This window comes from Trichosurus vulpecula, chromosome 4 (assembly GCF_011100635.1).
Source record: "Trichosurus vulpecula isolate mTriVul1 chromosome 4, mTriVul1.pri, whole genome shotgun sequence".
Lineage (NCBI taxonomy): Eukaryota > Metazoa > Chordata > Mammalia > Diprotodontia > Phalangeridae > Trichosurus > Trichosurus vulpecula.
The window spans coordinates 196,984,455-197,128,633 of record NC_050576.1 but is presented as its reverse complement, the minus strand read 5'-3'; the positions used below and the strand labels follow the sequence as shown (position 1 = coordinate 197,128,633).

At 43.8% G+C, this 144,179-nt stretch overlaps 3 protein-coding genes across 4 annotated transcripts; all 3 read left to right on the top strand.

Moving 5' to 3' along the window:
• Positions 1 to 34,733: 34,733 nt before the first annotated feature.
• Positions 34,734 to 93,165, top strand: SCN4A (sodium voltage-gated channel alpha subunit 4). Its single transcript, XM_036754765.1, has 25 exons — positions 34,734 to 35,006; positions 35,407 to 35,525; positions 35,739 to 35,828; positions 36,732 to 36,860; positions 37,539 to 37,630; positions 41,707 to 41,988; positions 43,499 to 43,562; positions 44,104 to 44,245; positions 46,773 to 46,991; positions 48,174 to 48,266; positions 48,739 to 48,793; positions 52,022 to 52,260; positions 55,414 to 55,587; positions 57,086 to 57,442; positions 68,742 to 69,203; positions 75,544 to 75,679; positions 76,362 to 76,516; positions 78,506 to 78,679; positions 79,570 to 79,692; positions 85,858 to 86,136; positions 88,039 to 88,092; positions 88,444 to 88,581; positions 89,032 to 89,136; positions 89,810 to 90,080; positions 91,958 to 93,165. Exons 1-25 carry the CDS (start codon positions 34,734 to 34,736, stop codon positions 93,163 to 93,165), a joined length of 5,433 nt encoding a protein of 1,810 aa, XP_036610660.1.
• A 10,440-nt stretch (positions 93,166 to 103,605) lies between these two features.
• On the top strand, positions 103,606 to 115,213 carry CD79B (CD79b molecule). 2 transcript variants are annotated; one of them, XM_036753577.1, is made up of 6 exons: positions 103,606 to 103,742; positions 106,413 to 106,469; positions 110,425 to 110,748; positions 111,612 to 111,730; positions 112,390 to 112,431; positions 112,539 to 115,213. In XM_036753577.1, exons 1-6 carry the CDS (start codon positions 103,676 to 103,678, stop codon positions 112,635 to 112,637), a joined length of 708 nt encoding a protein of 235 aa, XP_036609472.1. In that variant the 5' UTR covers positions 103,606 to 103,675; the 3' UTR covers positions 112,638 to 115,213. The 2 variants fall into 2 exon arrangements, with proteins under 2 accessions (XP_036609472.1, XP_036609470.1); XM_036753575.1 differs by having other exon boundaries at positions 106,410 to 106,469.
• A 17,638-nt stretch (positions 115,214 to 132,851) lies between these two features.
• LOC118848614 (somatotropin) lies at positions 132,852 to 135,909 on the top strand. Its single transcript, XM_036757576.1, has 5 exons — positions 132,852 to 132,923; positions 133,638 to 133,795; positions 134,435 to 134,551; positions 135,057 to 135,218; positions 135,603 to 135,909. Exons 1-5 carry the CDS (start codon positions 132,914 to 132,916, stop codon positions 135,801 to 135,803), a joined length of 648 nt encoding a protein of 215 aa, XP_036613471.1. The 5' UTR covers positions 132,852 to 132,913; the 3' UTR covers positions 135,804 to 135,909.
• The last annotated feature ends 8,270 nt before the right edge of the window (positions 135,910 to 144,179 follow it).

Here is a 144,179-nt window from a genome sequence, read left to right as displayed (position 1 = left end):
ACAAAGCAGTAATGGGTGTATATGTAAGAATATATATATATATGGGGTATATATGTATGTATGTAAAACTAAGACCATGTATACCCAGGAGGTGTGTATGAGTGTGTGTTAGTGTGTGTATACACAGCACTTTAAATGAGAAAAGAAAAAAGGAGAGATGACTTGTGATTCGATTCAGGCAAAGAAAATGGAAGGAAGCAGGAAGGTTTGTTAACCCAGGAGTTTCTAAAGATGGTTTCTGATCCTCCAGAGAAATAAGATGGTGCCCGTTCCCCTTTCTTCCTGCCCCCACCCCAAACCCTATTCTAGTCCCCATTTCAGGCAGTCAGTTATGGGGTTGGGAGTGTTGGGATGGAGGGGTGAGGTGATGGCATTCAATTAAAGTAATCAATGATTGAATATCTCCTCAAAGTGTACAAAATGTGTGTGTGTGTGTGTGTGTGTGAGAGAGAGAGAGAGAGAGAGAGAGAGAGAGAGAGAGAGAGAGAGGAAAATTTTCCAAAGTGATTTGGACACAGAATATTTTGGGAATTGAAATACATTGATAAAATCTGTAAGTATCATTTTAGGGGGTATGAAATACCCCTAGGATAGAGGGTGATTGGGAAAATTATGGAACAAATTGGATAAATTAAGTCTATTTTCGTACTGAAAAATTGTCCCACATGATGAACATTTTTTGATCAAATTGAGTTTCATATTTAATATTTTTGAAGATAAAAAATGGCTAATACTGACACTTTCTCATCAAACACAAGGTTTTCACAGAATACAGCTTGAAAAACATTGGCATAGGAAGTCTATACGGCTGCCACTCCTCTGCTCCAATTGGTCACTGCTAGACCCCTTAGCTATATACCCAGGACTTTTCTGAGCCTTGGAGATCTAGTACATAATGTTTGCCCTAGAGGGTAAGCAGCATGAAATGGCCCTCTACAAGCAGCCAATTGAGAAATAGTTACAGTTCTGTCAGAGGGTGAGAAATGATTTAATTTGGGTATTGGTTAGGTTCCTGCCCTCGTTAGGCCACATCTGGAATGCAGCATTCAGTTCTAACCTCAACATTTTAGGAAGGATGTTGATAATCAGTTAATAACATTTATTAAGCACCTACTATATTCCACTGGAACTGGAGCATTTCCAAAGAAGGGCAGACAAGAAGGTGAAGGATTTTGCAGTATAAGAATCGATTGAAGGATATTTAGCCTGAAGGAGTGACAAATTGGGCTGGCAGATGGGTGAATTGGGGGTGATAGCTCTCTTTAAGCATTTGAAGGGCTGTATTAGAGATAAGGGACTAGACTTATTTTGCTTGGACCTAGGGCTAACAGAACCATCTCTGTGTCATGGACCCCTTGGACAGTGTGGTGAAGTCTATGGATCCCTTCTAAGAATCATATTTTTAAATGCATAAAATAAAACAGGAAGGCTTACAAAGGAAAATAATTGTGTTGGAATATGGTTTGTTCTTTGTTATTGTTTAGTAGTTTTCAGTCCTGTTGGACTCTCTGTGAAGCCTTTTGGGGTTTTCTTGGCAAAGATACAGGAGTGGTTTGCTATTTCCTTCTCCAGCACATTTTGCAGATGAGGAAACTGAGGCAAACAGAGTTGAGTGACTTGCCCAGGGTTTCACAGCTAGTAAGTATCTGAGACAGGTTAAGAACTCCTGAAGCCTAGAGGACAGAACAAGGAAAAAAATGGAATTCACAAAGACTCAAATATAGGTTTGAAGTAAAGAAACAGTTTGTAACAATTAGGGCTGTTGACTAAATGACTAAACAATAACACAAAGTGGGATGGGCTGCCTTGTGAAGTAGTTGGTTCCTTCTCACTAAAGGTCTTCAAACAAATGCTGGATTACCACCTGTTGAGTATGTTGAGTGTGACTCTCAGATGTGAATTGTGTTAAGTGGTCTATGAAGTCTCTCCAAATCAGAGATTTTGTGACTCAGTGATCCTCAGACCTAACTCAGAACATGTGGCCGCTTTATTATGGAGAACCAAGCTGTAGAGGGGCTGAGGAAGGAGATAGAGGATGAGATAGGAAAGCAACAATGATATGATCCCATTAATTAGCAGAAGAGGGAGATGTCTCTCTGAGCCATGGGCCCCAGAATTGTGACTACTCCCCAGAAATGAGGTGGAAAGGCTCCAAGCTCTGATGAGGAAAAAGCTCAGGACTGAGTATTCAAGACTGGAGGAACATAGGTCAGGTGAAGTGATGTAGAAAAGATTTTTTGCTAACCCAGCTATCTGGTTTTTGTCAGGCTATGGAAAGATACCAGGAATTCACAAGTGGATGGAAGGGAACAGGGTGGTCTTGGGCTCCACAAGATCCTCTCCCCACCCAATTTCCTCAGGTCCCCGATCACGAGTATTATCTATGTGGCATCCAAATAATGTGTGGACAAATGCCAATACTGCCATGTTTAAAAAATAACACACAAATCTGTAGGTTATGTGGTAATGGTGGTCTCTGCCATCTGTCAACAAACATTTATTAAGTGCTTATGAGGCACTTTACAAAGCACTGGGGATACAAAGAAAGATAAAAAAAGTTGTCCATAAAGGAGGTTACACTCTAATCAGGGAGTCAACATGCAAGCAACTATGGACTTGCAAGTTATATACAGTGTAAATGAAAAGTATTCTCAGAGAGAAGACACGTTGTGGGGCAGAGAGAGGGAGGGGCTGGTAAAGGCTTCCTGCAGAATGTAGGATTTGAGGTAACTTTCCCACTAGAAGGAAAAATAAAGTGATAAGCTCTTTAGTAGTTAAATCATTTCAAAGAACCAAATTTGGGGTGGGGTAGGAGAGAGTGAGGGAAACAGAAAGGAGAGGGGAAGGAGGGAGGGAGGGAGAGAGAGGAAGGTAGAAGGGTGGGGGGAGAGAGAGAGAGAGAGAGAAACAGAGAGAGAGAGAAACAGAGAGACAGAGACAGAGAGAGACAGAGAGACAGACAGAGATAGAGACAGAGAGAGAAAGGGGGAAGAAGAAGAAGAAGGGGGGAAGAGGAAGAGGAGAGACAGAGGGCGAGAGGGAGGGAAGGGAGAGAAGGAGTGAGGGGAGACAGAGAAAGTAGAGGGAGAGGGAGAAGAGGGAGAGGGAGAAAGGGGGGAATGAAAAGGGGAGAAAAGGAGAGGGGGGGGGGAAGGAAAGAAGGAAGGAGGGGAGGGTGAGAGAGAGAAAAGAGAGGAAAGGCTAAGTTTTGAAATGCAGGGAGTTTTAAGAAGCTCCTCTGCTGCAGAATTTAGTAGAGAGAAGAAGTTGATGGAAGGTATATAAGATAAATCAAAGGAAAGGGCTCTTCAGGTTATACATAATATGTCAATTCCAGCTCCCCACAAATTCATCGAGGATCATTTCTCTTATTCCAGACTACACAAAACACCAGGCTATAGCTTCATTTCAGAATAAGCCCTTTCATTTCTACTCTGCTCCTCTCTTTCAAGAAAACCCTTACCCCTGACATGAACAAAGTAACTCCAAGAGACCAAATGCCTAATTTGCACTTCTTAATATCCTCCCCTTACACCTAAATGCTAAATGTAAAGAGTGATGTCCATCTAATGAACTTACTTAGGGCAACTGGGTATAATTTACAAGCTGGCCAAACCAAGTAGTTTAGTTCGTTTTAAAAGGGTTCACATCCATTCCACGAGTTTATTTTTAGTTACAAGCTCATGTTAAAAGATGATGGACTGGAAGCATTTAGGCTATCAAATTAGTTATTGTTGTAACACCATGGCATATGGGGTCATTAGTGTGTGCTGTGATGACATGTGCCATGGGGGTACAGTGGAGTACCTTGAGGGTGCCCTGTAATTCTGAGAAGACACAACTTCTTCCAACAGGGACCTTATTGGGGAAGTCTCTCCCTTATCAGAAAGATTGGCAATGCTGATTAAATGGACCCTATGGGTTGTCGATCATGGATTGATGCCCATACTTGGAGTTATAGAGAGGCTGGTATTGAGATTTGGAAAACCTAGATTCAAATGCTTTCTCTGCCTCTGTAATGGCAAGCAAAGTGGGACTTCTCGCTGTTTTTTCTTTTGGAGTGCTCAGCACTAAGGCAACCAAGGGCTTTTGATTGAGCCTTGCCTTTGGTTGAATCAAGAGTCTTTGATGACCTGCTTAAGTCACAAGAAAGCCTAAGTGACATGAGTTTGAGTCATATGGTTGTGATGTTCTCTGACCCTGAAGAAGTATATATATACTCTGAGGTTAGCATTTTGCTTGGGGGCTCACTAATTGGAAGAGTGTTCCTGTGATTTGGCCAGACAAGACTCTGGGTAGTCAGTAAGGAGACCCCCGGCTGTGAAAACCCAAATGTTAGTGCTTCTCTCTCTGGTAACTATGTATGTATTGCTATGGACAGAAAATTAGAAGCCCTGTCTGCTGATTTGTGTTATTTGCTTTGTTTACATAATTTCTGCTTGTAATTTCTGTTTGTGTTTTCTCTGAAGTTCAGGGTGCTGACTTTTTCCCCTGAACTAAGTGAATGATGTGTGTTTAATTAAAGTGAGATTGTAAATCCCTTAAAGTTGCTTTCCCTAGAAAAGCAGATCAAAGAACCTGTGCTAGCAGCCCTCCTGTGTGCTGGTATTATATTGGTCTTACACCCCCATGGTAGCTGCTAGCAAAATCGTTGTTACAACCACTTAGGTCACTACTTCGGTGACCTCTGACAAATCAAAGGGTCATAGACTTATTCCCTTTCTGGGCCTCGGTATCCTCATATGGAAAATGAAGTATACATCAATACAGACAGACTCCTCGGCTCCCTGCCTCATAGTAGCTAAATGACTAAGTTAGCCAACTGTTATGTCTGATCCCAGCCCAGGAATCCAAGGATGCTTTAGGTAGGAGGAGAGGTAGACCTTACTAGGAGGAAATGGGTCTCAGGAAGAGAATATTAGATTTACAGATTTGAATTTACTCAGGGGAGAAGGGGAGCTGTCTCTGCCTTTCATCTTTTTTTTTTATCTCTCTGTCACCTTTCTCAGGTGACCCCATTCCACTCCCACCAAAGCCCAGGACAGATTGGGTGAAAATTCCAACACCTACCCTGGGAACGATAGATTAGCCAGCAATTCTTATCAGGTGCAAATTAATACCTTTTTGGACCTATTGCTCCTCAAAGGCAATTTCCTTTTGGCCTAGATTTCTACGTAATTAGGGAAACAATCCTTACTCTTGAGAGAGTCCTGGTCTGATGAGGGAGATCTTCTGCCCACAGGAGGCTCTGTTTCTGATGCGGGAACAGGATAAGGTCACACCATGTAGACAGGGTAGCAAACATAAACCACATAACCAGCCTTGGCTCTGGAAGTCACTGCTGGATGCATGGGGAGGGAATGAAGTCAATGAGTTTAGGGAGATTTAATCAGGGAAAGTCTCCTGGAGGAGTTCACTTGAATAGGACTGAGGAAAGAGGGAAGGAAAAGCACATTCCCAGGTGGGGAAAACCACATTCCCAGGTGGGGAAAAAGGCCAGTGCAGTCTTTGAGACTGAAAAAGTATGTCTGAGTAAGAGATAAAGAAGCAAGTTTTCCTACTTTTCTGAGAGAATTTGAGTAGATGAGTCCCAGAAGACGGAGAGTGAGATGAGAGAATTGGGTGAGGGGCTTCTAATTCTAGGCTGAGGAGTAGAATTTTAACAATAATAGCATTATACATTTATAGAAGACACTATATATTGGTTCATGTGATTTTCACAACTTTGTGAGTCAGAGAATGTATTATTACATCCATTTTCCAAATGATGAAACTGAGGCCCAGAGAAGTTAGCCGACTTGTCCAACGTCATACAGCTTGTAAGTAAAGTAGCCTGGACTGGAACCTAGGCTTTCTGATGCTCAGTCCAATGTTCTTTCCATTTACACTATGAGGTTCAGCCAATGTGCATTCTTCATACCAAGATGCCCTCCAGAGAAAGCTGATGCTGAAGACAAGATGTGCCAAAGATATCTCAAACTCAACATGTCTAAAACGGAACTCATCGTTCCCTCCCTACCCCTTTTTTCAAACTTCCCTATTTCTGTCAAAGGCACCCTATTTTCTTCCAGTATACCCAGTATGTAACCTCAGTAATATTTGATATTCCTTCATTTCTACCTCCAGGGCATCTGTCACATCTTACCTTTTCGGAGGTACAGAGGTGTGCTGGGGTAAATATTTAACAACTGGCTCTCATGGTGGGAGGATGTATTCTTGACACTTTTAAGTTTAATTGGCATTATTAATACTTTTCCATAACTTTCATAAATCTAGACAATCAATAAAACAATAAATCAAGCCCTGATTTGTAGACTTTGTTAATTTCTAAGGCATAAATGCTTATACTGAAAAATGAACAATTAGCTCTCACAGATAGTATATATGATCTGCCTCCTCCACACCCCTATACAGACATTACCTTCCTTCAGGTTTTTATCATCTTTCACCTAGATAATTGCAATGGTCTTCTAACTGGTTTTTCTGCCTCAAGTCTGTCTCTACTCCAATCCATCTTCTAATCTAGATAGCTGCACAAGCGATTTTTCTTAAGCATGTTGCTGTTCAGTTATGTCTGACTCTTCATTACCTCATTTGGGGTTTTCTTGACAAAGATAATGGAAATTTGCCATTTCCTTCTCCAGCTCATTTTTACATTTGAGGAAACTGAGGCAAACAGGGTAAAGTGACTTGCCCAGAGTCGCACAGCAACTAAGTGTCTGAGGTCAGATTTGAACTCAGGTCTTCCTGAATCCAGTCCCAGTACTCTATCCACTGAGCCACCTAGCTGCTTTCCTTAAGCACAGATCTAACCAGGTCACTCCCTTACTCAATAAACTCCAGTAGCTCCCTATTACCTCTAGGATCGAATATAAACTCTGTTTGGCTTTTAAAGCTCTTCACAATCTGGCCCAATCCTACCCCCTCAATTTCTTATACATTTATTATTCCCCCTCCTAAAGTCTATAATCTACCATACTTGGTCTCGTTATCCCTCTCACATAGCACTTTATGTCTTTGCACTGGCTCTCTCCCGTGCTTTGAATTGTGTTCGGGTTTTTGTGGTTGTTGTTTTCAGTCATATACAACTTTTTGTGACCCCATTTAGGGTTTTCTTGGCAAAGATGCTGGAGTGATCTGCCATTTCCTTCTCTAGTTCATTTTACAGATGAGGAAACTGGGGCAAACAGGGTGAAGTGACTTGCCCAGGGTCCCACAGCAAGTTAGTGTGTGAAGCTGGATTTGAATTCTGGTCTTCCTGACTCCAAGCCCAGCACTCTAGGCACTGAGTCACCTACCTGCCCCATGCCTGGAATATGCTCCTTTATCACCTCTGCATCATCAATCCCTCTCTTCCTTCAAGATGCAACTCAAGCATCACTGTCTGCATGACATCTTTCATGTTCCCCCCAACTGCTAGTACCCTCCCTCCCAAACTACACTACATTTAACCACCTAGTATTTTGCATCTATTCTGTACATGTTTATATATGTACATAATAATAACAGCTAGAGGTTAAGTGACTTGAGTAAGATCACAGAGCTAGTAAGTCTCTGAGGCTGGATTTGAATTCAGGTCTTTTCGGCTCCAGGTTAAGTGCTCTATCCATTATGATACCCAGCTGCTACATATTATCTCCCTGATAGAATGTGAGCTCTTTGAGAGTAGGGATTGTTTCCTTCTTCATACCTGCACCCCCAGCACAGCACCTAGCACATAGTAGGTATTTAATTAATGCCTGTTGATTAAGCAAGTAATAAGGAATTGTTGGGATAAAGTTGGTACCTCGTGGTACCCACGAGGCCTAAAAGGAGGGGTACTGAAGGAAAGAAGTACTCGGGAAGGGAGAAATCTTGCCATGCTTCTAGGCCATTGGCAATAGAACTGTCAGGAAAGGGTTGCAGAAGATGGGCTGTAGGGCCGGGCAGGGGTAGTTGGGGCTCAAAAGAAGACTAATGGGGATACCCCTGCCCCAGTGCGGGTGGAAAAACCAGAATTCCCCGGAGGCTCTACCAAGAAGTTTTAGGCCCTCACCACCCCAAGCTGGCCCTAGAGCCTATAGCATGCTCTGGCCCCTGTCCTGCCTAGTCGGCAGCTGCTATTTTTATTCCCAGGGCATTTTCATTCTGGCACCCAGGGCAGGGAAGGAATGGGAATGCCCAAAGGAACCAAGGTCAAGAGATGAATCAATTAGGGTAGAGCAGTGCAGACAGGTCTGCCTGAGGCAAGTAGCTGATCATTCTCTAGGACGGGAGACCTACTCACACCTGGGGCACCCTTTCTGGGTCTCTCAGAAGCCTATACATAGGTTTGTGAGGTTAGGGGAGAGCGAAAAGGCTTCCCAGATCTCCAGGGGCTGGAGTCACTTGCTAAATACTTTTCTGTTGCTAATTCTAGATAGAGCTGGTGGGGCACAGTAGAGAATTGCTAGGTTTGGAATCCAGACAACGTGGAATCAAATCCCATCTCAGACACTTACTAGCTGTGTGAGCCTGGGCAAGTCATTTTCCCGAAGTCCTAGTTGTCTCTGCAAAATGCTAATTATAATAAAATGCTAATTATACAGCTCCTACTTCCTAAGCTGTTGTCAGGCCAGTAATAGCTAACATGTAAATGGTTTATACTTTAAGATTAACAAAATGTTTTAGATATGTGCTCTAAATTGGATTCTCCTGATAACCCTGGGAAGTACATGCTATTATATCCCCATTTTGTAGACGCATATTGAGGCTAGGATATATTAAATGACTTCCTAGGATTCCCATGGCTAATAAGTGTTTGAAGCAGGATCAGAATTCACATCTCTCTGATTCCAAGTCCTGTGTGCCAACTACTGTACCATATAGCTGGATCAAATGAGACAATATATGTAAGGTACTTATCCAGCTCTAAAGCTTATAGAAATGTGAAATGTTACCCCTTACCTGTGGTTGAGGCACTCCGCCGTGATGGTGAGAAGGCAGTGTGCACAGAACAGATAAAAATCCAACGAATGGGTGTTTCATAACCCATTCACCATCATCAGACTTTTATCTGAGGAATACTGATATTCCATCCATGGAATCCTGGAACCATATGTTGGAGCTCAGAGATTCTTTAGTCCAGCCCCCTCCCTCATGGAACCGTTGAGGAAACAGGCTTTGGTGATGACTTGAACTCAGGTCTCCAGACTCCAGTTCCAACACTCTTTCCCCTACATTAGCACTTTAAATGAGATGGTAGAAAGGGTTGTTCCTTACTATTTGGGGCGCTACAGCCACGCTTTTGCTCCCTTTTATGTTTTCCATATTTTTTCAATATTAACTCTCCCTCCCTCTTACAGATCCAATCCAATCCAATCCAATCCAATTCAATAGCCTTTAGTAAATTGTTGTTGTCTGTCCTTCATCCTCGAAGAGGACCATGGCATCAGGAAGGTGATGCCATGACTTACACCTGAATCGGATTTAAGTAAGGGAGGGCTGCTCAAGGTCACCAGCCTTACTTTCTCCTTCAGAGTCATCGGGGTCCAATGGCAAGATATATAGCCTACAATGTACAAAGCACTATGCTAGGTGCTGAGTTCATACAAAATTGAAAGTGTAAAGACATATAATATAACATTTACTTCAAGGCTGCTGGCAAACGTTTCGATAATGTGAAGACTGCCAAGTATGGGTCATGTTTCATTGAGCTGCCTACTAAGAAAAGGTCAAAATCCTTGGCCTGGCATTCAAGGCTCTCCCTTCAAAGGTACCACCCTACATTTCCAAGCTTAATCTCATATTACTCTTCTCCACATACTCTAACCTCCAGCCAAACTGGATGACTTCGACACTGACTCCTCCTGCCCATCATGTTCTCCTACTTCTATGTTTTTGCTTAGACAAGAAGGGAGGTATTCCTTCCCCAACTTTGCCAAGTGAATTTTTACCCATCCTTTAAGAACCAGTGCAAATCTATCTCTTCCATGAAAACTTCTCCAATTCCCCAAATTAACTTTGTTTTGCAATGAACCTATTTTTTAAAAAATAAATTTACTTATTTTTACAAGCATTTATAATCTGTCCTTCCCACTGCCCCTCATTGGGAGAGAAAGGAAAGAAGACAGGAAGGAAGGAAAGAAGGAAAGAGAGAAAAAAGAAATGAAGGAAGGCAGGAAGGAGGAAGGGAGGGAAAGAAAGAAAGAAACAAAGAATGAAAGAAAGAAGGGAAGGAAGAAAGGGAGGGAGGGAGGAAGGAAGGAAGAGATAGAAAGAATTCTCATTATAAACATTCATTGTCCAGCAGCAGGAAGCAAGTGGCATATTTTGTCTTCAGGTTTTTAGACTCTTGGTTTATCATTGCATATTATACATTTACCATGTAATATTGCGTTTTAGAGTTGTCTGTGTTGCTGTTATCCCCCTTCTAAACTACAAAACCCCTAGAGGGAAAAGACTAAGTCTATTCTGACTGTATTTCTTCTTAAGAGCCTACCTTATAGCTCTGCACACAGTGAGTAGACCCTTAACTAATGTTTATTGTATCATGATCTATTATTCAGAATTATTTATCAGTTGCAAGTTTCATAAGCTCATAGAGCTAGAGCAGGAAGGGGCTTCAGGGGCCATCTAATCCAATACCCTCAATTTACAGATGAGGAAACTAAGGCTCTGGGTGGAAGGTTAAATCAGGCAATAAGTACCAGAGTAGGGATTTGAAGCTGCATCCTTTGACTCCAGAGCTACTGTTTTTCCTACTGTGCTATGATGAGAGATGTGTTTGATCATTGGGGTGGGACAGATCATAGTATCTTAGATTTAGTGCAGTAAGGGGCCTCAGAGATCACCCAATATAGTCACTCTCATTTTACAGGTGAGGAAAAGGCCCAAAGAGGTTGTGACTTACTCATTGACAAGGAGACAGGATTTGAACCCATGTCCTCTGGCTCCAAATCCAACATTCTTTCAGATGATCAAAGCTTCTTCTACTTTACAGAAAAGTTACTTCAGCATTTTTTGTTACATGGGCAGATTCTGGCTGATTATGTTTGTGATATCTATCTGCTCATGGCTAACAGGACTTGCCTTTTTTATTGTTTAAAGGGATTTTCTTAAGAGCTTGTGTTACCAACCCCTTCTTGTCCTAAAGCAGCTGCCCATTTTTTTCCCCATAGGAAAAAGCATTCCTGTTTATTTGTTGAATGCTCCCCATTCTGCAAGGGCTCCCCAGCTTCATGTGGGCTGGAAGTGAATGTCTACTGGGAGGCCCAAGCGTTGTAGGGAAGGAGTGTCTATCCTATACTTATACCTCTCCCCTAATCCATTCCTTCTCTCCAGCCTGTCCCATTGGATCCTGAAATGAAGAGGGTTGGTCAGTTCTGAATTCCCCAGGAGCAGGAGGGGTCTATTACTTCCCCTTTCTCCCAAAGCCCAGGACATTTTGTGACCCTTGATCCAGTCCAAACTGGGACACTAGTTGTAAGAGGAGGAGTCAGGGAGGAAAGTGATTGGATTTTTCCAAACCACACTCCTCCTTTTTCTGGATCCCAGTGATCAAGGGAGGACTGTCAGTCTACAAACAGGACAGAGGCATGGAGAGACACTGGGGAAGAGTAATCTGTGATAGAGGCAGAACAAAATGAGAGTTAGATTCTTTGTTCAACTCTTTTGTTGTTCAGGCATTTTTCAGTCATGTCTGACTCTCCATGACCCCATTTGGGGTTTTCTTGGCAAAGGTACTGGAGTGGTTTGCCACTTCCTTCTCCAGCTCATTTTACAGATGAGGAAACTGAGGAAAACAGGGTTAAATGACTTGCCCAGGGTCACACAAATGCTTGCTTTTATTACATTGTGGATTGATGGTTGGATTGGATTGAATTAATGGTGAAGATGTAATATGGTGGAAATAACACTGGATTTGGAGTCAAAGAACCCAGATTTGAATACTGTTCTGCCACTTAATGCCTGCGTAACCTTCAGCAAATCAGAATCTCTCTGGACCTCAGTTTCCTCATCTGTAAAATGAAAAAGTTGGATCCCATGTTCTCTGAACTCCCTTACAACTTCAATTCCAATTATTAGAAAGTTTTCCCTTAATTTGAGATCTCTACAGTTTCCACCCACTGCTCCTACTTCTGCCCTTGTGGCCCAATGGAACAAGTCTCTGCTTTCTTCTCCATGACAGCTCTTCAGATTCTTGAAGACTCCTATCAGATCCTCCCTCAATCTTTTCTTCCCTCAGCTAAACAGCCTTAGTTCCTTTTCACAGATTTTTTCCTCACGATTGTTCTCTGGATAGAACAACTTATCAAAGTCTGTCATGCCCCCAAGATGAAACAGTACAGCAGAACTAGAATTCTCTCTGCATTTTTCTTTCTTTCTTCCTTTTCCTTAATTTCTTTCTTTCTTTCTTTTTCTTTCTTTCTTTCTTTCTTTCTTTCTTTCTTTCTTTCTTTCTTTCTTTCTTTCTTTCTTTCTTTCTTTCTTTCTTTCTTTCTTCTTTCTTTCTTTCTTTCTTTCTTTCTTTCTTTTTCTTTCTTTCTTTCTTTCTTTCTTTCTTTCTTTCTTTCTTTCTTTCTTTCTTCCCTTCCTCCTCCTCTTCTCCCTCCTCCTCTTCCAGAATTTATTACCTTTAGCTGAATTACTTTTTCCCAAGCAAAACAAATTCTTGTATTGGTCATATTAAAAACCGTGTCTCATTGTGCACATTAACCCATCACCTGTCTATCATGAAGTGAGTAGCATCCTTCATCCTAAGTCCTTCGAAATAATGATTGATCATTGCATTCCTCAGAGTTCTTAAAACCTTTTTAAAAAGTTCATTTTTATAATTTGATGTTATTTATTCCCCCTGCCCCACTCCTTATACACATATTATTTGACACAGTGACACCGGCCTCCTAGCTGTTCCTCAAATAAGACACTGCATCTCCCACCTCTAGGTATTTTCATTGGCTGTTCCCCATACCTAGAATGCTCTCTCTCCTCATCTCTACCTCCTGGTTTCCTTCAAGACCCAGCTAAAATCCCTCCTACAGGAAACTTTTTTGGATCTCCTTTAATTCTAGTGCCATCCTTTTGTTGATTATCTCTAATTTAACCCCCATATAGCTTGTTTGTAGGATAGCAAGGTGGTGTAGTGGATAGATCACCAGGCTTGAGTCAGGAAGACTCATTTTACTGAGTTCAAATCTGCCCTCAGACCCTGAGTGAGTCACTTATCCCTGTTTGCCTCAGTTTTTTCATCTATAAAATGAGCTGGAAAAGGAAATGACAAATAATTTCAGTATCTTTGCCAAAAGAACTCCCAATGGGATCATAAAGAGTTGGATACAACTAAAAACAAAGATGGAACAACAACAACAAATAACCTGTTTGTATACAGTTGTTTGTATGCTATCTCTTCCAATAGACTGTGAGCTCCCTGAAGTGCTGTCCCCACTGCTTAGCAGAGTGCTTGGCACACAGTAGGTGCTTAATAAAAGTGTATTGTTTGCCGGTAGTATAAATTGTTCTCCTAGTTCTGCTTATCTCACTTTGCTTTAATCAATATGTCTTCCCAGACTTCTCTAAAACCATCATTCTTCGTTTCTTAAAGTGCAATAGTATCCCTTTACATTTATGTACCACAATTTGTTCAACCATTTCCCAACTGATAGGCACCCCCTTGATTTCTACTTCTCTCATGTTGTAAATACTATGTTTCTCTTAATGTACGTAGCCTCAGACAAAGTTTGCTTTTTTTATTCCTATGTTACATTGTTGCCTTATATTGACCTTAAAGACATTAAAATCTCCCAGTCTTTCTCACAGGAATTTTTCCTCTATTTTTTCCTGTCTTGTACTTAGGAAGCTGATTTCCTAGGTGGCGTAGTGGATAGAGCATTGTTCTTGGAATCAGAAAGACTTGAGTTCAAATCCTGCTCCAGACACTGCGTAACCCTGGGCAAGTCACTTAATATTTCTGGACCTCAGTTTTCTCATCTGTAAAATGAGATACCTGGATCCAGTTGCCTTCTAAAGCTCCTTTCACTTCTAAATCTATGATCCTATGAGGAAGGAACTGGAGGGAAGTTAGGGAGGCAAGTCAGTGATGTGGTGTGTATAGGGGGGAGTTTTATGTTCTAAAAAGGGGATAAGTAAAGTATCTGGGTGTGAAGATTTAGTGAGGAGTTATGTAAGTCAATTCAGCAATTTTCCACTGTCTCACACTGCCTTTGTATAATCATTTATCATAATCAGTCCATATCTTTCTATCTACTATGATAGCGTGAAAGACTTTGTTAAATGTTTTGCTCAAATCTAAGTAGATTATCTACAACATTCCCCGGATCTACCAGTCCAATTACCAAGCCCCAAAAGTGAGGTTAGCCTGGCATGACGTGTTTTTGAGAAAGCCCAACTTGCTTTTAGTGATGACCTCTTCCCTTTCTAAATGCCCATAAACCATCCCTTTAGTATTGTGTTCTATACTTTTATTTGGAGTCAAAGTCAAGCTCACTGTCCTATAGTTTGTAGAATCCATCCTTTTTCTTTTCTTTTCTTTCTGAACAATTGGAATAATACTCTTCTCTAGTTCTGCAACACTTGTCCTGTTGACCATGATATTTTAAGCTTAATTAACTCAGTGTTTTGTCCTCATGATGAATCCAGTTAGAGAAGGAGAAGTGACCTATCTAGGTGGTAGAAAGAGGGTAGGTAGGGAGAAATGAATACTGATGGGTGAGACTTTAGAACTGATCAATGCGATTGATAACCCCAAAATACAAAAGAATGAAGATGAAACTCAACTCCTGACAGAGAGGTAATGAACTTAAAATGCAGAAAGAGGCATGTATTTTCAGACATGGCTAATGGAGGAATTTGTTTTACCAGACTATGTAGATTTGTATTGAGGAATTTATTTTGTTTTTAGTTTCGTTGTTTTAAAATTTGCTCAAAGGTGGTAGTGGAGGGAGTAATAGGAAGAACACAGTAATTTAAAAAACACTTGTTACTTGAAAAATAAAAATGAGAAATTACTATTTTTTTTTTGCAGGGAGGAAAGCAGGGCAATTGGGGTTAAGTGACTTGCCCAAGGTCACACAGCTAGTAAGTATGTCAAGTGTCTGAGGCTGGATTTGAACTCAGGCTCTCCTGACTTCAGGGCTGGTGCTCTACTCACTGCGCCACCTAGCTGCCCCAAAATTATTGTTTTTAAAAAATATATTGAGGTGGAACCAAGATGGCAGAGTAAAGGCAGGGACTTGCTTGAACTTTCCTCCAAACCCCTCCAAATACCTTTTAAAAATGACTCTAAAGAAATTCTAGACCAGCAGAACCCACAGAAAGGCTGAATGAAACAATTTTCCAGCCCAAGACAACTTGGAAGGTCAGCAGGAAAGGTCTTTTGCACCAAGGTGAGAGAGGAGCACAGTCCAGCTCAGGCCACACTAGCACAGATCCAGCCCCAGCAAACCTGGAGTAGGCCTTGGGGCCACTGGATCAGTGGCAACAGTGGTGGTTTCCAGACCTCTCAGCCCACAGACACCAAAGACAACTTAGAAGGTCAGCGGGAAAGGTCTGTTACACCTGGGTAAGAGTTGAGCACAGTCCAGAACAGGCCACACCAGCACAGCACTGGCCCCAGCAAACCAGGAGCAGGCCTTGTGAGCTTCTAAATCAACAGCAGCCATGGCTGCTTCTGGAGCTCTCAGTCCTCAGATGGTGAGGGGGTCAAACAACTGGTCAGAAGGAGATTATAGGGGTCTCTTTGCTACCACTGAAGCAGGACTCTGTTGCTCTGTCCATACTTGGATCAGGGTTACAGTCCTGGGTGGCAGTCCCAGGGTGAGGAGGAGCACTAGCATAGCAGAGCTTGTGGCTACAGCGGAGCAGGGACCCTCGTCACAGTTCCAGGGCAAAAAATAGTGCGTGTGGTTACTCACAGACCAGAGCACAGGCCAGGAGAGTAGTAAACACCTCTCTTTAGTTCATATCAACTTGGAAGAGCTGAAAACTTACCAGTCCCTAGAAGTATCTTTGAAAACAGCTACATAAAACCCCTGAAGCATGGGACAGTGTGCTCCCCACCCTGGAAGCAAAGGCCTACTTTGACAAAGAGTTAAAAGTCAAGTAATAGTCTGGGGAAATGAACAAACAACAGAAAAAAATTCTGTTCATAGAAAGTTACTATGGTGACAAGGAAGATCAAAATATGCACTCAGAAGATAATAAAGTCAAAGCTCCTACATCCAAAGCTTCCAAGAAAAATATGAATCTCAGACTATGGAAGAGCTGAAAAAGGATTTTAAAAATCAAGTAAGAGAAGTAGAGGAAAAATTGGGAAGAGAAATGAGAGTGGTACAAGAAAATCATGAAAAATAAGTCAATAGCTTGGTAAAGGAGACATAAAAAGCTACTGAAAAAAACACCTTAAAAATAGACTAGGCCAAATGGAAAAAGAGGCACAAAAATTCACCAAAGGAAAAAAACTCCTTAAAAAGTAGAATTGGCCAAATGCAAAGGGAGGTACAGAAACTCACTGAAGAAAATAATTCCTTAAAAATTAGAATGGAGCAAATGGAAACTAATTACTTCATGAGAAATCAAGAAACAATAAAACAAAACCAAAAGAATGGAAAAAAAGACAATGTGGAATATCTCACTGGAAAAACAATGGACCTGGAAAATAGATCCAGGAGAGATAATTTAAGAATTATTGGACTACCTGAAAGCCATGATCAAAAAAAGAACCTAGACAATATCTTTCAAGAAATTATCAAGGAAAACTGCCCCAATATTCTAGAATCGGAGAATAAAATAGAAGTTGAAAGAATCTACCGATCACCTCCTGAAAGAGACCCCAAAATGAAAACTTCCAGGAATATTATAGCCAAATTCCAGAGCTCCCAGGTCAAGGAGAAAATATCGCAAGCAGCCAGAAAGAAACAATTCAAGCATCATAGTGCCACAGTCAGGATAACACAAGATTTAGCAGCTTCTGCATTAAAGAATCAGAAGGCTACGAATATGATATTACAGAGGGCAAAGGAGTTAGGATTACAACCAAGAATCACCTACCCAGCAAAATTAAGTATAAACCTTCAAGGGAAAAAGATGGATATTAAATGAAATGTAGGACTTTCAAGCATTCTTGATGGAAAGACCAGAGCTGAATAGAAAATTTGACTTTCAAATATAAGACTCAAGAGAAGCATAAAAAGGTAAACAAGGAAGGGAAATCATAAGGGACTTAATAAGGTTAAACTGTTTACATTCCTACATGGGAAAATCATACTTATAACTCACAAGAACTTTCTTATTATTAGGGTAGTTGGAAGAAGTGTATATAGACAGAGGGCACAGGTATGAATTGAATATGAAGGGATGATATCTAAAAAAAATAAAATTAAGGGGTGAGTGAGGAAAGGTACTGAGAGAAAGGGAAAGGAAGAGATGCAGTGGGGTAAATTATCTCACATAAAAGAGGCAAGAAAAACTTTTAGAGTAGAGGGGAAGATGGGGGAGTCAGTGAACCTTACTCTCACCAGAATTGGCTGAAAGAGCCAATACACACTCAACTGGGTATAGAAATCTATCTTACTCTATAGGAAAGTAGAACAGGAAGGGGATAAGAGAAGAGGGTGATAGAAAGGAGGACAGATTAGGGGAGCAGGTAGTCAGAAGCAAAACACTTTTGGAGAGGGACAGGGTGAAAGGAGAGAGAATAGAATAAATGGGGGAATAGGATGGAGAGAAATACATTTAACAATAGTAACTGAAAAAAATTTTGAAGCAAGTTTGATAAAGGCCTCATTTCTCAAACATAATAGAGAACTGAGGCAAATTTATAAAAAATGAGAGCCATTCCCCAACTGATAAATATCAAAAGATATGAACAGTTTTCAGATGAAGTAATCAAAACTATTTATAGCCATATGAAAAAATTCTCTAGCTCACTATTAATTAGAGAAATGCAAATTAAAACATTCTGAGGTACTGCCTGCAGTGTTAATGGAATAGGATGATCTTCCTCATCCATTAATAGGCCTATTTGACCACATGTGTTCAATCATGGATGTCTTGCTGCTTTGAACTCCAGCCCAGCTGTGATACATCCTGAGTCACATAGAGCCCATCGGGGAGGAATTTGCTTAAGGAGGAGCTTGCTTAGGGGTAAGCTTGCTTGTAGGAAGGCTTTCACACCTTTTGGTACTAAGCTAATTAGGCATCGAAGAGGGTTGTGATGCCTTCTGGTTCTGAGTCTATTAGCTGAAAGTGTATATATATATTCTGAGGTGAGATTTTGCTTTGGGGGTTTGCTCAAGAAAAGGACCTTTTGATTCCCTGGATGGGAATCAATCTGAGTAGCCATTTGTTAAGTGCCTCCCCACCCCACTACTCAGATGTTAGTGCTCCTCCGGTCTGGTGGTGTATGTGGGTGGTTGTATTACTTTCTTCAGACAGTTGGAGCCCTGTCTGTTGATCTCTGTGCTAATTCTCTGCTTATATTTTCTCTGCTTGCATTTTCTCCACATTCAGGGTGCTGACCTTTTCCCTAAACTAGTGAATGTAATTAAAGTAAGATTGTTGACCCCTTTAAAAAGTTGTCTTCCCTTTAGAAAAGCAGATCAAAGAACCTGTGCTAGGAGGCTGTCCTGGATGTGCCAGGGTGCTTGCTGTTACACTGCTTCATACCTATTAGATTGGCTAATAGGACGGAAAAGGAAAATGACACATTTTGGAGGGGATATGGGAGAAGTGGGACATTAGTGAATTATTGGTGGAGTTGTGAACTGATTCAACCATTCTGTAGAACAATTTGGAACTATGCCCAAAGGGCTATAAAACTGTGCATACCCTTTGAGCTAGAGTAATACCACTACTAGGTCTATATCCCCAAATAGATAAAAAACAAAAAGGAAAAGGACCTATATGTACAAAAATATTTACAGCAGGTCTTTTCTGGTGGCAAAGAATTGGAAATTGAGAGGATGCCCATCAATTGGGGAATGGCTGAATTGTGGTATGTAATCATGATGGAATACGATTGTGCTATAAGAAATGATGTGCAGGATGCTCTTAGAAAAACCTGGAAAGATTACATGGGTTGATGAAAAGTGGAATGTACTGTGAACAAAATAATAGCAATGTTGTAAGATGATCAGCTGTGAATGACGTAGCTATCCTCAGCAATGCAATGATCCTCCAGGACAACTCTGGACAACAGACTTATGGTGAAAAATGCTCTCCATCTCCAAAGAAAGAACTGAATACAGATTGAAGCATAATTTTTTACTTTCTTTATTTTTCTTGAGGGTTTTTTTGGGGGGTGTCTATTTCTTCTTTTACCACATGACTATTATGGAAATGTTTTGAACATCTACGCGTGTATAACCTGCATCCAATTGCTTGCCTTCTCAATTGGGGGGTGAGGGGCAGGAGAGGGAGGAAGGCAGAGAATTTGGAACTCAAAGATTTAAAAACTAATGTTAAAAATTGTTTGTGCATGTGAGTGGGGAGAAATAAAATGCTAAATAAAAGAAAAAAATTAAATTAGATTTAAAACAAAGAACATCGATGGGAAGACTTAGAGGCTATGCCTAGAGGAGGAGGGGGCACAGGGGATAGGCAGGAGGATGTGTCAATAATCTATATCTCCAAGATACAAAGCAATCTCTAGGGATGGTTAAATGAAAAGGATTCAGGTTTTTTAGGGAAGGATGCAGGCCATAAACCCTGTCACTTTCTTAGTTTTTTTATACATTGCTTCCACCAAGACTTCTACCCCTGATACCTGTGCTCTCAATTTTGGCAATTAAATGTAACCTATGTGGAGTACATAATAAGGATATATAGATACAGATAAAAAGTCCTTATGTGACAAAAATTTCTAGACATATCTGGAATGCCCCATTCTACATCTTACAGAGAGTAGAGTTCCACCTTTGTCGGGGAAGGCAATCACATCCTCATTCTCCTATCTCCAAGTAGGGCATGGAGCTTGGAATATTTGCAGTCTTGAGATATAATGCATTGGGGAACAGAGGGGTTCAGGATAAAAAAGACTTTCCTTGTTCACTCTAATGGAATTGGAAGTCATTTCAGCCCACATCTGGAGGACAAATCAGCTTAATTTAAACAAATTTAACTTCCTTCCATCAAATGCCATATTTCACCACATCACTGTCGCACCCTGTGGGCGTCCCCCGCCCCAGTCTGAAAATCGGATTATGACCTTTCATCGTGTAATCGTAGCATGGTATAATTCTGTTCACCACAGCACCTTATGAGGTAAACAGAGCAGCAATGTATTCACCAGTGGTATATAGATATGCATTTATCTCTGGCACATTGCACATTGCCAGCCACAAGCCCAGAGTTCTCAGCCCACTTGCACTGTCAATATCCAATTTTAATGTATATTCTTGAATATTCTGTGCATCCTAATCTTGCACCAAACACAGTTTAGTAATAACTGATTTTTTCTGGCACAATTAAAAAAAAGTTCACATAATGGTTGCACCCCACTTTTTTTTACAAAAAAAATTGACATAAAATCTGTAATGATTATGCAGTGAAATGCGGTATGCTTATTACTCAAAAGGTAGTCATATCTTTTAAAGCAAGCAGGGCAAGAGTAATTGGGGAAATTGCACAGATTAGTAAAAAAGGGGGGAAGTATGGTTCTGCAGCCTGAGAATGAGATGACATTTCCGCTCAATCATGGAGAAAACAATCTCATCAGAGAATTCCACCTTTAGTCGCTGGGGTTTTAGGTGTTGAAAATAAAGGGATATATTGGAATGTTTGGCCCCTTCCAGCATGCTCTGGGGACCATCCTATTTATCAATGACAGACTATGTCTTCAAAGTCTCTCTCAGAAATCTCTCAGCCAATTAAGTCACATCTTCCTACACAGACTCAGTATACAACGTCAGACAGGTGTCCTTCTGGAGACCGCCAAACCTACCTTGGTGGGGTGCTACATAAGGCTACTTTTAGCGTTCATTTGAATTAAATTGCACACATATAGCAGTATTAGGCAGGGGGAATCTCCCATTGCTATGATTTGCCTTAAGCTTCTCACTCCCCTAGGGATGTCTTTGCTAAAACTACTTCTCTATGTTCCCCAGCTGGGCCTAATTCTCTAATCATAGAAACAATGCTGCCAAACCATCCCCTGTTCTATAGTCCCACCTTCCCCCCAAAAAAAAACCCAAAATGAAACAAACCAAAAAAAGTTCTGTCCTTATACAAAGGTAGCTCCTTTGACCTATCATCAGAAAATCATGTGTTTAATTGCTTTTCTAGTCAAAGGGGCTGGATGATACTGAGACTACAGCCTCCCACTTGGTTTCTCTTGCTGACTAATTGGTATCTTCAAAGTGATCAACCAAAGTGAGAGATACTGGCCAGGGGACAGAATTATTCTCTGTGGCTTCTGCAGAAAGTTTTGACCTTCTCTGTCCCAGAAAAATTCTGAAGCTAAGAAGCATGAGATCCATCTCAACGCCAGGCATCTAAAACTCTAGGGACCGCTGTACTTTTGGCTTGCCCCATCCCCACCCCCCAACCACCAAGGCACCAATTCTCTCTTCTCTTTGATTTTTTCCTTTCCTTCCTTACCCTGCCTTTCTAGCTTCCATCCAGGACTCTGAATCTCCTTGCTCATCCCCACTGACTCTGGCATTTAAGACCTTTAACAATCTGTCTTCCTTTCCATTGTTATCTCATACTGTTCCCTACTCACAACCAGGCTGAACTACTCTCCATTTCTGGTTCTGAAGCTGCCCTCTTTGTGCCTTTGTTGGACAAAGTGATCCTCAAAGAGGCTGTGCCTGAAATACTTTCCCCATCTTTGTTCGATGAGGCAACTATGAGCCCTAGTGGATAGAGCAATGAATTTGCAGAAAGGAAAATTTGAATTTTAAATTCCGCTTCAGACACTTACTAACTATGTAACCCCGGACAAGGGACTTTCTTGGATTCAGCTTCCTCAACTGTAAAATAACAGCGTCTAATTAACACGGCTATTGAAAGAATCAAGTAATGTATGTAAAGTACTTGGCAAACCTTAAAATGCTATAATATTGTAATAATTACATTAATTATTTATATCAATGGTCATTATTAATATTCTCAATACTTGTTAATCATATCATTAATATCATCAATTAGTAAGAATCATTAATTGTATCATCAATGGTATCTATTATTAATAATTATAATATTATTATTAATCCCTTCATTCCTTCAAGGCCCAACTCAGATGCCAAGTCTATAAAGCCTTCTATGATCTCTCCACCCTCTCACCCTTCCCCAGGTCAAAGCCATTTTCCCCTTCTCAGATTTCTCAAAGCACTTGTGGGATCCTCCTGTGCCCAGAATGAGTTCCCTCCTCACCTTAGCCTCGTAGAATGCCTAGCTTCCTTCATAACTCAGCTCAAAAACAATCTCTTATATTTTATATATATGCTATTCTATCCTATTACATTATATTACATTAAATTATATTATATTATATTATTATGCCTTTCCCGATTTCCCTGGCTCTAAGTGCTGCCCTTCCCCCACAACACCACTGTAGAAATTACTTTGTGTATATTTGATCTTGATTTGTTTATTTTTTTCCAAGTAGAACATAAACTTCTAGTGCACAGGGACCATTTCACTTTTATTTTTATACCTCCAGCACCTAGTCCAGAGCTTTGCACATAGCAGGCAATTAATAATACTTGTCAAGTTAACAAGCATTTATTAAGCATCTACTATGTGCCGGTGGCAACAATGGATAAAGTGCTGGGCCTGGAGTCAGGAAGACCAGACTTCAAATCCAGCCTCAGACACTTACTAGCTGTGTGACCCTGGGCAAGTCACTCAAACCCTGTTTGCTTAAAAAGCCCCTCCTGGATCACTTCCTTGTTATGGCAGAGGGGCTTGCATAGCTTGATAAAACTAGAGTGTAGGGTTATCCTAGACAGTCAGGTTTCTGGAAAGTTCTGACCCAAAAAAGGTGATTGACTGGAGAAGGAAATGGCAAACTGCTCCAGTATTTTTGCCAGGAAACTCCCATGGGAAAAAAATAGTCCATGGAGTTTTGAAGAGTTGGATATAACTGAATGACTGAACAACAGCAGATGTGCCAGGAGCAGCTAGGCGGTCCAGTGGATAGAGCACTGGGCCTAGAGTCAGGAAGACCTGACTTCAAATCTGATCTCAGACACTTACTAGCTCTATGAAGCTGAGCAAGTCAATTAACCTCGGCTTGCCTCAGTTTCCTCATATGTAAAATGGAAATAATGACAGCATCTGCCTCCGAGGGTTGTTGTGAAGATCAAATGAGATGATTGTAAAGCACCTAGCACATAGTAGGTGCTATATAAATGTTAGCTATCAGCTATTACTACAAATAAAAAGGGGAAAAAAGATCCTTGCTCTCAGGGAACTCAGTCTAATGAGGGAGACAACATTCAAACACTATGGACAAACAAGATAAATATAGGATAAATCAGAGCTAATCTCAAAGGGAAGTCATTAGCACTAGGGGGGAATGGAAAATGCTTCTTGCCAAAGGTGAGATTCCTAAAGGAAGCCAGGAGCCAGAGATGAGGGAGGCGGGAGGAGAGGGGGGGAATTCCAGGCATGGAGAATAGCCGCTGAAAATGCCCAGAGTCAGCAAATGGATTGTTTTGTGCAAGGAACAGCAAGGAGACAACCAGATTGTAAAACATGTGGCAGGAGGTAGGTCTAAGAAGATTGGAAAGGTAGGAGGAGCTAGGTTATGAAGGGTTTTATAAGAGCCAAAGGGCAGCTAGGTGACACAATGGATAGAGTGCTCGGCCTGAAGTCAGGAAGACTCACCTTCCCGAGTTTAAATCTGGTCTCAGACACTTGCTAGCTAAGTGACCCCGGGCAAGTCACTTAACCCTGTTTGCCTCAGTTTCCTCATCTGTAAAATAAGCTGGAGAAGGAAACAGTCAAGCTCTCCAATATCTTTGCCAAGAAAACCCCAAATGGGTCATGAAGAGTCAGACACTACCGAAATAACCGAACAACATAAGAGTCAAACCAAGGATTTTATATTTGATGCCAGAGGTAATCAGGAGTCACTGGAATTGATTGAATAGAAGGTGGGACACAGTCAGATCTTCATCCTAGGAAGATCACTTTGATAGCTGAGTGGAGGATGGATTGGAATAAAGAGATATTTGAGGCATGGAGAGCAAAGATTATGGCAATAGTTCAGCCATGAGATCTTCTGGTGCTGCACCAAGGTGGTGGCAGTGTCAGAGGAGGGAGCAGGACTTGTAAAGAGATGCTGAGAAAGTGAAATCAACAGGTCTTGGCAACAGATTAGATGGGGGGATGTCACCACTGTCATGAGCCTGGGTGACTAGGAGGATGCCGTTACCTTTAATAGTAATAGAGAAGTTAGGAAGAGTGGAGGGTTTGGGGGGCAATGATAATTTGTTCAGTTTTGGACATATTTGAGTTTAAGGTGTCTATGAGACATCCAGTTTGAGATGTTCGGTAAGCAGTTGGAAATGTGAGATTGGAGGTCAGGAGAAAAGTTAGGACTGGACAAATAGATCTGAGAACTATCAGTATAGAGGTGACAATTCAATCCATGGGAACTGATGAACTCCACAAGCCAAACCTTATAGAGGGAGAAGAGAAGAGGGCCCAGGATGGAGCCTTGAGAGGAAACCTGTGGCTGGTTGGTATGATCTGGGTGATCTAGCAAAGGAGACTGAGAAGGAGTGATCAGACAGATAGGAGGAGAACCAGAAGACAATAGTGTTGTGAAAACCTAGAGAGAAGAGACTGTCGAGGGGAAGAGGGTGAGTGATGGTGTCAACGGCTGCAGAGAGCTCAAGGAGGTTGAGGATTGGGAAAAAGCTGTTAGGTTAAGCTTATTAAATGGAAGAACGAGTCCTTTGAATTCCTCTCTCCCTTGTGTCATGTTTATTTGGTCCTTTTGCATTCTACTGTAAACCTCTTGAGATCAGAATTCGTGGCACAACTGTTTTTACACCCTCACCATCCAGCATGATGCCTTGTACAAAGGAGCTGTTCAACACATATTCAAATGAACTAACTCCTCTGGGGAAAACAGTAACAAAAAACTTTTTTCCTAACTTTGTTTTTATTCAAATAATATATGCTGTCCTTCATAAAGGAAAACACAGTTGCTCATTCAGTTTTATTAAACCTGGTTGCTCATCCACAGTCAGTTTCATTGTTCAGTTCCTTCCAATTCTTCATGATTCCATTTGGGGTTTTCTGGGCAAGGATACTGGAGCGGTTTGCCATTTCCTTCTCCAGCTCATTTTACAGATAAAGAAACTGAGGCAAACAGGTTAAGTGACTTGTTCAGGTTCATACAGTTATTAAATGTCTGAGGTTGCATTTGAACTCAGGCCTTCCTGATTTCATACTTGGCGCTCTATCCACTGTGCCACCTAGCTAGTCTCTATAGTAAGTAGGTCTTTGCTTTCTGCTGATTCTCCAGTAATGGGGATGGAGTATATTGAACACTCCACACCCTCTTGGCTAGCTCCACAGTGTTGAGAGGAATGTGTTTGTGAGATGAGTGGCTGAGTCTGAGAGCAAAGTCATTGAGACAACTGAGGGAAAAAGCAATACCCCCCTTAAAAATCTGATTAGTACTGAGCTCTAAACCAGTAGTTCTCAAACTGTGATCTAGAGCACGGGTGGGGAACCTGCAGCCTCAAGGCCACACGTGACCCTCTAGGTCTTCAAGTGCTGCCCTTTGACTGAATCCAAACTTCACAGAACAAATCCCCTTAATAAAAGTATTTGTTCTGTAAAACTTGGACCCAGGCAAAATGCTGCACCCAAGGACCTAGAAGGGCACATGTGGCCTCGAGGCTGCAGGTTCTCCTCCTCTGCTCGAGATCACCTATAGGCAGGTCTCTCATCAAAATGACACTTACAGTAGGGAATTATCGATACCTTAATTTCTGATGTAAGCTGATCTTTACAATTGATAGATTTGTCTTCAGACATTTCAACAGAATTATTCTTGTAATTTCTATTAGGAATCCTAATGTAATATAATTATGCTAAATAAAATTCCTTGGTCTTTTATTAGGAACCATTTAAATTTCTTGAAGTTGGACTTGTTCTACTTTATAATTATCCTGGCCACTTTCCTTCGCTCTCTTAGGCTTTCTGCCCTTTCCCCTCAAACTCTCTCCAAAACAATATTCTGAAATCTTCAGTGAATTAACCAATAAAACACATTGAGATGCTTCACATTTTATTAGCGGCTGGTTTATCGTGAGTTGAAAAATGAGACTGTGAATTCTCTTTAAAACTCCTCTTCCTTCCTAGGAAGGTTTTGGTGTTGTTGTTACCCCTTGGAGTGGCCAGGTCTCTCTGCAAACTGTCAAAGTCAGCTTCTCAAATATCTGCCTCCTGTTCTCTGGCCGTCATAGAGCAGGCTGAGTTTTGCTGAGTAGGCAGTTCTAGGTTCATGGTCCAAACTTTTATAGCCCCCTGCTCTGGACTGCCTCCCAAAATGTAAATGTAAGCTGCTGAGAACAGGGACAATTGGACTTTTTTCTTTGTATTTCTAGTTTTTGCTTACTTAGCACAGTTTTTAACACATATGAGAATAATAAACACTCATCTTTCTGAGTTCAAATCTGGCCTCAGACACTTACTAGCTGTATGACCTTGGGGTAGTCATTTAATCCTGTTTGCCTCAATTTCCTCATCTGTAAAATGAGCTAGAGAAGGAAATGGCAAACCTCTCCAGTATCTCTGCCAAAAAAAAAACACCAAACCCAAATGGGGTTTTAATAAATGCTTGTTGACTGAATAGTTTCCTAGAGTGCAACTGCTACTTCCAGATTCTAGAGATAGCCCTGGGTGGCTAGTTCTAACACAGTAGTTCATGAGATCTCCTGGATGTGCTTCCTGTTAACCATCAGCTAGTAGAGACGAGGATTTTTGTTGTCATTGAGTTGTTTTCAGTCATGTCCGACTCTTTTCCGTTTAGGGTTTGTTATTTCCTCATGAGTGTCTGGAGTGGTTTGTTATTTCCTTGTCCAGCTCATTTTATAGATGGGGAAACTGAGGTAAACAGGGTTAAGTGACTTGCTCAGAATCACACAGCTAGTAAGTATCCGAAGCTAGATTTGAACTCAGAAAGCTGAGTCCTCCTGACTTCAGGCCCAGAACGAAATCCGCAGGGCCACCTAGCTGCCCAGTAGAGAGGATTAGCTCATTGCAAAGGCAAGTAGTGATGATGGTGGTGGTGGTGGTGGTGGCAGTAGCAGCAACAATCCTTAGGGGGGCAGCTAGGTGGTGCAGTGGATAGAGTACCAGGAGGGAATCAGGAAGACTCATCCTGGGTTCAAATCTGTTCTCAGACATTTACTAGCTGTGTGACCCTGGGCAAGTCACTTCACTTTGTTTGCCTCAGTTTCCTCAGCTGTAAAATGAGCTGGAGAAGGAAATGGCAAACCACTCCAGTATCTTTACCAGGAAAGCCCCAGCTGGGGTCATGAAGAGTCAGATACAACCAAAAAATGACTGAAAGTAATCCATAGACTACATCAGCTGAGCTGAGCTGGGAGAGCCAAATCCTTCTTTTCTAATTTTTTGTTTGCCCCACACCCCCAACCTTCCATTTCCTTAAAAAGTCCTCATCGTTCCTTGGTTAGTTATTTCTGAAATTCTTCTTGCACCTCTTAGCATTTTTCATATCATTGTAGTATTGAAGTTTATGTTTTAAGCATGCCGTATCTTGAGTTCTTCCTTGCCGAAGTCCCGAGGATTCCTTCTTTTTGCTAGGGGGTGGCAATCAGGGTTAAATGACTTATCCATGGTCACACAGCTAGTAAGTGTCTGAGGCCACATTTGAACTCAGAAAGATGAGTGTTCATCATTCTAAGACCAGTGTTCTATCCACTGTGCCACCTAGCTGGCCTACATACACAAGCACATGCACATATATTCATGTATATGTATGTATATTTAAGTATACTTACATGCATGTATATTTATATACTTCCATGTATATATAAGCATAAACAGAACAAATAGAAGATGAATATAAATCTATATAAGGCAATCAATAGAGAAGGACACTAGCAATTGGAGTGATCAGGAAAGGCTCCATGTAGAAGATGGAGCTACATCATGCAGGAAGAAAAGGATTCTTTGAGTCAGAGGTGAAAAAGGCAGATATTCCAGGCATGAGAGACAACCAGTGCAAAGGCAGTGGAGGGCCGTGTGTGAGTAACAGAAAGAAGGTCTAATTGGAGGGACAACAGGGTGAGATGTATAAAGGACTGCAAATATAGGTTGGACCAGGCTGTAAAGTGCTTTGAAAGCTAAGCAAAAGAATCCATATTTTCTTCAGAATTAATAGGCAGCCATTGGAGTTTAGAAAGTAGGGGAGTGACTCAGATCTGTACTTTAAAAAATCATCTTAGCAGCTACATGCAGGATGGATTGGAGTGGGAATGAATTTGAAGCAGAAAGGACAATGTTTGTTGTTGAGTAGTTTCAGTTGTACCCAACTCTTTGTGACCCCACTTGGGGTTTTCTTGGCAAAGATACTAAAGTGGTTTGCTGTTTCCTTCCCCAGCCCATTTTACGGATGAGGAAACTGAGGCAATCAGGGTGGAGTGATTTGCCCAGGGTCGCACAGGTAGTAAATGTCTAGGCCAGATTTGAACTCAGGAAGATGAGTCTTCCTGATTTCAAGCCCATGCTCTATCCACTGCACCACCTAGCTGCCTGTGCCTCCTAGCTGTACCTAGATTAATTATTAAGCTTTTATAATAGTCTAGATGAAGAGTGATGAAGATTGAAAGTAAGGTGGTAGAGAGTAGAATCTATTTCAGTCAGTCAACAAGCATTTATTAAATACTTAATGTGTACCAGGGCACTAGGGATACAAAGAAGCTCTCTTCCCCCCTGAAAAAAAGTTCCTACTATCAAGGATCTTACATTCTAACGGGGCAAACAACATGCAAATACCTAAGTAATCACAAGATATATTCAGAATAGATGGAAGGTAACCCGAGAGGGAAAGACATCAGCAGCTGGGGGGAGTCAGGAAAGGGCTCCTGCAGAAGGTGAGATCTGAGCTGACTTGTGAAGGAAGACAGGAAAGTGAAGAAGCGGACATAAGGGGGCAGAGTATCCCAGACATGGGAGACAGCCAGGGCCAAGGCACTGAGACAGGAGTTAGAGGGTTATGTGTGTTGAACAGCAAGAAAGCCACTCAGGCTGGACCATAGAGTGTATGTCAGGGAGTAATATGTAAGAAAATTGGAAAGGTGAGAAGAGGCCAGCTATGGAGAGCACTAAATGCCAAAAAGGGTAGTTTATATTTGATCTTGGAGGCAAGAGGGAGCCATAAGCACTCACAGTGTGTGTGAGGAGGGGGAGTACCATGATCAGATCCACATTTCGGAAACAAATCACCTCGGCAATTAAGTGAAGGATAGATTGGAATGGGGAGAGACTTGAGTCAAGGAGGCTAGTTAGAAAGCTATTACAATAGTCCATCTGAGAGGTGATAAGAGCCCAAGTCAGGAGTAGAACTATGTGAGTGGAGAAAAAGAGGATGTATGTTAGAAATGTTGTGAAGATAGAAGGGACAAGATAACAATGGATTGGATACTTGGGGAGTGTGAGGGTGTCCGGGAGTCAAGGATGAGTGAAGTTGCAAGCCTGGGTGATTGGAAGGTTGGTAATGCCATTGACAGGAATAAGGAGGTTCACAAGAGGGAAAGATAATGAGTTCCATTTTGGACATGTTGAGTTGAGATGAGATGAGATGCCTCTTGGACATCCATTTTGAAACATCCAATAGGCAGTTGGTGATGAAGGACTGAACTTCAGGGGAGATACTAGGGATAGATAGATAGATAGATTTGTGAATCATTTATATAGATATGATAAACATGCCCATGGGAGCTGGTGAGGTCACCGAAAGAAAGTATAGAGAAAGAAGAGAAGACCAGGACACAAACTCCCACCAATCTATAGTTTGGGGTATGATTTGTTGTTGAGGTGCTTTTCAGTTGTGATCCCATTTGAGGTATTCTTGACAAAGATTGGACTGGTTTGCCATCTCCTTCTCCAGCTCATTTTACGGATGAGGAAACTGAGGCAAACAGGGTGAAGTAACTTGTCCAAGGTCACACAGCAGGTAGGTATCTGAGGCTGGATTTTAACTTGAGTATTCCTGACTTGGGGTCCAGCACTCTGTCTACTGAACCACTTATCTGCTGTCAGGGGTATAATATGAAGCAGCAAAAGAGACTGAGAAGACAAGTTAGGAGTAGAACCAGGAGAGAGCAATGCCATAGAAACTCAGAGAAGGGAAGAGTATCCAGGAGGAAAGGATAATTATCAATGCCAAATGAAGCAAAGAAGTCAAGAAGGATTAGGACTTGGAAAAGAGATAAGATCATTGGTAACTCCAGAACGAGGACTTTTAATTGAGCCAGCATCTACTGTTGGCTGCTTTTATGGAATTTGTGAGGTTTTCACTTGTATTCTCCACATTGGTCATTTTTTTGTATTTTTCCTGATCCCTTTCCGTCTTGATCTTTTCAAAATCTTTTCATTTCTTACTTGATTTGCTTTGCAATTGAAAAAAAAACTTTCTTCAAGCTTGTCTTTTATTTGGTCTCATGATTTTCTTAGGATTGCCAATTCTTGCTCAATTATTTGGCTTGTTATCTACCCTGAAGATATGTCTCAGGATATCATGTATGTTTTCTCTTTCAATCTCTATTGCTTCTTTTACATTTTTGTTTGCTGTTCAGTCATGTGTGACTTTGTGATCCCATTTCTGGTTTTTTTGGCAGATACTTGAGTGGTTTGCCATTTCCATTTTAAACATGAGGAAACTGAGGCAAACAGGGTGAAGTGACTTGCCCAGGGTAACCCAGCTAGTAAGTGTCTGAGGCCGGATTTGAACTCAGGAAGATGAGTCTTCCTGACTTCAGCGCCTATACTTTATTCACTGTACCAGCGACCTGCCCTTTCTGGTACGTTAGCTGATTTGATTACTCTTTCAAAATTTTAGTTGGTTTTTATTTTCTTGGGTGATGAATTAAAGCCATTTTCTTCTTTTGTTATTTAGTGGCTTCTATAAGGAGTATTCTCTTACTCTATCTTGGATTAGTCTTTGGTATGAACGAATCATTAATAAAACCAAGCATCCTTTTATTCATGCCTGATGTCTCCTCAGAAGCAACATACTCTTTCCCTTTCCTGCTCTGGGCAAACAGAAAGGGCAGGGCCAGGGGCAGCGGCAGGGGCTTTTTAGGAATGTTCAACACCTAGACTTGTTTAAGAACCACTGAACTAACCATAGACTTAACCCGCTGCCTACAACATACATTGGGATACTTTTCATCACTTGCTGTCTCTGTTCTTTGAGTCTCTTTCTGTCAAAGTAGGCCTCAGTCACCATAACTGAGCTTCTCTGAATTTGGGAGATTATCCATACTTGAAAAAGTAAGTAAATGAGAACTTGAGATGATCTGTGATTTATGAGATAGGAGCCACTGTCTCATTCCTGACTTTCTAGTTCCTTAAATATTATGCTGCAATCACAGGAGTCTCTCTGGGGCAATCTTGTTGTTCAAAATGATTTCTTTGGTTATAATCCAGCTTAGGGATAAGATGGGCTTGTGACGGGCCCATCTTGGAGGCAAGATGTACTCGGATGTACGTGATTTGTGTGATAAGGTGGTGATGGTGTGTATGAAGGGAGGGTTGTTTTGTTGCTGTGTGTTATAAGGTGATGAATGATTTGAGAACACGAAGAGGATTGTGATAAGGTGAGCGATGGTGTCTGTACCATTGAGATACTATGGGGTATAGTTGATGGAGGTGCCTGTTTGGCTGAGGGATTCTCTACTCTCCTGCTCATCTTCTTTCCTTCTCACCCTTCTCTCTCCTCTGGAAGAATGAGTTGAGTCATCATGCCATGGAAACATGACTCCTTGTGTGAGCCCGGGAGAGAGCTGGAGGAGCCAGAGCTGTTGGAAGGGTTTGTGGCCAGCCCAGCCCAATGACCCCTGGGACTGTCCCTCCCAGCCTGGCGATCACTACCAGGAAGGGAGTGTCCATGCTTCCATTAGGGCCCGTCATCTTGTGAGCCTGTGTGTGTGAGGTTATGTTGTGTTTCTCTTTGGGTCAACCTGGTTTTTTTTCTCTTCATATTACAAAAGCTCCCAGCCTTTTTTGGTCTCTGTGTCCCTTGGCTTTTTAGTAAACCTTCTTGTGCCCCTTATTTAATAGGAAAGGAAACTATTTCTAGAATTCATCACACACATGCACAGAAGAAATAAAATAAAGTGATTATTTTCTCTTCTATAAGGATACGCAAAAATGTTGTAACTCGATTGGAAATCAATTCAGAGTTTCTGGAATATTCTATTCTGTTCTGTTATCTTCTACTAAACTATACCAATCTAAGCTCTGTTTTGATATGTTATATCATATTATACCATCCTATGCTGTGCTATGCTATATAATTATAATATACTATGTTCTGTTATGTTAGGCCATATGGGCAGCTAAGTGGATAGAGTGCTGGGCCTGGAGTCAGGGAGACTCGTCTTCATGAGTTCAAATCTGGCCTCAGACACTTACTAGCTGTTTGACCCTGGGCAAGTCATTTAATCCTGTTCACCTCAGTTTCCTCATCTATAAGATGAGCTGGAGAAGGAAATGGCAAGCCGCTCCAATATCTCTGCCAAGAAAATCTCAAATAGGGTCAGATATGACCAAACAACATCAAATAACATATGTAATGCCATGTTATATCATGTTTTGCTATACATCCTATCGATATCAATATTTACCAGATATTCCTTGAACCCCTTTGACAAACTTCTTAGACCTACTAGGAGCCCACATATGCCAGATTGGGAGCCCCTGGTGTATGGGGTCTGCATTTAAGGGTCTCTGTGTACATATGACTGTACCAACGTCTATCTCATTCTGTTTCTGTCCACATTTCACTATGTGATTGTTTCTGAGTGTCTTACTCTGTGTTTGCCAGTGTCCATGTCTGACTGTGTCCATGTGTGACTCATTCTATATTTGTATTTGTTTCCATGAAGTACACGCACGCGCTCGCGCGCGCGCGCACGCGCACACACACGCACGCACGCACGCATGCACGCACGCACGCACACACAATTGATGCCCTTTCCAGACTACACAGGAGTCAGTGAAGAGACTACCTCTCACAACACTCTACCCAGTTCTATTCTCCTACCCTGGAAAACTCCCTCCTCAGTGCCAGGGCCTAGCACAATGCTGGGCACGATGCTTCTTGATTTATTTGGCTCTGACCCTTAGATGGCCTCTGAGGTCCCTCCCAGCTTGAAATCTATATATTCTGATCATTCCCGAGGATTTGTCCAAACCTTGGCATCCATGTCTTGGGTATCTCCCCCCTCTTCCCAACTCAACCAGAATTGATTATGGTTTGTCAAGTCAGTCTACATGTGTGGCAGGTTGTATCTGTATGTGCCCCACCCTGGCTGTGTCTAAAGGTCCTTTTCTTTAGGGCTACCATTATGTTTCTTTTCAGTGTATGTGTTTGGGTGTATGGGTGTCAATCACTCTTCCCCTTCTAATAAGGAGTTAGTATGAGAGTGTGGAGGAGTCTGGGGAGGAGTGACTAGATGTAAGGGAACCAGATATCCTGCCTGGGGTAGGATTTCAGCAGCCAGGTGACTCTCAGAAAGGAGGAAGGGAGGGTAGATCATTGAGCCACCTTGAACCAAGGTCTAACCAGGGCACCATGTAGAGGGTGAGATCGGGGAACCTCTCAAAGGTCTGACATGAGAACTGAATATAACAGCTATGACCCCCCCCCATTCAACCACAGTGGAGGATGGAAAGCCTCCATATCCCTTATACTCAACCCCAAGCAAATCACTTTTAGCCCCTCCCCGCCTTTCCTCATCTGCAAAACAAGGACCATTTAGGTTCCTTCTGGCCCTAAATCTGTAGTCCTATAATCCCCACTCCTTTTGTTCTGGCTTCTTCACTGAGTACTTTATCCTAACCCAAGCCCCCAGATCTCTACCCCAACACTGTAGCTCAGCCTGACTCCCTTTCCCTAGTCTCTCACCCTGGCCTCCTTCTTAATCTCTGGATCCTATTGGTGGGGTAGGGTAGGGTTCTCCATGGAGAAAAACCAACAAGGATGTTGTGTGATGCTTTTTTCCTCAGCAGACTTATTTCCAATAATTCTCCAAGTGCTTGACCCAAGAGGCCTTTGAAGAGAATTATGGCTTTGGTGCATTGAAACTCATCAGAAGATTTGCCGTGAGTCCCTATTGGCAAAACACATATACATAGAAACACACATATACAAGTATATACATACATAGATATACTTACATGCATGTATATGCATATATGCATACACTTACACACATATATGTTTCTACTAAATTTTGTAAATTAGGGATTACTCTTTTATTTGTAGTCTCTGCTCAGGACATCCCATGGTCAGTTAAGGTCTCATAAGGAGGAAGGTTGTATAGGAGTTTATCTGTCTTAAGGTAGGGAGGGGCCTTGGGGCAGACCTGGTATTAATCAAGGGGTGAACACTAGAAAGGTACTTGGTTACGGTAAGTGGGCATTGGGTTGGCACTGGCCTCAGGATGTCCACAGTGATCCCTGGCTCTGGGGGTATATGTGTTACAGCTGCTCTGATCCTGCCCACCCTCCCTGGTCCCTGATCACAGGATGAGAGGATGGCAAGTCCGCCTGCGCCCATGCTTGTGCCCCCTGGACCCGACTGCCTGCGTCCCTTCACTCCTGAGTCCCTCCAGGCCATAGAGAAGCGGGCAATAGAGGAGGAGGAGAGACTTCTTCGGAACAAGCAGCTCGAGATTGAGGAGCCCGAGAGGAAGCCACGAAGTGACTTAGAAGCAGGGAAGAATCTACCCCTCATCTATGGGGACCCCCCACCTGAGGTCATTGGCATCCCACTGGAGGATCTGGATCCCTACTACAGTGACAAGAAGGTCTCACTCCTGTATCTCTCTGTATCTCTGCCTCTTGCTGTGTTTCAATCTCTTTGTCTCTGTGCCCTTTGTTCTCCATATCTTTTGACCAGTGGGTTTCTCTAATTCTTTCTGCTTCTCTACATATTTTACTGTGTATCTCTGTCTCTTCATCTCTTTCCCTCTCTCTGTATCTCCATGTCGATCTCTTTGCGTCTCTCATGGCCCCTTTCTGCATTTCTCCATCTCTGTCTACATTCTTTGGTGCCTCTCACAGTCTGTCTCTGTCTCCCTCTTGCCCTGAGTCAGTCTTACTCCATGTCTCTCAAAACCTCTATCTATCGGTATCTCTCACTGTATTTTCACATCTCTCAACATCTCTTTCTATATCTCTGTGTCTCTCACGGCCTCTGCCTCTCAGACCTTCATCGTGTTGAACAAGGGGAAGTCCATTTTCCGATTCTCAGCCACCCCAGCCTTGTATATGCTGAGCCCCTTCAGTAAGATAAGGCGTGGGGCCATCAAAATTCTCATCCACTCATATCCTTCCCAGAATGGGCATGGGGGCACCTGGGCTGGAGCTGGAGAGGGCAGCTGGAGGGATAGACAGGGGAGGGAGGAGGCTATGGGAAGGTCCATCTACTGAGAGGGATATAGAGAAGGAATCTAGAATGTTGATTAGTATTGACTCCTTGCCTGCCCTCTCTATCGATGTTTACTCTGAAATTTTCCTTAACCCTTCCCCTTCCTAACATTGTTCAGCTTATTCATCATGATCACCATCCTGGCAAACTGTGTGTTCATGACCATGAGTGACCCCCCACCCTGGTCCAAAAATGTGGAGTAAGTCTCACATGTGTGGTTCCTCTGTAGCTCTCACACATGATCCAAATACACTTCCTTCCTGGGACACACCTTCATTTCACTAATGCCCTTATCTCTAGGGACATGATAAGAATAGTGTAGTGCAATGGGTAGAGAGCTGGCCTGGAGAAGAGAAGACCAGGATTCAAGTCCAACCTCTGACCTATCCTGGCTGTGTGACTGGGTAGTCGCTTAATCTCTAAGTGCTCTAGACAATGTTTTAAGACTAGAAGTTGCAGAGAAGGATCATTGGTAGAGGGAGTTTTTTTTTAAAGGGAATTCCTCCTACCAATAAAATAATAGGTTCAGTTACTCTACCTGAAGGTGGGATGCAGCAGATTCCCTCTCAGCCCCGATCCTTAACATACCCTTTGAATCCTTGGAAAGATACATTCTGGTATCGTCACCCTCATCCCTCACAGGGGCACATCCTTAATATTCCTGAACTTTCACAACTTGTCACCTTCACCCTTCCAGAGACACACATCTATTACCACTGTCTTCACTGTCTTTTCCCCTCCCCTACTCATACACTCACACCTATACCCAACCACCCATAAGCCCACCTCTTACCCCCCACCCCTCCCCCATACACATATACCCTCACCCTCATCAAAAGCTATAACTAAAAATTTTCACACTCGGGGCAAGAAGCTTGGGCAGGAATGGGTTTGGGGGAGGGATGGAGGAAGGGCCGATTCACCTGGTGTAAGGCTGCAGAGGACTCCAGAATGAGGCTGTCACCAGCTAGGTTGTAGGATCAGATAGGGAAGGAAATGTGTACTACTACGATGCTGATGCAAAAAAAAAAAAAAGTCACACCTTAGTGTTCTGCCCTGGTTATGGCTCTTCCCTCACTCTCAGCTTCACCCTTGCTCCCAGGTACACCTTTACAGGAATCTACACCTTTGAGTCCCTCATCAAGATGCTCTCCCGAGGCTTCTGCATTGATGACTTCACATTCCTCCGGGATCCTTGGAACTGGCTAGACTTCAGTGTCATCATGATGGCGTGAGGGGAGGCCTGAGTGGGGCAGGAAAAGGGTCCATACAGTGTGGGGGAACTCACTTCAGGAAGGTGCTATCTTAGAGAAGGGGGAGAATGGGAATCCAGAGTCCTGAACAGCACTATTAGGTGACCTTTTAGCGAGTGGGATGGTCTTACCCTACCAGACCTTAAGCATGATGTAATGCAGACAGCCTTGGACTTGGAGTCAGAAGACCTGGATTCAAATCCTAGCTCTACTATTTACTAGCACCCAGTCCCTTAACTCCGTTGAGACTCAGTTTCCCCATCTGTAGAATAGGACGAACAATTTTTCCCTGACCCATCTCACAAGTTTGTAAGGAAAGCACTTTATAAAGTGCTTTACAAATGCAAAAGTCCTAAACCTTCTTTGAGAAGACTAAACAGCAAGCTCTCCATCTCCTCTGCCCCCTGTTCTACTGGAGCATTTCTTGGGGTTCACAATGATGGTTCCAGTTTGGGTCCCTTCCACCACCTAGAAAGGGTCCCCAACTTCAACCTTGTCTCCTTAGGAATCCTTTTAATTTGGTAGACGGAAAACAGCTAAGTGACATCAGCTACACCCTCCCCCGCTCCCACCCCATGCCCTATAGACACACAACTACTCTTTCCTCACCTGCTAAAGCTCTGGCATGAATACCTCTTCCCTCCCCTCTCCTTCAGGTACCTGACGGAGTTTGTGGACATGGGCAACATCTCGGCCCTGAGGACCTTCCGTGTACTTCGAGCCCTGAAGACTATAACAGTCATTCCAGGTATCAAGGGGTGTTCCGGGGTGGAGTGGAGTATGGGACTTTTGAGTAATAATGATAATAAAAAAGATGATGGTGATGACGGCTAGCATTTATACGACTTTTAAGATTTGCAAAGCACTTTAAAATATTATCTTATTTTATCCGCACAACTCCAGGAGGTAGGTGCTATTATTATCCTGATTTTACAAATGAAGAAACTGGGGCAAACAGAGGTTAAGTGATATGTCCAGGGTCACACAGCTAGTGAGTACCTGAGATCAGATGTGAATTCAGGGCTTCCAGTTTCAATAGTCCACTGTGCTACCTAGCTGCCAAAAATACTATCTCATTTTATTCTCACAGCAATCCTGGGAGGGGTGCTTCTGTTCTCCCATTTTATAGATGAGGAAACCGAGGCAAACAGAGGTGAAATGACTTGCCCAGAGTCACACAGCTACTAAGTATCTGAGGCTGGTTTTGAACTTAGGACCTCCTGGCTCTACGTCCAATATTTTATCTATTGTACCACCTAACTGTCTATATTTTTGAAGGGGGAGGGTCATTCATTCCTGATACAAACATATCCCTAAGCCTGGACTGGCTTCCATCCCATTTTCCATGCCTTAGAAGCATTTGCTCCTCGACTTTCTCCCCCCACCCCTACGCCTTTGTCCTCTAACAGGACACTGCACATCAAAAAATTTTTCCCAGAGTGAATAAGGTTAAGGTCATACAAACATAAGCTCCTGTTCATCATGAGGTACTTAGACCAAAACACAGGGTAGAAAAAGTTATCTATGAGTGGAAAAGAAAGTAAGCAACATCTGAACCATTGTATGCCTGCTATGTTAAAACACATCACAAGATCCCTGGAAGAATGGGACTCTCTCCTTATTGAGAGAGATAAAAGCCTTCACCTTCATCTCCATCAATAAGGAGTGAGTCTGATCCTGATGGGCTTTGGAACAGGGGTGTTACATCTTTAAGAAGCTTTTGGTTTCATTAAGGAGAACAAACACACACGGACATGCATGAGAAACAGCAGCAGTATGGTTCCAAAGTAATGCAGTTGACAATTATAAAGACAACATAAAGGAATCCGTCACTATAGAAAGTATGAGACCTGGGAGATGGAAAAGATCGAGAAAGTGGAGACCACGTTGATCAATAAGATGGAGAGGTTCTTAGAGGAAAAGCCAAAGAAACACTTTAATATCAAAGCTAGAAAGGGGACAGCTAGGTGGCAAAGTGGATAGAACACAAGGCCTGAAGTCAGAAGACTTGAGTTGAAATCTGGCCTTAGACGCTTACTACCTGGGTGACCCTGGGCAAGTCATTAATCTTATTTGCTTCAGTTTCCTCATTGGTAAAATGAGCTAGAGAAGGAAATAATAAACCATTCCAGTATCTTTTCCAAGAAAACTCCAAATGGGGTCAAAAAGAGTCAGACACAACTAAAATGAGTGAACAGCAGCAGAAAGGACCCTAGAGGTCAATCCCAGGTCGTATAGGGGCAAAATGCTGGCCAGACTTGGTGTCAGATGGTCTGAGTTCAAGGTTCAAATTCTGCCTTCAGATATTATATCATCATGGACAAATCTCTTGGCCTCTCCGAGCCTCAGTTTCCTTGACTTTAAAGTGGTGCTAACAGTAATTATATTACTTTCCTCAAAGATTATAGTGAGGAAATTGCTTTATAAATGTGAGATATCTAGTTCAACCATCTCATTTTACAAAGGAGGAAACAGAAGCCTAGAAAGGATATGCACTGGCCTCAGACACTTGACACACTTACTAGTTGTGTGACCTTGGGCAAGTCACTTAACCCCAATTGCCCTGCTTTCCCCTCTGCCAAAAAAAGGGGTATGCAGCTTATCTAATGTCACACAGCTAGCCAGCATCAGAGCCAGAATGATACCTCAGGTCTATTGACTCGCATCTAGGGCTCTTTCCGATACCACACAGCTTACTCTCTCTAAATCTATGGTAGGTTTTGATGAAGAGGTTGTTGAGGCACGTTGCTCATGTGAGACTGAACAAGAGGAAATGGGCTTCTAAAGGAAGCAAGATTCTGGTCTGATAGAAGGAAGGACTTCCTGAGGATCAAAGGGGTGGATCATTGGAATGTGCACTCAAGGGAAGTGTTCTCTTGGTCTCTAGAGATGTTCAAAAATAGACAGCTGTCTGTAGGTATATCACCAGGGGGCAGCACCAAATTATCTCTCAAGATCAATCAATCAGTCGATTAATCCAAGAAGTCTGGGAAGTAGAGTGGAAAGGGTACTGGTTTGGAGTAGGATGGCTGAAGTTCTGATCTCCATTCTGCCACTTATGAAGTGATTTCATGTAGGTCACTTCATCTTTCTGGGTCTCAGTTTCCTCATCTGTAAAATGTTGGAGTTGGACTAGATGGTCTCTATTTCATCCCAAGAAAATTTATGAAGTGACCATAGTACAAAGTACTATGCTAAGAGCTGGAGACGCTTGGACATGAATTATAAACTAGATTGTTCCGAAGAAGCTCACATTTTACTTGGGGAATAAAACCCTCTCTAGCCCTAAATGTATAGATCTATGATTCTGTATTTAAGGAAAGAGAGAAAGAAGAAAAGAAAGAAAGAGAGAGAGAGTAGAGAAAGAAAGAAAGAAAGAAAGAAAGAAAGAAAGAAAGAAAGAAAGAAAGAAAGAAGGAAGGAAGGAAGGAAGGAAGGAAGGAAGGAAGGAAAGAAAGAAAGAAAGAAAGAAAGAAAGAAAGAAAGAAAGAAAGAAAGAAAGAAAGAAGGAAGGAAGGAAGGAAAGAACAAAAGAAAGAAAGAAGGAAGAAAGAAAGAAAGAAAGAAAGAAAGAAAGAAAGAAAGAAAGAAAGAAAGAAGGAAGGAAGAAAGGAAGGAAGGAAGGAAAGGAAGGAAGAAAGGAAGGAAGGAAGGAAGAAGGGAAAGAAGGAAGGAAGGAAGAAAGAAAGAAAGAAAGAAAGAAAGAAAGAAAGAAAGAAAGAAAGAAAGAAAGAAAGAGAAAGAAAGAAGGGAAAGAAGGAAGGAAGGAAGGAAAGAAAGAAAGAGAGAGAAAGAAAGAAAGAAAGAAAGAAAGAAAGAAAGAAAGAAAGAAAGAAAGGAAGGAAGGAAGGAAGAAGGGAAGGAAGGAAGGATTTCTTAAGCAGCTTCTATGTGTCAAGCACTGTGTTAAGTGCTTTACAAATATTAGCTCATTTGAGCTTCACAAAAATCCTGGATGGGAGGTGCAATTATCTCTGTTTTATAGTTGAGGACCCACTGAGTGTCTGTACATATGGTGACCAAGCAGAGAATAAGTCAAGGTAGCATTTAATCAAGTATAAAGAATGTGATTGTGTCTAGGAGACTGGATCTGAAGTTGGTCAGTCAACAAACATTTATTAAGCACCTACTGTGTGCCAAGCACTGTGCTAAGCAGTGGAGATTCAAAGACAGGCTAAAATAGTTCATGCCCTCAAGAAGCAGTTAGGTGGCACAATGGATAGACTATTGGACATAGAGCCAGGAGATCCTAAGTTCAAGACCAGTCTCAGATACTTACTAGCTGTGTGACTCTGGAGAGGAGACAACATGTAAATAATTAGGTACAAACAAGATATATAGGGTGGAAATGGAAAGTAATGAGAGGGAAGTCAGGAAGACTTTGGGTTTAAATCTCACCTCAGATATTTACTCACTGAGTAATCTTTGACAGGTCATTTAAATCTCTCTGAACTTTTCTTCATCTGTAAGATGGACGTAATAATGCCTCCTATCTTACAGTGCTATGGTAAAGATAAAATGAAATCATGCATGTAAAGTATTTTAAAGCATAATATGAATGTGACCTGTTATTATGAGATAGTCTAAAGTCTAATAATCTATGAGAAACAAGACCAAGAATGTACAAAACTAGGAAATAATTGGAGTGGGTTAGAGTTCATCTAGGAAGGCTTCATGAAGAGAATGAGTCTTTAAGCTGGGTCTTGAAAGAGGTTGCTGATGCAGAGAACAGGGGTCAGAGCATGGTGAGTTCAATAACGGGAGAGGGAAGCTATTCCCTAGTGCACCCCCATGCATGCCCACCATAACCACCATCTTGTCTAGGACTGAAGACAATCGTAGGGGCGCTGATCCAGTCAGTGAAGAAGCTGTCAGATGTGATGATTCTCACAGTCTTTTGCCTGAGTGTATTTGCCTTAGTGGGGCTGCAGCTCTTCATGGGGAATCTGAGGCACAAGTGTGTGAAATGGCCACCCCCCATTGGTGACATGAATGAGACTTGGTATGACAACGGGACGGCCTTGTTCGGCAATGAGACAGGTTTTGGTAACGACACAGGATACAGCAACTTTACCTTTGACTGGGATGCCTACATCAATGATGAAGGTGAGAGGGGCTAGGCCACCAGAGCTGTAATTATGAATTTTTGTGCCCAGGGCAAGTGACCAGAAAGAATGAAACCTCAGCTGGGGTATAAGGAAGGGGACTGGCTGGGAGGGGTAGAGGAAGGGGGAACAGAAACCTCAGAGCATGGACTTCAGGATGCTATGGAACTTGGGCTAGGGTAGGGAGGTAGAAATGGCACTGGATGGGGAGAAGAGGGTAAAGTAACCCTAAATGCCAATGCTCCAAAGAATTCCAAGTGATGTCAGTGCCTGCAAATTAAATGCCTTAGGACAAACCTCTGATTGCCCTTATATTAGTTACACTTCTGTTGGCCTCCTACCTTCAGGGAAGTCCTTTTCTCCCAATCTCTGTTTGTCTGGAATCCATACAGATACCCACTGACATTCAGCAACAGCATCTTATCTTCCCAGGAAGAGAAAGAGAGAAAAAGATCTGCATATTATATTTAGATATTATCTGCATACATGTAATATATATTATGTATATTTATATATGTACATGTGATATGTATACACATATGTATATGTGTGTATATACATGCAGTCAATCCTCATTATTCACAGATTCCATATTTGCAAATTTGCCTACTCAGTAAAATTTATTTTTAACCCCAAAATCAACACTCAAAATGCTTTTTTGGTCATTTGTACACATGTGAAGAGCAGCAAAAAATCTGAGTCACCCAATGGGAATGCTCCCAGCTGAAGTTCTTTTCTAGGTGTATTTAGTGCCGTGTTTTTCTACATTTTTGTGCCCTTTTTTGTGTTGATTTTGCTGTTTAAAATGGTTCCCAAACATAGTGCTGAAGTGCTCTCTAGAGTCCCTAAGCTCAAAAAGGCCACGATATATTTTATGGAGAGGACACATGCATTAGATAACCTTCATCTGGGCATGAGTCATAGTGCTATCGGCCACGAGTTCAGTGTTAAACAATCAACAATATGGTATGTCCAGAAAAAGGAAGAGGAAATTTGTCAATCTGTATATGAGGCCACTTTGGAAAGTGCTAAAGTAAATGTCGTGACCAGAGGCTCACAGGAACTTAGCCCTCTATTTCCACTAGGACCAATGGTTCAGTATTTCCCAATTCAGTGTTCAAGTTGACTTATAGAACATAACTACCATGAATGATGAGAACTGACTCTACATACATCTCTCCAGCATCATAGAAACACTTAGTGTCTCACCTGCTTTGTATTTCTCTAGCCACGCTGGACTCTGAGCTTCTGTCCCCTGAAGTCACATCCCTTGGAAATACTTAGACTGAGAAAGGGGCCTGAAGATGGGCAGAGGGGGAGGGAAAATGGGGAAGCAGGACAGTCAGAGCAGCCCCAGCTCCTTTCTCCCACTTGGGTGGGAAATAAGGAATATGAGCATGTATATATGTAATGTATTTATGTATGTTTATATACACACATATCCCAAAAACATGTTTGTATTCATGACATGCCTCCTCCATGACCTGTGATGCCCCTTACCCCCAACAAAGGGAACTTCTATTTCCTGGAGGGTGCCCCTGATGCCCTGCTCTGTGGGAACAGCAGTGATGCAGGGTGAGTGATACCAGGGGGAAGGAAGAAGTTACCACCAGGGACTGGAGATACTGAGCTAGAAGGGATGGGGAAGGCTAGGGGAGGAAGAGGGTCTGTCAAAGAAAAAGGGGCTGGTTGGGAACAGATACTGGGGATGGGGCTGTGGAAATCAAGACATGTAGAGAAAGGAGAAAATGATCCAGCTGGTACATGGGTGCCTGAGGGTGGAGGCAGTGCCTCTCGCTGGGCACCCCCAAGCTTCCCTCCATAGCAGAGCTATGAGAGCCCGAGAACCTAGGTGGCTCCTCTCCACAGCCCTTCTCTGGGGCTCTTTACCAGCCAGAAGCTCAAGCTCTTCCTCCCCTCCCAAGGCACTGACCTAAGTACAAAGATACTAGGAAGAGTCCTAATCCATCTTCTTCCTTCCTCCATGCCCCAAATCAGGGATTCCAAGACTACAAGCCCCTTAGTAGTAAGTAAAGGCTATACAGGCATGAAAGGCTGGAGGAAGCGATATCTAGACTCCATACATGCCCTGTTAACCTCCTTCCTTCCTTTCTAGGCACTGTCCTGAGGGCTACGAGTGCATGAAGGCAGGCAGGAATCCCAACTATGGCTACACCAGTTACGACACCTTCAGCTGGGCCTTCCTCGCCCTCTTCCGACTCATGACACAAGACTACTGGGAGAACCTCTTCCAGCTGGTATGCCCTGCCCCAAGACCCCCAACACCACTTTTCTCAGAGTAGGAAGGGCCCTCAGAGATTATCTAGTCTAGGAGACCACACTCCTTGTATAATTAGCTCCGTTTCACTCTCAGTTCTAAATCTTAAGAAGTCTCCCCCTTACATCTAGCAGAAATCTGCCTTCTCTCAGCTTCCATTGTATTTGGACCTAATTCTGACCTCTGAAGTCAAGAAAAACCAAGTCTAATCTGTTTCCCAGATGGTTTCTTCCTACCCTTACTCCCTTCCTGGGGACTCCTACCTCTTCTCCTACTTAGCTCTCCTGTGACCCACATTCGTAGCTTTCTTTCCTGTCTCTCTGGATCCTGGTACCAACACAATTGCCTTTTACTCCTCTTCCCCTTCCTTTGTCCTGGGGTATTTGGAGGGGGGCATTGAATGGCCTCTAAAGTAATGTCGATGGAAGGAGGAAACAGGAGAAGACCATGGTGTGTATATGTGTGAGTGCGTGCGTGTGTGTATACACGCACATATACACACACATACGTATAAGCTGAAGGTCAACCTATATATATGTGGTGGAGTGGGGGTGGGTTGTTAATGCTCTTGAGAAATAGGGCAGGGCTAGCACACACCTTGGAAGGGAGAGTGTAGGTGGCTCTGTTGAGTCTGACCAGGCTCTGCCTGAGGGGTCACAGGGTCACAAATTTAGATCTGTTAGGGACCACAGAGGCCAATTGATCCAAATCTCTCATTTTCACTTGAGGGACGGGGGCTTAGAGTTAAGAGAGTTTCCCAGGGACACAAAGCCAGGATATGTCAAGGGCAGGACTTCAGCTCAGATCTTCTTGCCCTTGAGGCAAGATGTCCCTCTACTAAGCTGATCTGTTCCTTCTCTGCCTCCCCCCTCCCAGGATGGTGCTGCAGGCCCCCCGAAGGAAGGGGCTCTCTTCATCAGGGTCTCTGGTTACACAGACTTTCAATTTTATTATTTATTTAATAGTTTCATTATTTTAATAGTTTTAAATTTTTAAGTATAATTTTAGTAGTTTAAAAATAATTTTAATCGTTTTATTGGGAGCAGCAGGCAGGAGAAGGGTATGATTGATTGGCAAGGAGCAAGTCAAGTACAGTTATTCCTTCCACATTGCAGCTTTCCCCATCACAGCTATGATACATTGCAGTTATGATACATCTTGGGTTGGCGTAAGAAATTAAATGGGAATTTTGGGGAAGTTTTGCAGGAACCACAGATGACACGCAAAGGCCAGCAGACAACATAGAAAAAGTTATAGAAACTCAAAATATATGTATGGTATTGTATAATGCTAACATAGTTTATCTTTTAATATCCTGATAACTCAGACTTCTCTGGTACTGAAGGAGGAGCCAAAAAACTTTACACGCCAATGTTCACCCCTAACCCCCACGATTTGGAAGGATAACTGTAATCTCCTTGAGATTTATCTATAAAACAGGGCTAGAAACCTCACAGAGTTGTGGGCCTCCAACGAGATAATGCCTTAAAGCGCTTAGTAAATTTCAAAGCATCACCAAAACATCCATTCTTCTGGCTGTGTTCCACAGTTAGTTGGGTGGTACAGGGAAGAGGTGAGCCCTGGGCCTGGAGTCAGGGGGTGCCTGCACCACCTAGCTAACTGTGGAACACAGCCAGGAGAATGGATGTGTAGTACTTCAGAATGCATAAAGTACTTTGGGAAGCACTTCAGGAAGCTTTGGAAACCTGAGTTCCAATCTAGCCTCAGACACTTCGTAGCAGTATGACTCTGGGCAAGTCATTTAACCTCTGTCTGTCTCCACTTCCTCATCTGAATGATAACGGCATCTTCCTCCCAGGATTGTTGTGAGGATCAAATGAGATGGCTGTAAAACACTTTGCCAACTTGAAAGCACTGTATCAATTATGACTATTACAATTATTGCCACATTACTATGTCAGGATGACGTGAGGAAAGTCTGCAGCCCAGGGTAAATTCCCCTCCAGCAAATTTAGGGGATGGTATTAAAAAAAACAGGAAAATTATAAAGAACAAACTTGCCCCAAAGAAGAGAGATGAGGCCCCCCTCCATACTTTACAGAGGCAGGGTGGGGGAACGGGATTTCATCGACACAGAATGTTGCATAGATGGTGTCAAGGGGTTGTTGTTGTGTTTGTTTTGTTTGTTTTTGCAACATATTGATCTGTTCTGGTGATTTCTTTTCTTTTCTTTGTCTTTTTTTTTTTAAAAATTCTTTGTTATAGAGATAGCTCTCTGGGAGGGGGAGGGAAAAGAAGGGATATGACAGGAAATATAGTCGATGAAAAAAATTTAAATCTATTTTATAAAAAGGAAAAGAGTCAAACAGGATGGGCAGGCACACCAGAGGGCATTCCCCACACTGATGAGGTCCCAGGCTCACTGTGGTATTGGCACACTAAGGCTTCTTGGTGTCAACGTTGCCCTGGTGATTGTTGTTGGGTGAGCGAGGTCATGCTTAAAGAGGGAGTCACAGGACATCCCCCTTCCTCCCCAATTCCTGCAGACCCTTCGGGCGGCTGGCAAGACCTACATGATCTTCTTTGTAGTCATCATCTTCCTGGGCTCCTTCTATCTCATCAACCTCATCCTGGCCGTGGTGGCGATGGCCTACGCAGAGCAGAATGATGCCACCTTGGCAGAGGAGCAAGAGAAGGAGGAGGAATTCCAGCAGATGCTAGAGAAACTCAAGAAGCACCAGGAGGAACAGGAGAAACTGGTCAGTGTTCGGGCTGGGGGACAGACCTGAAGCTGGGTCCTGACCCCCTGGGCCGACATTTCCTCTTGGGTGGGATGACGATGAAGGAGGTATGGGGTGGGGGTAAGGGAGGGCAAAGAATAGCAGGCACAGAGAGAGAGAGAAAGAATAGAGGGTCCTGACCCAAGACATTACAGGGGAAATGGGGTGGTGTTGGTGCTAGAGAAGGAGATTCCTGGACTAGATGTCAAGAAACCTGGGGTTTTAGATTTGACTTTCTACAGCCCTCCCTCACTACAATCCAATTCATTTGTAAGTCATGGCATCATCTTCCTGATGTCATGGTCCTCTTCGAGAATGAAGGACAAACCACACACACAAGCTGACCGTATGACCCTGGGTAGGTCCCTTCTCTTCTTTGGGTCTCCTTTAAATAAGATTGTTAAGCTAGATGAAGAGTTATAAACTTGGGGTCCCTAAACTTGTTTTTTTAAAAATATTTTGATGTTTCTATTTCAGTATAATTGGTTTCTTTTATTATTTTATGGATTTTATTTTATATATTTAAAACATTTTTCTGAGAAGAGGCCCAATGGCTTTACCAAGCTAATTTGAAAAAAATTAAGAACCCCTAGGCTAAATGATCTGAGGTCTCTTCCAACTCTGACATTTTGACAATATATGTATTTATCTCTAGGCCAGTCTTGGTCCAAAAGGCCCAGAGATGCATTTCATTAGAGAATGTGGTTGTGCCTCATATCTTTAGACAAATTATTAGGAAAAGCAAGGTTTGGGTGCTGTGTGGTCTGTGGAGGAGGAGCTGGCCTAAATACAGAGAATAGAGGAGCAATCCCTCTCCCTTTATGTTCTTAACCCACAAAGACATCACCTTTGCAATGTCATTGGTCCTCTTCAGGAATAAAGGACCAACCACAACCCACAAAGAGCAGAAACAGGAATGAAAGTAGAGTGGGATCTGCTCAGATTCATAGACTTGACCCAATGCCATCCTTTTTCCAACCATCCAAAATCATGCTGATGTTCAAGATGCAGGGTCTACATGGTTCGGAGTTACCTGAAGTTGGGATTCCCATCCTTTGTCATCTTTCTGCTCATGCCTAAGCCAAGGGGAGAGTGAGTTGCAGGAAACAGAACAGGGTTCATAGTTTAAGGGAAGACCTCACCTAATTCATCCTTGATGGTTTATAGGCTCAGGCAGCCCTGGAGAGTGGTGAGGGAGATGGGAACCAGATGCAGGGGAAAGATTGCAATGGCGGCCTGGATACAGAAGAGGTACGATCTGTCCTGGGATGTAACATGTCTCTTCAGTCTGGGGTCAGGTGGGGAGGTGTCTAGCTTTGAATGGAAGATTTAAAGGCAGAGGGGAGGGGGGACAGCTGCAACACTGATCTCCTGGGTGGGAGGTAGGGGGGCAACCCTATTATTCAAAAGTGCCAGAACTATTCATTGATATCTTGCTCCTCTCACACAACAATTATTCTGCTTGCTGCGTGGTCATCCATTTAGCTCAAAGAGGATCTGAGGAATTCACCTTACTAACACAATGACCCTGGCACCCTAATCTGATTCCCAGGCCTGTTGTTCAGTCTATTAAAATCCTCAATTGGGCTCTGCATGGAAGCAGGTGGCTATTCTAGCAGATGAGAGGACTCCCTACAATTCTTCCTCCATCTCTGGCCCTACCCCATCTGTGCCTTCTGGCCTTTCTAATTCAACTCTTTTCTTTCTGCAGTCTCGAAGGAGACCATCCCAGAACCCCCAAAGACAAAGCTGCAGCATGGAAAGCGCCATCTCGGATGCCATGGAAGGTGAAGGGCCCATATTTTGGGACATGCTTGATACCCCCCTGGTCCCCTCCTCATCTTCCTAGGGCCCACTGCCACATGACTGACCTGAGTAGTTTTGGCTTCAGGGCAGGTCAGCAAGGAAGGACCAGGCCAAGTTGGACTTTTAGGACAACCGTAACCTAATATTAGAGCTGAAGAAATGGCTATGATAAATATAGTCACAGCTTAGTTGGACCCAGCACTGGCCACAGGGCCCAGCAGCTCTGGGGGCCACTGGCTTCCAGGCAGGAATGGGGGAGGGGAGGTGACAAGGGGATGGGGAAGGACAGTCTAATAATACTAACCAGGAAGGACCACATTTCCGGAAACCAGAAACCTCTACCCCCAGGAATTCCAGGGCAAGGGGCAAAAGTAGAGCCCTCCAAGTGCCATACTTCACCATCCACAACCCAAACAGGAAGTTAGATGGAGAAGTCATTACCTTCCCCAACCTGGGCTCAGAGGAAGAATGGGGACTAGACAACGAAGCAGGCAAATGGATTGGTAGACTAGTACAGGACTAGCACTGACCCCTTCCATCTAGGCTAGGTTGTGCAGAGAAGGTATAGGGAACAAACAAGATTATTCTCTATGATCTCTCTGTGGTTCATTCTGCCATCCTCTTCCCCGCCAGTTTCTCTGAGAAAAACATAATCCAACAATGTAGCTATCCTTTGGACGGCAAGGGTTCCTGGCCTTTGCGTGTATGTGTGTGTGTGTGTGTGTGTGTGTAGTCTGGTAAACCCTATGGACCCCTTCTCAGAGTAATGTAATTAAATGTATAAAACAAAATAAGTAGGATTGCCAATGAAACCAATTATTTGAAATTTAGGGGAAAAAAATCCACGGTCCCTAGGCTAAGAACCTTATAAATAGTTAGTCAGACTTCCAACTATAGAAATATATATTTATATATTCTATATATTATTATATTCTATATTCTATATATATGTATAGAATATTTATTCAAAATACTAATGAGTAGGGAAGAGCCTGATATCCCAATTCAATCTAATTCAATTTAACAAAGTTTTATTAAGCACCTGCTGTGGTATCAGATATTGTGTAAGCCAAAAAACAAAGAATAACACCTTCCCACATTATCCTCACTCCAAGCGGGTTTTTTTGTTTTGTTTTGTTTTAGCCCCATCCCTCCGCTCTAGAATGGTGAGATTTCAATCCCTCAAAATTCACCATTCAAAGATATTGACAATAATCACACATACTTCTTCAATATTTCCTCAGTGGATCTAGGATCTCATTGATGTGGGCACTTTTACCAATGATACAGCTCTCAACTCATTCATATCCTGTAGTCTGCTGTGATTCTCATCCATGTTTCCCCATAGATCCCCTATAGTTTGGTATGCAAATTTATTGGATCATTTCCTGGTTAGTGTAACATTTGAGCTGTCTTATCTCTTTCTCTTCATCCTATGCCTGATTGGCCCAACTTCTTTTCCAAAGTACATAGGTTTGCTTAATAGTATTTTTTCCAATTACATGTAAAGATAGTTTTTCAACATTCATTTTTATAAAATTTTGAGTTCCAAATCCCTCTCCACCAAGACAGCAAGCAATCTAATATAGGTTATAAATTAACAGTGGTGGAATTCAAATGAATTAACAATCAGGTCTCCACAGAAACCAGTCGAGGCCCCGCCCCTGCTGCTAACATGGTGGGCACAGGCCCCACCTCTGGCTCATGGAACTCAACCTAAAATTAGGTACCAGTTCTACCGAACCAATGCAAACCAGCTGAATCTCACCACTGGTTATACATATACAATCGTGTTAGACATGTGAAGTACATAGGTTTGGAAAAACATACAGGTTCAGAAGGAAGGAAGAAAGGAAGGAAGGAAGGGAGAGAGGGAGGGAGGGAGGAAGGAAGGAAGGAAGGAAGGAAGGAAGGAAGGAAGGAAGGAAGGAAGGAAGGAAGGAAGGAAGGAAGGGAGGGAGGAAGGAGGAAAGGAAAGAGGAAGGAAGGAAAGAAAGAAAGGAATAAAGAAAAAGGAAGGGAGAAAGGATCAGAGCTATGCTTTAGGAGGATTAATCTAGCAATGGTACATAGGATAGATTGGAAGGGGAAAGATGAAATAAAAAGACCCCCTGGGAAATGACTGCAGTGGTAGAAGTGTGAGCTAGTAGTTAGCAAAAGGAATGGCAAAGAAAAGATAGAGTCAGCTTGTGGCTGGAAGAATGGTGAGGACATTGGCCAAAACTGGAAAGTCAGGAGGAGGAGCCAATTTCAGGAAGATGATCCATTAGGATACCATGAGTCTGACATGGCATCCTGGCAATGTTGAGCAGGTAGCTGGGAATGTAAGTGGAGATGCCATATCTACCCCAGAGTGCTTCTTAAACTTCGAGTCCCAACCCCACATGCAGTCTTGACCCACAGTCTAAGAAGTGCTGAAGGGGTCTCAAGTGGAAAAAGTTTAAGAACAAGATTTTAAAGAACCTTCCTTCACCCTTACTCACTGTCTGCTTGAAGCTTTAAGCCTTCCTAATAATAATTTGATTTGTCACAAAATAAATACCTACATCCCATAGAGAGTGAGACTTTCTGACATTAAAGATGTTTGGGCATTTGTAAAAATTTATAATATGTATCCCTCATTACATTCTGCTGTGGGCCACACTGCCTCTAGGTCAGGCAGACAAGAAAGGGACATGGGGAATGTTTGGTAAATAATTATATTATCCTATTAATATTATTATGTGCATATGCATGACAAATTATGAAACTTACTTCCTTTCAAATTGAATAGGGGGCATGGGAAGGTTTACTGAAAGTCAAGATGCATTGGGACCAAAAATGTCAGGGACCCCTGTCCTAGGTGCTGCTAATCTCATCTACCCAATCTCCCTTCCCTAACTCTCAGGTCGAGGTGATGCTCTTTTCTAATCAAAGGATTTCCTGAAGTCAAGTCTTTCTGCCCTTTGATGTATGGTTCTAAATTCCTCCTCCTTTACCCTGGGTGGAGGGGAGATGGAGGGAGAACACTTCCTTTTCTATCGTCGTGTCCACTCACAAGAAATATGGAAATCTCTCTAAATATCTTCTGAAAGAATCTAGCTATGCCTGTTCCTCATTCCTCCTCATGGACAGAGTTTCCCCTTGTCCCCAACTGATTCCAAAATGGGAAGGAGGGATAGTGGGCCTGAAACACCTTGAGCTTTTTTCTTCCTACCCCCTACCCCCAGAGTTGGAGGAGGCCCATCAGAAGTGCCCGCCATGGTGGTACAAGTGTGCCCATACACTGTTGGTGTGGAACTGCTGTGCTCCGTGGGTGAAGCTAAAGAAGATTTTATACCTGATTGTCATGGACCCCTTTGTGGACCTCGGCATCACCATCTGCATTGTGCTCAACACAGTCTTCATGGCCATGGAGCATTACCCCATGACTCCCCAGTTTGAGCATGTGCTCTCCGTGGGCAACCTGGTACAGAGCGGGATAGGGGGATGGAGGGATTTCTGTGGAGAAAGGGAGCAGAGGGATGGGTGGGTGTGGTGAATTTCTGAGTGTATGCAGGGGAGCATTAGAGGGGAGGTCTGTGGGTAAATAGGAGGATGCATGAATGAATGGTGAAGCATGCAGTAAATGCTCATTATCAGCAAAGCATTGTGTTAAATGTTGGGGGTACAAATAAAAAAGCAAGGCAGTTCCTGTTCTCAAGGCATGCCCATTCTAAATGAGAGGTGGTTAAACCAGATGGCTTATGAGGTTCTGTCTAGCTCTGCATCTATGGTCTATAATGGGGGACACCACACATGGAAAAAGTTTCAGCTGCAAATCAGATGGAAAGGCCAGGTGGTCCTTAGGGTGCAGATGGCAAGACTTTTTATTTAGAGTCATTTCCACTGAGAAATCCATATCTGCTTCTGATGATGAATCATTTGACAATGCTGAGGATTTTAGTGGTGACTGTTTTTTTAACCAGATTTTCAGGAAGTGTATCCCCCTTAGGGGGTACAGCTAAGTGACACACTGGTTAGAATGCATGGCCTGGAGTCAGGAAGACTCATCTTTGTGAGTTCAAATCCAGCTTCAGACACTTACTAACTGGGTGACCCTGGGCAAGTCACTTCACTCTGTTTGCCTCAGTTGCCTCATCTGTAAAATGAACTGGAGAAGGAAATGGCAAACCCACTCCAGTATCTTTGCCAAGAAAACCCCAAATAGGGTCAAAAAGAGTCATATCTGACTGAAACGACTGAACAAAAAACTTCCTTAGGAGGTGGACCCTGCAGTACCTAAAGAGGGAGTTAGTTTCCAGGTCCAATCTCCATGAGGGCTTCTTCTCTGGAGGAAGGCTGCAGAGGTCTGGCTTTAAGCAGAGCTGGGATGAGGGGGCAGGGTGGGAGGGAGTTGCTATTCCCTGGGCTCTTGGGTTTATCTGCCCATTGCTGGCATGTGTAACAGAGATAGCGAAACATGTCTCTGCTACTTATCATCCCTATGGATGGCCGTATGGATCTTGGGCAAAGTCACTTCTTTTAGGACTTCAGTTTCTTCATCTCTAAAATGAGGCTGTTAAATTACTGGGATGATTTCTGAGGTTCCTTCTGGCTCTAAACCTCTGAGCCTCATCTGGAGGTGTCTCTGGAGGATGTCTGTGATTATGTAGATGATGGTATGGGTATGTGGATGTCTGTGGGAATGTCCTGAGGAAGTATCTGGAGGTATATATAGTTATGTGTGAAAGTTCTTGGAGATGTCTGGGCAACCTAAGTTACTGAGAGTATGATGGGTCTTTGGTGCTAGCCTGTCTTGGAGAAGGGGATCCATGTCCCAGGGTGCTGGTTCCTTCCTGGAACAGGGGATACAGAGGACGGATGATGTACAGTGTGCCTATGGAACATGCAGATTCTCAGAATAAGGGACATGAGGGCCTAGGAATTATCAGGCTCCAGAGTCTCCTCTTTTTCCACTCTCTAGTCCTAAGGTTTCCAGGCTTGCCAGTCTGCCCCAATTTCCCTTCCCCACCCTCCCTCTCTATTGTTGACATGCACTGATCTCTGTGCTTATCCCCTCACCATTAGAAGCATTAGCACCTCATTCCCAGCCCTTGCTGGGAGCCAGGCCCAGACAAAGGGAAGCCGAGCCTACCCTGGTCCTTGTTTTAACTCCTACCACAATGGATTTGGGAAGGGATGGGTCCTGAGAAACCTCCTATGTGGGGAGGGAAGAGATACCAAGAAAGAATGGGAATCAGGCCTGGGCCTAGAGTAAAACCTCAGAGATAAAGGCCTCAGGGGTGAGAGCTGGGGTATAGATGGAGGGACAAGCAGGGGGACTGTGACTGCCAAAGGGGCCCTGTGGAATTTCCATCCAGAGACACAGGATCAGGTCTGGAAATGGGTTTTCCCTTTGATTAAGCCACACAGCTGTTCTAGGGTGTGTTCCACTGGCCGGTCCCTGGACCTTTGCTGTTTTCTGTGGTCTAGGCACCTGCTATGCCCAAAGAAGGCCCCCAAAAAGGGCTTCAGTGTATGCCTGAGGCAGGTGGGGAAAGAGGTCCTTCTGAGGGCCCATCTGCGTCCAAGGGTTAGGACTTGAGCCCTCTCCCCATATGGCTTTGAGGCTAAGCAGCTCAAATCCCAGTATGAAATCAGGATCAGGGATCTAATTGACACCCGCAAGGATCAGGCTGCCTGGTCCCCTTAATAAAAGGATTTATTCTGTAAAACTTGACTCAGTCAAAAGGCTGAACCCAAGGACCTAGAAGGCCACACATGGCCTCGAGGCCGCAGGTCTCACACCCCTGGACCAGGGCTTTTGAAAAGGGTAGGTTCCACTTCCCTCATCTATGTCCCACTCTGCCCTAGAGGGCACCCCCTCCCCAACCCTGTCTCCCAAATTCTGTCTCAGGCGCACGGTCAGCAGCACCTGAAGTTTAATCAGGGCAAGAATGCTTTGGGTCCATACCAGATTTTCTTTGTGTACTTTGCACATAATAAGAGCTTAATCAATGCTTATTGAATTTGGCAGACAGGTGCAGAGGCCTCTGGGGCTGTGCCCATCTCTGTTCTCTTGTCACTGTTTCCTTCTAAGCCCGGGGAATAGATTGCTACTGAAGCTCACAGCCCTGGGTTCTCTTCTCTGATGTCCTGCGGTTCTCCAGAAACTGTAAGGAGAGGGAAAGGGAAAGGAAGGTAATAAGCATTTATATAGCACCTACTGTGTGCCAGACACCATGCTATGTACTATACAAATATTATCCTACTTGATCCTGACAACCCTAGGAGTCAGATGCTGTTACTATTTGCATTTTACAGTTGGGGAAGCTGAGGCAGACAAAAGTTAAGTGACTTGCCCAGGGTCACACAGCTCATAAATGTCCAAAGCAGGATTTGAACTCTGGTTTTTCTGATTCCAAACCCAGGGCATCATCAGTTACCGATGGGCACAGCCCCGGGCCCCTTCCTTGATGTCTTATGGCTGTTCAGAAGCCGTAAGGAGAGAATTCCAAGGGAGCAAGCTCAGAAGGGGAATTCTTGGCACCCATTTTATGCATTTGGGAGGGAGGGGATCATTCTGTGAATGCAGGGGAGGAGATTAGGGTCCCGTGGTGACTCTGATTGTTCTCCCCAGGTTTTCACAGGCATCTTCACTGCAGAGATGGTGCTGAAGCTGATCGCGATGGATCCCTATGAGTACTTCCAGCAGGGCTGGAACATCTTTGACAGTTTTATTGTCACCCTGAGCCTGGTGGAGCTGGGGCTGGCCAACGTGCAAGGGCTCTCTGTGCTTCGATCCTTCCGCTTGGTATGTGCCTGGAATGCACCCCATTGTCCCATCTCTGTGTCTGCAAAGACTCCCAAGTAATAGTGAATAATCCATGGATAGAGTATAGCACACATGGAAGAGAGAAACGTGAAATAAGATGGAAAAGGTGGCCAGACAGAAGTCTTTGGTGCCAGCCTGAGGAGTCTGAATTTTGTTTAGTAGGTAATAGGGAGAAACAGAAGGGTTTTGAGCATGGGGCTGACATGATCAGATGTGTCATTATAGGAGACTGGAGAAGAAAGAGCCTGTAGGTTGAGAGGCTGCTAATCATAGTCAGAAGCTGGTTAGGAAGCCGTTTGCTAGGGCAGTGGCAATGGAAATAAAAAAGAAAGAGACATTAAAATATTTCCAGAAATGGAATCGACTGGACTTGGTAACTGGACATAGATTGTGAACTCCTCAAGGGCAAGGAGTCCGTCTTTTGCTTTTCTTTGTATCCCAAGAATTTAGCACAGTGACTGGCACCTAGCAGGAATTTAATAAATGTTTATTGATTGACTGACATAGGACTTAAAAGAGAGGGAAGAATTAAGGACAGCAATGAGATTTAAGCCTGGGTGCGTGGCAGTGCCATTAACAGAAAGAAGAGAACCAGAGTCAATCTGGAGTGGAAAAATGATCATTTCTGTTACGAGCATGTTAAGCTTGAGGATTCATTGAATTTGAATCCAAATTCTTGGGATGTAGAACTTGTATAAACTTGATAACAGGCAGGTAGTTGGCGAAGAGGAAAGCACCCAGGGCCTGGAGGCAGAAAGGCTCCTCTTCCTGAATTCAAATCCAACCTCAGACATTTAGTAGCTGTGTGACTCTGGGCAAGTCATTTAATCTCATTTACCTTAATTTCCTTATCTGTAAAATGAGCTGGAAGAGATGGCAAACCTCTCCAGTATCTTTGCCAAGAGAACCCCAAATAGGGTCACAAAGAGTGACTGAACAACAAACTTGGTAATCATTCAATCTCTTTGGACCTTGGTTTCCTTATCCATAAAATAAGGGGACTGGAATAAATTATCTTTAAGGTCCCATTCAGCTTTAAATGCTATGAAAACTGGTTAATTGCAGGACTTTGAACTAAAATCCTTTTGACCCCACCCTGTCTTGATACTCTTTCCCACTCCTGTCAGGATAGGATCTCCCAGAGGATGGGGACATATGGTTTCCCATAGGCAAGAAGGGTGTGTGCTCTATCAAACTAGGAGTTCATCAAAGATGGCCATGTTTCTCCCCTACAGCTCAAGATGGGGGAACCATCTTTTTTTTGGAGGGGGGAAGGCAGGGCAATCGGGGTTAAGTGACTTGCCCAAGGTTACACAGCTAGTAAGTGTGTCAAGTGTCCGAGGTCACATTTGAACTCAGGTCCTCCCGACTCCAGGGCCGGTGCTCTACTCACTGCACCACCTAGCTGCCCCGGGAGACCATCTTAATAAAAGAGGTTCATCTGTTATGTTTTCATTAATTCATCCTCTGTCCCCAGATGAGAGTCTTCAAACTGGCCAAGTCCTGGCCCACACTGAATATGCTCATCAAGATCATTGGCAATTCTGTGGGGGCCTTGGGAAATCTGACGCTGGTGTTGGCCATCATCGTCTTCATCTTCGCCGTGGTGGGCATGCAGCTCTTTGGGAAGAGCTATAAGGAGTGCGTGTGTAAGATTAATCCCAGCTGCACCCTGCCCCGCTGGCACATGCATGACTTCTTCCACTCCTTCCTCATTGTCTTCCGAATCCTGTGTGGCGAGTGGATCGAGACCATGTGGGATTGTATGGAGGTGGCTGGTCAGCCCATGTGCCTCACCGTCTTTCTCATGGTCATGGTCATCGGGAATCTTGTGGTGAGTAAGGGGAAGGGGAAGAGGGAGGAAGGGAAGAGCCCCCAGCTCCTACATTCCCACAGAATCATAGACTATTAGAGGTAGAAAGGACTTTAGAGATCATTTTTCTAGTTCAGCTGGGATCACTGAATGGAAGAGAATGAGAATTTGAGGCAAATGTGACCCTTTAAATGGTTGCAATCCAGGTCTCCTGACTCCCAAGCCAGAGTTCCTTGTGCTATCTTGTGCTGCCTCTCGTCAAACACATCTTCATCCTCCCAGTTTCCCTCACCCCCTTATTTGACCTGGAAATGGGTCAAAACAAATCTCTCTCTTCCCTCCCCCAACACTAAGCTCCATCTGTTCCCTATGAGTCAAGGTTTGGTATGTGGGGTTGTTTGGGAAAGGGAGCAGAGGATGGTTGGAAGAGGGAAGGGAATACAGTGAGGGATTGGGCACATTGTCCCGCTAACCAATATTTAATTGGTGACATGTGGAGGGGATATTTCTCCCTCCCAACCCTGGAGGCATCCCTTGCCCAGAGTGATGGCATAACACCCCCACGACCCCACTGGGAGTACCCTATAACCTAGCACAGCAGACAGACAAACTTGGGTACTAGCCCCATGGGGGAAAGTGGGGCACCCAACTCCTGCTGTCTGCTGTGCCTTGCCACGTGCTATATGCCCAGCTGGCCTTCTGTGGTGGTGGTGGTGGTGGTGGTGGAGGGGCTCATTCCACATGTGTGAAATTCTTGGGTTGCTGGGTCAGCATCTTTCAAATGCCTTACAAATGCTGATCGCTGGGTGGGGAGAGGGAGAAGGAGGTACCACTGGGGGAAAAGGAAAGGGAAGGGAAGGAGAGACCAGGCCCTTAAAGGCAATAGGAAAGAGGAACCTTTAGGTTGGTTCTAGAAGGCAGGTAATGCCTTGAAAGGAGCATAGAGAAAGAAGTTTAACCAGCATTTGTGTTATGGAGGAGGAGGAAGAGGCAGGGGAAAGACAGAAAGAGGGCTTTCACAACAACCATAACAGCTAGAACTTACATAGCACTTGTCTTTATAGATTATTTCATTTAATCTTCACAATAGCCCTATGAAGCAGGTATAATGATTATCCCCATTTTAAAGATGAGGAAATGAAGGCTCAGATAGGCCAAGTAAGTGTTTGAGGCAGGATCTGAGCTCAGGTCTTCCTGGTTCTTAGTCCAACACTATCTTATGCCCCATTTCTGGCTCTAACAATCTCTTACTATCCTATCAGGGCAACTAGACTGCAGTGGATAGGGTGTTGGTCTTGGAGTCAGGAAGACCTGAGTTCAAATCTGGCCTCAGATATTTACTAACTGTGTGACCCTGGACAAGTCACTCTACCCCTGTCTGCCTCAGTTTCCTCATTGGTAAAATGGAGATAATAGCACTTACTTCCCAGGGTTGTGGGGAGGATTGAGAGGTAAGGATTGTAAAGTGCTTTGACCAGTACCTGATGCATAGTAAGCACTGTATAAATGTTAGCTGTTATTATTATTATTAATATAATTATTATCATTATTATTTTTGGGGAGAGACTCTGGCAGCAGGTGCAAGCATTGTCTTCCCCTCCAAGACCTGCTCTCTGCTCCCTCTTGCTATGTTTTCATCCCCTTCCCAGAGCAAGGAGTATTTGAAGTGAAGATCTGGGGGTTTTGTATTATCTGGATCTGTCATTTCTTGGGTTCAAGGAACTCCCAATAAGGAAATTGCTTCCACCAATGCAAATCAGTGACTATTCTGCAATTTACAGCATTACACAGTTGCTTGGGGACACTTATCTGTGATTATCTGAAGTAGTACTTGAAGGCAGGTTTTCCCAGACTCCAACCTTGCTGGACCAGGAGGGTTAGGATGTGAATGAAGACAGATTCACAGATCTATAGAGCAGGAACAGGGCTCAAAGGCCATCTAGTCCAACCCCCTCATTTTATGGATGAGAAAACAGAACCCCAGGGAGGTTGTGATTTGCCCAGGATCATAGTCAGTAAGCTTCCAAAGTAAGATTCGAACCCAGTTCCTCTGATTCCAGGGTCAGTCCTCTTTCAACTGTACCGTGATGGGCAGTAGGTATATTTGTGCCTCTATTTGTCAGGGCACATGTCTAAGGTCTTCATAGAATCATAGGATGTAGGGCCAAAAGAGAGATGACAGAAATAGTTTAATCTCACCAGAGACCAGTCGAAAGAACTAGGCATGTTTAATGTGGACTCAAGGGGAGCGGATGCCAGAGCTGCCTTTAAGCATTGGAAGGGCTGTCATGGTGAACAGATGAGTAGATGTCTTCAGTTTGGCTCTGGGGACAGAACCAATGGGGTTTGGAAATTGCAAAGAAGAAATTTTAGGCTTGAAGGCAAGGAAAATTTTAACACAGGTTTTGTTGACCAAAAATGGAATAGGCTGCTTCTGGAGGTGGTGGGCCCTCCCACCTTGGAGGTTTTCAAGTAGAGATTGGATAACTACTTGTTGGATGCATTGTGGCAGGGATTCCATTCTTGTGTGCATTGAACTAGGGCAGCTAGGTGGCACAGTGAAAGAGTATGGGGCCGGGAGTCAGGAATATTCACTCATCTTCATGAGTTCAAATGTGGCCTCAGACACATACTAGCTCTGTGATCCTAACCAAGTCATTTAACCCTGTCTGCCTCAGTTTCCTCACCTGTAAAATGAGTTGTGGAGAGGGAAATGGCAAACTACTCCAGTATCTTTGCCAATAAAACCCTAAATGGGGTCACGAAGAGTCAGACATGACTGAAAATGACAGAACAAAAATCGATTAAATCAGTTTCCTGCTGAGGTCCCTTCCAACTCTAAAGTTCTATGATATAGTCCAACACCCAGCGTTTTACAGATGAGGAAACTGAGGCTGACAGAGACTCGTCCAAGGTCACACCAAAGGGATTTCAAATCCTATGGCCATTTTCACTGCACTACCCTGTCAATTAATCAGGGTCAGGCAATACAGGAGCTGTACAATATGTACATTATGTGGACACAGTGTTTGCCAACCAGTGGTGCACTGTGTGTTCTAGATCCGTGTATACTTGTATGTTGGTGTGTGTCATAATAATGATAACAGTTAACACTTACATAGCACCTACTCTGTGCTGGGCACTCTGCTAAGCACTTCACAAATGTCTCATTTGATCTTTATAACAACGCTGGGAAGTATGTATTATTATTATGAGTCCCATTTGCCAGCATTGTATACATTTTTGTGTGTCTGTGGTTGTGTCTTGTCTTCATCTAGGAATGCGAGTTGTTTGGGGGAGGGGGGAAGGAAGGAAAGAGGCCATAATGCATATAATGCAATCCTATCCAATCCAGCAATCATTTAAGTGCCCTACTAGGTGTAAGGCACTGTGCTGGGGGCTAAGCAAAATGAGCAACAGTCCCTGCCCAAAAGAAATAGCCTGGGAGGATACAGCATGCATTGTGAGTGTACACATGTACGCATTTTATGTGATGGGGCAGGAAGAAGATATATTGGCAGGAGCGGCGATTCTGTCTGACTTAAGTGTTCAGGAAACTCCCAAGAACACACCTCCCCATGCCAATTCTCTCACAGTCCCCTTCTGTTTTAGCCCTTCAGTTCACACACTGAAGGACAGGACAGAGGCATTGTGATGACTGAGCTACTGTGCCCCCATCCCCCACCCCTTCTCCAGGATGGGCCATCTCTCCAGGAGGGGGTGGAGAACAGGTGTGCGTCTGGAGCGAAATATGCCACCAGCTGTAGGGACCCGGTGCCCCCCCCCAACTTCCCCCTCTCTGTGTCTACTGTCATTTCCTTTGGGTTATTATAGGAGAAGGAGAGGAAGTAACTCAGGGTGACACAGTAACCCTGCCCAGTCCCTGGCCCTACAACAGCCCCCAGTGTGAGAACCGTTCTTTTCAATCATACTCTACTCACCCACCCCCAACCTGCCCTACACACACACACACACACACACACACACACACACACACACACACACACCCCTACCCTGACTGAAGCAGCTATTTCTGTACCAAGGCAGGAGCCGTGCGCAAACCCTGCTGACCCAGAGAGCAGCTAATTCCCATCTCATATGTGCTTCTGGCAACTGGTGGCCACTCCACCCCCTACCCCAGCCCCCTGCTCTCCCCTTCTTGACAGCTGGGAGCCCTGATTTTGCCTGCCCCGCAGGAACAGAGGCATCAAGGGAGAAGGGCGGGGGAAAAACAGGGGCAGAAAGCAGAGGCAGGGGAGGGCAGGGGAGGGTCAGGGACTAGGGCCAGAGAAGGAAGGGGCAGGGACAAAGGGGCAATGAAGGATGGGGTAGAGACATGGGACAGAGGCAGGGGGAAAGGAGGGGAGATGAGAGGCAGGGGCAAGGAGGGAAAGGGGAAAAGAGAAGGGGAAGGGAAGGATATGGGCAGAGACAAGAGGCAAAGACAAGGAGGGAGAGGGCAGAGACAAGGGAGAAGGGCAGAGACAAGAGACAGGGGCAGGGAAAGACAGAGGCAGAGACAAGGAACTGGGGTCAAAAGAGGATAAGGTTAGAGACAAGGGACAGAGAGAGAAGGGGGAGGAGACAAGGGGCAGAGACAAAAAGGACAAGGCAGACGAGGGGAAAAGCCAGGGGCAAGGAAGGACAGAGACAAGGTGAAGGCGCAAGAGGAAGGACAGAATCAACTGTCCAGATCCAAAGGGATCCAGAGGGAGAGTCCTCCCAGAAACTGAGTCCAGCTAAATCTGTCTCTTTGTAGCCCATTGCTCCTAGCTCTGCCCTATAGAGAAAAGCAAAATAAATCTAAAACCTTCTTCCCTGTGACAACCTTTTAAATACTTGAAGTTGGCTTATGCCCTGCCTACTCCTCTTCTGTAGGCTAACCATCTCTGCTTCTTTCAATTGATCCCTATATGGCCCAGACTCATGACCTTTGCCATCTAGGTTTCCTCTCTCTGCCTGACCTCAAGCTTATCAATGTCCTTCTTAAAACATGGCTTCCCACACCTGAATGCAACATTCTGATCAGAGTATAGCAGGTCCGTCACCTCCTTAGCCTGGACACTATTCTTAATTCATCCTAAAACTGACTTAGGTGGTTTGTTTTGTTTCACTACTGTATTACACTGTTGACACATAGTGAGATTTCAGTCTGCTAAAAACAAAAACAACCCCAGATCTTTTGCAGAGGAAATGCTGTTTAGTTAGAAATTGACAAGGAAAGTAGGGGAGGAAAAGCCTTCCGAGTATGGGGATGAGCACAACAAAGGTACAGATGGATTCAGAGTTAACAAACTGACTGCTAAAGCAGAGGGGCTGAGTCAGGGAGTAATAGAAGGGTCATCCTGGGACATGGAATATCAGAAATCATACCTAGGGGGTGCAGGGCTCAGGGCAAAACACATATTGCATACCATTCCTACCAGTCTTGATCAATGTACCCAGATGAAAACTTATTTAATAAACTTCAAGGATGCTCTAAAAGGTGTGGGGGGAGCGGAGTGGAGGGGATGGTAGTTACATTCAGCCCACCAGAGTTCCCTCCCCCTTTATATGCTTTTATTGTTGTTCAGTCGTGTCTGATACTTCATGACCCCTTTTGGGGTTTTCTTGGCAAAGACATTGGAGTAGTTTACCATTTCCTTCTCCAGCTCATTTTACAAATGAGGAAACTGAGGCAAACAGGGGTAAGTGACCTGCCCAGGGTCACACAGCTAGTAAGTTTCTGAGGCCAAATTTGAATTCAGGTCCTCCTGATTCTAGGGCCAGAGTGCTATCCGCTGCACCACCTAGGTGCCTCTCCTGGCCTAGAATAATAAGATGTTAACTTGCCCAGGGCCACATAACCAGTATGTGTCAGAGGTGACACTTGAACCCAGGTCTTCCTGGCTTCAAGGACAGTTCTTTGTCCACTACACCATATGGCCTTTCACCTAAACGTTAACTGTTAGCGCCAGTCTCACCCAATGTCTCACTGAAGCTCAGGTAATCTGTGGTAGTCCTCTTACACACTCCCAAGAAATGGAAGAGGGGTGAGGAAAGAGGGATGTATGAATGAGGACTCTTCAGAAGCTTCCAGCAAAGGGGATTGGCTACAGATGTCAGGGTCTTTATAAGGAGATTGGGGGAAGTAACCTGAAATGAGAGAGGCTGCATAGCATAATGGATAGGGTATCAGACTTAAAATTAGGAAGACTGAGGCTCAGATCTTGCTTCAGACACTTACTAGCTATGTGACCCTGGAAAAGTCACTTAACTTCTGTTTGCCTCAGTTTCCACATCTGTAAAATGAAGGGACTAGACTCAGTAACCTCTAAGGTCCCCTTTCTGTGCTAAATCAAACATATCCTCTAATACTAAGTCTAATATTCTTTCCACTATACCACACTGACTCCTAAAATAAAAACAGAACAGAAAACAGCTAAAAGGAACAGAGGAAATAGATGTTACCAGACACCTGGGATGAGTTCATTGCCACAGCTGGACATGAAGTAATAACTCTTTGTTGCCACAGCTGGATATGGAATGTTAGCTCTGAGCTTCCTGGCAGCCAAGGCAAGAAGGGAAAAATTTGGGTTTATTTATTTATTTCTCATTGTCTGGTCATAGGATCATAGGATGTTACAGCTAGAAGGGAGAGAGCATCTAGTCCAACCTCCTAATTTTATAAAAGGGAAATCTGACCACTGGACAGCTAGCTTTGTGACTGCTGGGCCACCTCCAGTTGTCCTGATCTATATCTGGCCACTGGACCCAGACGGTTCTGGAGGAGAAAGTGAGGCTGGTGACTTTGCACAGCCCTCCCTCACTTAAATCAAATTCATTTGCAAGTCATGGCATCATCTTCCTGATGTCATGGTCCTCTTTGAGAATGAAAGATAAACCACACATAGCTTTGTGACTAGCTGGTAGCAAAGCCAGGATTAGAACCCAAATCTCCTCACTCAATGGGACCGTAAGTAGATCTGACATGAATGAGTTCACATTTTCCTATCCTTAAATTCATTTTAAAATTTATCATTTCAACTAACAAGCATTTATTTGCTGATCCTCCCACCCACCCACACCCATTTAAAAGAAAAAAGGAAAAGGAAACCCTTGCATAGATATGCAAAATCAAGTTAAGACAAATTCCCCTTTCCAAAAATCTATGTCTCTTTCTACACCCAGAGGAGTGCATCTTCCCTCTGTCGGGAGTCAGGCAGCCTTCTTCATTGTTCCTTGGAATCATGAGTGGTGACTGTATTGTCAGAGTTCTGGCATCTGTCACAGTTCTTTGTCTTTACAATGTCGCTTGTTGTTATAAATTGTCCTGAATCTATCACAGTTCTTTGTCTTTACAATGTCGCTTGTTGTTATAAATTGTCCTGAATCTATCACAATTCTTTGTCTTTACGATGTCGCTTGTTGTTATAAATTGTCCTGAATCTATCACAATTCTTTGTCTTTACGATGTCGCTTGTTGTTATAAATTGTCCTGAATCTATCACAGTTCTTTGTCTTTACAATGTCGCTTGTTGTTATAAATTGTCCTGAATCTATCACAGTTCTTTGTCTTTACAATGTCGCTTGTTGTTATAAATTGTCCTGAATCTATCACAATTCTTTGTCTTTACGATGTCGCTTGTTGTATAAATTGTCCTCCTGCTCACTTCATTCTGCATCAGTTCATACTTCCCAAGTTTCTCTGAAACTGTGCCTTTAATTATTTCTTATGGCACATTAGTATTCTATTGTATTCATACACCATAATTTGTTCAGCCATTCTTGAGTTTCAAGGGTACCCCTTTAGTTTCCAGTCTTCTCCTACTACCAAAAGTATTGCTATAAATATTTTTGTATATGCGAGTCCCTTCTTTCTTTGATCTCTTTGTGGTACCATTTAAGAATGGCATTTTGTTGTTGTTTTAGTGACTTGCCATTTCCTTAACTTATTTTGCAGATGAGGAAACTGAGGCAAACAGGGTTAAGGGACTTGCCCAGGGTAACACAGCTAGTAAATGTCTGAGACCAGATTTGAATTCAGGTCTTCCTGACTTCATGCCTGGTGATCTATCCACTACACCAGCTAGCTGCCCCAGGAGTGGCATAGCTAGGTAACTGGGTATATATTGTTTATTGACTTTGGAGAAGTTCCAAATTGTGCTAGACCAATCCACAGCTCCTCCAACAGTGCATTAATATGCCTGTTTTCCTGCAACCCCTCCAGCGCTTGTATTTTCCCTTTTTGTCATCTTTGCCAATCTGAGGGCTATGAAATAGAATCTCAAAGTCGCTTTAATTTGCATTTCTCTAATTACTAGTGATTTAAAGGATTCTTCATGTGATTATTGATAGCTTGAATGTCTTCCTTTGAGAGAACTGCCTCTTCATATTCTTTGACCATTTGTCATTTGGGGGATTCTGGCCCTGGATTCGTGAAGGAATTTATCCCATGGAAACTTCCATAAGAGACAGTGATCAGAATAATGCACAGTGTCCTCAATTATGGTTTAGCACGAGACAATTGAAATGTTCATGTCTGAGGTCCATCCTTTTTTTTCTTTTGATTTATTTAGTATTTTATTTTTCACCAATTACATAAATTTTTTTAAACATTTGTTTTTAAAGTTTTGAGTTCCAAATTCTCACCCTCCCTCCTTACCCCCACCCAATGAGAAGGCAAGCGATTCAATATAGGTTATACGTATGTGGTCATGCAAAGCACATTTCCATATTAGTCATGTTGTAAAAGACCAAATAGACCAAAATAAACCAAAAATAGACCAATAAATAATAAATAGACCAGAAAAAGCCCCAAGAAAAATAAAGTAAGAAAAGTATGCCACCATCTGTATTCAGACTCCATTAGTTCTTTCTCTGGGGATGGATAGCATTTTTCATCATAAGTCCTTCAGAGTTGTCTTGGATCATTGCATTGCTGAGGATAGCTAAGCCACTCGCAGCTGATCATCTTATAATATTGCTGGTACTTTGTACAATGTTCTCCTGGTTCTCATTTCACTTTGCATCAGTTCATGTAAGTCTTCCCAGGTTTTTCTGAGAGCATCCTGCTCATCATCTCTTATAGCACAATAGTATTCCATCACAAGCAGATACAACAATTTGTTCAGCCATCCTCCAACTGATGGCCATCTCCTGAAGTCCATCCTTTATAAAAACTGAAGCTATAAGGTTAAGCCCATGAAGCCACATTGGTAGAAGAGTCAATGAATGAGACAAAGGATAGATGGTTAGAGAGGCAGAAGGAACATCAAGAGAGCTTGGTGTCCTAGAACGTGAGGTGACAGGGAGACGAGAAGGAGATTTAAGAAGGAATAGGAGGGGCAGATAGGTGGCACAGTGAGTAGAGAACCTGCCCTGGAGTCAGACCTGAGTTCAAATGTGATCTCAGACACTTGACACTTACTAGCTGTGTGACCTTGGGCAGGTCATTTAACCCCAATTGCCTTGCCTCCCCCCTCAAAAAAAAAAAAAAGAATAAGGAATGACCAGTAGTATCAAACACACCAGGGGTTAAAGAGAATAAGAATCAGATTTAGCCAAGGGGAGGTGGTTGACAGTCTTCTCAGAGTACAGTCCCAGTAGAATGTTGGCAAATAGAGCCGGAACTTCAGGATTTACTCTCTTTTATTAGGAGTGAGGATATGGAGACCACCCACCCTAGAAATGGAGCCAGAAAAGACAGGAGAAAAATAGGGCAGGTGCTGTTGGGGACTTTAGGGTCACAGAATGATTCTACATCTTTTAGAAAGCAGCACAGTCTAGTGGAGTGTTGGGCTTGTAGTCAGGAGACCTGGGTTCAAATCTCAGCTGTGACATTTATAACCTATGTGACCTTGGACGAACTGCTTTCAACTTGCTGAGCCTGAGTTGCCTCATCTTGCTATAAGGGGCATAATGATATTTCTATAAGAGGAAGGATGGAATAGTGGATGGAGAGTTGGTTTCAGACTCTCGAAGACCTGGGTTCAAAACCCACCTGGGACACAAACTAGCCAGAGGACCCTGGGCAAGTTATATAGCCTCCCCATCTTCTAGGAAACTCTCTAGGTTATAAAGAAGGTGCTCTGTGGAGTTTTCTTATTCAGGAATTCCCTTTAGTAATGAAACCTACCCCAATCCCTAATAATACTTGTACTATTAGGAAAGTGGAAACTTGGTGGCTCAGTAGATAGAACATTGGGCATAAAAGACCAAAGTTCAAATCCCACCCTAGACACTTACTAGCTATGTGACCCTGAGAAAGTCTCTAAATTGCTCTCTGCTGCCTCAGTTTCCCCATCTGTAAAATAAGGAGAATAGTAGCATCTCTCTCCCAGGGTCACTATAAGGTTAAATGAGGAGAAATTTGTAAAGCCCTCTGCACACCTTAAAGAGCTATGCTAGCACTACTTCCTGGGGCAGCTAGGTGGAGCTGTAGTTGTGTCAGGCCTGAAGTCAGGAAGACTCATATTCATGAGTTCAAATCCAGCCTCAGACACTAGCTAGCTGTGTGACCCTGGACAAGTCACTTAACCCTGTTTGCTTTGGTTTCATCATCTGTAAAATAAACTGGAGGAGGAAATGGCAAACCACTCCAGTATCTCTGCCAAGAAAACCCCAAATGGAGTCACAAAGAGTCAGACACGATTGAAAGGACTGAACAAAACACTACGTACTACTTGTAGTAACATAAGGGAAACATATGTTGATATATCAATGATTTCCATATGGAATGTTCCGCCTCCAATGCCAGTGGAAAATCTCAAACTTTTTGTCACTTACAGTCTTAGAGAGATGCCATGTTGATGCAGCTTATAAATACTCAGTTTTCCTGATTCTACCTCTAGTTTTCTATTCATTGTATGACCCTGCCTCTCTAGGCATGTTTAAAGGATCTAAAATAAAAGGATTAACTGGATGTGGGCCTGCTGAGGGGTAGATGGGTCCAGAATCCTCAAAACCAGGGAAAGATGGAGTACTCCTCCCCATCATCACATCTCTATGACGTGTTACACCCTCACCCACATAACACCTTGCCTGTCAAGTTCTTCTCTACAAGTCCAAGCTGGAAAAATGCCTGGTTGGTCTCTTCCTAGACAGGTCTCGGGTGACCAGCTGTCCTGCATCTCCTCCTCTCGTGTTGGTGAAAGACAGAAGTGACTGCTCATCAGTCCTGGATCCCTGGTTTGGGAGGTGGGCATGGGTTCTGCCAGTCTTTCCCTGTCTTAGACACAGATGTAAAGGGGACACAGAGTTGCCAAGAGATAGTAGGGCCCCTCCTAGAAGGTACAAACTGGCCCTGAATGAGCTCAGACTCAGTTTCCTTTCCCTTCAGGTCCTGAATCTGTTCCTTGCCCTGCTCCTAAGTTCCTTCAGTGCCGACAGCCTGGCAGCCTCTGATGAGGATGGGGAGATGAATAACCTTCAAATTGCTATTGCTCGCATCTCCTGGGGCATTGATTATGCCAAAGCCTTCTTCCTGGCCCTCTTACATGGTCAGATCCTGGCTCCTGGAGATATGAAACAGAAATCTGAGAAGGCTGAGGAGGGGGACGGTGGAGAAGAAGAGAAGAAGGAGCAACAGCAACAGGAAGAGGAAGATTTAAAGAAGGACAACCACATCCTGAACCACATTGGTGTGGTGGAATGCCCGCCAACTAGTATTGAACTTGACCACATGAACTTTATCAACAACCCATACTTGACGGTGCAGGTACCCATCGCTTCTGAGGAGTCTGACCTCGAGATGCCCACAGAAGAGGAAACAGACACATTTTCTGAGGCTGAAGAGATTAAGGTGAGCACCCCACCCCACCCCATCCCCGTCCTCTGTTCCCATAACAGTCATGCAATTGTGCAATTTGAAAGTTGAAAGAGACCTCAGTAACCATCTACTTCAAATCAGACACAAAGGAACCCCCTTCATAATATACGTTTCAAGGGCCCATACAGACTTTTCTTGAAGTTCTCCAAGGAGGGGGTACCCACCACCTCTCAAAGCAAGTTTTCTGACGCTGAGCCTAAATTTCCGTCTTGGCAGCTATTGATCCTGGATCTACCCCCTAGGGCAGGGGTGGGGAACCTGCAGCCTTGAGGCCGCATGTGGCCCTTTAGGTCCTCAAGTGCAGCCAAGCACTTGAGGATCTAGAGGGCCACATGTGGCCCTGAGGCTACAGGTTCCCCACCCCTGCCCTAAGGCCAAAGACAACAAAAATCCCTCTAACACTCAATTCTCCTTCAAATACAGCTCTCTTATCTCCTCTATCCCAGGCTCTAGGAAGGAGTACTCATTTCCCTCTAGAATTCCCACTATTTCTACCTTGGCAACCAATTCCTTCACTATTAGTGAGAATCAAATCCAAAATATAATTTCCCTTTGTTGGTTCCTCAACGTTTTGAAAGATGAAAATGTTACTAAAACAAATCAGGAAATTGTTAGCTGCTCTGCGTTTGGGAGAGAGACAGAGACAGACGGAGAGAGAACAAAACAGATATTGGGATAATTGAAGTTCCCCTTCAAGTGGCCCATCTGTTTTAGGCTTCTGATCTGTTTCCAAAATTCCTCATCTACATTCTCTTTCTGTATGAGTGGTCTGTAGTATAACCCAATGACAAAAATTATTTCTAGTTCTCCACCATTAACTTTCACCCAAACATTATCCACCATATTTTTCCCTCTGATTCCTGGATTCACACAAGTAAACCATATTAATATATGATGCTATCCCACCTCATCGCACCCCACTTTTACCTCTTTTGTATGTGACAAACCCATCCAGAGCTACATATCAGTCATGGGTTACATCCCACCATAGCTGGGTGATACCCAGGAGATTAAATTTGCTTTTTTTGTGTTAGGACCTCTCACTCATCTTGCTTGTGGTCTAACCTTTGGTCATTTCTGTACAGACATTTGAAGCCAGGGGATTTTACTCCTGGCTCCCTTCTCAGATTTCATCTTGTGAACTCCTAGGTGTGTGTCTTAATTAGTATTCTTATCTGAGATAGCTAGATAGCACAATGGATAGAATGTTGGGCCTGGAGTCAGAGAGACCTGAGTTCAAATCCAGTTTCAGACATTTACTAGCTGTGAGACTGTGGGCAAGTCACTGAATCTCTATCTCAGTTTTCTCAACTGTAAAATGGGGATAATAGGAGCGCCTACCTTGCAAAGTTGTTGTGAAGCTCAAACGAGATATTTGTAAAAAGAAAAGCGGTTATCATAGTGTCTGGCACATAGTAAGAACTATATAAATGTTTATTCCATCCCCCTCTCCCTTTCTTCCTACGTGTAGCTATTCTCCATGGTATTGAGCTTGGGAGATATAAATAGACAGTCTTCTCCATCCCTTTTAGTTTACGGCCTTTTTGATTAGATAATCACAATATTAATAGCTACTCAGAAAGGCAGCATAGCATAGAAGGTAAAAGGCTGATTTTGGAGTCAAGAAGACCTAGGTTCAAATTCTGCCTCTGAAACACCCTGTACAAGTCATTCAACCTCTCTAGTGCCCCCAAACAAACCCTAAATCTGTAAGGTTTTTAATTTGTTTGTTTTTGAGACTGGTTCTCTCTATCAGGCTGGGAGTACAGTTACCACTCACAGCCCAGTCCCACTCCTGATTGACATGAGTGCCTTGACCTTCTCTGTAGTTGATCTGAGCCAATCTGACCCTTCTTAGGCAGCCTGGTGGCTTCCTACCCCTCTATCCCCACCTACGCTCTCAGGGACTCACCATAGCGGTGCCAGGCTTAGTACTCAGAGGCTCGGAACTCCGTTGTTCAGTCAGTCCTCCCCAGGAGCAGGGATTCTAGGTGTGTTTCATGCTGGGTTCTTAAATCTATATTGGTAAAGGGAATTTGGACATATTTAGACGAAACTCTATAGATCCATTGTGGGGCAGACAAATGAAAATTAAGGCAAATTTAAACGGCTTTTTAAGGTTTGGCTGGCAGCTAGACGGTGCAGTGGATAAAACATTGCCTTGAAGTTAGGAGGACCTGAGTTAAAATCCACCCTCACACTAGCTGTGTGACCTTGGGCAAGTCAGTTTGCCTCAATTGCCACCCCCCCAAAAGAAGCTTTTTAAGGTTTACTTAAATTTTCCTAATAATCTTGAAACACTTAGCCCTCTCTTTTTTCAGTGTCTGAGCCCAGATTCACACCATGACACCCCACCCTCACTGACTCAAGATACTTCCTCTACTCCAACTTTTCTTCCTTTGAATCTGTCCCTCCTCACCCCAAACCCCCAGTCATTATTATGACTTTCTGGATCTGCCAAAACCTTCGTCTTTGTAAAGGGGACTAGATTCCCTGAGAGCACTGAATCCTTTTCCTCACTAACTTTCTGTGTATCTGTCTCTGATTCCCTCCATGCTTTCCCCCATGATGTGTTCACCCCCGCACCCCCTCCCCCCCAACCATACACATACAGACAAGAACCTAGGGTCTGCAGCTCAATGTGTCTCAGGTATAGGTTTTGCTAGCTTGAAACAGCTCGCCAGGAGAGGGTGCTGTTGAACCAGATCACAGTATCTGGACAGGGAGCATGACTGTAGAGTATGGCAAAGCGCTGCAGTATCTTTGCCAAGAAAATCCCAAATGGGGTCATGAAGAGTCCACTGCACAACAACCACAACTCACTCTCAGGACCACTAGGCCAAGAGTTCTTCCCTTTTTGGGGGGCGGGGCGGTATCTTAGACCTCTTTGTCAGTCTGGTAGATCTTTTCTCAGCATGATATTTTTTTAGATAATTGGAGGAAATGCCAAATTTCAATTAGGGGTTAGTAAAAAGATTCAATTTTTTCCCCTGTCCACATTCATTTATAACTAGAAATGCTTGTACTAGAAGAAAGGGTCTCTCCAAGTCGCTAAGATTTGGGTAACAGTTCAAGGAACTGGGGAGAGGCCTTAGAAATGGAAACAGAAACAGGACAATGTCTCTGGGGAAAACTTATTCCAGGAAAGCAGGAATGATGGCTGGGATCTCTATATGCCCCCATTCCCCTAACATCCTTTAGCCAGGGGAGCCTGGTCAAGTCAAATCAAGAAGCGTTTGCTAAGTACCTACTATGTGCCAAGCGCTGTACTATATTGAGAATGCAAAGAAAGGCAAAAACTAGTCTCTGCTCTCAGGGAGCTCACAGTCTAATGGAGGAGACAACATGCAAAAAACTATATATGAACCAGCGACAGACAGGATAAATTAGAAATAATGACAGAGCTCCCCTCTGTGGAGGAACTAGCATCACAGGGGATCAGGAAAGCCTTCTTGCAGAAGGTGGGATTTTATTTTATTTTTTTTGGAGAGGGGAAGGCAGGGCAATTGGGGTTAAGTGACTGGCCCAAAGCCACACAGCTACTAAGCGTGTCAAGTGTCTGAGGTCACCTTTGAACTCAGGTCCTCCTGACTCCAGGGCTGGTGCTCTACTCACTGCACCACCTAGCTGCCCCAGAAGGTGGGATCTTAGCTGGGACCTGAATGAAGGAAGCTGAGGAAGCCAAAAGATGAAGATAAGGAGAGAATTCCAGGCAAGGGGGGAGAGCCAGCGAAAAGGCCTACTCTGATTGTTTGCCCCTCACCGTGCCATACCTCCGGCGCTATGAGATGCTACAAATTCATGCTTTGGCTCAATATGAGCCATCCCCTCTCATATTGTCTGACCTTTGGCAAATCTTTTAGGCATTGTGGCATTGTGTAAAGAGCACTGGAGTTGAATAAGGAAGGGCCTAGGTTTGAAGCCTGGCACAACGAGTTGTGTGACCATAAATAAGTCACTTACCCTGCTAAGCATCAGGTTCCTCATCCTTATTTTTTTTTACTCATCTTTAAAATAAATACCTATAGTACCTAACTGACAGGGCTGTTGCGAAGAAAAGAAGGAAACATACATTTATTGAGCACTTACTGTGTGCCAAGCACCGCGCAAAGCAATTTATTAACATGATCTTACTTGGTCTTCAACAACTCTGGAAAGTAGGTGCTGTTACTATCCCTATTTTACAGTCGAGAGAACTGAGCCACACTGAGGTTAAGTGACTTGCCCAAGGTCACACAGTAAGTGTCTGAGGCTAGATCTGAACTCAGGTCTTTCTGACTCCAGGCCCAGCACCTCCTAGCTGCCTCTTTCTGAGGCTCAAATGAGACGATTTTTGTTAAGTTCTATAAAAATGTCGATTATTTTTCGTATTATCCTTGCTGACTTTATCTGTAGCCTGGGATGAAGGGAAGCCAGTACAAGCTAGGGCTGGCCTTCTTAAGGGAGCTGGAAACCCTCTATTCCGTCTCAGCTACTATTCAAATCAAGTCAAAAAAACATTTATTTAGCACCTACTATATGTATTGCACTGTGCTAAACTCTGGGGATACAAAAAAAGGCAAAAATAAAGGAAATATGACAGGAATTTGGGAGCTGGACCCATATGACCTTTGCCCTGAAGGTTCCAGAAAATGTGATGCCAATCCACCTAAGGCCGAATTCTGGCTGGGCTAGCTGGTGATGATGACCATTCATATGGCTGGCATTTATACAGCATGTTAAAATTTGCAAATTCCTTGGTATACATTGTTTCATTTGATCTCCACCATGGCCCTTTGAGAAAAGTCCTTACAGGCATTATCACCCCATTTTACAGGTGAGGAAATTGAGATTTAGAGAAGTGACTTCCCCATGGTCAAGTAAGTGTCAAAGATAAGACTCAAAGCACTCTTTGCATGATAATCAGTCAATAAATATTTATTGACTGCCTACTATGTGCCAGGCACTGTGCTAAGGGCCCCTCTACCTTGTCCAGAGCTCAAAACCCTTTTCCTCCATGCTCTACATCTTTCCAGGGATAACCTTCTCTGGATACTCAAAGACAGAGGGCCCTGGGAGCTCTGAGGATGAGGAGCTGGGGTAGGGAGGATTTGGGAATCTGACTCTGAAAAACATCAGTCTGTCCTAGTCCGGGAAAGAAATATAAACTGCTTCAGAGCCTCCTCCACCCCCCACATCTTGCTTCAGGGATCAAATTCCTATTGGGTTTAAACCGGAGGCCGTTGGCTCAGAGATATTTTCCATGCTGCCTGGACACATTTTGCCAAACAGAACCTGAGGGTTAGGCCTCGGGCTGGGGAGAATGGTTGGATCTTGTGTGTGTGGAGCTCGGGCTTCTCCTGGTCTCCCATCTTCCCCTCACCTGGGACGCCCTTGACATGTTCCTATCAGCTCACTAAACTATCCCCCCATTGGCCACTCCCTGGTCTTCCTACTCACTGGCCCATCCCAAAAGTTCCCTCAACCTCTCAATGAATTGCTCTCTTAATTCCTCAATAATTCCCTCTCCCTATTCCTCTACTTCCCCGATCCTCACACACATTTCATCGATCTACCTCCCTAACTTTCCGGCACTTTCAGTTCCCTCCCCATACCCGTTACAGACTGAGAGCTAGAAAGGGACCTTGGAGGTCCAACAGTGGTTAGAGAACTGGGCCCGGAGCCTGGAAGCACTGAGTTCAAATCTAGCCTCACTTGCTAGCTACGTGACCCTGGGCAAGTCAGTTAACCACTATAACTGCCTCAGTTTCCCCAATTGCAAATGAGGACCATAATAGCACCTGTATCCCAGGTCTGTTGTGAGAATGAAATGAGCTATTTATAAAGTGCTTAGTATGGTGCCTGACCCGTAGTAGGGGCTTGGTAAATGCTCGTTTCCTTTCCATTCTGTATGACCCTGAGTAAATTACATAAGCTCTCTCTCCGCCAAAGTTTCATCATCTGTAAAATAAGGATATTAATAGCGCATACCTCGCTGGGTTGTTGTGCAGATCAAATGTGAAAGTGCTCTATTAATACAAGAAAACTCTTATCTAGTCCAACCCCTTCGTTTTACAGCTGAGGAAACCGAGGCCCAGAGAGGCTAGGTGACTTGCCTAGGGTCGCACAGGAAGTGTTCAGAGGTGGGATTTGAACCCAGGTCTTCCCAGATCCAAGTCTAGCCCTCCATCCACTCCTTCAGGCAGCTTTTATCCATCCCCTCCCTCCCATTCCACTCTCCCCAACTCCAGCCTTCTTCCATCCCTGCCTGGGTCCGGGTCCCTCATGGGGTCCCAGGAGTTAGAGGTCACTGGTCCCCTCTGGTCCCCTGCAGAAGCCACCACCCCCCAAGTACGATGGGAACTCCTCGGTAGGCAGCACCGCTGACTACAAACCCCCTGAGGAAGAAGAGCAGCCCCAGGAAGAGGAGAATGCTGAAGGAGAGCTCCCTGAGGAGTGCTTCACTGAGGGTGAGAAACTTTGGGCCCCTGGGGGCCAAGGCCACTCCCACTCCCTCTTTCACAGAAGACAGAACCCTTACCATGGCCAACACTGGAGATCTTGTATTGAGATGTATGAGGAAGGAGAGGGCCCACCTCCAGCCCCAGGGCCCTCAACCCTTGCCGCTCCCCAGTGAGGTACCCAAGAATCCAAAGGAAAGCATTTTGCCTTCTCTCCTAGTCACCCTGTCTTAATCCAGCTTCACCGGGCCTTCCTCCAAGTCCTTTCTTAGAACTAATTTAAATCCAGCCTGCCAAAATTGAATTCTACTCCTGCCCAGTTAGGTGGGTGTTAAAGGACATGTCAGTGGAAAGAAGCCAAAGTTCCCCATGGAGGCAGGAGGTATTGAGATGTATCTCCCTCCTTCCCTGAGTCTTGGCTCAACAAAGATGGAGTGAGTGGGGGGTGGAGCAAGGGGGCTAGGAAGTTCAGTGGGGAGATTAGGGGACAGAGAGAAATATAGGGGCCACTTTCCTTTTCGGTGAGATGAGAAGAGCCTCCCTTTGAAGTTCCACAGGTATGAATGGGAGAGAGGGGAGAGGGGCATATGATAAAGGAAAGGATTGGAGAGCCTTGCTTGAGACTTGTGACAGACCCCCATGGTGTAGTGATCCTCTCTCTCTCTTCCTAGTAACACTTCTTTCTTCACAGCCTGTGTACAGAGATTCCCTTTCCTCTATGTTGACATCACCTCGGATCGAGGGAAAATATGGTGGAACCTTCGAAAGGCCTGCTTCAGGATGGTAGAACACAACTGGTTTGAGTCATTCATTGTATTCATGATCCTACTCAGCAGTGGAGCCTTGGTGAGTGTCATCTACCGACCTAGTCCTTCTTCCACCATCGTCCTGGGGTTCCTTTCTAGGGCCCAGCCAAAGGGGAAGACCCTGTGTCTACACTGTTCAAAACAAGGTGCATAGGTCCCCCTCTTGGCTGCTCATAGCCACAGAAGGAAGAAGTCTCCTATATGATCCAGATGTAGTTTCTCTTTGATTTATTATTAACATATAAAATATATAATTATATGATTTAATAATATAATAATAGCTAGCATTTATATATCCCTTTAAAGTGTGCAAAGCACTTTAGATACGTTGTCGTATTTGATCCTCACAACAACCCTGGGAGATAGGTACTATTATGATTCTCCATTTTCCAAATGAGAAAACCAAGTACCACAAACATTGTGACTTATCCAGGGTCATACAGCAAATAAATCTCCAAGGTGGGATTTGAACTCAGTTCTATCTGGCTCTCTATCCACTGTGCCACCCAACTATATCATTTTTGGCTCTGGGAACATAGAAGAGGCTTTGAACATTTTTTTTTGTATGTTATGGGCTTTGCTTTGGCAGTCTAGTGAAGTCTATGGACCCCTTTTCAGAGCGTTTTTAAATATATAGGATTCCAAAGGAAATCAGTTATATTGAAATACAGCTATAAAAATGTTTTTCCCATCCAAATTCATAGACCCCCTGAAACCTATCCACACTGGCCCTTTTGGGGTCCCATGAACCCCAGTGTAAGAACTCTTACTTTATAGGGTTTATTATTTTAAAAGCAATAGATTGGCATCCCTTATTCTATTTGACGCAGGTTGGTGATTGCAATTTCTGATTGTTGGGGATGAGATAAGAACAGGGAAGAAGGTGTTTCCTAGGCCACTTGGGGAAGCCAGATTAGCATTCAATGTATCATTTAGATGCCACATGCTGTACTAGGACATTTCTAATCTCTCTAGTTGTCAGTGATTTCTACCTCTTGAATTATTTGGTATTGCTTTTTATTTATTTATCTATATGAATATTTTTAAATGCTCCTCCTCTCCATCCCACCCCCCCAGAAAATATTAGCTTCAAAGATAGATACCGTTTCATTCTTGTTTTTATATCTCCACAGACTAGAACTGGACATCCTATAGAATGGGTGCTTAGTAAATGTTTGATGAATTTAATTAAAATTTAACATCGGTTTTTTTTCTGGATGCATTGCTCAATCTTGCTGAATTTTCTTCTATTAAAAAAAAGTCTTTGTCATAGGAGATAGCTATTTGGGAGAGGGAGAGAAAGATAGGGGAAAATCCAAGTGATATAAAAGCAAAAGATATCAATAAAAATCTTTTTTAAAAAAAAGGTATTACTGTCCATAACCCACAAAGAAGATAACTATTGAGATTTGATTGTATTGGGCATAGATGAATAGTAGGGTTTGTTGGGTTTTTTTATGTCCCTTAGGGAAGTTTTCTTACCTCTCGCAGGCTAGATATCTTAGAAATACTGCTAGGATCATACACCTTAGTAACCCTGCATCTGGGTGGTCCATAACATCTCTGCTGAAGGATGAATAATTCTACCCATCCCATTCTGCAGTTAACTGGTCAGATTCTAGCTGGGTATTGTTTTCTGTGGAGTGGTGATATCATTTAAGGGTAGAGCTAGCAGCTAAATGGAGCAGTGGATAGAATTCGAGGCATGGAGTCAGGAAGGCTTCCTGAGTTCTAATCTAGACTCAGACACTAGTTGTGTGACCCTGGGCAAGTCACTTAACACTGTTTGCCTCAGTTTCCTCATCTGTACAATGAGCTGGAGAAGGAAATGGCAAACCACTCCAGTATCTTTGCCAAGAAAACCCTAAATGGGGTCATGAAGAGCCAGACATAACTAAAAAACAGCTAAACACCAACAAGACTTGAGACCAACTCCCTCCTCCATCTCTCCCAAGAGTGCTGCTAGGTGTACATCTCTCCATCCTCCCATCCCTCCAGGTATGTTCATGGCTCTCTGTCCCTTATCTAGGCATTTGAAGACATCTACATTGAGCAACGGAAGGTGATCAGGACAATCCTAGAGTATGCAGACAAGGTCTTCTCCTATGTATTCGTCTTGGAGATGCTGCTCAAGTGGGTGGCTTATGGCTTTAAGGTGTATTTCACCAACGCCTGGTGCTGGCTTGACTTCCTCATTGTAGACGTGAGTCGCCATGCTGGGGGTCAATGTCACCGAGTTCCCTTCAAAGGTGGGGTGGGAGGGCAGCAGGAATGCCTGAGGGCCCAGGATCCCAACCAGGACTGTTCTTTTCAGTGTATGGATACAACAAGCTTTTATTAAGTGCTTACCATATTCCAGGCAAGATAAAAATGAAATCAGTTCCTGTCCTCAAAGAGCTTGCCTTCTAATGGAATATGTAGCCTAACCTTCAAAATAAGGATATGTCAAAGCCAGGCATACGGCCAAGGGATAGGTAGAAAGATCCCAAAGAAACTCAAGCTGGACAAGGAAGAGATTAGATGGGCTTTGGGTGGAAGAAATGGAAAAGGAGGTAGGATGTGGGCAGCTTATAATCTAATTTGCATAGCCCTTTATCCTTTTCAAAGCCTTTTTGCCTATTTTGTCTCATCTGATCCTCATAATATTTCTATCAAGTAGGTAGGGTGGTTATTTTTATCCCCACTTTACTGATTAAGAAATCGAGGCTTGAAAAAAATCAAGCGACTTGTCCAAGGTTATACAACAAACAAATATCAGAGTTGGGATGTACTTTCCATGTACCATGCACTATGCTGCTTCCCTAAGTACCTGCTCTCTCCTATTCCCCAGATGGCAGAACTCAGGGGTCATCCAAGGTCTTTCCTGACCCTGAAGACCCATGGGGTGGGGGGAAAAATGACACATTGAAATTATGTCACCAGGAGGAATGTGTCTATTAAGGGTCAATCCTCTCTTGGTTTCGGAGAGATGAATGCAGAGGATAATAGCCCTCGGGTGGCCATGAGGTCATAGCCCCTATCCCTATCCTTGTCCCGTGTTTTGCCACTCAGTGTCCCCCTTGCTAATCCTTTCTCTTTGGCTTCTCTCATCAGGTCTCCATCATCAGCCTGGTTGCCAATTGGTTGGGCTACTCTGAACTCGGGCCAATCAAGTCACTTCGGACGCTTCGGGCACTTAGGCCACTCCGGGCTCTATCCAGATTCGAAGGCATGAGGGTGGGTGCTCTAGGAACTTGGGACTTGGTGGGGAGGGAGAACCAGAGAGAGGAACTTGAAGCAAGGGGCAGAGAGGGAGAACCACCTAGAAGACAAGAAATGAGTGAACTTGTTTTCAGTGGTCAATAATCACTTTTTGCTCTTCTCCTGCCCAAGGGACCTTCTAACTAAGAAGAGAAAGCCAGAGAGAAGTCAGAGAATCATATGTCCATAGCCTATACTGCTGGTGATCCAGCCTCACTCAGAGCCAAATGCTGGTGTACCTAGAAGCTTTTCATGCCAAGGGCAGCCGCAGGCTAGGGTTTATTGAGTGGTCCAGATTAAGTTACAGTTGGGTGGGGTGACAGCCAGGGAAGGGAAGAGAGTTGGGTAGGCATGGAAAATAATAGGACGAGGCTTGGGATAGTCACACATAGCACCTAACTAACAGGAAATATTTTCAGTTGGGGTAACATCTATCCCAAATTCACGTCTTGATTTGTGCCAGGAAGCATCAATCACTCTTGGGTCTCCTAGGATAGGAGAATAAGTGCAATAATCTTGGAGGTCCAACCCCTGCCCCATTCGTGAGTCCTGTCCCTGCTTGTGTTATACCCAAGGAAACTGCTTCTTAGTTAAGTCCCTTTGGGAAAACCTTCTCTCCACCATTAGCCCTCAGAGAGAGCACCATTACTTCTCTCTGTCCCAGGGATCATGGAGAAGGAAAGAAAACATTCTTCCTTGGTTATACCTGGTGGTAAAAAGTCTTGTTTCTGAAATCAAATGAACAGTCCTTTTTTAAGAACCCAGCGAGAGCCCAAAAAATCACAGGACTTTTTGAGCTGTAAGGGACTCTAGGGATGATCGACCCAACCGCCTCACTTTATAGAGGAGGAAACTAAGACCCAGAGGGTTGTCACTGATGACTTGCCCCAAGTCACATAGAGGGTAGGGAGTAGAGCTGGACCATAATTCAAACCCACGTCTTCCAGGTCTCCTGACTTGAAATCAAATGCTCCCCAATAACCTTGCATTAAGCACCTTGGATTGTAGAGAGTTGGAATGGACATTAGAGTTCAATTAGCACAACCCCCTCATTTTACAGATAAGGAAACTGAGGCCCAGGGAAGTTAAATGGTTCAAGGTCACATAGCTAGTAAGTGGCAGGATTTGAACCCAGATCTTCCAAATTACAATGTCAGCACTCTATCCATGACACCATGGAGAGGAAAGTAAGAGATTGAAAGGGACAGAAGATGCAACTACTGCCAAGTAAGGGGTAATGGCCTAGCTGTAGAGATGGAATGTAGGGCAGCTGGGTGGTACAGTGGATAGAGGGGCTGGGGTCAGGAAGACCTAAATTCAAATCTGGACTCAGATACTTTACTAGCTGTGTGACCCTGGGCAAGTCTTTTAACCCTGTTTGCCTCAGTTTCCTCATTTGTAAAATGAGCTGGAGAAGAAAATGGCAAAGCACTCCATTAACTCTGCCAAGAAAACCTCAAATGGGGTCATGAAGAGTCAGATATGGCTGAACAATAACAACAGAGATGGAACGTAGGAGGTGTGGTTATACGGAAATAAGACTAGTTTTCTTATGGGGCCTCTACCCCGACAAAACCCGATGTAATGGAGGACATTAAGACATACGCGCGGATGACCAAGTGTTTAGAACTAGGGGAGGTGTAGCTAGATGATATTTTGTATATAAAAGAGAAAAATACTTGGGGTTTTTAGTGGATCGCAGGCTCAATTGTTAGTCGACAGTTTGGCGTGGCCACCAAAAAAAAGTTAACATAAGCCTGGGCTGCACTGAGAGATGTTAGGATCCAGAACAAAGGAGGAGGATGGTTCCCATGCATTCTTCCCTGGTCAGATTGCATTTAATTCTGGGGTCCACATTTTAGGAAGGGCATTGACAAAAGTGGCAGAGTGTCCAGAAGTGGCCGACCAAGATGGCTAGGGCACTGGAAAGCATGCCATACATGATTGAAGGAGCTGGAAATAGAGGGCAAGGGGTGGGGGCAGAGGCACGGACTATTAGGCAGAGATGGGCATACAGCTGAGAATCTGAAGGACTGTCATACAGAAGAAAAATTAGGCTAATTCCACTTGGCTCCGGAGGGTAGAACTGGGAGCAATCGGCCAGAAGTCTTGGAGAGAGTCTGACTCCACGCGAGAAAAAGATTCCTGACACTTAGAGCTGTCTGCAACTGGGATGGGCCCGGTTGGTACTTGAGGAGTTGGCAGGCTCTCGAGGTCTTCAAGGCTGGAGGCCTTTGGGCCAGGGATATTGCTGAGAGATTCCCTGCTCCAACAGGAATCAGACTAGGTGAATTCTGAGGTTCTTTCCAACTCAGATTGATTCTGGGAAGGCACATTTTGTCCAAGGCTGGAGGGGCCCTGAGGAAAGGAGTGAGATAACTTGGTGGGATTCTTTGGGGAAGGCTTCTGGCTGACTGGGCAACCATGAAAACAAAGACTCAAGTATAGGAGGGAAGCCACCCGGCCCTGCTGAATCTGAAGCAACCAGGCACGCAAGGTAGGAAACCTTCTTTCTCTTCCCATGAAGGAGTTTGAGTTAATCCTTAGAGGCAGCTGGTGGCACAGTAGATAGAGCACTGCGCCTGGAGATAGGAAGACCTGAGTTCAAATCTGCCCTCAGACACTTACTAACTGTGTGACCCTGGGCAAGTTACTTGACCTCTGTTTGCCTCAGTTTCCTCAACTGTAAAAGAGGGATGACAATAAGAACATCTATCTCTCAGGGTTGTTGTGAAGATCAAATAAGATAGTATTTGTTAAAAAGCACTTACCACAGTGCCTGGCACATAGGAGGCACTATATTATAAGTGTTTATTTGTCGTTCTTATCATTCAGTTGCCTCACTCATGTTTGACTCTTTGCAACCCCATCTGGGGTTTTCTTCGCAGAGAGACTGGAGTAGTTTGCCATGTCATTCTCCAGGTCATTTTACAGATGAGGAAACTGAAGCATACAGGGTTAAGTGACTTACCCAGGGTCACACAGCTAGGAAGTGTCTGAGGCTGGATTTGAACTCATTGAGATGATTCTTCCTGACCCTGGGTCCAACACTCTCTCCACTGTGCCACCTAGCTACCCCTCATAAATACTTATGCCCTTCCCCTAATTCTGCCTAGTTCATGTAAGTCTAACTTTACTTACCTAGAATCTTTGAGGCAAGCCCAGTCTAAATTTATGAATTGTCATAGATTTTTAAACAGAGATGATGTTTTATTACCTCCAAAATGCTATGGTCTGTCTAGGTAGACCCAAGTTCGAATCCTACCTCAGAGACTTACTAGCTGTGTAACCCCAACCAATTCCCTTCACCTCTCTGGGCCATAGTTTCCTCAAGCATAAAATTAAATGATAACATAACACCTGCCCCCCAGGGTTGCTGCCAGGATCAAATGAGGCAGCATCTGTACAGTGCTTCGCAAACTTCAAAAAAGCTATTATTGAATGTATATGTAGCGCCTATATCAGATTACGTGCCATCTTTGGGAGGGGGAGAAAATTAAAAACTTATGGAAGTGAATGTTGAAAACTAAAAAGAAATAAATTAACTTATAAAAAAAAGCTATTATCGGCATAGCCTTCTAAGGTCTGCAAAGCTCTTTAAATGTCATCTCATTTGATCCTCACAAAAAACCCATGTAATATTATTATCCCCATTTTACAGATGCGGGACCTGAGACTCAGAAAAGTCAAATAGCTAGGTTTCGAATGGAGGACCTCTGACTTGAATACAGAGCCTTTCCCCTACCCAATACCGCCTCCCTTCTGTTTGTCTCTGGCAGATGAGGAACCACTCTAGGGTTCTAGGGACTTAGGGTCCTGAGCTGGGATAGAAGGGCCAGTTGGCCTCTGATCTGGAACCTTGCTTTCCTCTTCTCTCTTGGGTTCTGGTAAACAAACAGCTTTGGGTAACAGGCTGAGTTTCCACTGAGCCCATAAGTAACAGGCAGCCACCTCAAGTCTCCGTGTGGGGAAGTGACTGATGGAAATAAAATTTGAGAAAGCTAATAATAGCTCACCCTTATATACCCTGCTTAGTTACAGAGCACTTAATATACGGTGTTTCATTTGATCTTCACAAATAAAAATAGCATGACAAATATTGGCATCCACATTTCATAGATGAGCAAACCGAGGCCCGGGGAAGTTAAATGCTCCATCCTTTGGCAAGCAGATAAGTGAGTCAGATGGACCCAGGACTGGAACCCAGGCCTTCTGACTCTCACTCCAATGCTCTTTTCACCACTTCATGTAACCTCTGTGATAAGCCACAAGTCTGAAAAAAGACTTCTAAGCAAATTAACAGAGTAAACAATATTTGTTGTCATTCAGTCAGGTCTGACTCTGTGACTCCACTTGGGGGTTTCTTGGCAGAGATACTAGAGTGGTTTTCCATTTCCTTCTCCAGTTCATGTTACAGATGAGGAAACTGAGGCAAACAGGGTGAAGTGACTTGCCCAGGGTCATGAAGCTAAGAAGTATCTGAAGCCTAATTTGAACTCAGTTCTTCGTGATTCTGGGCCTGGCACTTTACCCACTGCATCACCTTGCTGCCCAAACAATGTTGGGTGGATGTTTAACCAATTGTTTTAAGCACCCACTTGCATACAGTTTGCTCATTACGATTGTTCTTATCCCTTCATTAAAGCGCCAGCCTAGTTTCTACGTGGCAATCCATTGTTAGCCCTTAGCATTTAGACATCTCTTTAAGGTTTGCAAAGCACTTCATGAATATCTCATTCGATCCTGACAACCACCCTTGGAGGTAGGTGCTATTATTATCCTCACTTTACTCTTGGGGAAACTGAGGCAAAGAATGGTTAAGTGAATTGCTCAGAGTTGTACAACTATTAAGTGTCTGAGGCCAGATCCCACCTGACCCCAGATCCAACTCTCTCTCCACTATATCACCTGATTAGCTAATAAGGACGATAGCATCAGAGATTAATGTAACAGCGTCTCTGTTTAAGGGTGGTATGGTGGATAGAAAACTGGGCCTGGAGTCAGGAAGACCTCAGTTCAAATATGGCCTCTGACGCTTATTAGCTGTGTGACCCTGGGCAAGTCACTTCATCCCGTTTGCCTCAGTTTCCTCACCTGTGAAATGAGCTGGAGAAGGAAATGGCAAACCATTCCAGTATCTTTGCCAAGAAAACCTCAAATGGGGTCACAAAGAGGCAGACACGACTGAAACAACTGAACAATGACCACAATCTCTGTTTTAAGAAATCTCCCAGAATTCATAAATTCCGACTGGTATTCTGGTATTCTGAGTTAGTGAGGTTAGACTGTGTTAACCAGGCAAAATTAACTGCATCTCCTTCATAGGAAGAGAAAGAAGGTTTCCTACCGCACATGCCAGCCTGCTTCAGATTCAGCAGGGCCTGGTGGCTTCCTCTCTGTTCTCAAGACTGTTTTCATAGTTGCCCAGTCAGCCGGGGGGTAGGAGGAAGGGGAGAAAAGGTAATCATGTGTGGCTGAGGCCTCAAGTTTCCTATTTAGGGGGAGGGGAGCCAGGCTGGAGTGTTTGTCCCTTGCCCAGTGACCTGTGGCAGTTACAATGAAAACCACCTTCTCCCTCCCCTCAACTTGGGCAGCCACATTGCTAACCAAGCCAAGAACCTCACCCGGATCGTATAGATAGGGTCCTTCCCCTGACCACGGATGGGTACTAGGACCCCTCCCAATACCTCTCTACTCTCTGATCCCTCCCTTTCACTTCCCAGCCCAAACTTCTACTCCCAGACACATGGCTCTTTCCAGGCAAAATCTTTTCCATTGTCCCCTTCTCCATGATCTGTCAACTCCTGCAAACTTAGAACAGCTTCCTGGCTTCTCTCCTTTGCTGGTTCTGCTGAGTACCCCAGGAAGTCTTCCCTTCTTAATTCCATCCACTTCCATTCCTTTCTTTGCTGTGTGTGTGTGTGTGTGTGTGTGTGTGTGTGTGTCCTAACCCCACTATCAGACAGGAAGTTCCCAGATGATGGTGGCTATTCTACTCCCACCCAAGTGCAAAGTCAGCCCCTTCCTCCATTGGGCTAGGACTCAGGGTCCTGGCATGCTAGGTAGGGTGGAGAGGGTCCCAGCGTCTAGGTCCCAGTCTGTGACACCTCTCCCCACAACCTGCTGTCCCTCTGCTCCCAGGTGGTGGTGAACGCCCTCCTGGGTGCCATTCCCTCCATCATGAATGTGTTGCTCGTCTGCCTGATCTTCTGGCTCATCTTTAGCATCATGGGGGTCAACCTGTTTGCGGGGAAGTATTACCGATGCATCAACACCACCACCTCAGATATTTTTGACATCTCTGTTGTCAACAACATGTCAGACTGCTTCAAACTGATGGACACCGGGGAGGTCCGATGGGTCAACGTCAAGGTCAACTTCGACAACGTGGGCCTTGGCTACCTCTCGCTCTTGCAGGTGGTAAGTGGAGCCCTTTGGGTGGCAGCCCTAGATCTCCAGGCTGTCAGCTCTACCCCACTCATCTCAGCTGGGCTTGTCCCCAGTTCTTTCTCATGACTTCTTCATTTACATTTGTTGAAAACCTACCTACTCTGTGGGAAGTATTGAGCACTGGGGCCTAGAGGACTGAGTTTTAGACTTAAAGTCAGGAAGATCTGGGTTCAAAATCTACCTCTGCTATTTCTTTGCTCCAACACTTAGTCCAATGCCTTAAAGAGTGCTTGTTGAGTGAGTAACTGAGTGACCCTATATAAGTCACTTAGCCCCTGTTTACCCTCAGTTTCTCCATCTGTAAAACATGGATAATAATGATACCTACCTAAGAGGGGTAATGTGAAAATCAGACTAGATAATACATGTAAAGTGTTTCACAAACCTCAAAGGTTTATAAAGAACTAAATAAAATTTAGCTATTATTAGTTTTCATTATGATTATTTCACCTCTCTGGGTCTCATCTCCCCAAGATTCTGGGGAGGCTCATATAAAAATAACATATTCAGAATACTTTCTATATTTTAAAGAGTGGTGGAAGTGTCAGATTTTGTTAGAAAACCTTGCTAGGGATCTCAGTTCAATCTCTCCAGAATCTGCTTTAGAATTATCTGATGGAGGTGGAGAGAGGCAGGCAGGCAGGCAGGCAGTCACCTTCCTCAAGCTGTCATTTTTCTCTCTTCTCCTTCTTGGTCTTGTCCCTGTTTCTGCAGCTACAATTGCTCCCTGATCTTCCCAGCAGCTGCAGTGGGGCTCTCATAACAACCACCACAATAATAATGATGCTAATGATAATAAGTTGCATCTACATATTAACTCAAATGTATCTAGTCTTTAAGATGATTAGTTTACAGAACATTTTCACAAACATTTTCTCATTTATTCCTCCCACCACCTCCAGGAGGTAGGTAATGGACTCAGATTTCCACAGCATATTGATGTCTGCAAAGCATTTGCCTCACAACAATCTGTGGGGCAGGCAGACAGTGCAAATATGATCTTTTTATTCTGGTTTTTCAGGTGAGGAAACAGGGGTTGTGAGGTTAATTGATTTGCCAAAGGCCCCCCAGCTAGTTAATGGTAGATCCGGGACCCTAAAGGTCCAGGGTCCTGACTCCTTCTTTGTCCAGCATTCTTTCCACTATGAGGGAAACCTCACCCCCCAGCCCCTACCCAACACACACACACACACACACACACACACACATTATGGAGAGTCCTGCCCCCCACCCAACAGGTTCAGTTGTAGATTGTAGGTTCATACACACACACACACACACACATTATGGAGGGTCCTGGATATTGGTGCTTTAAGAAGGTGCCACTGAAAAGGGTCTGTAATATTGATTGTTATGCTCTGAGGTCACCAACTGCGGAGGCTCCCAGCCTAGACCTTCTTTCAAAACTTGGTGACTTCCTGCATGCTGGGAAAGCTCCTGACCTGCAATCTCCTCACTATTCCATTCCCTGATAGATTTGGAGCTAGGATGGCACTTAGAGGTTATTGAGGAGTCCTAAACCCCTCACTTTAAAGATTAGGAAGCTGAGGCCCAGAGGGTCAAGTGACTTGTCCTGGAGTCACATAGCTACCAAATGTCTGAGTCAGAATTTGAACCCAGATCTTCCTCGTTCCAAGTCCAGCATTCTGTTTACCACACACCCTCACCCTGGGGCTCAGGGCAGTCATCCTGGCCCGGCTGATGTCCCTGCTGTTGGGAAGGCAGAACATGAGAACCAGCTTTGTGCTTTGTGGTGGGTGGGAACTGATAATACAAAAGCTAGAAGGACAGGTAGATTGATGGGTCTTCCAGTAGATGAACTCTCCTTCTCTCATCAAAATGCTTCTGACTTTCTCCTTCAACTTTCTCCAGGCTACTTTCAAGGGCTGGATGGATATCATGTATGCAGCTGTAGATTCTCGAGAGGTCAGTGAAACTGGAACACACAGACATACCTCCTAAATCCTTGGCTTGACAGGTTAGATGGAGGAAAAGGAGATGAGAGTCTCCCCTTGATCTCTCAGCCCTCCGTGGAACTCTGACCTGTAATGTGATGTCTTTTTCCTGTGCTGTTCCATCCCTAGCATTGCCAGACACACAGCCTTGTCTCCTCCAGACACGCTGCCTCCTCTACTCTCCTCCCCTCGAGGAAAGACCCTCCCTTCCATGGTGGGCTTCCATTCCATGATGGGGTTGTTGGGGTGGGGAGAGGAGCCAGTAGCTCTGCCTCTGTCTCTGGGTAGCTAGTGCTCATTCACCCCAATTCTGACTCAAAAGGTTGAAGAACAACCCGAGTATGAGGTGAATATTTATATGTACATCTACTTTGTCCTCTTCATCATCTTTGGTGCATTCTTCACCCTCAATCTCTTCATTGGAGTCATCATTGACAACTTCAACCAGCAAAAAAAGAAGATGAGTATCATGCCCAGGCCATCCCCCTCTTTTCCTTCTATTTTTTCCCTCTTCCTCTTCCCCTTTGCCTTCTTCCCTACCTGCCCTCCCTTTACCTCTATTCCTCCTGCCTTCCCTTCCAGTTCTTCCCTCTTCCTCGTGGCCCCATCTCCTCTACTTGACGATTTCCACAATATTCTCATTACTTGCTCAAGCCATCCCTTCCAACCCCCCCTTAATCCCTTGGCCCCTTAGAATCATAGAATGACACAATGACAGAGGATTTAACCTTCCTGCTGGCTTGACTTCCAATTGCCTTATTGGGCCAGGGGTCTCCACAAATATCCACAGCTTTAGTGGTTCTCAGAGTCATAATGCAGATTGTACTAATTTCTCGGTGTTGTGAGGATACTGGGGGTTAAGGGGATGGGCAGGGGCTTCCCCATCTAAATGGGCTCATTCCCACTATACTTTGGAGGAAAGGACATCTTCATGACAGAGGAACAGAAGAAATACTATAATGCCATGAAAAAATTGGGCTCCAAGAAGCCTCAGAAGCCAATTCCTCGACCTCAGGTATAGTCTCTAAGGGATGGTAGAGGGTGGGGTGGGAGTGGGGGGAATGAAGTGCCTCCTCCCCATGAGGGCCCAGAATATTCCTTCAACCTGCTCTTCCACCTCCAATGACTATCTTTTGGTTTGCCACTTCCAGTGAATCTATGTTTAAAGAATTTTATAAGTATTTTTTGTTTATATTTTGCCATACTGGCTTTCCCTGCCCCTGCCCATCTCAGCACCCCTCCCTTACCCACTAGACAAGGCCCTCTTGAAGGGTGAGGATATGGGAATGTTAGTCCTATGTCCCAAGTGGGCAATGCCTTGACAGGGCACGAACCAAGCAAAGGGAGATGTCCCAGGCTGAGAGAGTTGTCAGCCAATGGGTCCCCTGAAATGAGAAATACTCCTCCAGAAAAGGCACTTGCCCTGAAGGATCCCACAAAGGATTCCCTGATAGGGGTGGATTCCAGCTGGAGAGAGTCGTCAGGCCTGGCGTTGAGTCAGTCCCCACTCATTCTATTCACTCCCCACTCCTCACAATGTCTGAAGGCTCCTCCCGGGTGACCTGACACACCTTCTTTCTCTCTTTTCTGTCTGTTGTGTCCTGTGCTCTCTGCCGCTCTGTGTGTCACATGGCTGTCCGTGTCCTTTCTGAACTCTTCCATGTCCCATCTCCTATTTTGTGCTAAAGAACAAGATTCAGGGCAAGGTGTATGACTTTGTGACCAAGCAGGTGTTTGACATCACCATCATGTTCTTGATCTGTCTCAACATGGTCACCATGATGGTAGAGACAGACGACCAGAGCCAGCTCAAGATTGACATCCTTTACAACATCAACATGGTCTTCATCATCATCTTCACGGGCGAGTGTGTGCTCAAGATGGTAGCACTGAGGCAATACTATTTCACTGTTGGCTGGAACATCTTTGACTTCGTGGTGGTGATCCTCTCCATTGTGGGTGAGTCCCAGCTCAGTGGTCACCAGGTGCCCCTTGTTGTATGCACATACTTGAGTCTTCCCTACCATACACAGACATGTGCGCTCATAAATCTGCCCCCACCAATAAAGAGACACATCTCAAGAAACTCAAGCATGCTGATGAACCCACTTAGGCATACTCTAGGGTAACATATCATCTAGCTGTATATTAGGGGCAGCTAGGTGAGGCAGTGGATAGAGAGCTAGGCCTGGAGTCAGGAACACCTGAGTTCAAATCCGGTCCCAGACACTTACTAGCTGTGTGACCCTAGGCAAGTCACTTCACCCTGTTTGCCTCAGTTTCCTCATCTGTAAAATGAGACAGAGAAGGAAATGGCAAACCACTTCAGTGTCTTTGCCAAGAAAACCCTAAAAAAGGAGTCATGAAGAGTCAGACATGATTGAAAAAATACTCAACAATAACAACAAAGTCCTTGCCAGCTCTAAATCTGTGATCCTATTATCTCTGATCTGTGATTTGGTCCATGTCCTTCCATCAGCACTCTACACACATATACATATACGCAAGTATACACACATGTTCTGGCAGAAACACAAATAGGCATTTGTGAACATGCTGACTACCACATATATGAATGTTTTCCTGCATATAAGCAGGCATACCCATACATCCGAAAACCTAGATGTTTATACACATACACACACATAAATAGGCACTGTGTTCCTGTAGAACACGGAAATGTGTACACATACACTCACACAGACACAAACCCCAAAACCTAAAACCTATAATGAGCTGAATCTCTCCCCAAGCCTCAGAAGGATGAAGGCAAAGTAATGAGTCATTTCCCCCACTCTCCTTGACTTCTGGGAAAAGTCTGGCTATGCAGAAGATCACCTGGCAAAGCCCAGCAACAGCAAATTAGGGGACAGCCCCAATACCAGGGACACCCCCAAAGGACAGAATCAGGAGCATTGGTAGAAATGACAAATTGGCAAATTGAAGCTTGATGTCAGGAAAAACTTCCCACTAAATAGCTACCTAAGTGGAATGAGTTGTCTCAAGAGAGAGACAGTTCCTCCTCATCTGAGTTCTTCCAACAGAGGCTGAAGGAGCACTTGTCATGTACATTATAGTAGGAATTCTTATTCAGTGTGGGTTAGACTAGATGGTGTCTAGGGTCCCTTCCAAGTGTCGAACTCTATGATTCTCTATGACCAACTCTATGATTGGTCCTTCCTAGAAAGCCAGGCCATTAAGCTAAAAATCCAGGGCTTCAGAACCCCCTCCTTAGAAAAAAAAGCAAGTTCTCCTCAAAACCTGTGTATTCAATTGTCCCTAGGAGCAAGTAAGGTAGCTAAACCTCCCTTCTTCCTTGGCCTTCTCTTAGGATATATCTGCTTTGTAGACATCCTCACCTTCCCATAGAGACAACTCCTAATCTGTCTCTGTCTCTCTCTGTCTCTGTGTGTATCTCTGTCTCTGTCTGTCTCTCTCTGTCTTTCTCTCTGTCTTTTTGTCTTTCTCTGTATCTGTCTCTCTGTGTCTCTCTTCTCTTGCTTCTCTCTCTCTCCTCTTTCTTTTCTCTATTCTCTCTCTTCTCTTCCTTCTCTTTTTCTCTCTTCTCTTTCTCTTCTCTCTCCTCTTTCTTTGCTCTCTGTCTCCATGTCTCTGTCTCTCTCTGTGTCTGTGTCTCTGTCTTCCTTTCTCTATCTCTCTTTTCTTTCTTCTCTCCCTTCTCCTTTCTCTCTCTTCTTTTTCTTTTCTCTCTTCTCTCTTTTCTTCTCTTTCTCTCTTCTCTTTCTCTTTTCTCTCCTCTTTCTTCTCTCTTCTCTGTCTGTCTCTATCTGTCTCTATCTCTCTTATCTTTCTCTCTCTGTGTCTCTTTCTCACAGGCCTCGCCCTTTCTGACTTGATCCAGAAATACTTTGTTTCACCCACACTTTTCCGTGTGATTCGTCTGGCTCGGATAGGGCGCGTCCTGAGGCTGATCCGAGGTGCCAAGGGTATCCGGACCTTGCTCTTTGCCCTCATGATGTCTCTGCCAGCCCTCTTCAACATTGGCTTGCTCCTTTTCCTCGTCATGTTCATCTATTCCATTTTTGGCATGTCTAACTTCGCCTATGTGAAGAAAGAGTCTGGCATTGATGACATTTTCAACTTTGAGACCTTTGGCAACAGCATGATTTGCCTTTTCCAGATCACCACCTCAGCTGGCTGGGATGGGCTTCTGAACCCCATCCTTAATAGTGGACCTCCCGACTGTGACCCTGAGCTGGAGAACCCGGGCAGCAGCGTCAAGGGCGACTGTGGCAACCCTTCCATAGGCATCTGCTTCTTCTGCAGCTACATCATCATCTCCTTCCTCATTGTTGTCAACATGTACATTGCCATCATTCTGGAGAACTTCAACGTGGCCACTGAGGAGAGCAGTGAGCCACTGGGGGAGGATGACTTTGAGATGTTCTATGAGACCTGGGAGAAGTTTGACCCAGATGCCACACAGTTCATTGCCTACAGTCGCCTCTCTGACTTTGTGGACACCCTGCAAGAGCCACTGAAGATTGCCAAACCCAACAAGATCAAACTCATCACTCTGGATCTTCCTATGGTCCCTGGAGACAAGATTCACTGTCTAGACATACTCTTTGCTCTAACTAAAGAAGTTCTAGGGGACTCTGGTGAGATGGATGCCCTCAAGCAGACCATGGAGGAAAAGTTCATGGCAGCCAACCCATCCAAGGTCTCCTATGAACCCATCACCACTACCCTGAAGAGGAAACATGAAGAGGTATGTGCTGTGAAGATCCAGAGAGCCTACCGCCGGCATCTACTTAAACGTTCAGTGAAGCAGGCCTCTTATCTCTACCGGCATAGCGGAGATAGCAGTGGGTTTGAGGCCCCAGAGAAGGAGGGGCTGATTGCGGATACCATGAACAAGATGTATGGGAACAACAGCTCCCAGAAAGAAGAGGATAAAGCTACAGGGGAGGCTGGCCCTGCCCTGGGTCTCAAGCCCATTGATGCCCCAGACTCAAGCCAGTCATCCCCAGAGCCACAGGGACAAAGAGTACGCCCAGGGGTCAAGGAGTCACTTGTCTAATAAGATGGGGGTAGATATTTCCTTCAGTGGGCTCTGCCCCAGGCGGGCTCCCCTGTTGAACCCTATACTCCAGCCTATAGGTTTTAGTCGTGTGATGGAGGCATGCTTTGAGATCGGGTGATGCCCAAATCTATCTTGGTGGGAAAGATTTGGTCATTCAGGGGCTCACCCTAGAATCCAGAGATCTTTCTCCCAATATTGCACAGTCCGTGTGAAATGTGAATTGTCTACTGCTGGCTGAAGGAGCCACAAAAGCCTCAAGGGTGTTGGGGCGAGGAGCTTGAGTGTCCGTCCGTCCATCTGTCTCTCCTCAGTTTCTCCTCTTAGTCATCGAGGCTACTCTCTCTCTCCCTCCTGGGGGTTGCCTTCTATCAACTTTCTGCCCAGGGGCTTTAGGAGCTGATTGCTTTCTTCAGGCACTCACTCCATGGTCAGTCACATACAACCTAAAGCCCCAGCAAGCCATACTCAGCCCTCACAACCAGTCAGCTGCGCTCACATCTCCCGGTGTCTTAAGGGTTGCCTAGCCCCCTTTCCCCAGAGGAATTCAGCCACCCACCCCGTCTCAGAAGAGAATGATGTCTTAAATGCCGAGTCCATGGGGAGCACCATCTTTGGGGCCCATGCCAGCTCCAAGCATCTTCTAAGCCTGGCCAGTACCCCCACTAGCTACAGAACTCCCTGGAAAAAAATGATTCATCAGAAATATTATTAGTACTGACGCAGCCTCACAAAGGACCCTGACATTTGGACCACCAAGTCACCAATTGGGAGGATGTGGATCACAGGGACTTCCATTTGGTGATCCTGCTGAGACTTGTCTTCCTGGTCCCTATCCAAATTGGCCATATCCCCTTGGGAGCAGATATAAATAAGGTTATGATTTTGGAATTTTATTTTTCTATGAAATGTGGTTGACCAGGTGTCATGATCAGCAATTGTGTTATGTGCCAGTTGTATAGATAACATAAACATGGCTAAAGTATAAAGTTCTTTGCTGGGGTTGTCCAGACTGTGTTGGGAGAAGAAGGGGCAAGAGGTTTCTATTATTGGGGGAAGGGAGTGGGGGGAGGCATTAGGAGAGGATGATAAAGCCCACTCTAGAGAGCTACAGAGTCTCTTTTTTCCTTCAAGACATAAAGATTGCCTCTCCCTTACACCCTTTCCACCTACCACCTGACCTGTTTAATTCTACCACCATTTCCCTAAGGGCAAGAGATCCTAGGAATAGAAATAATTAATCCCATTTCTATAAATGAGGACAGTGAAGGCCTACTAAGCAGTGCCTTCAAAGCCCCCAAAGGGTTTCAGGTGTTCTGGTCCCAAGTGCTAGGAGCCATATCCTTAACAACCTACAAGACTTCAGGCAAAAGGCACTTCAACTGCAGTCCCAGCTGAGATAACCACCACCTTTCTAGCGCTCTGCCCTGGTTACCCCTCCAAGACGTTAGGGAGAAATTTCCAAGGCCAGAGAGGGAATCCGAGAGGCTGCTCAGGGAATGATTTGTTTTAGATGCCCTTCCCTCTGTGCGTATGTGTGTTTATATGTGTACGCATGTATGTGTGGGCACATACATGCTGTGTTTGTCTGGTGGCTGGGCCTCATGTTTTTCAGTTTGAGAACTAGATTGTCTCAAGTTCCTCTTCTTCTGCTTCTCATTTCTCGTGAACAATTTGACTAAAGTTCAGGAAACCGTAAAACTTTCAAAACAAGAGCACCTTGTGTATGTATGTATGTGTGTATGTATGTGTGTGTATGTGTGTGTGTGTGTGTGTGTGTGTGTGTGTGTGTGTTGATAAGCATAAACACTCATTGCTCACCTCTCTGGCATTGGGTCTTTCTCCATCTCTCCATCTCTGGATCTCTCAGCATCACTAGGCATCTCTTTGCCACTCCATATTAGGTCTCTATCACTATGTGTCTCCCTTACCTCTCCTACTCTCTATTTTTGTGTTTCTCTTCAAACCTTTGCATATTTTTCTGTCTTTCTCTTCTACTTTTCTGTGTCTGTGTCTGGTTTTTCCTTTGTCCCTCTCCATCTGTCTCTGTCTCATCTATTTTTTCACTGTGTTCATTTAAATAGTAGGGCTTCTCTCTATCCACCATTCTGGACAGCCCTACTCTCCTTTCCTGGACCCTAGAGCTTAAAAATTTCTCCTGGGGTGACAGAAAATTCTTAGACTGGAAGCCTTCTGTATGGCTAAGGTTGGTTCTCTGTGCACACGTCTTGAAAACAGTTGGAATTCTAACCTTTCTCCCTAATTCTGGGCCTAGCCCTTTCCTCGCAATCCCTCTAAGGTTCAGACTCTCCTTCCCCTACCCTGCCCCACCCCACCCCTGCCACACATACATTGGGCAAAGCCAGATTGCTGACCAGTAGGAACAGGAGTGTCCCTAGGGTGGGAACTGCCTTGAATAGGCCCTATGACCTGGGTGGGGATGATGCAGCTGCTCTGAGCCAAGTAAGGAGAAGCCTGTTTCCTTTGTATATTTCTTACAATAAACATCCACCTAAACTGGTCCTGTTGTCTGAGTTGGACAAGGGAAATGGGGGCAGTGTATATGAGAGGGGAGGGATGAAGGGATAATAGAGGGAAGATGGGAATAAGATCATTAATTTAGAGCTTTGGACTTTGACATCATGCAGTTTAACCCATTTATTTTGCAAATGCAACTAACACCCAGAGACAGGAAGTGATTTTCCTGGGCTCTCACGACTTAGTAGCAAAGGGGAGATTTGGATCTAGGTCTTTTGATTCCAAACCCAGTGTTCTTTTCCTTATGACACATAAATGGGAAAAGGGTAAAGATAAAAGAGGGCAGCTAGGTGGCACAGTGATTAGAGCTCTGAAGTCAGGAAAACTCATCTTTGTGAGTTCAAATCAGCTGTGTGACCCTGAGCAAGTCACTTTACCCTGTTTGCCTCAGTTTCCTCATTTGTAAAATGAGCTGGAGAAGGAAATGGCAAACTGCTCCAGTATGTCTGCCAAGAAAACCCCCAAAAAGAGTCACAAAGAGTCAGACACGGCTGAATGACAACCACAACAACAAAGATAAAGGAGAGTGGAAGGAAAAGGGAAAGACTTTAGGCTCTCCTCAGGCCCTGTGGCCAGGCTGGAAGAAATATAGTCCAGAGTCCAACCTCTGCTCCTTTTCCAACCCTTCTAAGAAAGGTAATATAGTGTTATTGTGTTAAACATGGAATCAGGAATCAATCAACCAACTTTTATTCAAAGCCTGTGCTGAACACTGGAAAGAAAAATGTGTTAAAATCCTGCTTCCGATGCATGCTAGCTGTGTTACCCTGAACAGATCACTTAACTTTTATACCCATCAGTTCCTCAGCTGTAAAATGGGGAGAAATGTGCATATGGGATCTACTTCACAGGGTTCTTTGTGAGGTTGTTTGAATCCTAGGATGACAGATTCATAACTTAGAGGTTATTTAATTCAACCCTCTCATTTTACAAGTGAGGAATCTGATGTCGAGAGAGATCATTAACTTGAAGGATTTGAACCTCGACACTCTGACTCTGAGACCCAATACTGCTTGCAACTATACTCTCCATGCTGAAATAAGTTAATGTACATAAAAGCACTTTGCAAACTTTAAAGGGCTGTATTAGTATATATCATAACTGATATAATTATACAGTATAAAGGCCAGTTATTATCCATATGTCCCATCCTACACAGTCTAAGCCAGAACCAAGCTGCCTCATTAAATTAAATTGAAATTAATTAAATTAAATTTTAAAAGACTACTCTGTGGGATAGCTCCTGCTTTCAGCCCTAGAGCATGGTGGATATTCACTAATATTTACTTGTTGGGTGGATAACTGAATCCCTTACTCCTGCCTTTGTCAGATCTGTATGGCCCCTCAGGTCTAGGGGTCCCTCCCATGTAAATTCCTATCCTAAGTCCAATCTCCCAGGTAAACTGAGCCCTCTCTCAGACCAGAGCCCTGGGAATGAGGAGAGACTGGATCTGAGGAAAGACGATGCAACAAGGTCTCTTGCCCTCTGGGACCATGATCCCCCTTTCAACCTTTTCCAGGCTCCTATAATCACCCCATTTACCCCTAGACTTTTAGAGGAAATAAGCATTCTGACCCCTGGGGACCATATAGACCATTTAAAATATTAAGTCACCTATCCATCCTCCCAGCTACAGGTCCCAGATAGACTCAAAGAAGCCTGATTTGATTTGGCGGTGGTGGGTGGGATTTTACCCTTTCTTTTCTAGACTTGATGAAAAGACTATAAATCTGGAAGTCAGCCTTGCTGCCTACTGCCTCTGTGACTTTAGCCAAATTATTTCTCTTGTCTACACCTCAGTTTCATTGCCTGAAAAAGAAGGGGATAGGACTAGACATTCTCTAAAATGCTTTCAATTCTTAAGTTCTATGTTCCAGCCTTCCAGCTAGTACCCCCTCTCCTCTTAACCCCCAACTTCAATATCTTTGTTAGTCTCAGTCTCTGATTCCACTTCCACCCCTACAAGGGAAACAGAGTCAGGGTGTAAGGAAAGGTGATATTAGAAGGACAGCAGAGGGGAGGGGGGCTGACATCAGGGGAGGTGGAAAGGGCGGAGTGCTATGTTGTTGTGTTAAGGCACAGAGGGAACAGCATGATCCCCTGTGTAATAAATAACCCGTTATCCAGAACCAAGCAGCGCTGGGCTGGAGAGTGTCCCCAGAGCTCCCCTCTGGGGCCCAGGAAACGATCAGCCCGGTGTGAATAGGAATGAAGCTACAAAGGGCACATCTGCATCACGACCACAGATCTCCACATGGCCTGGGGTGGGGGGTAGGGAGGGGGAGAAGGACAGGAGGAGGAAGGGGGAAGAGATGAGGTGGAAGATGAGATGGGTTCTCATGGAAAGAGGTTTCTAGGGCCTGTCTTTTGAAAAGATATGAAAATACGGTTTGCAAGGATCCTCTCCCACCCTCCTTCCTGGGCCCTATACACCCCAATAACTGTACTGCCCTAGAGAAATCACCAACATCAACGCGAACACAAAACACAATTACATCCAAAACCTTCTTCACTTGCCCTTCCACCTTTGAGCTCTGAAAGGAGCCACTAGGTCTTTAGCTGGGCAGACCTTCCCCCCCAGGGGAGTGGGGATGTGTGATAAAATCAGAGGACCACCCCCCCCAAGTAAGGCACGGTGGGGCTGTTAAGGGATTCAGGCTTGGAGTTAAAGAGATACAGGGCACTATTGCTCTCCCTGTCCTGTCCTGCTTTGCCCTGTATCCCCTTTCTTCCCCCACCCCACCCCCCACACACTTGCGCACACACAAACACGTCAGGCCAGCCGGGAGTCCTCGTAAAGACCCCAGGTCACTAAGCTCAATCCTATCTTGTTTGTAATCCCCAGGCTGTTCCGTGGGCTGAACAGCTGACACCTTTACGGGGAAATGTTATTTTGTTTTGTCCAAGAACATCTGTAAACACCCAGGAACATCTGGAACAGCCCGGAACCCATAGTTCTGATGACGATGCTTGTTATTCCCTAGGTTTCAAAGGTAGGGAGGGGACAAGAGTAAGAAGAGGAGAGAAGACAAGGAAGAGGAGTCCTGAATTTGGGTAGAGAGCCTTGATTAGCAGAGGCCCACTATCCAGAGCTCTTGCCCTTGGTACCAAAATATCTAGACACAAAACAGGGTCACATCTAATTAGTGTCCTCACAATTTTTTTTAATTTCTTTTCCTGGTCCCTGGGGCTTAGATCTTCTCTTAGGACTGTTTTTTTTTGTTTGTTTTGTGTGTTTTTATTTGTATTTATTTATTTTTGCTTAGGACTAAGTATATTTGACTTCATACTGCCATACAAGCCCAAACTTCAATGGCAGGTAGACAAAGGAGATGTGGCTCTGCAAACTCACCCCAGACCCTAACTCATATATGAAGTCTCAGAAAACATATTTCCCCTCTCTTCTGGGAAAAAAAGCTACTTCTTCAACATTGAGCTTCTCTCTTACACCTCTTGGTTTTTCATATTTTAAATGTTTCTCTTGGTTTCTTTGGCGGGGGGGCATTGTTTTTATTATAATTCTGCTGCAGTTATCCTCAATATTGTTTCCTCTTAGAAATTATTATGGTCCTTTGAAGGTGGATGAAGGGAATGAGGGAAGACTTCAGGCCAATAATAGCCCAGGGTCCAGCTTTTGTTCCTTTCCTACTCTTCTCAGAGAGGAAGTGCAGAGTGGTAGATAGTGATCTGTAATCAGAAATCTATTGGTCAACAAACATTTATTCAAAGCCTACCATGTGCCGAGTCCTGCACTGAACACTAGGAAGGGAATATAAACTTCATTCAAAAAAAAAAGCCCAAATAGCCACATAAACTCAAAAGAACTTTTAACTAGTTGTAGTCATATTAAATTCTAAGCAGTCAATTGGTCTATAAGCTTTTATTAAGAGCCCATTTTGTTCCAGGCACTGGGCTAAATGCTGGAAATTAAAAAAAAAAAGACAATCCCTGTCTTCAAGGAGCTCACAATCTAAAGGAGATGATACGCCCATGACTTTGTACAAATAATGCAGACAGAGAATAAATAGGAAATAATAAACAAAGGGCAGCCACTAGAATCAAGAGGGCACCCCCTGCCCCATAGAAGGACCTTACCAAGAATTAAAAACAAAAAGTTCTAAGAGGAATACCTTCAGGATGATCTGATCCAGGAGTGGGGAACCTGTGGCCTCAAGGCCTCATGTGGCCTTCAAGGTCCTCAGGTGCAGCCTTTTGACTGAGTCCAAGTTTTACAGAACAAATCCTTTTATTAACAGTATTTGTTCTCTGAAGTTTGGACTCAGTCCAAAGGCCGCACCCAAAGACCTAGAAGGACACATGTGGCCTTGAGGCCATAGGTTCCCCACCCCTGGGGTCCCATCATACGTATAACTAAGTATTCTGTTTTTAAACTCTCTTTTGCAAACAAGGAAATAAAATCTAATAAAGTTTACTTTTTGGTTGAAAAAACTTTATTAATGGACTAGTGGTAGTTTAGTAAAAGGTTTAAAAAAAAGGCAAGAGTAAGTTAAATATTGGAGATATAGAATGCAGAACCTCAAATTTGCCATAGCCCTACTAAGATTTAAAAATTCCAAAATCCTGATATCACAGTAATCAAACCTCTCTTTAGAGTTGTCCCATTCTTCTCCCTCGATGTCTGACTGCAGCATCTCAGATCAGAGAAAAAAGTCCCTATTCCAGAAGAAAATAGTGTTTGCTAAGATTTTCTTTGCAATGACTTTCTGAGGCAACCGGTGCAGGTATTCTTACCTTCATCTTGTCAAGTCATTTTTCAGTCGTGTCTGACCCCATTTGGTGTTTTCTTGGCAAAAATACTGGAGTGGTTTGCCATTTCCTTCTCCAACTCATTTTACAAATGAGGAAACCAAGGCAAACAGGGTAAAGTGATTTGCCCAGGGTCACACAGCTAGTAAGTGTCTAAGGACAAATTTGAACTCAGGTGTTCTTGACTCCAGGCCCCAAGCTCTATCCACCAAGCTACCTAGCTGCGCTTATCTCATACTACTCTTCATGTTTCAGCCAAACAGCCATTCTTTCTCCACAAGAGAATTCCTTGTGCTCCTTCCATCTCCATTCTTTTGTTCATCACATCCCCTGGGCTTGGAATTGATGTCTTCCCTTTTTCTGTCTCTTGATGTCCCAAGGCCCTTCCTTCAAGGCCCAAGACATTGAGTCCTTCTTAAAGACTTTCCTGATCCCTACCTCCCTCCAAGTAAAATAATCTATACGTCTTTATATTTCCCGTAGTGTCTTGCCTGCTTATCCTCTCAATGGGTGAGAGAGGAGTTGGAGAAAAATTGGAACTCAAAAAATTTTTAAAGAATTTTAGAAATAAATAAAATGGATAGATGGATAGGTGGAGAGAGAGAGAGAGAGAAAGAGAGAGACAGACAGACAGACAGAAACAGACAGAGAGAAAGAGAGAGAGAGAGATTATTGTGTTTTGCCTAGGCCTCTTCCCTTACACTTACCCCACACTCTCTTGTATGATAACTATGTTTGTATACATCTTGTCTCTCCTTCCTCCAAACAGTTCGTAAGCTCCTTGAGAGTCCTTAACACATGGCAGAGTGTCTTGCATATATCAGGTTCTTAAGGAATGAATGAATGGATGGATGGATGAACTAAAAAGTATTTATTAAGCATTTGCCATTTGCAAGGCACTGTATTAATCTGGGGATACAAACGTTAGCTGTTCCCTTACCCTCCCCAAAGTCTCTGTCTTCGTCAGTCACCCAGAGGCACTTTCTCACCCCCTCCCCATCCCAGGGACAAGCCTTGGCTCACAGGGACTAGATTTAATTTTGAGGGCTGACCCTCAAAGGTCACTATCTTTTTTTTTTGGCTCAGGTTCTCACTCTCAAGTAAAACCCCAGGGAAATCTGAATAAAATTTAGGCTCGGCTTATCTAGGTTTCCCCCAGGTGTGGGGAAAAAGAATCCTCAATTTCTGTAGAACTTGTTAATCTACAATATAAGTATCAAGTACAGGACAGTCTTTATTTCAAGCACCACAGAAAAATCTATAATGGAAAAAAGTACTCCTGGGTGCCCATGAACAAAGGCAGAAATATAAAGCACCCAAATAACCCATTAGAGTTTTTAGACTCCTCCACTTCCATCCACCCTATCCCCCAAGATAAAGACACCTTGGAGTTACTTAGTAAACACTCCCTACTGACCTTCCACCTGTCTAAGGCACATAGTCTAAGCAACTCACAGCGATATTATGGCAAGGTCCAGACCTCTTGGCCCTCCATAAAGTGGTGTTAATCCTCCAAATTCAGGGGAGTATTATTGAGGATTCTCTTCCTTCTCCAAGAAACAGTTGAGGGAATCTTCGGCCGTCAGAGGCCAGCGTCCAATTCTCCAACTCAGGAACTCTCTTGCTTGTAAACCTTAGAATGGAGGAACCCTTTAGATCAAGATAATCTACAAGGTCATCCCCAAGGCTGAAAACATGCATTCTCAGGATTGCTCATTTCTGACCCATCGCTCAGAAAAGGAAACAAAATGGCAGAAGACAGTCAGGAAATAGAGGTCCAAGGACTCCTCTATCGAGTCTGCCTGGGCAAACACACACCACTCATTTGTAAACAAGCAGGAAGATGCCCTGAGTGAGTTTGACCTTTAAAGAGGGCTTGCGGTGAACCTCTTCCTCAAGTAAATAATAAGGGCCCAAATCATCTGTTAGCTAAAAATCAGATTTGTGAGTAAAAGTTTTTCTTAAGGTACTGTGCTCCTTCATCTAACATGCTCCCACTCTTGGCAAATTATCCTGAATGTCTACCCAAGGAAGGCAGCCTCAGATGTGTGGAACAAATATTAGGTTCAAATAGTCTACAGAATTATCTTCCTTCACACCATTCTCATCCCTGTCCTTCCCTGCTCAAAGACCTATAATAACTCCCTATTTCTCATTCTAGCAATTCCAATCCACTGGTTGTGCAATTTGATGCCACCAGCCGCACTCCCCTTCTCCATTATCCCCCCTCATTCTCCAATATGGCAGCTTCTACTCAAGACAATCTATTCCCACTCTGCCCTCACACCATGCCATGGTTCTCGTCTCTTTTCCATCTCACCCACTCTGCCACTTCTAATGGGTTGCCCTTGCCTTCTCTCCTAGACCTCTCGAAACCCAGTTCAAAATCCCCTCCCCCCATGACTAACCCCAGCCAGCTCTCAGCATTCCTTTGTCATGCTTTTCTCATTTGAAAAAGCTATTAGTAGTTGTAGATCATTGAAGATGGAAGATATTTTGAGAACCATCTAGTACAGCCCTCTCCTTTGATAGACGAAGAAACTAAAGCCAAAAAAGGAAGTGATTTTCCCAAGGTCACATAGCCAATAACTGGGACTCAAACCCAGGTCTTCTTTGACTCCAAATCCATTGCTCTTTCCACTACTACTGAAGAAGGTTAGGGACAGTAATCAAGGATGGGAAGGAAAAAAGGTTCTTCTCAGAGGTGTGCTGGTGAATGTTTAACAATCAACGCTCCAGAAGGGAGAAAAAAAAGTATACCTAACACACTTTTAAGTTTAATCTGCATTAACATTTTCTTGCACTTTCTCAAGTCTAGACAATCAATAAAAGCAACAAATCAAAACCTTATTTGTAGCATTTGCTGATTTCCAAGGCCTAAGGGCTCAAACTGAAAATTTAACAATTGACTCTCTTGACCAAATTTGACCTGGCTCTAGCACACCTTTGGTTCTGCCCCAAGTCTGGGCAGTAAGGAGCAGGCAATAGAGTTTGTAGCTCCCCATGTTAATCCCTTCTTTGCGCCCCACCTCCTCTACCCCAGAAATAACAGGAGGGGCCAGTCTGTCCCTTGGGTCCAGATTTGCATGGCAGGAAGAGGCCTACTGGGGAGGGGAATCCAGGTTAGCAAGCTGTAGCACTTCCCTCCAAGGAACCACAGCCACGGAGGTCAAGACCTGGGTCAAGGACAGAATCAACTTGACCATGGCTGGGCTGGGGCTGCCCACCATCTCCAAAGAAGGGCTGGGTGTACTGCTCCTGATACTCTCAGGTATGGGGAGAGGCTAGATTTGGCATTCTCAGCCTGATTCAACGTCTTCCACCCTCCATTTTTCTTGCCCTGTCTCTGTCTATCATTGTCTAGAATCATAAGAATACATGCACATTTAGCTAGAGTTTTTAGCCTACTGCTTACTTTTTTATTTCTCATATCCTTCCTTGTGAGGTAGGTTAGTCCTCTCTGTGTGTCTTGGTCCTTCTCTGGCTTTGCCTTTCTGTTTCTTCATATAGATCACTCTGTCCCCATCACGGTTCTTGTCTACGTGTTTTTGCTTTTTTTGTTGTTGTTGTTGCTTTTTTGTTTTTCCTGGCTCTATCTTTATTTCTCATTTTCATGTCTATGTCTTATTTCTCTCTGCTTCTTTCACTTTCTGTGTCTCTGTTTTTGTCTCTCCCACTTTCTGCATCTGGATCTTTGTATCTTTCTTTATATCTTTAAAATGGAAGGATGGGACTAGAGGGTCTATCTCTAAGGGCATTTCCAGTTCTAGCATTCTAGAATTCTGGGACTCTCTCCGTCTCTGTCCCTCTGTCTCTTTCTCTGTGTCTTTCTGTCAGTCTCTGTCTCTCTCTTTCTGTCTCTTTGTCTGTCTCTGTCTCTCTCTCTCTCTCTCTCTCTCTCTCTCTGTCTCTGTCTCTCTCTCTATCTCTCTCGCTCTTGCTCCGTACTCTTATCTCTCACGCTGTCTATGTCTTTATCACTCACATTTCCTGAATCCCTATCTGTCTCTGGGTAGAACTTTTTATAGTCCCTGAATCAATCAACAAGCATTTGCTAAGTTATGTGCCAGGCTCTGTGCTGAGGCACACACAGAAAAAGCAAAGTAGGCCCTGTTTTCAAGGAGCTTACACTCTAATGGGGGAGATAATGTGTACGTAAATAGGTATTATATAAGAGACGTAGAAAGAAGAGACAAGGTAACTTAGAGATGAAGGCGGTAACAGCTGGGAGGATGGGAGGATGTCATCTCCTGAAGAAGGGGGCTTTTATGTTGAAGTATTGAAGCAGAGACAGGGATTGTAAAAGGTAGTATAAGGAGGAAAGGTGTTCCTGGCATTGGGGACAGCCAGAGCAAAGACAAAGAGATGGGAGATGAGATGCTGTGTGTGTGGAATGGCAAGCAGGCCAGCCTGGCTGTACTGTAAAGTATATAGAAGAGAATAATTGGTAATAAAAATAGAAATATGGAGAAGGGCCATATTCTGAAGACTTTTAGATGCCAAATAGTTTATATTTGATCCTAGAGATATTTAGGAGCCTTGGAATCATTGAGAAGGGAACATAACATGGTCAACCCGGGGCTGTAGGAAAATCCCTTTGGCAGCTGTGTGAAAGATGGGTTGGAGTAAAGAGACTCAGGACAGAGAGAGCAGTTAGGAGACTTATTACAATAATCCAAGGGAGACGTCATGAGGGCCTGAACCAGCATGGTGCTTGTGTGAGTACAGATAAGGGGATATGGAAGAGAGATGTTTGGAGATATAAACAATTAGATTTGGCAGCAGATTGGGAGATAGTGAATGCGAGAAGTTGAGGATGATGCCTAGGCTGTGAACCTAGGTAACTACAAGGATAATGGTACCCTTGAAAGAAATATGGAAGTTTAGAACAGAGGAGAATTTGCGGGGGGAAAATAATGAATTCGTTTTTGGACATGCAGAATTTGAGTTTGCCTATGGGACAACCAGCTTGAAATGCCCAGTAGGGAACTGGTGATGAGGGCCTGGAGCTCAAGAGACAGACCAGAGAGACTAGGTGATTCCCGGATCTGATGCCTGCAGCTGGGTGGAGAGGAAAAAGTGAGGAAGATGGAAATTTTGGCTCAGAGGTAATATGGAGTCTGCTGAAGGAGGTGGGAATGCCTTCATAAAGAAGGAAGTAGAATAGAGATCCCCCTCCTCTGTGTTGCTTAAAAAAAAAAAAAAGAAAAGAAAAGAAAAGAAAAGAAAAAAGTGGCTCTTTTGTAAAAACAAGGGGTTTGGATTGGTTAGTCCCTAAGATCTTCTCCAGCTCTAAGGCTTGCTAGTCTAAAATTCTGTGTTTCAAGGTTGCTTTCGGCCCTGATGTTCTATGATTAAGTGACTTCCAAGGACATATAGGTAATTATGGGACTAGAACCCAAGTCTCTTAATCCAGAGTTCTAAACATACTATAGGCCAGGAGAGGACAGTGTAGAAACAAGGTCAGGAATAAGGGAAGAGGGGAAAAGATTGAAGTGGAACTGACTAAAGGGAGTAAGAAGGTCAAGAGATCCTAGCAAAGAAAGAGGAACTAGATACAGGGACTTCAATGTTTTGGAGTTACAGACACTTCCCGCCCCTCTTCCTTGCCTCCCTTCTTCTCCCCTTTCCTACCTTCCTTTTCTTTCTCTATTCCTCCCTTCCTAGCATGCCTTCTTTCCTTTATCTCTCCCCATCCATTATAGCTCAGCCATGGGAAGGGTAAGAAGAATCACTTGAAGTGCTGGGGCATGGGAGGGTTATTGTGGGAAAGAAACAATCATGTCAATGAGAATGAATAGGGCTCGGACAAACTAGAGAAGTCTGATGCCTCCTAGGCCGCAGAGTCCTCTCCTGATATTCCTTTAGCCTCAGTGCCACCCTCTGTTCTTATCCTGTCTGCCTGACTCTCCTCTTCTCTCTGTCCCATGCTCCTCAGCAGGTGAGATGGTCCTGAAAGCCCAAACAATTGATGGTGATTTTATCCAGCCTTCTAAAGGTTAGTGGTTCTGTTCCTTCTTGGGGAATTGTGTCTGAGTCATTGAGGGAGAGGTAGTAGTGGGGCTGGGGATGGGGGGAGGGAGAGAGAGCTTCAGCACACCTGCTTTGAAAGGCACTAGGTGAAGGGAGAGGGGGATGCCCTGACTTATTGCTGTATCTGCATTTCCTCGGCTTCCAAATGATGACCGCATCTCTCCCCGTGTTTGTGTCTCCCTGGTCTTCTGACCAAGTCTTATCTAAATCTTCAGTCTCTCCCATGTCATCACTTAGCATCAACAGCAACTGGCCTTTACTGAGAGCAAGCAATGGTCAGGACCATGCTAGGTACAAAGGGGGTATATAAATTTAAACCCAACAAGCATTTATTGCGTGCCTACTATGTGTGAGGCACTTGGGGAAAAGAAAACAAAAAGGAAAACCAGTTCTCGCCTGTTGGTTACCTTCCTATGTGTGTCCTATCTCTACAGATAGATTACAATCCCTTTGAGGTCAGAACCCAGGTCTCTACCTCTTCATATGACATTAACATGAAAGGTCTTTGAAGGCAAGAACTGGAGGAGAGGGAAAGTACCTAAGCAAAGATAGCAAAGATACAGAGGCCAGAATACATGGTGTAATAGCACAAAGGGGAGTGGCGGAACTGCAAAGGTAGATTTGAATCAGATCACGGAGGGCCTTGAATAGCAGATTATGGAATGTGGACTTTGGGGAGACAAGAGAGGGCCATTTCAAACTTGTGGGACCGGTTCATAGCATCTTTCCTTAAAAGGAAAGAAATAATTGATCAAATTCCCTTAACCATTTAAAAGCCAGCAAATTCCTCTCCATAGGGCATTTGCAAACATTAAAGTGCTATAATAAAAGCTAGCTATTGTTATTAAATCAATATCCATGCAGGGGAGGGGAAATGAAAGAAGGCTCATATACAAAACTCAGGCACACATATGAAATTTATTAAGGGACATTCTTACTTGCAGGGGTTAACTTGGGGTCCATGAACTTTTTTTAATATTAAGATAACTATTTCAATGTAATTGATTCTTATATGTTTTATTTTATACATTTAAAACATCATTATGAGAAGGGTTCAATTGATTTTGCTGGATTGTCAAAGGGATCCATGACATGAAATAGGTTAAAAATCCTTGCTTTTCAGCCAACTAAGGCAATGGACGCCGGAGAGAGAGGGGCTGCTACAAATCTCCAAGTCATTTTGTTGTTCAGTAGTTTCAGTTGTGTTTGACTCTTTGTGACCCCATTGGGGATTTTCTTGGCAAAGATAATGGAGTGGTTTGCCATTTCCCTCTCCAGCTCATTTTACAGATGAAGAAACTGAGGCAAAAACAGATAAGTGACTTGCCCAGAGTCACACAGTAAGCGTCTGAGACCGGATTTAAACTCAGAAAGATGAGTCTTCCTGACTCCAGGCCCAGCACTCTATCCACTGCAGCGCCACCTAGCTGCCCTCCTCCAAGTCATTATCCAGTGTAATTCATGGAAGAGGAATGGAGTAGGCAACTCCAAAGAAAGCTTCCCAGTTTTACCCTTTTGTACAGGAAAAATCTCACCTCTGACATGCATTAAAGATGCCCCCTCATTTATTCTCAATTCCTAGGGGTTCTGGGTAGTGATTGGTTGGGAAGCAAAGGCTTTATCTATTCCTTCCACACCCAAATCTAATATTTGCAATCTTTGAACACTGTGATTGGTTGAAGGGCAAAAGAGAAAATAAAGAACGTAAACCTTTTAAGGGAAGGGATTAATTCATTATCTGTATTAGTATCTCCACTTCTACAAGAAGCCTTTTCTGCTACGCTTTAATGCTAGGGCCTTTTCTTTAAGATTAACACCAATTTATCCCATATATAGCTTATATGTGCATAGTTTTTTGTATGTTGTCTTTCCCTTAAGACTATGAGCTCCTTGAGAGCAGAACTGGGTTGAGGGGTGGGATGTTTGCTTGTTGGTTTGGGGGTTTTTAGGCCTATTTTTATATCTGCTCACTTCGCACTGCCACAGTGGCATGTGGTAGACATTTAATAAGTGACTATAGACTGATTAACTTACCCCGAAGGCCGGCTATGGACCAGTTCTCATAGAACTAGGGAAGTTGGTTCTCATGGCCTTGTCTAGACTCTGAGGAACTCTCACCTGCTTGGGTGTCATACAAAGAATGAAGGGGTCAAAGTTTGTATATGGACTAAATTTATTATTTAACTCCTAGCTTTTCTGAATCAGTCCAGACTCTAAAGCAAAGGTTCTAAACCATTTTTGTGTCATACCCCTGTGACAGTCTACTGTGGCCTATGGATCCCTTCTCAGAATCATATTTGAAATGTATAAAATAAAATATATAGAATTACAAAGGAAACCAATTGTGTTGGTTTTTAAAATATTATTTATTTATTTATTTATATTTTCATTATTTTAATATTTTTAAAAACAAGTTCATGAACCACAGGTTAAGAATTTAATATTCAGTCAGAACCTTTTCCCCCTCCATTTTATTCTATTTTTCAATTAGCAAGCATTTATTTTCTCTCCCTCTCATTTCCTCCCCTCCCTCCAATTTAAAAGAAAAAAAGAAAACCCTTAACCCAAACCTACACAGTCAAACAAAACAAATTCCCTACATGCCCAATTCCAAACATGTATGCTCTGTCTCCAGTCCCTTTTGATCAGGACAGGGGCAGTGTGTTTCACTGTAGGTGCTCTAGAGACATGGTCATTGACGTCACTGATGACAGTTCTTGAGTCTTTTGAGTTGTTTTGACTTTCCAAGGTTGTTGTTATCATATGAATTGTTCTCTTGTTCCACTCACTTCACTCTGTATCAGTTTTCCAGGTCCCCTTCATCATTTCTTACAGCATGATATTATTCCATTACATTCATATACCACACTCATTAGGCCATCTCCCCCTCACTTTGTTTCCAGTTCTTTGCTAATCAGGATTTTTTTTTTGTTTAGTACTTTATATATGAAGGTGTCTTGCATTTATGAGATGGATCAGCCAACAATTATCAAAGGGCTAGAATAACAACAGAGGAATGCCATAATTGGAATATTTTTTGGAGGGGGGAAGGCAGGGCAATTGGGGTTAAAAGACTTGCCCAAGGTCACACAGCTAGTAAGTGTGTCAAGTGTCTGAGGTCAGATTTGAACTCAGGTCTTCCTGACTCCAGGGCTGACTGCACCATCTAGCTGCCCCCATAATTACAATCTAATAATAATACTATTAATAACAGATTACTGTAACTTAAGGTTTATAAAATGCTTTACTTTCAAATAACCCAGTGGAGTCATTTTATTATCCACATTTCATAGATGAAAAAAGCTGAGTCTCCAAGAAGTTATTTGCCCATTATCGCTCAGCTAGGAAGATTAAGGGTAGATTGGAGAAGAAAGTGACTGGACAGGGGAAGATACCTTAATTAGGAATCCTGTTGCCATAGTCCAAACGAGAGATGTTGAAGGACTAGCCTGGGGTTGTAGCAGTGGGGCTGGAGGGGAAAGGACCCATGCAAAAAATATAACAGAGGTACATGGGTCTGCTAACCCATGTCATAAATGTAGGGCACCTCACTGTACAAACTACTGTACAAAAAGGTCCTGAGTGAATGCTAATCTATTCATTGTACCTTTACCATGCTTTAGATTCTAGAGGCTCAGGACTTGGTGACCAATTGACCAGAAGAGCAAGAGGTGTCCATAGGACTTTTCCCTTTGTTTATGTCTCTGTCACCTCCTCCCTCCTCTCCCCCCATCTCATATCTCCATGGTGTCTACATGCGTCTCCCCATTCTTCAGGCCATTCCTTGTAATGAGGGGGACAGTGTAAGGATGAGTGTAACTAGACTGGCCCCTGGATCTATAGAGCTGAAGGCTAAGAAGTTTAAGCCCTTAGGACTCTGAGGACCAGAGAAACCTAGGGTCTGATCTTGACTTTCACAGGAAATCTCACAGGGAATTCATGCAACAAGCTCTGGCAGCGTCCACGTTTCGTGGCCAAAAAGAGGGACAGATCCTTTGAGGTAACCTGCTACGTAAACCGTTTCAGCGAGGTGACTTGGCTGCTGAAGCAGGAGTTGGACCCCGAACCGCAGGTCCTACCACCCGATAATGGACGGCTATTGCAGGTGGTGAATGGGACCACCGCCACTCTCATCATCTCAAAGATACAATTTGAGGACAATGGCATCTATTACTGTGAACAACGGTGTAAGGAGGGTCCTGAGAAGATCCTCCGGGGCTGTGGCACTGAGCTCCGTGTCATGGGTATGTTTGGGGATAAGCCCGGAAGAGGGGCATTCTTATCTCCCCAACACACAACCCTCCAGACAGGTCCCTGTCTACCCCCACTACCCATAAGAAAAGAATCCCAGGCTTTCCAGGAGCAGGGGGAAGGAAGTATGTGAAGATAGTTATCCACCGTAAGCTCTCTTTGCCAGCATAGGGTTGGCCTTGCATTCGCACTAAGCCATCTACTGACCTGGTCTCCCATGTTACTAATAACACACCCATTTGGAGGTGTTTGGCTAGAGTGAGGGTAGGAGGCTGTCTCTGACCCAGGAATGAGTAAAGCTGGAGTCAAGCCGGTTCAAGCCAGAGTCAACTATCCACCTGGTTAACCTAGACTCAATTAGTGAGAATAGCTAGCATCAATATAATGTGTTGAGGTCTACAAAGCACTTTGGGATTGCAGTTTCAGATCTGGGAAGGAACTTTAAAGGCCAATGTCTTCATTTTACAAGTAAGGAGACTGAGGCACATCAAAGTTAAGTAACCTACTCAGGGGCATGCAGCTAGCAAGTATCTGAGGTTCTCACAACAACTCTGTGAAATAAGTGCTATTATTATCTCCATTTTGCAGAGGAGGAAAATGAGATAGACAGAGGTTAAGTGACTTGCCCAGGGTCACACAGCAAGTAATTCAAACTCAGATATTCTTAATTCCCAGCCCAATTCTTTATCCACTTTACCACCTAAGAGCTGACTGCTGATAAAAGGAAGGGGGATAGTAGAGATAGTAGATAGTAAGGCAGAGGACAAAGGGAGAGCTGCCATCGCTGTCCCTAATGAGTGGAGCTCTGTGACACCCCTTTCCTCTCGGCACCTTCCCACTTTGTCTCTCACCAAAGGGTACAGCACCGTGGCCCAGCTGAAGCGGAGGAACACTCTGAAAGATGCCATCATTATGATTCAGACCCTACTCATCATTGTCTTCATCACCGTCCCTATTTTCCTGCTGTTAGATAAGGTGATTGTGGGGCAGGGGTAGGAGAGGAAGGGGAAGCAGAAGGGAAAGAATAGGTGGTCAAGGTAGAAGAGACCCTGCTGGACCACACTGGCCTGAAGCAGCAGTGGTGGGGGCAGGGGTAGCATCTTGTATTGCTTTTCTCCTCCACACTCCTCCCCACCACCCAGCTGCTGACACCCTGGCCCAGCCCCACCCTCACTTATGTCCCCTCCCCCACTCCCATTCCCATGCTCACCTCCACCTCCCTTTCCCTTGATCCTACGCTCAGGCCCATCTGTCTCTCCCCTCACCCATTTCTCTCTTGAACAGCTGCTGCCCCCTCATCTATTTCATCTCAGGCCCATCTGTCCCTCTCCCCTATATGCTCCCATCTGAACATCCATCTCCCTCTCACCCATTCCCATCCTGGACCCACCTGCCCCCCACCCCTTTCATCCTCAGCCCCTTCTGTCCCTCACCCAACTTTCATCCTGAATTTGCTTCTCCCCTTCCCATCCTCAGGCACATATCCTCCTCATCTACTCCCATCCTAAGACCCACTCCCATTCCTATACCTAGCTCTTTCCCTCTTCCTCTACATGTAAAGTCTGAGGTCAGAAAATAGGGGTGAGGGGAGAGAGAGGAGCCCAGACTAACCTGCTCTTTGGTCTCTCTGTCAGGATGACAGCAAGGTGGCACTGGAGGATGACCACACCTATGAGGTACGGAAGTGAGACAGTTGCTAGAGGTATAGTGGTGGTAGTTGTCAGTGGGTGTGGACCCTACTACAGCCCTGGCCCTGACCTTGTACACTTCTTGACATCCTTAGGGTCTGGAAATTGACCAGACGGCCACCTATGAGGATATCGTGACGCTTCGGACAGGAGAAGTAAAATGGTCAGTGGGTGAGCACCCGGGCCAGGAGTGAAGGGTTCCCCAACCTGGCAATCCTTCCTACGCTCCCGATCCCTCCATCAACCTCCTGGAGGCAGCTCATCCAGCAAATCAGCTTCATGGACCTGCTCTGGTTTCCTGTTATTCCTTTCTCCTCTGCCCATAACTGTCCTAACTCCAGGCTTACTGGACCAGCTCTGCCTTCCTACCTCCAGATCCTGGAGACTCACAACCATCTCCAGAGGGACATAGGCCTGCAGTGCTTAACAGAACACAGGTTAGGGGAAGTTGTCTCTAAGAGGCTCTTTGGAGCTGGCCATGTCCAGGATGACTGTGGGAGGCGGGGAGAAGGAGATAGAGCCGAGGGAGACTCAGACTTAGTAGGGAAAGGGGAGGTAAGACAAAGGAAAACAGATTTGGTGTCTGGTGGGGCAAAAAGGGAAGGAACCTGTAAATCTGACTCAGACTGCCATACTCGGGCCCCTACAGCATCACTCCTCCAGTCCTGATGCAAACAGCGATCAGGATAGACTCTAAACACTTGTCCAGCCAACTGACTCAATCCAAATTAGGGGTTATGGAAATAAATCCCCTTCTCCCATCTCCCAGGGTCCTATTGGGCCCTTTTTGGTCTCCTGTGCATAGCCCCTGATGTAATAAACTGTGTGTTTTACAAAAACACATGGGAAAACTTGTAGCATCTCATGGATATGCCCATATACACACATTTCTCTCTCTGCACGTGCATTTGTTTCTGCCTATGAGGGTCTGCTTGTACTTGCTGGAGTAAACTTGTATCTATAGCTATAGTGGCCAACAGCTGAACTTTTCTTCTGATCTCCCTACCTCCTTCCCTAGCATGGCTAATTTAGTCCTTATATCTTCATGTTCTTCTAGGTCCTGCCTGCCCTAGACCTCTACCACTTCCCTTTACATATACTCCCTCCCCTTCTCTCTGGCCCCGGTCTTAGCAAAGGAGGCCAGAACTTGAGCAGATCAATCACTGACAATCATTCCCCCGCAGCAAGGCCAATCAGACCCATTTTCCAATCCATGTTCCCTTACTGAGTTCCTACAGTAGTACTTGGGGGCACTTCCCAATTCACAAAGTAAGTCCACCAGAGACCATGCATCCCTACCAACTAAATCCATAATTCACATGTGCCCACCAAAATGCTCACCTTTAGTAATCAGCCACAGCATACCGTTAGTTCAAAATAAAGGCATTTAATGAAACGGCATTATAAGACAAGTTATATACATTTCCCCCATAAACTTAGGGCACCTCTTCCCATAAACAAGCATACCATCAATATGCAGAGTGGACTTGCATGGAAGGGCACACACGTGTGACCAGGACACAGGTTTGAAGGAGTAATTCATGCCTCTGACACTAAAGGGTCTCTGATATCTTCTAGTGATGTCACACTCTGCTCCCATCGGGGCTGATCCCTGATGGTCTCTGCTGGACATGCTTTCCACTGGATGCTGCCCTGCCAAACATGTTGTCCCTGTGGGATATTCACAAAATCCATCTGCTACACATAGTACATGGCCATGAAACTTCTCTTTCCTTCCACGTCTGGCTTCAGGCTAAGAACCTTTGCTATGGTGCTACTCTTCCTTATGAAAAGAGAAGGCCACTTTTTATAACTCTCTTAAAAAAGAAACCCTCCTCAGCCAAAAGCTCAGCAACAGGCCTGGGGTTGGTGGGTGGAGAAACCCCTCTGGTTTTGTAGAGTGGCTTCTCTGTTCCTTTCCAGAATTTTGGATAGAAAGCATTTCATCTTGACCAGAGATACTTTGCCTCAGATGCCAAGCTGTATCGTTGTAGAATATTACAAGTTTGTTAATGTAACGAGTGACATTAACGTACTTAATCTCTCCTTGGGACTAAATTTCTGTGGACAACCTAACTCTAGGTCATGGTGAGCAATCCATATGCCTCCCGATTTTAATCTCTGATTCTAATATCTATACCTGGTCATTATCTATGTAAATCTATTCACCTAAAAGCTACTACACGGTTCTGGAGTTAGGGGTTCCCCAGCCTTTTTCAGCTCCAAGCCTCCCTCCATCTTTTCCATTCTCCCACATACACGAATAGGTGGGGGCAGGTCATAAAGACAAAGTTGAGCTCAACGGGCAAGACCATTTTCTCTACTTGCCTAGCACATTCCCAGCTATATGTAAACACAACCTGCAGGAAAAGCCAAAAAATCTTTGCTCTCAACCTTTGTGATGAGTGCTGGGATAGGTGCTCTGTGGTATACAGAAGAAAGAGAAGATATGATAACTGCCTTCAAGGAGCTTATACTCTAGTTGGGAAAACTATAGAATTCCCCACTTCTCCACCTATTTGAATCCTACCCATCTTTCAAGGCCCAACCCAAATCCTCCCCCTGACCACTCTAGCCTATTTTACTCCTCTTTCCCCTCAATTTCTGCCACACTTAAGAGTTTAAACCACACTGTTTAGCATGGTACCATGGAAAAACATTGAATCTGCAGTCAGAGACCATGGGTTCAAATTCCACCTCCAACAATACTACTTGTATGATGTTAGACCAGTCACTTAATCTCCTTGACTTTATTTTCCTCATCTTTAAATAAATGGGTTAGAATAGAAAATCTCTGAGTTTTCTTCCATGTCTTGACCTATGATCTTATGAGCACCCCAGTTGTTTTTAGTTGCTTCATGTGAGCTCTTTTCATCTCTCCACCTAGAAAGTTCATTGAAGGCAAAGACTGTAAGTAGTACTTCCCTGTATGTATCCCCCACAAGTGATTGGCATATAGGATTGAGCACAAAATAGGTATACAAGGTACACTATTGTTACCTAAAAGATATACTAATAGGTACATGAGAAAGAGATGTTGAGTTCTCAGATCACTCACACAATGGAAAGATCACAGAGTCAAATAGGCTCAAAACCTGAGGCTTCAATAGGGAAAAAAATGTTGGATCTGGAGTCAAATGCATTGGGTTCAAATTATGCATCTTCTTTTCACTTCTTACTTATGTGACCCTGGGCAAATACCTTTGTCTCTCTAGGCCTCAGTTTGTTCATCTATAAAATGAGGGAGTTGGATTAAAATATTTTCTAAGGTCCTTTCCAGAGGTAAAGCCATGATCCAAATTGATGTCCTACAAATGGGAATCTATGGATGCCAACATGATGCAACAAAGAGGAATATTTTGAGTGGGGCTTCCTAGTAGAAGCTTGAGCCTGATTCTTTTCTTGGGGTGGGGGAGGCAATCAGGGTTAAGTGACTTGCCCGGGGTCACACAGCTAGTGTCTCAGATTATCCTGACTCCAGGACTAATGCTCTATCCACTGTGCCACTCAGAGCCTGATTCTGCAGAAGAGATGGGATAAGATTTGAATTACAAGGCAGAGGGACTTAGGGGTGGAGTATGGGAAGTCTTGAGAACTCCCAGACCAAGATGGACATACTATGGATTGGTTTTAAGGGGCTGGTTGCTGATTTGGCTTTGCCAGCTTGAGGACAGCGTGATTTTGTCCAAGGAAGACTCTGAACTTCTGGCTGCTGCTCCACCATCTCCCCAAACCTTTTGGGTTGCCAACGGGAACTACCTTCTTTAGACTTTTGTCTCCACTGAGCTGAAGCCTGGCCTTTCCTGCTACTTTGCATAGCACAGCTAAATCTGGCCTCCACCCTCCACCCTGGGACACAGAGCAAGGGGCAGAGGGGACTTGCTATGAACTCCTCTCCTGACCCTCCCCCAGCACATAGTAGGTATTTTAAAATGCTTCTTGACTATTTGCCTAATTGAAGCTAAGGTTCTGGCCTGGATTAACTCTTGAGTTCCCTTCTGGTGCTAAGATCAATGACATAGAGGAGGAAAATGAGGGATTTTAGGGTAAAGCTTTAGACCTTTTCAAATATTTCTTCATTTTGGGACTCAGCAACCACACCTCCCCATCATCCACAAATGTTTAAGACTTTTCCAAAACCTCAAGGATTTGTGATTTCATCACTACAGATATTCCTTCCACTGTTGCCAACTACGGCTCCTCTACAAGTTAGTAGATGGTCTTCAGGAGTCACCATTGTTAAAAAATGCATCCCCTTGTAATCATGCTGGTGATGAGCCTCTCCCAACTTAGTCGGCTGGTCTTCAGAATACACACAGATTCATCACCGGGCTCCTACCCAAAGGTTTTCCACCTTTCTGTAGGACCTACATAGACTCGGAGACCCTGAGGTCTCGTCTACTGTAGAGACAAGGCAGAGAAGGAAGAACGTGGTGATGAATTTTCTTTACAATGTCATTATTACATAAATGGTTCCCTTGGTTCTGCTCACATCACCCCATTGAGTCATACAAGTCTTCACCTGTCCCTTTCATCATTCCTTCTAGTATGATGGTATTCTGTTACATTCATGTGCCATAACTTGTTCAGCCTTTCCCCCAAAAGAGGGGCAACCCTTAGTTTTTAGCTCTTTGCCAACACAAAAAGAACTGCTATGAATATTTTTTGTATTTCAGGCTGTGAGGTCTTTTGGACTGCTTTCTTGCCTTTCTTTGTCTGCCCAGAGCTTACCACAGTGCCTGGCACATTGTAGGTACCTAATAACTGCTATTTGGCTGATTTAGGTCCTTTTCATCCTTTTTTTACATCTCTTTGGGGCATAGGCCTAGTAGTAGTAGTAGTAGTAGTAGTAGTAGTAGTAGTAGTAGTAGTAGCAGTAGCAGTAGCAGTAGTTGTATGATTTTTCAAAACATCGAAACAAATTATTTTATAGGTGGTTAATGCATAAGACATCAACCAATCATAAATGCCCTCTGATGCAAAAACCTCTGCTTACTACATGACTTCTCCAAGGCCAGCCTCAAAGGCTAAGAGATGGTGCCACTGGGCAGAATTTCCAAAATTTCAAATCACTAGTGCTTTCTCCTGCCACCCTGCCACCCTTCCAAATACAAACTCCGCAGATTTCCCCTTACACCCTGGCACATGCTCTATTGCCCTCTGGGGGAGTCCAGCCCTGTCCCTCAGGGGCTGCCACTCTAAATGCAGGCTACTTCCTACTCTCCCTTGACTTCCTGTCCTGCTATTGCAGGTGCTGCTGTTGCTACTGGTTCTGCTTATCTGATATTTTTCTGTTTCTTTTTTTTTCTTTTCTCTTTTTTTATTTTTGCAAAGTCTGAGGTTAGAAGAAAAAAACCCAAAACAATGCTGCTATTGTTATAGTCAGTCATCTGTTATCAGCCTTTGTTGTGCACTTGTGTCTGACTCTTCATGACCCCATTTAGGGTTGTTTTGGCAAGGATACTGGAGTGGTTTGCCATTTCCTTCTCCAGCTCATTTTACGGATGAGGAAACTGAGGCAAACAGAGGTTAAATGATTTGCCCAGTTCACACAGCTAATAAGTGTCTGAGGCCAGATTTGAACTCAAAAAGATGAATCTTCCTGACTCCAGGCCTGGTGCTCTAACCACTGAACCACATATCTACCCCTCTCAACTTCAGTTTTATCTACCAGCAAATAAAGGGACTAGGTTTTCTTTAATTGTCTTCTTTTACCTGGTGCCCTCTACCAATAGCTTCCCCTCTACTAAAAGCAATCTTTTAGCTCTTCTGATCTTATATCTACCAAAGCTACTTTCTGTAAATCTCTTCCTTAGGGCTTGAATTGGAGTGACTCATCCAGCTCCCATTCAGGTCACTTGCTTTTAACAGGCTAAAGTCCTGTTGTTTGTCTCAATTGCCAGAAAAACCTTCTTTTCACTCTCCTTGAGACACCTCCAATGACACCCTGAATTTTGCTCAGTTCTTGAGGCAGCTAGGTGGCACAGTGAGTAGAGAACCGGCCCTGGAGTCAGGAGGACCTGAGTTCAAATCTGGCCTCAGACACTGGACACGCTTACTAGCCAGGTGACCTTGGGCAAGTCACTTAACCCCAATTGGCCTGCCAAAAACCACAAAAAAAAAAAAACCAAATATGGAATTTTGCTGAGTTCCACTGACTCTATTTTTTTACTCTTAAAAAAAGGCATTTCCCAAACTAAGCTATCCCTCTTTGCAGATGATATGATGATTCACTTAGAGAATCCTAGAGAACCAAGTAAAAAACTACTTGAAATAATAAATAACTTGAGCAAAGTTGCAGGATACAAAATAAACCCACATAAATCCTCGGCATTCCTATACATTACTAACAAAGCCCAACAGCAAGAGATAGAAAGTGAAATTCCATTTAAAATTACTGTAGACATTCTAAAATATTTGGGAGTCTACTTGCCAAGACAAACCCAGGATCTATATGGACACAATTACAGAACACTTTTAACATAAATAAAGTCAGATCTAAATAAATGGAAAAATATCAGTTGCTCATGGTTAGGCCAAGCTAATATGATAAAAATGACAATTTTACCCAAATTAATTTATTATTCAGTGCCATACCAATCAAACTAGGAAAAAAATTATTTTATAGGGCTAGATAAAATAATAACAAAATTTATCTGGAAGAACAAAAGGTCCAGAAAATCAAGAGAATTAATGAAAAGAAATGCTAGGGAAGGTGGCCAAGCCATACCAGATCTTAAACTGTATTATAAAGGAGCAATCATCAAAACTACTTGGTACTGGCTAAGAAACAGAGTGGTGGCTCAGTGGAATAGGTTAGGTACACAAGACACAATAGTCAATGACTATAGTAATCTATTGTTTGATAAACCAGCCTCTGGGATAAGAACTCACTATTTGACAAAAACTGCTGGGAAAACTGGAAAATAGTATGGCAGAAACTGGGCATAGATAGACCAATATCTTACACCGTATACCAAAATAAAATCAAAATGGGTTCACAATTTAGATATAAAGGCTGATACTATAAGCAATCTGGGAAAGCAAAGAATGGTTTACCTATCAGATTTATGGAGAAGAGAAGAATTTATGACCAAACAAGAGATAGAGAGTGTTATGACATGCAAAATGGATAATTTTGATTACATTAAATTGAAAAGTTTTTGTACAAACAAAACCAATGTAACCAAGATTAGGAGGGAAATAAAAAATTGGGAAAGAATTTTTATAGGCATTGTCTCATTTCTAAAATATACAAGAGAACTGAGTCAAATTTATAAGAATACAAGTTATTCCCCAATTGATAAATGGTCAAAGGATATGAACAGGCAGTTTTCAGAGGAATAAATTAAAGATATCTATAGTCATATGAAAAAATGCTCTAAATCACTATTGATTAGAGAAATACAAATCAAAACAATTCTCAGGTACCACATCTCTCCTGTCAGATTGACTAACATGACAAAACAGGAAAATCATAAATGCTGGAGAGGATGTGGGAACATTGGAACATTGTTACATTGTTGGAGTTGTGAACTGATCCAGCCATTCTGGAGAGCAATTTGGAACTATGCCCAAAGGGCTATAAAAAATGTGCCTACCCTTTGACTCAGCAATACCACTTCTAGGTCTGTATCCCAAAGAGATCACACAAGTGGGAAATGGACTAATATGTACAAAAATATTTATAGCAGCTCTTTTTGTGGTGGAAAAGAATTGGAAATCAAGGTAATGCCCATCAATTGGGGAATGGCTAAACAAATTGTGGTATATGAATGTAATGGAATACTATTGTGCTATAAGAAATGAGGAGCAGACAGACATCCTTATAACCTGGAAAGACATATATGAACTGATGCTGAGTGAGGGGAGCAGAACCAGGAGAACGTTATACACGATTACAGACACATGGTATCTGTAAGGACTAACTTTGATAGACTTGACTCCTCTCATCAATGCAAGGTTCAAAGACAGCTCCCAAAGACTCATGAAGGACAAAGCTATGCACATCCAGAGAAAGAATTACAGAGTCTGAATCCAGATTGAGGCAAACTATCTGCTCTTTTTTTTCCTTCTTTTTTTATTTCGTTTCTTCTTTCTCATGATTCATTCCATTGGTTATAATTCTTCTTTACAACTTGACTATTATGCAAATAAGTTTAATGTAAAGGTATAGAACCTATATCAGATTACATGCTGTCTTGAGGGGGAGGGGAGAGGAAGGAGAGGGAGGGAGAGAAAATTCGGAACCCCAAAACTTGTGGAATTGAGTGTTGTAAACTAAAAATAAAAAAGAAATTAAAAAAAAGAAATGAGCAGCAGATGGACTTCATAATAACCTGGAAAGACTTATATGATCTGATGCCAAGTGAGGGGAGCAGAACCAGGAGAACATTATACACGATTACAGACACAAGGTACCTGTGATGATTAACTTTGATAGACTTGGCTCTTCTCAGCAATGCAAGGTTCTAAGACAACTCCAAAAGGCTCATGGTGGAAGAAGTGATCCAGATCCAGAGAAAGAATTACAGAGTCTGTAGGTGGAGCAAGCTATTTGTTCTCTCTCTTTTTTGTTTTGTTTTTGTTTTTGTTTTGTTTCTTCTTCCTTGTGGTTTATTCCATTGGTTATAATTGTTCTTTACAATTTGATTGTTGTGAAAATCTGTTTAACGTGAAGGTATTTGTAGAACCTATAGCAGATTACATGCCATCTTGGCTGGGGAGTGGGGAGGAGAGGGAGGGGAAGAAAATTTGGAACTCAAAAACTTGTGGAACTGAATGCTGTAACCTAAAAATAAATAAATATAAATTTTTTAAAAAAGCATTCCCCTACTATTTCCAAAACACTTTGCCAGCACTATGCTGATTCTCCTCTTCCTCCTCCTACAGGAACTTGGTCCCTGCTACCTGTGACCCTGGGCTCTGATCATTAATCTTTTAATTTATCTTACCTAGGACCTAGGTCACCACACACTTCCTGACCATTTCCTAACAAGGTTGTTGTGCCAGTACTCCACCCTCCACCCCCACTTCTTTCCAATTCTATATGTTGTCTTGCCTTATTAGAATGCAAACTTGAGGACAGAGATTGTCTTGTCTGTTTATATTTGCATCCTCAAGGTTAAGCACAGTATTTGGTACATTGGTTGTTGTTGTTGAAGCGTTTAAGTCGTGTCTGACTCTTTGTGGCCCCTTTTGGAGTTTTCTTGGCAAAGATACTGGAGTGGTTTGCCATTTCTTTCTCCAGCATATTTTACAGATGAGGAAACTGAGGCAAACAGGGTTAACTGACTTGCCAGGGTCACACAGCTAGGAAGTGTCTGAGGCGAAATTTGAACTCAAGAGGGTCTTCCTGATTCCGAGCCAGTTGCTCTACCCACTTCGCCACCTAGCTGTCTACTTAGCACGTAATAAGAACTTAATAAATACTTTTTCAGTCATTCATTAAATTAAAGACTTAAGCAATTCTAGGGAATAAAGAAACCATAAATATTAAGTGCAACCCCAGTCCTAAAGCCCACTGGTATGAGAATCTCTCCTCATTAGTGGAGAGCAATGGAGGGGCGGGAGGAGTTGAGGAGAGTGAGGTTCTTCAGGACTCTTCAAACTCAATTGCTTTGGGCATTTCTGGCTTCCAGTTTCTAGAGAGAGAAGAGGCCAACTCCACTTCAGGCTGCTGACAGAGAAGACTGGATGAAGACATAATGGAGGCTGAAGGCTTTCTCATGTCTTCCCAGAGTCTTTTCCTTTGGCAACCTGAAGTGGGGTTGGCCTTGTCCATCTTCTCTCTCAAAGTTAGACAGAAGTGACCAAAGTAGTGTTGTTGATGATGGTGATGGTGGTGATGGTGGTGATGGTGATGGTGTTGTCATCAGCGGTGGTCCTTCATTCCGGAAGAAGACCAATGGCATCACAAGGATGATGTCTTGACTTACACTTGAATTAGTGAAGCACTGGGAGTTTGAAGAGTCCTGAAGAGACCAGAACTCTCTGGCTCTCACCAACTCCCTCCCCTTCCCTCCATAGCTCTCTACTAATGAGGAGAGATTCCCACACCAAAGGGCTTTGGGACTGGGGCTACATAGCCTCTACCTACTTCAAGGCTTATTAACCTGAGGTTTGATAAGTTGTGAACTTAAAAAAAATTTGATAACTATATTCCAATATGATTTGTTTCCTTTATAATCCTAGATTTTATGCATTTACATCATGATTCTGAGAAGGGGTCCTTGGACTCCACCAGATTCCCAAGGGTGGGGGGGTTCTGTGACACAAAAGAGGTTGAGAATGTTATAATGTGAAAATATGTTTAATGTGAATGTATATGTAGAGCATGTATCAGATTGCATGCTGTCTTGGGGAGGGGGAAGGGGAAGGAGAGGGAGAAAATTTGGAACTCAAAAGCTTATGGAATTGAATATTGTAAACTAAAAATTAATTACTTAAGTTTAAAAAAAAAAGAAAAACAGAAAAAAATCCAAAAAGAATCTTATTAACCTTGATCCCTCCCCCTTTGCTCATGCACATACAGAAGTTTACAGAGGTATAATCAGTGTGCCCAGATTATCTCATGCCTCCCTTTACGTGTTTGACATTATTTCATATATGTTTTTCCTTGTATTGACCCACGTGACAATGCGTAGACTTGTCATGCTCAACACTATATAGTGTTATACTGAGCTAACATATCATTTGTTTGGAGACAGAACAATAGATACTTCAGAGAAGGTTGAAGGACATAGGAGCCAAAGCATAGAAGCTAGGTGGCACAGTCCCAGAATGCCAGACTTGGAGTCAGGAAGACCTAATTTCAAATCCTTTCTCAGATACTAGCCATGTGATCCTGGGCAAGTCAACTGCCATGTACCTCATCTGTCACTGCTCTGTGCCTCAGTTTCCTCATTGGTAAAATCAGTATGATAACAACATCTACTTCCCAAGGTTGTCTGTGCCTTGGTTTTCTCATCTGTAAAAATTGGGATGAAAGTAGCACCTCCCTACAAAGGTTGCTGCAAGGATCAAATTAGAAGACACATGTGAACTGCTTTGCAAACTCTAAAGCTCTATAAAGATGCTAGTTCTCATTCTAGGTGGCATTGGGCCTGGAGTCAGGAAGCCCTGAGTTTCAACAGCACCTACCTTTCCAGGGTTGTTATGAAAAGCAAATGAGCTGATAATTGAAAAGTGCTTAGCACAGTGCCTGGAACACAACAAAGTATTACACAAATGTGAGCTAATTATTATTGTTGTTAGCCCTGGTCTGGCTATGAGGGCTAAGAGTGACCTGGTTCCAGTGCATGAAGTTAGCTCTCTTTTCACAATGGAGAGATCCTGAAGCATTCACACTCATAGGATCATAGATTTAGAGCTGAAAGGGATCTTAGAGATGATCGAGTCCAAAGGCACCACTTTACAGATGAGGAAGCTGAGGCCCAGAGAGGTTAAATAATTTGCCCAAGGTCACACAGCTAGTAAAGTGGCAAAGGCAGGATTTGAACTTGAGTCTTCCAGATTCCAAGTCTTGCACCCTGTTCACTGCACCACTTGGATACTGCTACCACTACCTGGTTCATCCCTGCTACTACAAGCTGTATACCCTCAGGCAGGGCATTTGCCTTCTTTATTCTTCTTTTTCCCTTCTGTAAAATGAGAGGATTAGGCTAGATGCCCTTTAAGGTCTTTTCCAGCTCTTAGCCTAGAATCTATGATTTGCCAGATAGAAGACCATGGACCACTCTGTAGCCCTTGCCATCCACTCCCAGACTACTTCCCAGGACAACTGAACTAGTTTATGGTGATCTCAACAATGAAGTGTCCGTGTTTTCCCACAGTCCCATCAACGTTGCTTCCATGGCCTCCTGAGCTCACAGAAATTCTAGAGATAGGAAGAGCTCTTATTTTACAGAGACAGAAATTGAGGAACAGTGAGAAGAAGTGACTTGTCCAAGGTCACATAGCTAGTTAACAGCCAGGACTAGAACCCAGGTCTCTGCTTTCCCAGTTTAGGACGTTTTCCATCATAACACACTGTTACTTGCTTCATACTATTTCCTAAAACTGGTTACCATGTAGTTCATTGAGACTAGAACGCACGGGGATGCTTTCTCTTTTTTTTTTTCAAGTAGGTCAGGCCCTTTCCCCCAAGATGGCGCTGAAGGCAAGGAAGGAAGCTCGTTGTCCCCTGCAAGACAGAAGCCACGTCCAAGGCCTTGAAGGCCAAGAAGGCGGTGTTGAAGGGTGTCCATAACCACAAAAAGAGATCTGAACATCCCCCACCTTTTGGCGACCCAAGACACTAAGACTCCGAAAGCAGCCCAAATACCCACAGAAAAGTGTCCCTTGGAGAAACAAGCTGAATCACTATGCCATCATTAAGTTTCCCTTGACCACTGAGTCTGCTATGAAGAAGATTGAGGAAAACAACAACCCAGTCTTCATTGTTGAAGTCAAGGTCAACAAGCATCAGATCGAGCAGTCTGTAAAGAAGCTGTATGACATCGACGTGGCCAAGGTCAACATGCTGATCCGGCCTGATGGAGAGAAGAAGGCTTATGTCTGACCTGCTCCACCAGACTATGATGCTTTAGATGTTGCCAACAAAATTGGAACCATCTAAACTGTGTCCAGCTATCCCACTCCACTTACAATAAAAAGTTTTCCAGTAAAAAAAAAAATAGATCAGAAGCTCCTTGAGGATGCAGCCTATGTCTTATTCATCCTCGTAAATCCAGTGCCTGGTACATAGTAGGCATGTAATAAATATTTATTAAACAGTCCATTGAGTCCACCTGATTGAGTCAGCCTCCATTTTAATTAGATCACAGGCTTGAGTTCTTTCTGACCTCCTTGTACTAACAGAGTGCTCCATGGTCACAGATTGGTCCCTGGACCTCAAGGAGGGAAAGACCATGCCCAGAAAAGTCTCTAACTGTGCGTGACCCTGAACCAAGTAACTGGCAATGTGAGACAGTGTGGTATGGTGGGGAGAACACTGTACTTGGAGTCAGGAAGACCTGTATTCAAATTCTGCTTCTGAGGCCAGATTATGATCCTAGGCATGTGATTTAACTTCTCTGGGCCTCAGTTTCCTCATCTGTCAAAATGAGCTGGCCTAGATGACCTTTAAGGTCCTATCCAGCTCTAATTCTATGAAGGAAGCTCTAGTAAGTGGGCAGAAAGTGTACAGACAAGCTTTGGTGTAGCAAAGCATAAGGAAATGAATTTCAGGAAAATGCAGCTAGATGAATTTAAAGGATGACAGGCTCTGAGCTAGCTGTCATTATCCAAGAAAAAACCTTGGGAGTCACTATTAACTAGCAGAGATACCTAGGATCATGCTAGGAGTCAAAAGATCTGGGTCCATGTCCTAGGGTCAGAGTCATAAATAGGAATTCTGGTGCTCAGGGCAAGTGCAGAATATGGAATGGGGGCAGGGGGAGTTAAGAAAAGAGAAACTTCAGGGAGAGAGCGAGCTGCTCAGGTAAGGAAGGGATGGGCTGCGGACAAGTTCACCTAGAGTACAGAAAGGCTTCAGGACCCCACTCTTGGTACCATAGGACTGGGCGCACCTGGACCACGATTTATGCATGCCTGTCTAGCAATCAACCTCGACTTTCATTTTGCTACAGGTGGCTTTCTCGTATAATCCCTTTAGAGTCCGGTGCAATTGAGCCTGTAGATGGTTGGTCTATCCCCCAGAAAAACCAGCTCGTAAGCTGTATCACAGCCTAGGCCTACCAACAACCCTATTCCTGATAGAAAGCAATTGGGGGATGTAATAGATTGATTCATTCTTTGAAGAAATAGGGATGGTAGGAAATAGGGCAGCAGTCATGATCTCCCTCAGCCCCAGCGTTCAGCAAGAACAATGAATGGGGTAGCTAAACAGCAATGCCTAAGGCAAGAGGACCAAGAAGCTTAGGCCAAGCAAAGAAACTGTGCCCTTCTCATTCTTGGTGCTCTGGGGCAAATCTCCCTGGAGATAAAAACACTTGCACAGCCTATTTGGAAGACTTGTGTCTTTATAAACCTTTAAGTATTGTCAAGTCCTGAAATAAATCAAAGCCATGAGTTGAGGAATAATTTTAATTGAGAAAATGGGGTAGCAAACCTGCCACTGTGGGGATGTCCCATGAGCACAGAGCACAATGGAGTTCCCAAACTAGAGGCCCATTGAAAAGCCTTTCATACCCTTAGCAGGGAAAGGAGAGGAGGAAGCACAAGGTAGTAAGGCCTGGTCATGAGATCCCCGCCACCCCCGGCAATTTGGACCAGGAGAACCTCTTCATTTTGGCTGTTTTGCCCTTCATGCTATGACTTCCAGTGGAAGAGGACAATGACATCAAAGGCCTAGATCCAGCTTGAGCCAGGTTCCCCCACAAGGCAAGCTCTCAGGATGGGTCTTAAGGTCTGACTCAGCTTGACCTAATTGATACTATCTTGCTGGGAATGCTACCGATATTCTGACATTTCTGGGGGCATTTAGGGAGTAGCAGGTGACATTACACTTGGTATTAACAATGTCTTTCCTTATATTAACAATTTTCTGTCAGCGCTATGGGAACATTGCCATAGTTCCCATTTAGTTACTACTAAGTACTATTTAATAGGGAGTCTAGAAGATGTGGGTTCTATTCCTGTCTCTGACATGCAGTAGCTGTAGACCCTGGACAAATTCTTTAACTTCTCGATACTCCAGGTAATTCTCTAAGACTCTAAATTATAGGAGATTTGTATCAGTAGTAGGAGTTCTACACATGGGTGAAATTACAGATGGACCAAAATAAACCAACCAGCTCGGCTCCTATCTTTACTGACTTCTCTACCATGTCACAGCTGCTTTCTCGCCCTAGAAGAGACCTCTTGCCCTTTAGCCCTCTTCTCTGATTGGTAAGTTCTTTTTCAATTCAATTCAATAAACATTTATTAAAAGACTACTCTGTGCCAAGCACTGTGCTAAGTGCTGGGGATACAAATAATAAAAAGAAAAACAATCCCTATCTTCAAGGAGCTTACAATCTAATGGGGAAAGACAGCACACAATAAGAAGCTGAACTGTATCCCAAAGAGATCAAAGAAAAAGGAAAAGGACCTATATGTACAAAAATATTTGTAATAGCTCTTTCTTGTGGGGGCAAAGAATTGGAAATTGAGGGGATGCCCATCAGTTGGAGGATGGCTGAACAAGTTGTCATATATGATTGGGGTGGAATATTATTGCGCTACAAGAAATGATGAGCAGGATGGTTTCAGAAAAACCTGGGTAGAGTTTTATGAACTGATGCAAAGTGAAGTGAGCAGAACCAGGAGAATATTGTACACGGTAACAGCAATGTTGTACAATGACAATGTCAATGGTTTAGCTATGCTGATGAATACAATGATCCAAGAAAATGCCAGAGGACTCATGAAGAAAAAAGCTATCTATTTCCAGAGAGAGAATAACAAACTCTGAGTACAAATCGAAGCATACTTTTTTTTGCTTACTTAAATCTTCTTGCTCTTTTTTGTGTGCAACATAACCAAGATGGAAATATGTTTTGCATGACTTCACCTGTATAATTGTTATCATATTGCTTGCTTTCTAAATGGGTGAGGGAGGGACTGCAGGAAAGGAGAGAATTGGGAACTCAAATTTTTAAAAAATGAATGTTAAAATAAAATGCAATTTTTTTAAATGTTTAAAGCAAAGAAGAGGAAAAAAAATAATGTAAGCTCCTTAAGGGTAAGGACCATCACTCTTTTGTCTTTGTAGCCTCAATGCCTAGCACAGTGCCTAGAACATAGTAGGTATGTTTTTTCATTTTTTTTAATTTAAAAAATAGGCAGCTGAAAAGGGAGAGATGGGAAAGTGAGACTGGGGGTGGGGGGATTCCTTCTGGCACCCTAATTTAAAAGAAGTACCCAGATCAGCCATGCTCACTCCATTCCTCTACTGGCTCCACTCCTGACTCTCTGGACTTACTTCTTCACCATACTCCAATTTGGCTACCTTTCTTCCCCATACCCCACAAGCCACCCTACCCTGCCCCCACCTTTTTAGCATCCTTATATGTGTTGTCTTCCCTCATTTGAATATACACTCCTTGAGAATAGGAATCATCTTTCTTTTTGTTTGCATTTATATTCCCAGAACTTAGCACAATACCTGGCACATAGTAAGCACTTAATAAAAGCTGGTTGCCTTGGCTTGTTAATATTATTAATCTCTGAAGATGCCAGTACAATGTTTGATGTTCAACCAAGCAAACTGAATAGAAGATACAATCCTCTTTATGGCTGAAAACACTGGGTACAGCAGTGGTTTCTGGAACTCAGGTACTTTATAATGGACTAGTGAAGTTTCAGCCAGGAATAGAGTAGCTTAAATGGTCAAAAGGATAGGGATCTGTTGGTGGGAGGAGGGAGGAGAGGAAGGAGGGGCGTATCTAACATCTGAGTTCAAATCTCACCTCTCATTCTTACTACTTGTGTGAATTTGGGAAAATCCCAGCCTCCCTGGGTCTCAGTTTCCTCATCTGTAAAATGAGAGGGGAGGAGGGTGTGTGGATTCAATGACCTCTGAGGTCCTGTCCAGCTCTAGATCTATGATCCTATGACCCATATGAAGACAGACTGACTGAAATTTATGAAACCATGAAAGAGCTTATTCACCCAATCTGATCATGCCAGAACTAAGGGGGGCCCTTAGAGTTTGAAAGAGATAAGCCTGAAGTCAATGAAAGAGAGCCAACCCTACCCAGTAGGGACATCCCCCCCCAAAGTGGTCAAGAATGAAAATATAAACAACTTCAAGAGATGTTGAAATAAACCAATGGATGATAGGATAGTGCCAAGATAAACAGGATATTTTGAGGTAGACATCAGAGAGGACAACTGGGATCTTATCATCGAGAGCCAGAATCTTGGTCTTGACAGACCATGGATCCAACCTAGGCTGTCAGTTTCAATGTTCTTAAGAACTTTGATTGGCTGTTTTCCACACATGGGTCATAAGCATGGATGGCTCAGTATGATCCCACCCTAACTATTAGCAGCAGAGGGTAGGAAGGAAATGAACTCCTGTGTGTAGAAGGACCAAATAATCAAACATTTGCTCTGGGTAGCAATCCTTTCTCCCCCATTCAGTTCCTTCACTCTTGATTCTGGCCACTTATCTGAACACAATCTAGACCTCTAGGTTTCCTGGGTCATCTCCTTGATCTGTGACCCCGAAGGGAGCTGCTGTCCCTCCTGTCTCCTCCTGGTTCCAACTCTATCTCATCCTTGGGTTTAACCTAATTGGCTTCCTCACCAATTTCCTAGTCCAAATTCTCATCCATAGTTTCCTATCCATAGCTCTCTCCTCCTTTCTATGTCATACCTTCCATAACTCAGGTTCTAGCTATAGTTTTTTTTATTTTAAAATTTTATTTTTAATTAATGAAATAAAAAGCATTTCCACAACATAGTAGAATAATAAAAAGATAATTGTACATGCAACTGTAAATCTATTATGTACAACTCACCATTCCTTTTAAATATATAGTAAATTCATCATGTAAATTTTTTTCCTTTTTCTTCCCTCCCCTCCAACTAATACCACTACTAGGTATATTTCCAAAGATGATTAGGGGAAAAGGAAAAGAACCTATATGCTCTATACTTAGTTTTAAAGCAGCTAAGTCCAAAGACTCTCCTTAAAGAAACCTAAGGAGATTCCCCCCCCAAATCCCTACTCTATACCCCCTCAAAAAAACCAGACCAATAGTTCCCCCACTAGGTCCCAGGTCTGAACCAAAAGCCCTTTTTGTGACTGGTGCTCTGTCAAGTCCTCTTTGTCCTTCACCAAAATGGTACAGTCAGAAAGGGAACATGAGGCACAGGGAGCTATGTGGGGCATAGGGACACTCCCACCACCACTTCTTCATTGGTTCCTTCACTTGGGTAGAGTTGGGAAGAACCCTAAGGAGGTCTTCTAAGGAAGTCTCCTTTCCCCGTCACTCTACAATACTCGGACTCATTGAAAGACTCTATGTTCCAGGGAACTTTGAGAAGGAACCCTGCCCCTCACCCCACCAAGTATTCATATCTTTCATTGCTCCCTCTTGGTTCCCTATTGATTGGGGATCAATGGATCAATGTCTATTTTTGATCCCTGGGACCAGAGCCAGAGCACCTGAAGCTCTAACATAAAAATGCAGGCAGCCACATATTAGACTTGTAGTTGGGTGAGACCCTGGTTCAAATCTCATCTTTGAGACAATTGTGTGATGTTGGAAGGTCATTTAATTTCTAAGCCTCAATTTCCTTACCTGTAAAATGGGGATAATAAACCTATGTAGATCCTATCTTGCCCAGTTATTATAAGGTTTAAATGAGATAATGTTTGCGAAGAGGAAACCTTAAAGTGCTATATAAATGATAAAATACCATCATCTTTATCACCACCACCATCATCATCATCACCATCATCAAGTTGCAAGTCCTGATTCTATGTGAGTCGACTCTTTTCATACCAAAAATTTTAGAGCAAGTACTGATTTGATCAGCAGCTAAGGTGGTGGAGTAAAGAGAGCGCCTGGCCTGGTGTCAGGAAGACTTGAGTTCAAATCTGCCCTCAGACACTTACTAGCTGTGTGACCCTAAGCAAGTCACGGTTTCTCTCAGTTTCCTCATCTGTAAAATAAGCTGGAGAAGGAAATGATAAATCGCTCAGTGTCTTTGCCAAGAAAACCCCAGATGGGGTCATGAAGAGTCAAACACAACCAAAATAACTGAACAACAACAGCTGATTTGATCTGCATTGATAGAGGGAGTTTCTTCACCAGAAGTTCACTATACCAATGAAATAACAGGTTGTTTTCAACCAAAAGTTTTTTTAGATATGCTTTTATTTTTGTTTTTTCCCCATCACCAAAATTTCCCCCAATAATCCTCCCCAGTCCACTAAAAAAAGAGCCATCCTATGAAGCAAATAATAGCAAATTCCCCCAACTCCAAGATAATGTGTGCAAGACTATCCTTGCCTCTCTTTACATCCTCCTTCTGAACTAAGTTGCTCTTCTGTGCCATCTTATCTACAAAAATAAGGACTGAAATAGTGGGTCTTTCAGGTCCCTTCCAGCTCTGACATTCTGTGATTCTGTGATTTTCTTTCTAAGGATATTCTTTATTGTTATATAAATCTGACTTCTCCTTGATAAAATGGGATCTGGTGGAAGGGAGTAGAGAAGATACTCCGTAAGATTTGCCCGAGTCTTCTGGGTGACCTTCCTGCTTCACTGGTTTCACAAAGAGAAACTGACCTCTCCTTCACAACACCTCCTTTCCCTACCCCAAAGTTGGATTAGGTCTGAGATACCACTAAAAACCTTACCCCCCAACACAGACATGCTGTTTACTTTCTTTCCGTCTAGAGGAAGGAAGAGGATTTACCTCCCCCTTCCCCAAATTTTCAATCTTTAAGATCTGCAGCAAGACCCAGGCTTCCAAACCAAGGGTCCTTAAAGTCCATAGGGAACATATGACCCAGAAAGAAGGTTTGTTTGAGGTAGTTCTCTCCAGTGTTCAATGTTAACACCATATCCAACAGCCCCAAAGCTCAAGGAAGGCATTAGGGTCTGATTAGGGAAGTTGTAGGAGGCAGAGAGCAGAGGAGAATCTGGCCTTCCTTCCCTGAACAACCCTTTGATAACTGATGGCCAATATAGACCCATTCTCTGGGCTGGAAGAGAGAAGTAGAGAGTGAGTAGAAAATGTTCAGAAGTACTTCTGATAAGGGATTATCCCAATTTTTTTCCATATAGTAGAGATTTGGGGCTAGGTCAGGACTCTAACCTACAACCCTATGATATCAGAGCATCGAAGGACATAGACCACTGCTGCTGCCCACCACTATTACTAAAAAAGGACAAAGATGGAATGTTTTCCTCATGGTACCCACTAAACACAAACTATTTCTTTTCCAGATAAATGCTGAGAATTTGCCTATAGGGGATGTCCCCTCTCCATTTCATGCCCTCCCCAATTCCTTTAGCCCTGAATCCCTTCTATCTGCTTCCCTGCCTGGGTATTTTCTTTGCATTTGTCCAAATACTCTGGATGTAGGGAGAACACAGAGTCCTCAGGCTAAGGCAGGTGGGGCAGACACAAACTCAATGTTCGTGTGTGAAGGGGGGCGGAGGGGGGAAAGCAGGTGAGAAGGCTCTAAAGGTTGGGTACAGAGGGGGGGAGAATGACACCCCAGAATGGGATGAAGGAGCTATGAAACAAAATCTGAGTGGGAGGAGGATTCAGCATTTCTGCCTTTAAATTATCCATCAGTTCAGCCCCCAGTGGTACTGAGCAATGCATAATGGAGGAGAAAGGTGGGGGAGATGAGGGGGGGACTAGGGTATAAGGAGGTGCTGGAGGGGAGCAGTTCCAGAGCCCTAGGACTCAGCCACCTACATCGACCAGGATCCTGTGACCAACTTGTCTAGCGGAGATGGCTCCAGGTACTCTCCCCAGATATCTAAAAGACCATCATCCATTCCCCTGCTCCCTTTCTTCCCTCTTGGACCAATAGTTTTTATACCCTCCCTGTCAGAAATCTTTCTTTATTTTTAGCTTCCATTCCACCTGCTTCAGTTTCATGCCTTTCATCCCCTATTTTAACCTTTTGGGGGAAAGAAAACAACAGGTCTCCATCCTCTTTCCGTGCCCAAAGACAACAGAGTGTCTTAACTAGTTCCCAAATGGGTGGTGAGAAAGAAGGGAAACCTGTAGAAGAGACCAGGGAGGGCTGAGAGAGAGGAAAGACCCCTGGGGACAGCCTTCTATGGGGTTTCCCAGGAAAGAGAGATGAGATGTAAACCAAGGGGCAAATAGAGCCTTGGTTGTAGTCTTCTGAATACAGATGAAAATTTCTTATGAGTCTTTTTTTGGTTCAGAAGTTTAACAACATTTAAAATACTTCTTGTCTTTAGGAGAGGAACTAAGTACCTGGGATAAGGAGATAAGAGCCAGAGTTTAGACCATCGAATGCCAAAATTGGAGATCAGGAATGGGGAATCATGGGAAAATGGAAACTGAGGGTCCAGAGATGAGGGCTGGGTGCCAAGTTCATCATCTAGATACCATTAGCGGGAAAGAGGAGCTTCTTATGGGAGCAGGACAGGCACTAGTGAAGCTAGTGATGGGATAGAGAAACTCATCCTTTCTTTTTCCAGGTGCCCGCATCTCTCTGTTGCTCCTCATCACTTTCACCTTGCTGGGGCCACAGAGGTCTGGTGCCTTCCCGGCCATGCCTCTGTCCAGCCTCTTTGCCAATGCTGTGCTTCGTGCTCAGCATTTGCACCAGCTGGTTGCTGACACGTACAAGGAGTTTGTGAGTCCATGAGGGATGGGGAAAGGCGGGTTGGAGCAGAGCAAAGAGACGGTAGTGGAGGGCAATCTGTACAAACTTTAATTCAATATGAGAGGGAATCAGAAGCTACCACACTCCTGTAAACAGTTTTCCTTGAAGAAGATGATTCTTAGTGCAATAGACTGAAGGGAAAACAGCAAAGTCAGGGAGGATGGGCAGGAGGCTATGTCAATAGCCCAGGTGTGCAGGAGTAAGCACCTGGGCTAAGGTGGTGATAGGCGGAAAGTAGAGAAAGGGTAAATTTAAGAAATATCATTCAGGAAGAACTGGAAAATCATGGTGGTGACTGACTGGACGGGTGGGAAGGTCAAAGAAAAGTATCAAAGATGGCTCCAAAGTGGTGAGCCAGGGATCCTGCTGACAGCATTGGGGAGCTGAGAAGGGGAGTCAGATAAATCCAATTTGGACATTCACATGGAAAAAAAGTATAGACAACTGGGCATAAGTGCTGAGGGGGATTCAAAATGGTGGAGCGATCAGAGTTGGGGGGAGGAGCAAAGGAGATGGTGATGGGAACTGGAGAATGTTTCTTAGAAGAGGTACCTTGTATCTAGCCCCAGTCCTGGCTTTGGCGTTCATTACGTTTGGCTGTTTACGCAGGAACGTACATACATTCCAGAAGCACAGAGACATTCCATCCAGAGTACCCAGACAGCTTTCTGTTTCTCTGAGACCATCCCAGCTCCAACTGGCAAGGATGAAGCCCAGCAGAGATCTGTGAGTGACTCCCCCTTCCCTCCCCGACCCCCAGCCTCTTGTCTCACTCCAAGCAAGACAAAGAACCTGAGTCTCCCCGAAGCTGAGTGCTGCCAATGTCCCCAAGACATCCCAGCAGACTCCACCTTCCTCTCTTCCCTTCACCCTCAAAATTAGAGTTGTTTCTCTAGCTCTCTCTCTGTAAAGCAGGAAGACTCAGGACCCAAAATATTAGAACAGCTGCCCAGGACAAGAGCAGGTGCCCAGGGCAGATTAATTTAGTACTTTGTGCAGAATAAGATCTTAATTTTTTAAATTTATTTTTATTCCAAATGTATAAAATACCAATTAAATGAGCAGAACAGGAAAAAAATGTTTAAAAAAGACTGTAGGTGAAACTTCTAAGTCTCTATAATTAGCCCTTAATAAACAGGTTTTGAATTGAATTAACCCTTTCCTGGCTCTATCCCTTTAAATGTTTCCGCTCACAGTTTCTCCCCTTCCTTCCCTTTTTCTTCATCCCCAGGATGTGGAATTGCTTCGTTTTTCCCTTCTCCTTATCCAATCTTGGCTCAGCCCTGTGCAGTTCCTCAGCAGGGTGTTCACCAACAGCCTGGTCTTCGGAACCTCAGATCGGGTCTATGAGAAGCTGAGGGACCTGGAAGAAGGGATCCAGGCTCTCATGCAGGTGAAGTTCGAAGGGAGCTCCTGACATACCCCGGGAGCCAAGGCTCATTCTTGTCAGCTAAGTTACTCCCAGTAGCCCTTGTCTTGGGTCTAGGATCTTTTCTAGCTTAATCACGGGTGATAGGGAGAAGTGGGGGAGAAGGAGAGATTGAGGGGGGATAAGGGAAGAAGGAGGACCGCCACCCCTCCTTTTTTTCAGAAGAACCTGAATCCAAGGCCTTTTTCGATGGATAAAGAAACCATTCTTTCTTTACTTTCCTCATCTGAGCCAGTGATCCCACTCCCTTTTTATTTTCTTGATTTCAAGCCTAAATGGGAAGTGAAAAGGGAATAGATGAGATAGAAAAGGATCCCCGTAAACAACCCTCTTCCCCTCTCTTTTTAGGAGCTCGAGGATGGCAGCTCGAGGGGTGGCCTGGTCCTCAAGACAACCTACGACAAATTCGACACCAACCTACGCAGTGACGAGGCACTGCTCAAGAATTATGGGCTGCTCTCCTGCTTCAAGAAGGACCTGCACAAAGCTGAGACCTACCTCCGGGTCATGAAGTGCCGCCGTTTTGTGGAGAGCAGCTGTGCCTTTTGATGGCCCTTGGCTGCATCCCCACCCATGGCACTCCCTTTCTTGGAGGATGACAGGGCCACTCCCACCTAACATGCCTTTCCACTGAGAAAATAAAATTGCATAAACCTAACTGTGCATTTTTGTTGCATCATTGGGGTGGGGTGGGGATGGTGGTAGTTAAATGGGGATGATCTAAGCACCCAATTGTGTCTAAGACAGAAGATACCCCAGCTTTAAAGTGGTCTGAAGTCTGGGTGACCTGTTTGGGGACTCAGGAAAAGTTCTTTATTTCTTTCCCACTCTCCCAATTTCTGCCATACCATTCTCCCAACCCTGTTTCCTGTGTGGCCTAAGCCCTATTTACCCAGTCAACCACAGGCCTAGAGACCCCCCAACCCAGTCATCTTCATTCCTAAGATCCTCAGACCAGGGGCAAAGGAGAGAAAAGAACAGAAGATAAAGAAGAAGAGACCACAAGTTGACAAGACCATGAGCCCCCATAAGAGCAGGGTAGTAATATATACCTATGATGTTATGTGTGAGAACAAAACATTCTAGGAATAGCGATCACGGCCTTTCCTTTGTATTGAAGGAACAAATTAAGCAAGAACTCAACTTGGTCCAAAACAGTCACCTCAGAACAGAGTCTGTGATTTTCTCTGTGTAAAGACTTCCAATGCTGAAACTCATTCCACCAATGTGTATCAGCAGCTCTTCTGTAACTTATGGTTTTAGAGAATCACTGTGGACCAGAAAGAACCTCAAAAGCCATTTGGTCCAAATCCCATTCCCCCATTTTACAGATGGGGAACTGAGGACCAAAGAAGTTATGTGATTTGCCTAAAGTCACACAGATAGGAGAGATGGGACTTGAGCCCAAGTTTTCTAGATTGCCCACAATCTAGTATGTGCCAGAGACAGGACTTGAGCCCAGCTCTTTCTCCCTCCAAGGCTAATCTCTATCCCTCTAGCCCATGCTGCCAGAATAGGATGTGGACAAGTGGGCTGAGGTGGCCTATAACCAGAGCTTGTGTTTGGGGTCAGAGTCAAGGCAGGAACAGGGCATGATGCTGACTCTGAGACCAAAGAGGTAGGCTCAGCTTTGATTCTTTACATGTGCTATGGAGATTCTGGGTGTTCTTTCATGCTTCCTGATAGAGTTGACCCAGCTGAAAAATTGGGAGCAAATAGAAGAAAAATCCTATTTTCTCATTCATTTATCTCACAGCTGGTTTGCTTAATTTCTTATTGAATTTAAAAGGACAATGATCAACTCTAAACAGTCCCCAGTGCCTCTGTCAAATAGCTAGTGGTCTATAAGTCAATACTTACACACAATGGAAAACTCCATTTTTAAAAGAAACCCTGACTTGGCATAGAGAAGAGACGAGAGAATGAATCACTTTTCTCCCATCCTTGAAAAGGTAGTAAACTATAGGTTTGGTTGATGGGTTTGCTTTGTTTTCCTGAAATTATTTTTTCTTTCTTGTTTTTAGTGTTACAAGAGATGGCTTGCTGGGAAGGGGAGGAAAGAAGGATATATTCAGACATGAAGGTGATATAAAGGTAGTGGGGAGTTATGTGGGAGCACTTCCCATGGAGCTGGACATTCAAAGTCCCACATCACCCACTCCAGTCCCATATCATCGACAGAGTATTCCAGATGTGATCTGACCACGGAGGAGTGCAGTGGGACTGTTGCCTCTCTCATTCCAGACACTGTCTCTATTAATTCAGCTTTGGATTAATTTTTATTTTTAATTTAATTAATTAATTTGGATTAATTCAACTTTTTTGCTTTGTTTACCTGTGCCCTTGATCTCATTTTTCTCCCATCTCCTCGGGAAGATTCCCTCCTTTGCAATCAACTCCTCTCTTTTTTTATTTTTTTATTTTTTGCAGGGGGGAAGGCAGGGCAATTGGGGTTAAGTGACTCACCCAAGGTAACACGGCTACTAAGTGTGTCAAGTGTCTGAGGCTGCATTTGAACTCAGGTCCTCCTGACTCCAAGGCCAGTGCTCTACTCACTGCACCACCTACCTGCCGCAACTCCTCTCTTTTTAATCTTCAATCTCTTCCCTTCTATAGGCTCATTCTCTGTTGTCTACATACAAGACTATATCTCTCTCATCCTTTAAAAAAAAAACAGCTCTTCACTTAACCTCTCAAGCTATCATCTCCCCCTCTTTTCATAACAGAACTCCTAAGGGGGAAAAAAGTTATCTGTACTCTGGCTCACCTGTCACTCATTTCTCAGTCCTTCACAACTTGGTTTCCAACCTCATTACAAGTGAAACTGTTCTTTTCAAAGTTTTCACTGATTTCTTAATTTCCAAATCCTATAGCATTTTCTGAATTCTCATCCTTCTTGGCCTCTTTATAGTATAAGACACTGTTGACACCACTCTCTCTACTCCTAGATACTCTATCCTCTCTGGGTTTTCATGACATTGCTCATTTGGCTTTCCTCTTACCTTTTTTTTTGGGTGGGGGGAGGCAATCAGGCTTAAGTGGCTTACCCAGGGTCACACAGCTAGTAAGTGTCTGAGGATGGATTTGAACTCAGGTCCTCCTGATTCCAAGGCAGGTACTCTATCCACTGTGCCACCTAGCTGTCCCCCTCCTACCTTTCTTACAATTCCTTCTCAGACCCCTCTGCTAGATCATCATACAAGTCCTTCCCTGTATAGTGGATTTACTCCAAAGATCTGCCATGAGCCTTCTCTCTTCTCTCTTAACCCTTTATCTCTGTGATCTCATCAGTCCTTATGGGTACAGTTATCATCTCTGTGCAGATAACTTCAAGGTTTATACATCCATCTCTAGTTTCTCTCCTTAGCTCTGGTCTCAGATTGCCAAGCATCTGTCAGACATGTCCAAATGGATGTCCTATAGGCGTCTCAGACTCAACACCTCCAAAACAAAACCCATTGCCTTCTTCCACCAAACTCACCCCTCTTCTCAATTTCCCTGTTTCTATCAACGGGACTACCATTCTTCTAGCCATCCAGGTTCACAATTTCAGAGTCACGCTCACCTCCTGTATCCAATCAATTGCCAAATCTTGTCAATTCTACATCCACAATTTCTCTCGAGTCTAACCTTTTCTCCATTCATATGCTCACCATCCTAGTTCAGACCCTCATCACCTCTCATCTGGACTGGCGCAATAGACTCCTGCTTGGTTTCCTTGTCTCAGGTCTCTTACCTTCTCAATCTATCCTCCACATAACTGCCAGATTGCTATAGCTAAGGTATAGGTGTGATCCTGTCACTCTCTTGGTCAAAAAGCTTCAGTGGTTTCCTATTACCTCTCCTTTGTTTGGCATTTAAAGTTCTCCACAACCTGGTTCTACAATACCTTTTCAAGCTTATTATGCATTTTCCCACTGTTAGACATTTTACTTTCATCCCAATGGGGGCTGCCTCATTATTCCTCATTCACACCATTCCATTCCCAATTCTTTGCCCAGCACATGCTTGTCACTCAAGCCCTCTCCACCCCAACCCCAAATTTGCCTCTTAGAATTCCTAGTTTTCTCCAAAGCTTGGGTCTGGTGCCACCTCTTAGATGAGGTTTTTCCTGATTCCCCCCAGCTGTTAGTGCTCCACCATACGCACCCCTAAAGTACCTTGTCTCGCTATCAGGTGGCACCAGCGAGCAAGGCAGCCAGAATTGTCAATCATATCAGAGGCATAGATAGAACTTCTCAGGTCGTTGCCGCCCCCTCTGTGGTGTGGCTTTCCTTTCAAACACAGCACTTCCTTCCTCTGCTAAGGCTGTACTAACTCATATACATATAGGAAATCAATCTAGTAGCAAATTTGGTTTCATATTCTTTTGCCGGGCTTATACAAATCTAACCTATTTCCCCCTACTTTGCTTTCATTCAATAATGACTCCAGATCCCCAACCTAGCTCAGCTAGGCAAGATTTCTCTCTCCAAAAAGTGGATCCTCTCCCATCTTCCCCATAGGTAAGCATTAACTAGACTACAACACACAGCTTAGAATTTCTGTTGGCCAATGGGTTTAATCATCCATTAAAAGCACAGATTTAGTCCTCTCACCCACAACAACAGATGGCAGTATGGTGAGAAGAATCTGGGGTCCAGAGATATCATTCTTTGGTAAATTCTGATGAAGACTAGAAATGATGGCATGGTCCCATGGGACTATCTGGGAAGGTGGCTTGAACTTGGGAATGGGAAAAGTGAATACAATTCATGGACAATGTTATTAGAGGCAACAAGCCATTTTGGGATGCTTGGGGTCACTGTAGTGGACAGAAGGACTTTTCATAGGCATATGTATGGGCTGTCTCTGGAGGACAAAGGAAGGACTTCAAACTAAATGGTTTGCCATTTCCTTCTCCAGCTCATTTTACAGATGAGGAACTGAGGCAAACAGGGTTAATTGACTTACCTAGGGTCACACAGCTAGTAAATGTCTCAGACTGGATTCAAACTCATGAAGACAAACTTTCCTGATAACCTGTCCATTGCTCTATCCACTGTGCCGCCTAGCTGCCCCATTTTAGATTAGCAGCTTTATATACCTTAACAAGATTACTGTTAAGCACTCCAATTTGCTGTTCTACTGCCCCTTGTAGACTCAGAGTGTTGTGGGTAGGGAAGCTGCTACTGAATAGGTAGTCTTACAATTTCCCTTTCAAATTTCTGTTCGTACTAGTAGACAGAGATATGCAAATCTGCGAATAAATTCCTTTAAAAATCTTGAAATTGTATTGGCCATTCTACAAGGGAAAGTCTCAATTCATTAAATAATTCTGCAAATAATTACGACATATTTTGCAAAGACAACATTTAGCATTAGAAAAACCAATCTATATGTTCACAAAAGTCTTCACAGTGGCAGATGCGCTGCTGGTTTCACCTTTGCAAGCTTCCTCAATCTTGAACCCGAACTAGCCTGAGTCAGGCGTGGCCTACAATATTTGGCACAGTTTGCAGCATTAGACAGGAATGAGTTCACTGAAGTGAGAGAAGGCCATACAGAAGAAAGGGAGCCCCAGGGGCCCTCCTTGCTTCTGGCTCTGATCCTGGTAGGGCTAGCTGCCTACTACAAGGAATTACCCATTAACCTAGAGGGGATTAGAGAGCAAACAGTCTACTGGAATTTAGTAACTAGAGACAGATGGAAATATGCTCTGCCACTCTAAGAACTGTCTCCTGACAATGATAGATACTGTAAAGTATCATTTTATAGATTTATATCATTTTTGTATTTGGGAGTGATAGTGATCTCCAGGCCTGCCAGGTAGGATGAGTCTGGCTGTTCCTTAAAGACTGGAATTTTGGGATTGTTGAAGACTTATTCCAAAAGAACTACTTAGAACTTGTAAAATGACATTCAGGAGGCCAATGGGAACTATGCAATGTGGACTTTATTGGAACTCTTTGGTGTAAGGTGCATGAAAGCATAATGTTTGATCAAACCAGAGATTTGTTGAGGATGGGGCTAGGGAATGAACGCTGGTCTCTCCGTAACCTTCTTTTTTTTCCTAGGGCTTCCAGTGAGGAGGTCAGTGAAGTACCCTTGTAGAGTGGACCTTGGGATGGCTGAGGACCAAGGGATAAAGGCAGCACCCATGGCAATGCTTGGCCTAGCACAGAGAGGTAGAACATGGACCCCAGAAACAGCAATGCCAGTGGCAATGCTTGGCCTGCCATAGAGGGGTAGAACATGGACCCCAGAAAGAGTAATGCCAGTGGCAATGCTTGGCCTGGCATAGAGGGGTAGAATATGGACCCTAGAAACAGCAATGCCAATGGCAATGCTTGGCCTGGCATAGAGGGGTAGAACATGGACCCTAGGAACAGCAGTGCCAGTGGCAATGCTTGGCCTGGCATAGAGGGGTAGAACATGGGCCCTAGAAACAGCAGTGCCAGTGGCAATGCTTGGCCTGCCATACAGCGGTAGAACATGGGCCCCAGAAACAGCAATACCAGTGGCAATGCTTGCACCTCATCCGAGAGGGAGAGCACTCAATCCTTGGCATAGAAGGCCATCACTAAGCCCTGGCAAAGGGTCCAGCGCTCACATCAATATTCAGTCAGCAAAAGGGGACATTGCTAGGCCTTGTCCCAGGGAAGGGTACAACTCTTGGTCCTGGCAGAGTGAGTAATGGTAGCAGGTGGTGGCAAAGACTCCAGGAGCGTCAGAGTAGGTGGTGACAGGGCCTCCAGGAGAGTAGGCACTGGTCCGGCATGTCTAGCATAGTCCTTTGTTAACTGTCATCTAAAAAGGACAAGGTCCCTCCACATTGCTGTGTAGACACTACCTAGTGGTTGCTAGACAACTCCTTCCCAGGAAGGGCTTGGAGGATGAAGGAGTGAAGAAGAGGTGGCTTGCTTTCCATTTACCCAGTTGCTAAGGAAGAAGGGGAAAGTCCCTCACAAAGGCCTTTAAGGGAGCCAAGAAGTAATATCTCCTCCCCATCCTTGCATGCTCCCCCCCAGGCAGGGCAAGACCTGGCTGAGGGGTTGTGATACAAGGTGATTCCTTGCATCAGCTCTGGCTTTGGAACTGGCTGCATGCAAGAGAGCTATCTTGGGCTAATGCATTCAATCAATCCCCCATTTAATCAACTCCAGTGGCCCCCATCCAGGATCAAGTACAAAATCCTTTGTCTTTCACAGCCCTTCAAAACCTCCCACCTCCCCTACCTCTTTCCAGCCTTTACACCCTTCCATGTACTCTGTGTTCCAGTGACACAGGTCTCCTTGCTGTTCTTTGCACAAATAACTCCATCTCCTGACTCAGGACAGTTTCAGTAACTATCCCCCATCCCTGGGATTCTCCTCCTTCCTCATCTCTGCCTCCAGGCTTTCCTGGCTTTCTTCAAGTCCCACCTTTTACAGGAAGCCTTTCCCAATCCTCCTTAATGCTACTGTCTTCCCTCTATTGATCATTTCCAATTCATCCTGCATAGAGCTTTTTTTTGTATGTAGTTGTTTTCACGTAGTCACCCCTACTTGACTCCTCTAAGACAGGGATTGTCATTTGCCTTTCTTTGTATCCCCAGTGCCCAGCAAAGTAGGTGTTTAATAAATGTTTATTGATTGACTGACTAACTGACTGTATTATAATTTTCCCATTCTTGGGCTGGGAAGAAGTTACTACTAGCCCAAGTACTTTCATTTTCTATTTTATTTTTTTTTTTTGAGCATCTGCTTCGAAAACTTTGAGTTCCAAATTCTCTCCCCTCCTTGCTCCCCACCCACTCTCCCTAAGAAGGCAAGCAATTCAACACAGGCCACACATGTATCATTATGCAAAACACTCCCATAAATAGTCATGTTGTGAAAGACTAACTATATTTTGCTCCCTCCTATCCTGTCCCCCTTTATTCAATTTTCTTCCTTAACCCTGTTGCTTTTCAAAAGTGTTTGCTTTTGATTACTTCTTCCCCCTATCTGCCCTCCCTTCTATTGTCCCCCTTTTAATCCCCTTCCCCCTATTTTCATGTAGGGTAAGATACCCAGTTGAGTATGTATGTTATTCCCTCCTCAAGTCAAATCCGATGAGAACAAGATTCACTCATTCCCCCTCACCTGCCCCCTCTTCCCTTCCAACAGAACTGCTTTTTCTTGCCACTTTTATGTGATGTAATTTACCCCATTTTATCTCTCTCTTGCTTCCTCTCTCAATATATTCCTCTCTCATCCTTTAATTTTATTTTACTTTTAGATATCATCCCTTCACATTCAACTTATCCTGTGCCCTCTGTCTATATATACATATATATATATATATATATATATATATATACACACACACACACATATATGTATATGTATATATATATATATATATATATATATATATATATATATATTCCCTTCAGCTACCCTAATACTGAGGTCTCATGAATTACACACATCATCTTTCCATGTAGGAATGTAAACAAAACAGTTCAACTTTAGTAAGTCCTTTATGATTTCTCTTTCTTGTTTACCTTTTCATGCTTCTCTTGATTCTTGTCTTTGAAAGTAAAATTTTCTAATCAGCTCTGGTCTTTTCACTGAGAAAGCTTGAAAGTCCTCTATTTTATTGAAAATCCTTATTTTGCCCTGGAGCATGATACTCACTTTTGCTGGATAGGTTTTAATCCTAGCTCCGTTGACCTCTGGAATATCATATTCCAAGCCCTTCGATCCCTTAATGTAGAAGCTGCTAGATCTTGTATTATCCTGATTATGTTTCCACAATATTCAAATTGTTTCTTTCTGGCTGCTTGCAGTATTTTCTCCTTGATCTGGGAGCTCTGGAATTTGGTGACAATATTCCTAGGAGATTTCTTTTTGGGATCTTTTTCAGGAGGCAATTGGCGGATTCTTTCAATTTCTATTTTATCCTCTGGTTCTAGAATAT

Coding starts and splice junctions, on each gene's coding strand:
- SCN4A (XM_036754765.1), top strand. CDS start 34,734: ATGGCAAGTCCGCCTGCGCCCATGCTTGTGCCCCCTGGACCCGACTGC. Junction 89,137..89,809: donor AGCCAATTCCTCGACCTCAG/GTATAGTCTCTA, acceptor TTTGTGCTAAAG/AACAAGATTCAGGGCAAGGT. Junction 90,081..91,957: donor GGTGATCCTCTCCATTGTGG/GTGAGTCCCAGC, acceptor TCTTTCTCACAG/GCCTCGCCCTTTCTGACTTG.
- CD79B (XM_036753575.1), top strand. CDS start 103,676: ATGGCTGGGCTGGGGCTGCCCACCATCTCCAAAGAAGGGCTGGGTGTA. Junction 103,743..106,409: donor ACTGCTCCTGATACTCTCAG/GTATGGGGAGAG, acceptor CATGCTCCTCAG/CAGGTGAGATGGTCCTGAAA. Junction 111,731..112,389: donor TTTTCCTGCTGTTAGATAAG/GTGATTGTGGGG, acceptor TCTCTCTGTCAG/GATGACAGCAAGGTGGCACT.
- LOC118848614 (XM_036757576.1), top strand. Junction 133,796..134,434: donor CTGACACGTACAAGGAGTTT/GTGAGTCCATGA, acceptor CTGTTTACGCAG/GAACGTACATACATTCCAGA. Junction 135,219..135,602: donor GGATCCAGGCTCTCATGCAG/GTGAAGTTCGAA, acceptor CTCTCTTTTTAG/GAGCTCGAGGATGGCAGCTC.